A 144,179-nucleotide genomic window follows, 5' to 3' on the forward strand; every position below is an offset into this window, starting at 1 on the left:
CTGTAAATGCTGCTCCAGTGTCTGATGTCCACCTTTGGAATGTTCCAGTGTATGGTGGGCCCCATCTATCATTCTCCAGAGTATAGTGCTCCCCAAAAATTGCTGTCCCAACATTGAAAACAATCAAATAAGTCTCCTCGCTAGGGAATCCCTGTACTTGTCTGGACTCCTCGTCGTCCCCATCTTCCATCTCACTGCACAGTATTTCAACCTTGCAAGTGCTGTGATCCTGAGCAAGCAGGGGGGGCCCACTCGTTGGCGACGGCACTGGCACAGGGCCCCTGATAGTACGGTGGTGTGTCTGATGGCGGGTGGGCCGAACCTGCACTTTCATCTGCAGCTTCCTCTTTGTCACCGTGTAAGATGGAACTGTATATGGGAAGGGTAACCTGAGTTTCATCAGGGTCAGATTCAGGCCGGGTAGCGTGCGAGGTGAATGTAGTGGTCTGGGTCAATGTACCAGCAGATTCATCGAGCAGTGGCTGGGCATCAGTGCACTTGTGTCGCCCCCAGGAGTACGGTCGCCACAGTGGCATTACCTTCCTCCTAGGGAGTGTGATGTCATGCTTGGGAGCAACGAAGGATCTCTCTAGCAGGTTAACCGATTGGGCGGCGTTATTCCCACGAGTCATGACCCTCCAAACAGTGTTCATGAAGGCAAAGTGTTTGTTTTACGTGGGCAGTATGGTTGCAAAGCTGAACCTTAAAGGAATGTCCAGAAGGGCACCACCAGGAGTGGAGCCTACGGTTAAATTCGACTCCACCCGGGAAACCTCAACCATGCCAGCTACAGAAAAGATGCACACATTGCAAGCTTAATTCCGTTAACGAATGAGACTCCGTCATGCCCCGCGGTCCGAGTCCGGCTTACTAGAGGGACACGTGAGGCTCTGGCACATGAGATTGGCCAATAACTGGTGTGTCATGCCCTTACATGTCCGTGGCTGCATGTGTGCTACACTGAAAAGGCCAGCGTTTGTCGCTTACAGGTGCAGATAACCCGCTGAACAACGTTAGTGATGGGGATCTGTGATTACAATTATTACCCGCGAACAATGATTTCCCAGTAAGTGCAGGTCAACCGCAGTTCCGGAATTAGGCCTAACCGTCATTCCTGAAAAAATGAAAAACTTACGTGTGCAAACCACAGGTGCTGTAGCTTGCTTAACAGCTCGCCAGCCGTTCTCACGCCCAGTATGGATTACACGTGATTGCACAAAGGTGAGAAAGGGTACCGTATCCCCGGATAACATGTATGGATAGCGTACACATTCAAAATATATGTCTATACATCAGGAGGCAGGCACAGACGGTGCAAGGCCCAGTATGGATTGCACAAAGGTTAGAAAGGGTACCGTATCCCCGGATAACATGTATGGATAGCGTACACATTCAAAATATATGTCTATACATCAGGAGGCAGGCTCAGACGGTGTCAGGCACAGTATGGATTTGACGGCCCAGATTACACAGCGGAGGAGCAGGGAGAGGTAAAGATTGCAAATGCTGGGGCCCTGCCCAAGCAAGGGGGGCCCACTCGTGGGCGTCGGTACTGGCACTGGGCCCCTCATAGTACTGCGGTGTGTCTGACGGCGGGTGTGCACCACCACCGTCAGAGACACTTGATTGCACTATGAGGGACCCTGTGCCAGTGCCCGCGCCCAAGAGTCGGCCTACCCACCTGTCCAGGGCAACGGCACTCGCACGGTGTCGTGCGCTAGGTGGTGACCCCGGCCAAGGGGGGGGGGGGGGGGGAAGGCAGCACAGTTAGGGAGTTTTAGAAAGTGGCATATGTTGATGTTGGACATTCAGCTGATGCAAAAGGTGAAATAGGTGAAGTACCAGGAAGAGGTGGACCAAAGCAAGCCATTTTTCTGTCACCCTATGTGTCATCAGGGGAAGGTGGGACAAAATCCTTGGAAACCCATGCGTGGTTCATTTTCATGAAGGTTGGATCATCCACATTTTAGGTTGACAGACGGGTCCTTTTTTCTGTCAGGATTGATCCAGCTGCACTGAAGACTCTTTCCGATAGCACACTTGCAGCTGGGCAAGCGAGCTCCTGTAAGGCATATTGGGCCAATTCAGGCCAGGTGTCCAGTTTAGCGGCCCAATAGTCAAAGGGGAATGACCTGTGTGGGAGAACATCGAAATGGGAGGAAAAGTAGTTTGTAACCATAGTTGACAACTGCTGTCTCCTGTCACTTCCCATCGATGCAGTATTACCAGTTGTGTGAGCGGTACTTGAAAAATCAGTCCACAACATTGTCATGAAACCCCTGTCTCCAACGCCACTTCTGCTGTGTGCACCACGAACACCTCTGCCAAGCTGCCCCCGGCCCGTACGGCTCGTGTGAGAACCATCACCGCTGCTGTGTGCTGGGAATGCCTCAAGCAACCGATTTACCAGAGTTGCTTGTTTATTAGCCAATATTAGGTCAAGGTTGTCCTGTGGCATGATGTTTTGTAATTTGCCTTTATAGCGTGGATCCAGGATGCTGGCCAACCAGTAGTCGTCATCGTTCATCATTTTGGCAATGCGGGGGTCCCTTTTTAGGATCTACAAGGCATAATCTGACATGTGGGCCAATGTTCCCGGTGTCAATGATGCACTGCGAGTGCTGGGTGGAGGAGTACTTTCTGGAAAATCCACATCCCTCCAGTCACGCACAAACCCTGTACCAGACCTTGGCACGCCAACATTTTCACTTGCCCCACGAGATGCATCCTCCTCCCCTAAGTAATGATCCCCATCATCCTCCTCCTCCTCTTCTTCCTCCACCTCGTCCAGGAGAGGTCCCTGAGCAGACAATGGCTGAATGTCATCAAGGATTCCCTCCTCCTCATCAACATTGGCTGCAGAAGCCTGCTCCTTAAGGTGCGTCAAAGTTTGCATGAGCAGACGCATAAGTGGGATGCTCATGCTTAGGATGGCGTCGTCTGCGCTTACCAGCCGTGTGCATTCCTCAAAACACTGAAGGACTTTACAGAGGTCTTTCAGCTTCGACCACTGCACACCTGATAACTCCATGTTTGCTCTCAAAGTGCCTGGCCGTGTATCCTCCCACAAATGCATTATGGCCTGCCTCTGCTCGCACAGCCACTCCACCATGTGCAGGGTGGAGTTCCACCTTGTTGCAATGTCGATAATGAGGCGGTGGTTGGGAAGGTGGAGCAATCGCTGCAGCTTCTGCATACGAACGGAGTGTACAGGCGACCGGCGGATGTGCGTGCACAGTCTTCGCACCTTCTGGAGCAGGGCTGTTAACTCCGGATAATTTTTGAGGAAGCACTGCACCACCAGGTTCAAGGTGTGAGCCAAGCAAGGTATATGGCTGAGTTTTGAAAGGGCTATGGCTGCCACAAAATTACGGCCGTTATCACTAACTACCTTGCCTGCCTCAAGATGTACACTGCCCAGCCATGACTCAGTTTGTCGCTGAAAGTACTCGGCCAGCACCTCGGCGGTGTGTCTGTCGCTCAAACACATCATCTGCAACACTGCCTGCTGACGCTTTCCACTAGCTGCTCGATAGGGGGACACCTCATGTGCAACAGTGGCAGCTGCAGATGGAGTGCAAGAGGAAGAGGAAGAGGAAGATCGAACACCTACAGCCAACTGTTTCCTATACCGTGGGCTAGGCAGCACTGTCCCACCACCGCTGTCCCCTGTGGACCCTGCATCCACCACATTAACACAGTGCGCAGTGATGGACACCTAACGGCCCTGGCCATGCATCAGTTGTGAGGTGCACCTTTCCGCTCACTGACTGCTTGAGTGCATGGACAATGCGGTCTTTCACATGATGGTGGAGGGCTGGGATGGCTTTGCGAGAGAAGAAGTGGCGACTGGGTAGGTCATAGCGTGGTACTGCATAGGCCATGAGTTCGCGGAAAGCTGCGCTTTCCACCAACCGAAAGGGCATCATCTCAAACGAGATTAGTTTGGCAATGTGGGCGTTCAAACCCAGTGTACGCGGATGAGAGACTGAGTACTTTCTTGACCTACTCATAGTGTCTGGGAGGGTGAGCTGGACTTGAGCGCTGCATATGGTGGAAGTAGCGGTGGACAGGGCGGACTGAGAGAGGGTTGATGATGGTGATGGAGTTGGTGTTCTTTCTGATGGCCTAGATTCAGTCTTTCGTTGATATAACAGTGGGATTCCCTGACTGCTGTGGCCTTGCAACGACACCTCAACATTTGCTGCTGTGCTAACCGGTGGGCTTACAGTGGGGGAAACAATGTAGCGTTGCTGACTACCTTCGTTGTGATCAGTTGCACATGAGGTTTGGTGTTGTGTCCACGCTTGCAAGTGCATGCTGGTTAAATGTCTAAGCATGCAACTGGTATTCAAATTTTTCAGATTTTTCCCTCGGCTAAAGGTCTTTGCGCACTTCTTACAGATAACCTTGGCCTGATCATGAGGATTTTGTTCAAAAAAGTGCCACACTGCACTCTTCCTACTTTGGCAGACATTTTGCGGCCTAGCACACTGTGATCTTTTGACCCTCTGGACAAGCTGTCCAGCAACTCTTTTGATGTTTGGAACCTGTCTTTGGAGTGCTCTGGGCCTGCCAGATAACAGCTGTTGCGATGTCGATGTCTGCTGTGGATGCTCCTCATCTGAGCTATTGGAAGCAGCACCCTCTTCCCCCAATGGATGCCAATCTGGGTCAACAACTGGGTCATCCATCACCTCCTCTTCTATGTCATGTGCACCTTCCTCTGTGTCACCGTGTATGGTGGTATAGTGTGCGGGAAGGGGCACCTGAGTCTCATCAGGGTCAGAATCTGGCTCTGTACACTGCGAGGACAATGTAGTGCTCTGAGTGAATGTACCAGCAGAATCATCCATCAGCGGCTGTGCATCAGTGCACTCCATGTCAGATTCATCTTGGCCTGGGTAATTCACCATTTGACTTGATAATCCAGGCATGGTATGTGAAAACAGCTCCATGGAGTAATCAGTAGTATGGCCTGCGTCATCCTTCAATCTTGGTTGGGGTGAAGGACACAAGGAAAGGTGTGGTTCATGAACATGAGCCTCCAATGACGACTCAGTGCTTTTACTTTTTACAACTGAAGAAGAGGAGGCGATAGAGCTGGAGGCTGAGTCAGCAATGTAAGACAAAACTTTTTCCTGATGCTCTGGCTTTAAAAGCGGTTTGCCAACTCCTAGAAAACTAAGCCTTCGAAGCCTTATGGAGCCAGACGATGACGCAGGCTCAACACCTCCTGCATTCGGTCCTATTTTGCTCTTGCCACTACCATCAGATCCACCACCAACACCATCATTACCAGCTGCCAACCCCCACCCAATTCCACCAGACTTCCTCATTTTTTGTAGAAATGTAGACAAAATCCAACAAACTATATAGTTATGTAAAACAAGGTACAAGGTGTCTATAGGACAGGGGAGATTTTGAATTTCTGCACACACACTAGTGGACACTGGACACTTTTGGATTGTGTGAGGCCCACTGATATCTGAGCGCTATGTCACAGGCTCGATGGCACAGCTGTGACAAAAGTGACGAGAGGATAAGGGAGATTGGATTGCTTTTAAAAAAGCAGTTTGCAGAGCAGTGGGTAAACAGCAATGCAGCGGTCAGGAAGCCTTAGAAGGCAGCCCAACAACCAACACCACTGATACACCACAATATAGCCTCCCCTTGCACTGCACACACAGTGACTGGTGTGTTGTACAGGCACAATCGCTAGCAGCAGAAGCAGTTTTTTTTTCTTCTTCCCTGCCTAACGCTCTCCCTACAGAATCAGCAGCAACCTCTCCCTATGCTAAGATCGGCAGTAGTAAGATGGCGGTCGGCGTGCACACCCTTTTATACCCCCTGTGACGCCCACCAAAGCAAGCCAATCACTTGCATGCCCTTCTGAAAGATGGTGGTGACCCGTGCCTATGTCATCACGTTGCCCACAGTGGCCGTGGATCCTGATTGGCTGAAAAAGAGCGCAAAACAAACTTTTGAAACGCGACTTTGGCGCGTAAGTCGCCGACCTCGTGGCCGACCTCATCCTAGGGTCGGGTTTCGTTTCAGGAAACCCGACTTTGCCAAAAGTCGGCGACTTTTGAAATTTTTCGACCCGTTTCGCTCAACTCTAGTCACGAGTGCATCTGAGGAGCCTCTGAGATCGGTACCCCTGATTGACAGCGGTGGTGAGTGATCTACGTGAATGTCACCCTTATGGTAACGGGGTTCCATTTTCTCTGTTTGATCACTACACTAGGGGTCGAGAAAGGCCAGCAGCAAAACCAAAAATAGAGAAAGCGCCCTATGTAAACACCCGCTGGCAGATCAGTGGCAGAAAGACCTCTGCGCTGACTGTATAAATAAAACTATACAGGAGGAGACCCCTGATTTGGTGACTAGCCTTAAACAGTTAATTCAACAGGAGGTGAAAGGTTCCCTAAGGGCAGCCCTTAAAAAGAAAGATACCACCATGGTTACTTACCGGTAGCCGGTTTTTCCGGAACCCATGACAGCACCACCTTAGAGAGGGATCCGCCCCGCCAGGACAGGACCCTACTGAGACATAAGGGGCAGCACCTCTCCCCCGCTTCAGTTGGGTTACAGAGCACTGAGAGGACTTCCCAGTTAGTTATATGTTTAATCCAACACAAAAACACCCCACTAATTGTGCACACCCATATGGTGAAAAAGGGGGGGGGGGGGGGAGGGGGAATATACGGGTGCCGTCATGGGTTCCGGAAAAACCGGCTACCGGTAAGTAACCATGGTGGTCTTCCCTTCACCCATGACAGCACCACCTGAGAGATTTTTGGAGATTCGAAACACCTTAGGGAGGGACCACCGCTTGCAGCACCCTTCTACCGAAGGTTAAGTCAGCAGAGGATAGATTCAACCTATAGTGCTTAAAGAAGGTTGAAGGTGAGGCCCAGGTAGCGGCCTTACAAATCTGTTCAATCGATACCTCTGCTTTTTCGGCCCAGGTCGCCACGGCTCTGGTGGAATGAGCCTTGATGCCGTCAGGAATCGGGATACCACTAGCTGTGTAGGCTACACTAATGGCCTCCCTAATCCATCTAGCAATAGTCCCTTTTGAAACCCCATAGCCTTTCCTAGCACCCTGAAAAGCTACGAATAGGGACTGGGACCTCCTCCACTGGCTAGTCATAGATATGTATTCTACGAGAGCTCTTAACATCCAGATTATGGAACTTTTCCTCCCCCAGATTTTTTGGGTTCTCGCAGAAAGATGGAAGGACAGTTTCCTGGCCCCGATAGAAGTCTGATGCTACTTTGGGCAGATAAGCGGGGTCTGTTCTTAACACTACCCTATCCTGAAAGACTTGCGTATAAGGTGGATTTACTGAGAGAGCCTGTAAATTGCTTATCCTGCGGGCTGACGTGAGGGCCACTAACAGGATTGTTTTTAGGGTCAGAAACTTTAGGGGTAGCTGATGTAATGGCTCATACGGATCTTTTGTAAGGGCTTCTAGCACTAGGTTTTAATCCCAGGGGGCTATTCTGGGTATTGGGATAGGCCTAGCTCTATGGCAGGATTTAATAAATCTGGCTACCCACCTATTTGATGCCAATTTGCAGTTGTAGAGCGCCCCTAGTGCAGACACCTGAACTTTAAGTGTGTTCACTGCTAACCCCATCTGCAACCCCGATTGTAAGAACTCCAGGATGGCATTAGTCGGGGGTTCTTTTCCTAACGGCCTACCTAAGAACTGCAGGAACTTATTCCATGTTCTGCCGTAGATGTTAGTCGTCACTAGTTTCCTACTCTTTAGCAGGGTGGCCACCAACCCGGGGGAGAACCCTCTATCCATTAAAAGTGACCTTTCAAATTCCACGCCGTCAGATGGAATCCTTTGACCTGAGCGTGGAATATTGGACCTTGAGAGCTAGTAGGTCCGGGATTTCTGGCAGAACCCATGGATCGGAGAGGGACATCCTTCGTCGCAGAGCAAATCAGGGCCTTTTTGGCCAAAATGAAGCTATTAGAATCACCCTGGCTTGATCGTTTCTGATTTTTCTGACAACTGTTGGGATCAGAGCCACTGGGAGGGGGGGAGCGCATAGGCTAGCCTGAAGTTCCACTGGATGTGCAACGAGTCCACTGCCCATGGTTTTTCCTCTCGGGTTTAGAGAGCAGAACCTTTGTTTGCCTGTTGTGTTTGTTGGCAAAGAGGTCTATCACCAGTTTCCCCCAAAGCCGAGTTATTTTTTGAAAAATGGACCGGTTTAGCGCCCATTTCCCTTGCTTCAGGGTATTGCGACTCAGGAAATCTGCCTCTGTTTTCTGCCCCTTTTATATGCAAGGCTGTCAAGGAGTGTAGGTGTTCCTCTGCTCAGAAAGTCTGTCGCCGCTTCCATTAAGGAGTGTGATCTTGTCCCTCCTTGGTGGTTGATGTATGCCACTACTACCTTGTTGTCTGACATGATGCATACATTTCGACCCTGGAGTAGCGGAATGAAGTGACTTAGGGCCTTGCTCACTGCCCACAGTTCTCTCAGGTTGGAGGATGCTTCCCTTTCTTGACGCGTCCAGGAACCCTGACCTATGAGGCCCCTTAGGTGTGCCCCCCACCCCGAGGAGCTTGCATCTGTTAAAATTATATCTGACGTCTGTCTGTCCCACAGTATTCCCAAGGTCAGATTTGTCTTGTCCAGCCACCAATTGAGAGAGTCTCTGGTTTTTAAGGAAAGCTCCAGCTTTCCTTCTAAACGCCCTCTTAGCGATCTTTGTGCTGTTAGCATCTCCCACTGGAGTTGCCGGGTGAGAAACTGAGCCCACCTGAACGCCGAAATACAGGATGTTAGGGTACCTAGCAGGGACATTGCTCTTGTTAATGTCATACGTGGTTGGTTTTGGCCCGTCAAAGCCAGATTTTGCACCTTTTCTATTTTGGACTCTGGGAGCAGACACTCTTGCCTTTCTGAGTCTAGTATGGTCTAGGAAGGTCTGTTTTTTTTTTTTTAGGGGTTGCAATTTTGATTTTTTGAAATTGACTATCCACCCTAATTCCTGCAAGGTGTTGATCACCCGGGTCAACTGCGCTGTACAGTGGTCCTCTGAGCTGCCTACTATGAGAAAATCGTCCAGGTATGGTATTATGACAGTGTCGTGAATCCGGAGAAAGGCAGTCACTTCCGCTATGACCTTGGTGAAAACTCTCGAGGCTATAGATATGCCAAACGGAAGAGCTCTGAACTGAAAGTGCCTTAGTGTGCCTTGAATATAATGTGCTACGCTCAAGTATTTCTGGTAATCTGGGTGGCTAGGGATGTGATAATACACATCCTTTAAATCGAATACGGCCATGAAGCAATCTTGGTGCAACAGCTTCACCGCCATAGTTACTGATTCCATCTTGAAGGTCCAGTTCCTTATCCATAGATTGAGCAGTTTGAGATTTATGATTGTCCTGAATGTTTGATCGGGTTTTTTTTATCAGAAAAAGGGGTGAATAGAACCCCTTCCTGTAGGCGTGGTACCTCGGAGAGTACCCGCTTGTCTATCAGGCTCTCTGTTTCTAAGGCCACCTGCTCTTCGGTCACCTTCCTGATGGGTGTGATGATGACCACAGGTTTTGGCTGACAAATAAAGGGAATTTTCAGGCCTTCTGTTAGGATGGTTAGGATCCAGGCGTTGGAGGAGATCTTCTCCCAAGCTTGGAGAAAAAAAAAAAAAGTGCCAATCCCCCCCCCCCCCCCACTGGAATACTGGCGTCACTGTGGCGACTTCTTTGAGGTGGAGGTGCCTCCACCAAACATAAATCCCGATTTTTCTTCTTTTATCCTCCAATCTTCTCCTGTCAGCGGGAGGGCGCCCCCTATTGAATCTCCCCCTCCGAAAGGTCTCCTCTGATCCATAGGGAATCTGGGGAAGCCTTTTATCTTATCGCCTGCTTTCTCCAGTATATCGTCCAAGTTCTTGCCGGACAAGAATCGACCATCGCAGGGGTGAGAGCATAATTTGGCCTTGGACTGAAGGTCACCCGGACAGCCCTTAAGACATAACGCGCATCTAGCAGCATTTGATAGTGACGCTGCCCTGGCTGTCATCCGCATAGAGTCCGCCGAGGTATTGGCCAAAAAAGCTGCTGCCCCGTGCAAGAGATACATCTCCGAAAAGATTTTCTCTCTTGGGACCCTTGAAGCCAGCTTTTCTTCTAACTGCTGCAGCCAGATCATGAGGGAGCATGCCGTGCAAGTGCCCGCTATCGCCGGTTTTAGTCCTCCTGCTGTCGCTTCCCATGCGTGCCTCAAATATGAGTCCGCCTTCTAGTCTAGCGGGTCTCTAAGAACCCCTGCGTCTTCCAGGGGCAGGGCCGACCTTTTGGAGGACCTGGACACTGCTGCATCTATTTTGGGGATTTTGTCCTATATCTCTGCATCCTTATGATCAAAGGGATATCGTCTTAGAAGTGGATGGAAAGGCCCCCCGATTTTTCGGGCTTTTTCCACTCTCTCAATAAGTGCCTGGATTTTCTCGTTTACTGCAAAGGTTCGTTTTTTCTTCTCCTGAAGTCCCCCCAAACATAACGTCCGCTAGGGTTTTAGCTGCCTTTTCTTCCTGTAGGCCCATTGTAGCTCTAATGGCCTTTAGGAGGGTGTCTGTGTCTTCTACAGGGAAACATTGTTTACCCCCCAATGTCGCTGTCTGAGGAGGATGATTTTTCCGCCTGAGATGACATTGACGCGGTATCCGAGGGGAAACTAGGGGGATCCTTCCTGTTTTTTTCCCTTTTTTCAATAGGGACTTAATTGAGCCTTCCATTTCTGACCTTAGGGCAGATATTAGATTGGCTGCGAAACTAGGCGCTTCCTCCGCCATAGTCCGCTGAATGCACGCAGCACAGAGATCTTTTTTGCCAATCTCTTGCTAGGGGAGATTTACATATAGCACAATCCCCATTGTTCTTCTTGCTTCCTGCTTTGCTGGGCCTTTCCTACAGGGTGAAGCATACAAGAGAAGCCCTATTAACAATGCTAACATTCACAAAGATCACTCACCACCCGAAATCAATGGTACCGGACTCAGAGGCTGCGTCGGGGCACGTGACCTGCGCTCTTTGGATCTTGAGGAGTCCCCCGACCTGCGGCTGGGGCGACTGCTGCTGGAATGGCTTCCATGCGTTTTACCAGAGGGCCGAGAGGGAGGCAGGGACGCTGAACGTTCCTGCTCTGACTCCATGTTGCACCGCCGTTTGCTGCCACCTTCTCTTTTTAAATAACACGCCTCCGCTCAGGTGAGCGTCTCTCCCCTCCCCCCTGCGACCGCCGGCCGACCGCTTCAGAAAGCCAGCCGGCGTCGCACCCGGCACCATTAAACCGTCGCCCTTTTCTGACGTCAGCCGGTGCACCCAGCAAGCACTAATTGACAGGGAATGGAAAAAACCGGAGAGGTCAGGGGGCTTAACTTCCACATCAAAGAGGAGGTACCCTTTTGAGCAGAAGGATTCAAAAGCCTGAGAAAAAGTCCCAAAAATTGATGGGGCCGTAGCCAGATCCTCAAAAAAGGTATCCCTACCATTAGAGGACTCTGGCGTGTTGAAAGACCCGCTCAACAAAAAAGCAGACGGTTTCCTAAAACATATCTGGGAAGCTTCAGCAGGTGGATTGAAACCAGCGATAGCTGGTACCTGTACCGCTCGTGCCCTCATGGTCTGGCTACAACAAATAGAGGACCAGATCAAGGATAGAGTTCCTAGGGACGAAATTCTGTCTAATTTGACACTGGTGTATGGAGCAGCGGCGTTCCTATCAGATTCCTCTGCAGACTCCGCAAGATTGACAGCTAGAGGAGCAAGCCTGTCAAACGCGGCAAGACGAGCCCTGTGGCTTAAAGGGTGTCCCGGAGATTTACCATCAAAGCATAGGTTATATGTTCCATTCCATGCGATGGCCAATTCCTCTTCGGGAAAAAACTAGGAGATTTTGGAACATGCGGGGGATAGGAAGAAAAGCTTTCCGGGAGAACCTAAAAAGCAGCCCTTTCGGAGGAGGAGATTTAACAGGGGTCGTCCCCCGGGAAATAGAAAAAGCTGGGACTTTAAAGAAAGAAGAGGATCAGGCTATATGTTTAAAGGGCCCTCCACTTCCTACAAAAAATCTCCCCAATGACATTGGGTCGGAGGTAGGGGGAAGGCTTTCTCTTCCTTTCCGCCTGGGCAAATATCTCCCCCAGTACATGGGTCCTAAATATTATCAAGGACGGCTTAAAAATAAAATTCATCCGTCCGCCCAGGCATACCTTCATAATGACACCCAGAAGGAAAGCCCAAGAGCAACAGCTGGCCCTGGAGACGGAAGTCTTGGGACTAGTGAAAAAACAAGTCCTACAGGAAGTCCCAGTGCAAGAAGGAAGGGGGTTTCTACTCCCCCCTCTTCTTAATACAAAAACCAGACGGCTCTTGGAGAACCATTGTCAACCTGAGGAGACTCAGTGGGTAGACAATTGCTCCTTCAAAATGGAGTCAAACACGGCCACAAAGATCCTGTTCCAGCATTGCCTCATGGCAGTGATAGACTTAAAAGATGCCTACTAATCACATCCCAATTCATCGGGAGTATCAAAAATATTTGAGAGTAGCGCTCTAAGTCCAGGGGCAGGTGAAACACTACCAGTACGCAGCCCTTCCATTTGGCCTGTCTACAGCCCCCAGAGTATTCACCAAAGTGATGGCCGAAGTAATGTCTTTTCTGCGTTCCAGGGACATGGTGATCATCCCATACCTAGACGACTTTCTGGTAATAGGGAGGTCGGAGTCCCACTGCACACATCAAGTGAAGGAAGTCATAGCAATTCTAGTAGGACTAGGATGGATAGTAAACATCCTCAAGTCAAGGATAACCCCAGTAAAAGAGCAATCCTTCCTAGGGTTGATATTGGACTCCAAGCAACAACGCTGCCTCCTACCAGAGAGCAAAGTGACCAAAATAAGAGGCCTAGCTCGCACAGCAATTCAAAGACCAAATATGACACTGAGGAACGCAATGTCCCTTTTAGGCTCACTGACATCATGCATACCCGCAGTACCACTTAAGGCAACTACAGTGGGAAATTCTGTCAGCACAAACAATTAAAAGGGCATTTAGAAGGCAAACTATATCTCTCAGTGGCTGTAAGATTCCCTGCTCTGGTGGACTGTAGAAAAGAATCTAACAGCCGGTGTCCTGTGGCAAAAACCAGTCGAGGACATCATTACAACAGACGCGAGTGCCACAGGATGGGGAGCACACCCGAGATCCCACTCAATACAGGGGACCTGGTCCTCGCTAGAAAGGGATCACGGTTCAAATGTAAGAGAACTATGGGCAGTGGAGAAAGCCGTGAGACATTTCCTTCCCTTACTTCGGGGCCGCCACACCCGGGTCATGACGGATAATCAGGCAGTAGTAGCCTACATCAATCACCTTTGAACGAGATCTCAGGGCCTCATGCAAATATCAGATCTACTCTTCCAGCTAGCAGAACAACATCTGTTATCCGTCACAGCACTGCACATAAAGGGGGCAGAAAATATACAGGCAGACTTCCTGAGTCACAGGCATCTGAGACAAGGGGAATGGTTCCTAAACCCCTAAGTCTTCCAACAAATAGTTCAGGCCTGGGGCAAACCAGAAATAGACCTGTTCGCTACCGCACACAACTGAAAGGTCAGGAAGTTCTGCTCACTAAACCCAAGGGAAAACCCCTTCACAGTAGATGCCCTACAAATACCCTGGAAGTTCATCCTGGCCTATGCATTTCCCCCGATAACAATGATCCCAGTGGTGGTCAGGAAAATCAGGGAGGATCGAGCGAGAATAATTCTTATAGCTCCGTTTTGGCCGAGAAGGCCTTGGTTCTCCCTTCTGAGGCTCATGTCAGTGACAGATCCATGGATACTACCGGAGATTCCAGACCTGCTCTCCCAGGGACCAGTGGTCCACTCTCAGGTGAAAGGCTTCCATCTAGCAGCCTGGAATTTGAGAGGGCGCTACTGAGTCGCCAGGGATTCCCTCCAGGGTTAGTCTCCACCCTGTTGAAAAGTAGGAAACCTATAACATCCCAAATCTACAGTAGAACGTGGAAAAAGTTCCTAGACTTCCTGGGGGAACCCTTGGGCGATGTAGTGCCAGTGGGACCTATCCTAGAGTTCTTACAGTCGGGGCTACAACTGCAGTTAGCCACTAACACACAAAGTTCAAGTCTCAGCTTTGGGGGCCCTATATAACTGCAACTTAGCAGCCAATAGGTGGGTGTCCCGATTCATAAAGTCCTGTGGTAGATCAAGGCCGGTCATTATCCCAAAGATACCACCCTGGGACCTCAACCTAGTCTTAGAGGCCTTAACCAAAGACCCCTTTGAACCACTACTAGAACTGTCACCAAAGCTACTTACACTTAAAGCTGTCTTACTGGTAGCCTTAACATCAGCCCGGAGAGTCAGCGACCTTCAAGCTCTGTCTATATGTCCTCCATATACAAAGATCTTGGATGACCGAGTGGTTCTAAGACCAGACCCGGCCCATCTCCCCAAGGTAGTCCAAAAGTTTCATAGGACTCAGGAGATCTCCTTGCCATCGTTCCGTAACAATCCTAGAAACCCTGGGGAGCAAAAGTTCCATACATTAGATGTAAGAAGAGCCATAGTACAATATATGTCAGTAACTAGTCAGTGGAGGAAACTTCAGTTCCTTTTTGTAGCCTTTCAGGGTAGTAGAAAAGGGCACGGGGTAGCTAAGAGTACCATTGCCAGATGGATCAGGGAGGCCATTATGTTATCCTACTCCGCAAGTGGCGCTCCGGTTCCAGAAGGCATCAAGGCTCACTCCACCAGAGCCGTGGCTACCTCCTGGGCAGAGAAGGCTGAGGTATCAATTGAACAAGTTTGTAAAGCCGCTACTTGGTTCTCACCTTCCACTTTTTTTAAGCACTACCGACTTGATCTGTCTTCCGCTACTGACCTAACCTTTGGTAGGAGGGTACTCCCTAAGGTGTCTTATTCTACAAAAGTCTCGTGTGCCGTCATGGGAGACGGGAAAACACCAAAGTTACTTACTGGTAGCCGGTTTTTCCGGAGCCCATGACCCCCCCCCCCCTTTTTCACTCCTTTGGTGTGCACTATAGTTTGGTTTTTTTTTTTTAGTTAGATATAATGTAATTTTACCATGTGTACTAACCCGGAGGGGCCTCTCATGCGCTGTAAACCAACTGAAGTGGGGGAGAGGTACCGCCCTTTTATCTTCAGTAGGGTTCCTGTCCTGACTGGGCGGATCCCCTCTCATGTGTGCAGTCATGGGCTCCGGAAAAACCGGCTACCGGTAAGTAACCTTGGTGTTTTTTAAAATTAGCGTTTCTGTTGTGTATTGGTATTTATCATGATTTTACCCCTGCTGCATCATGGATTTTGTACTTTATAATTTTCATCTACTTCCAGTTTGACACATACAATATCTGTTTTATTGGTGCTGTTTTGGATTCTATTTCTAATTGTTATATTTATATACACCATATACATTATGTAATTATGAGTCACTTATGTATTCATGTGTCCTGGAGATTGTATATTAATTATAATTCTTTTGGTCATCCATCTTTTGGGCAGTCATACACTTGGTTGTTGGTTACATCATTGGCATGTTCCCTCCCTTTTTTGTCCTAATAATTATTTAGGACCTCAATTTTTCTCCATTTTCTGTAATTACATGTGCATAAGAAAAGGTTTCCTCATCTTGAAAAACCACTCCCATAAAAATTGTTATCCTCTTAACAAATTTAAGTCATATAACACTGTACTTACAATTGCTCATTTTCCCCCTTCTACCTAGCCACTTCTTCTCTTTTCCATTAGGTCTATAACATGTGATTAAAGACTGACTAGCTGAATCCTTCCAAGCCCCATGTAGAAACAGGAAATCTCTTCCCTGCAAGTCACTGCAAAAATCCCTGGCAGAGTGAGGAGGGAGCAGCTGGGGCATGAGTTGAAGAGTAATGAAAAGAATAAAAAGATTAAAAAAAAAAAAAGCTGGGTAGAAAGGCAAAATGAGTAGTTGTAAGTACACAGTGCTATGATGATTGCAATCTAGTAAAAGGATAAAGACATGGGAGTGCTTTAACCCCAACCCCCCCCGTCTAAAGTTTTACAGAAATGAAAATTTTTTAACCCGGCTTAATTATGTTAGAAAACCCAAACTTTGTTATTTGCTGCTCTGACAAATGTGCGTATGCAACAGAACAAAAAAGATTAAAAGACATGACAAACAAGATTTTGGCAAGTCCTGTGAATAATTGATTTGCTCATTTAGCTCAAGCATGTGTTTTAGATGGTAGCCTGGGAGTTAGTGGTACCGCTAGCAGCTGTCTGCTCATCATTGCAGATCACTGGGATTGTTGGCCACTTGCTCCTACTGTGTTCTTAATAAGAATTGGCACCGAACACCTCTCCTGACCCAATTAAATGCCAGTGACATTTCTAGCATTACATTTAGAATCCCCGTCATGACAGAGTCCACTTCATCACTTGCAAGGTTCTCTGCATCACAGATGTCAGAACAGATGGGTTCAGATTTCCCTCAGGCTGGACTCCCATCAAAAAGTTTGCAAAAAAAGGACCATGTAAGATGAATACAAGAAGCAGAACACATTTCTAGAATTTTAGTAAACACAGCAGAGAAAAAAAAAAAAAAAAAAAAAAAAGTTAAATAAATTGGTTCAATGTATATAACATAAGGTAATATACCCTTAAATAAAACGTAACTGCTGAAAGTGAATGGCAGACCATTCGGTGTCAAGTATGAAAAACAAAAAAAAAAAAAAATTGTTAACTCCATATAGAGTGAAAAATAGGATGTAAAGCAAAAATATGCTTAATAAAAAAAACCTTTATTAGTAGATTAAACACTGTATACACAAAAAAGGCACCAAAAAGTATATATAAAATACAGAGTAGTTAATACATAAATGCAAATTAGACCCACAGTAAATTCGTTTAGCCCCAATATGTATAGCACACAGGTATGGTATCAAAAAAAAGGTTCAAGAGTTAACAGAGCACCAAAAAAATTAAAATAAGATACAAAATGTGCATAGGTAAAGTGCTTAGTGCCAATTCATATGAATAATATACCAAAAAAGCGGTGTAATATTTGTGATGGGAAAAAAAAAAAAAAAAAACTGGTCGGAAAAAAAAAAAAAAAAAAAAAAAAAAAAAAAAAATGTACCGTAACTAAAGTGCAAAATACTGCACCCTACTGGCACAGATAGAAATAGAGTAACATATGCTGTTCATCAAAAAAAAATTAATCATCCAATTTAATCCAAAGTAACTACAGTGCCATTTGTATGAGAAAAAAAAAAAAAAAAAAAATTCACACCTAAAATGTGCCGATGTAAGATAAAGTATTACAATGCCCTATATACTTTGATACATATGAGAAGATGGTACTATAAATAGTTTACACCTGTATATTGTAAAGTGCTATAGTGCATGTAAAGTGCTATAGTGCATGTAAAGTGCTATAGTGCATGTAAAGTGCTATAGTGCATGTAAAGTGCTATAGTGCATGTAAAGTGCTATAGTGCATGTAAAGTGCTATAGTGCATGTAAAGTGCTATAGTGCATGTAAAGTGCTATAGTGCATGTAAAGTGCTATAGTGCATGTAAAGTGCTATAGTGCATGTAAAGTGCTATAGTGCATGTAAAGTGCTATAGTGCATGTAAAGTGCTATAGTGCATGTAAAGTGCTATAGTGCATGTAAAGTGCTATAGTGCATGTAAAGTGCTATAGTGCATGTAAAGTGCTATAGTGCATGTAAAGTGCTATAGTGCATGTAAAGTGCTATAGTGCATGTAAAGTGCTATAGTGCATGTAAAGTGCTATAGTGCATGTAAAGTGCTATAGTGCATGAATAAGAATAAGAATAAGAAATAAATTTTATTTTTATAGCGCCAACATATTCCGCAGCACTTTACATTTCAGAGGGGATTTGTACAGACAATAGACATTACAGCATAACAATAATCACATACAGTAGATTATAACAAATACCAAGAGGAGTGAGGGCCCTGCTCGCAAGCTTACAGTCTATGAGGAAAGAGGTAGACACGAAAGGTGGGTGGTAACAGTTGCCCTGATTGTATGGACCAGCCATAATGTTAAGTGTGTAACAGTACAGACACAGAGGGCTAATGGATGCATAAAGCATGTGGGAACATGATGCTGGGAACCTGGTTATGGTAAAACTTTTGGCTCTGCCACACAGGGATAGGTTAGGTTAATGTGTTGAGGCGATAGGCCAGTCTGAATAAATGCGTTTTCAGGACACGCTTAAAATTGTGGGGATTGGGGACTAATCGTATTGACCTGGGAAGTGCATTCCAAAGAATTGGCGCGGCACGTGTAAAGTCTTGGAGACGGGAGTGGGAGGTTCTGACTATTGAGGATACTAACCTCAGGTCATCAGCAGAACGGAGGGCGCGGGTAGGGTGGTATACTGAAACAAGGGAGGAGATGTAGGGTGGTGCTGAGCCATGGAGGGCTTTGTGGGTGAGGGTAATAAGTTTATACTGAATTCTGGAGTGGATGGGTAGCCAGTGTAATGACTGGCACAAGGTAGAGGCATCGGTGTAACGATTGGTGAGGAATATGATCCTGGCTGCAGCATTCAAGACAGATTGGAGAGGGGAGAGTTTTGTAAGAGGGAGACCGATTAGAAGAGAGTTACAATAGTCGAGACGAGAATGAATAAGAGAAACAGTAAGAGTTTTTGCAGAGTCAAAAGTAAGAAAAGGTCGAATTCTAGAAATGTTTTTGAGGTGCAGATGACAAGAGCTAGCCAGTGATCGAATGTGGGGGGCAAAGGAAAGCTCGGAATCAAGTATGACCCCAAGACAGCGGGCATGTTGCTGGGGAGTAATAGTGGAACCACAGACGGAAATGGCAATGTCGGGTGTAGGTACATTAGTAGCGGGAGGAAACACAAGGAGTTCAGTCTTTGACAGGTTCAGTTTCAGATATAGTGAGGACATGATATTAGACACAGCGTTTAGACAATCGCCGGTGTTTTCTAGAAAGGCTGGCGTGATGTCAGGAGACGAAGCGTATAATTGGGTGTCATAAGCATAGAGATGGTACTGGAAACCAAATCTGATTGTTTGACCAATAGGGGCAGTGTACAAGGAGAAGAGGAGGGGGCCTAGAACCGATCCTTGAGGAACCCCAACAGTAAGGGGAAGGTGAGGAGGAGGAGGAACCGGCAAAAGAAACAGTAAAGGAGCGGTCGGAGAGATAGGAGGAGAACCAGGAGAGAACGGTGTCCTTGAGGCCAATGGAATGGAGCATAGTGAGGAGGAGCTGATGATCCACAGTGTCGAATGCTGCAGAGAGATAGGAAAAGAGGACCATATATAGAGTCCAAAGAATACAAGTGACCAGGTCAAAACACGTGAGACACCTTAACTAACGCCATCTTTAACCCACTGTACAGGTATCTATTGCAGCTTTAGCCCCTTTTATTTTGACCTGGTCACTTGTATTCTTTGGACTCTATATATGGTCCTCTTTTCCTATATGTGATCAACAAATGGGCCTGTTCTGATATTAGCTCAATGCACTATAATATACAGGTGTAAACCATTTATAGTACAATCTTCTCATATGTATCGTATCAAAGTATATAGGGCATTATAATACTATCTTACATTGGCACATTTTAGGTGTGATTTTTCAAACAAATAGCACTTTAGATTAAATTGGATGATTACTTTTTGATGTGCAGCATATGTCACTTTATTGCTATCTGTGCCAGTAGGGTGCAGAATTTTGCACTTTAGTTACATTTTTTTCTGACCAGTTTCTTATGACAAATATTACACAGCTTTTTTTTGTTATGCTATTCATATGAATTAGCACTAAGCACATTTTGTATTTTATTGATTTTATTTTATTAATTTTTTTGCTGCTCTATTAACTCTTGAACCTTTGATACCATACCTGTGTGCTATACATGTTATTGGGGCTAAACTAATTAATTTTTTACTGTGGGTCTAATTTGCATTTACAGTGGGGAAAAAAAGTATTTAGTCAGTCAGCAATAGTGCAAGTTCCACCACTTAAAAAGATGAGAGGCGTCTGTAATTTACATCATAGGTAGACCTCAACTATGGGAGACAAACTGAGAAAAAAAAAAAAAAATCCAGAAAATCACATTGTCTGTTTTTTTTTCCATTTTATTTGCATATTATGGTGGAAAATAAGTATTTGGTCAGAAACAAAATTTCATCTCAATACTTTGTGATATATCCTTTGTTGGCAATGACAGAGGTCAAACGTTTTCTGTAAGTCTTCACAAGGTTGCCACACACTGTTGTTGGTATGTTGGCCCATTCCTCCATGCAGATCTCCTCTAGAGCAGTGATGTTTTTGGCTTTTCACTTGGCAACACGGACTTTCAACTCCCTCCAAAGGTTTTCTATAGGGTTGAGATCTGGAGACTGGCTAGGCCACTCCAGGACCTTGAAATGCTTCTTACGAAGCCACTCCTTCGTTGCCCTGGTGGTGTGCTTTGGATCATTGTCATGTTGAAAGACCCAGCCACGTTTCATCTTCAATGCCCTTGCTGATGGAAGGAGGTTTGCACTCAAAATCTCACGATACATGGCCCCATTCATTCTTTCATGTACCCGGATCAGTCGTCCTGGCCCCTTTGCAGAGAAACAGCCCCAAAGCATGATGTTTCCACCACCATGCTTTACAGTAGGTATGGTGTTTGATGGATGCAACTCAGTATTCTTTTTCCTCCAAACACGACAAGTTGTGTTTCTACCAAACAGTTCCAGTTTGGTTTCATCAGACCATAGGACATTCTCCCAAAACTCCTCTGGATCATCCAAATGCTCTCTAGCAAACTTCAGACGGGCCCAGACATGTACAGGCTTAAGCAGTGGGACACATCTGGCACTGCAGGATCTGAGTCCATGGTGGCGTAGTGTGTTACATTGGTCCCAGCTCTCTGCAGTTCATTTACTAGGTCCCCCCGTGTGGTTCTGGGATTTTTGCTCACCGTTCTTGTGATCATTCTGACCCCACGGGGTGGGATTTTGCGTGGAGCACCAGATCGAGGGAGATTATCAGTGGTCTTGTATGTCTTCCATTTTCTAATTATTGCTCCCACAGTTGATTTCTTCACTCCAAGCTGGTTGGCTATTGCAGATTCAGTCTTCCCAGCCTGGTGCAGGGCTACAATTTTGCTTCTGGTGTCCTTTGACAGCTCTTTGGTCTTCACCATAGTGGAGTTTGGAGTCAGACTGTTTGAGGGTGTGCACAGGTGTCTTTTTATACTGATAACAAGTTTAAACAGGTGCCATTACTACAGGTAATGAGTGGAGGAAAGAGGAGACTCTTAAAGAAGAAGTTACAGGTCTGTGAGAGCCAGAAATCTTGATTGCTTGTTTGTGACCAAATACTTATTTTCCACCATAATATGCAAATAAAATGAAAAAAAACAGACAATGTGATTTTCTGGATTTTTTTTTCCTCAGTTTGTCTCCCATAGTTGAGGTCTACCTATGATGTAGATTACAGACGCCTCTCATCTTTTTAAGTGGTGGAACTTGCACTATTGCTGACTGACTAAATACACACACACACACACAATTTTTGTGCTTTTGTGTATACAGTGTTTAGCCCACTAAAAGGTTTTTTATTAAGCATATTTTTGCTTTACGTCCTATTTTTCACTCTTCATCTATATGGGAACAATTTTTTTATATTTCTAGAGTTTTGCAGGAGTAAAATATCATGCAGAAGATACTGTGGCGATACAACAGAAGACTTCATTTGTATGTACTGAACCATTGACTGGACTCTTGAGCTATAGGTTGAATATCTTGAATACTGGTGTCGCCAAATGTGAATGCAACTCATGTTGTAAATAATTTCAAGATGGCAAAAGTATTAAGTTTTCACTTACAATATTTATTGCTCCCATTGATGGAAAAAAAAAAAAAAGATCCAACATGATCATAACCCCAATAATAGCATTATACCCAGTTACACCAAACCTCCCTCTTCCCCATCAGCACCTGTGTAAAAGTTCATCCTCTAAATTTTGGTTTTGAAGGCGCTAGTGGATTGAGCTTTCAAAGATGAAGTTCTTTGCATAGTCAAGATTTCCCCTGATGGAATTCACACAATGAGTGTCCCCCAGTTTCAGAAGGCTGGCACTGGCCCTTCTACCAAAAGCAGGCACTCTGCTAGTTCTAGGCGCTCCACATTATTTTAGCTCCAGTTCAGAAGAGGATTTCTTTGCCCTACGTTTCACTTTTGAGAACTTGTAACCCAGCACAATGGTGGCGAGAACCAGGACTATACCAATTGCCAAAAGGACCCAGGCCCCTGCCGATGCTTGCCCTCTGCTCAACGACATTCCCAAGAAGTCAACATTGGACGGTTCTTCAGTGACAGTGTTCATAGCTGGAAGGAGGAAATCATAATTGTTGATTTATAATAAATGAACCACACTCTTATGATGGTTCAAAGTGGGATTATTGTATTTACTGCAAACATGTTTCAGTTGTAATGGCAAAGTTAAAACCAGTCACCAGGAAAATATTAACTTCTTTGCAGTACAGTATAAGTATCTAATATTTTGGTTTTCTATCAATTGTGTCCTGGTAATTTAGTTTTATGCTTTCCTGTGCATCCCAATTATGCCACTGCTTAGTGCCTTACATAACGGCCCAGATTCTTAGACCAGGGATCCCCAGCACAAGTTTGTCTCATTTTGTATAGTACTCACCTGGAGTCCAGCTGTAATCTGGCCATCCAAGCGTCTCAGAGTTCTTCCGATTTTCCTTTTCCAACCAAGTGATCAGTGGTTTAAAGTATTCCACAAGGGGCTCAGCAGACATGCTCGTATTCCCAGTGATTGCCAGCATTACTTCAGGCCAAGGTTTGCTATTACCCAACCTCATGGCATCTCTGCAAAACAGGGAACATACAAGTAAAGTATGAGCAAGAGGTTACCAGGAATACATAAACCCAGCCCAACATAAAGTCATATTGTCTAGTCTTTATATGTATAGACAATAAGCCATCATTGCTCACCCAAGTAGTTTTCCAGCATCTAATGACTGGTAGATATCACATTTATGAAGGGGTCCAGTCTGACCTGCGGCTGCACATAAAGCCTTGTGGAATTGGAACTGAATCACAAAACTGACAAAGTATCTTAAAAGCAAGAGAAACACGAGGTTTGAGGTTACAATATAAAAAAGTTCTAATGCAAACAAAAGCATAACAGCTGGAACAGATAAGTTTGAGCAGTGTTTTGTAAGCACAACTTCTGCAGACATTTAAGTCAAATACCAGAAAAGTCTGTAGAAAGTTTATTTCCATTGACTTTAAAGTATATGCTTAAAGTGCTGATAGCAATTACAAAGCATGATCACCTTTTAATGTGCACAATAATCTCAATTGACACAAAAATGGTGCATTTACATGTCAATTTCATGGCTACTTGTCATGCGTCATTTTGCACGTTTGCCACCCAATTGATTTTTTGAAAGACGACACCTCACAATGTAGATTTTTCCCAATAAATACCACCATCAAATTGGCACTTGTTCCCCACTCCCCTCCCCCCAAAAAAAAAAAAAAAAAAGTTTCCACCCATTTGTGAACTAGTAGCAGCCCACGTACAGCAGCTGATTCTCTCCCCCCCCCCCCCTATTAAAGAGCAGCTAGACAATGAAGGTTTTGATAGGCCCGAGTGTCATATACTGTACATTACACAGCCAATGCTCTCTCAAACTGGTCAAGTTACCGGATGTATGGGACATTGGCTGGGATGTGAAACTTTGCCCCAGGATCAAAATCTTCTTCAGATCTGAGAACTGGAGAACACACTCCCTGATATTTCAACCTAGGAGTTTAAAAACAAATATAAGTAACTTAACCATTATGTACATGTTTAAATTCATACAAAAAAAAAAAAAAAAAATTAAACCCAAGAGTTATCCTTATTTACTAATCAAAATTGGATTTTATAACTTTGTACTGTAGAGTTTAAGTTATAAACATACTAACCTGAGGTTCCACCATTGCTGGTTATACTCGGAATCAGGGAATCTTCCATCAAACACCTTCCAACGCCATTGATCCATCAGGTATCCAAAGGGCAGGAAGGCAATTTTGTCTAAAGCGATGCTCATAAGGTAGTTGATGTCACTTTCTAAAAACAAAAACCTTTACCAATTAGATAAATCTCCCTGATAAAGTGTACACAAATACAAGTGACACTTGGAGGTTGCTCTAAACATGATTCAAGTTCTTGGGCCAGGGTATTTGGTGCTGATGACACATCTGAACAGTCACCACCTTATGCAGAACCAAGCAGTGCCAGATGGACCTTAATGCTGTGTGCACAGTGGGCTCAAATTTTGACCTAAGAGAACTGTGAAGCTGGTCATAGCTACACAGTTCCCCATACCATTCTGCACTACACTGTACAATTGGTGCAGGGCAAGAGGGAAGCTAAACATGATACATACATCACATTCAGCTTCCTGACGAGACATCACTGGATCCCAGAAAGGCAAGCAAGATGAAAGCATGATTACTTTTACTAAAAGGAGTAAGTAACAGTTTCATATGACAGTGACAGCACATGTGAAAAAGACTTGGGTATACTAATAGATCACAGACTGAATATGAGTCAACAGTGTGATGCAGCAGCAAAAAAGGCAAATGCAATTCTAGGATGTATTAACAGAAGCATACAGTCTAGATCACGTGAAGTCATTATTTCCCTCTACTCCTCTTTGGTCAGACCTCATCTGGAATATTGTGTCCAGTTTTGGGCACCACATTTTAAAAAAGACATCAACAAACTGGAGCAAGTTCAGAAAAGAGCGACCAGAATGGTGACCGGTCTGCAAACCCTGTCTTATGAGGAAAGGTTGCAGGATTTGGGAATGTTTAGTTTGCAAAAGAGAAGACTGAGAGGAGACTTAATAGCTGTCTACAAATATCTAAAGGGCTGTCACATTGTAGAAGGATCAACTTTATTCTCATTTGCACAAGGAAAGACTAGAAGCAATGGGATGAAACTGAATGGGAGGAGACACAGATTAGATATTAGAAAAAACTTTTTGACAGTTAGAGTGATCAATGAGTGGAACAGGCTGCCACGAGAAGTGGTGAGTTCTCCTTCAATGGAAGTCTTCAAACAGAGGCTGGACAGACATCTGACTGGGATGATTTAGTGAATCCTGCTTTGAGCAGGGGGTTGGACCAGATGGCCCAGGAGGTCCCTTCCAACTCTACGATTCTATATATGTCAAAGCTTGAGTTTTACAGGAAATTTGGTAATTATATTGGTATACAAGTAGAATTGGGAATTAAATTGGTGTAAACAAATTGTGAAGGGGAAAATGTGGGGGGGGGGGGGAATTTCATAACCTGATTGGATTACCTTTATGTGGAAGATTAGAGGCAGGATAACAAAATAAAAAATAAAAAAAACCTATTCATTGGTAGCCTATACTTTCGATACAAAATTTTTGAAAGTGATCAAGTATTGAAAAAAAAAAAAAAAAAAAAAAATTTAAATGGATTTATTTAGTCTCATGACTTTAAATAAAACACCCTATTGCAAATAAGTTTAGTATTCCTCTTTAGAGAATTCTGTGTTACTAGACAGGATCCTCAGCTCTTGGCTCAAGCGTAGCATAGTTACAAGATGGGTGTATAGCAAGAGACACTGTATTAAATTAATTGCCCATTATAATGTGTAATGCTATATTCTACTTTGGTGGTTTTCTAGGTTTCTCCACATTACAGGTGAACACTGAAGGTCCCAGCTGAGGTACAATTATAATTTAGCACAAAAGGACAAAGGTTTTAATATAGGACAGGGTTTAGAAAGAAGGACGGAATCTTTCGAATTAGAACAAAGCCCAAACAGAGGCCTGATGCAGGTAAAACAGCTTCAAGGTACGATTGTCCAGGGCGAAGCTTTAAAAAAGCTAGACAAACAACGAAAAAGATATCACTCGTGTGTTCCATACCTTCGTTTTCATCAGGTTTGTCTAAAAGGCCAATAGAGTGGAGATGTTTTGGTGTGGAAACAGACAGGGCCATTACATCACCAATAGCCTCATGGAAGCCAGGATTTGCGCCTTCTCTAAAAGTAACTGGTTGATCCTTGTACTGTAGGAAATACTGAACATGGCCCATCTCGTGGTGTACGGTGATCAGGTCATCCATGTTAATTACTGTACATTGCTTAATTCTGAATAAAAAGACAAAGTTACATTGGTTTGCTCAATGCTCAACTACATTTTGCTCTTTAAAAATTCTCATTTTACAATAGGACTCTTTAGTTTCTTGCATATAAATTAACTATGGATTTCCTAGGAATATATCTGCTGGCAATTCATTGAATGCCAGGAGTGCAAGATGATGACAATTGTACCAGTTATGTAGAGAGACTTATTTCTAATTACTTATTCACAAGAAGCATTTGTCCACTCATTTCACTGTGGGAAGTCTTGTGTTTTATCTAGAACACATAAGAATCCTGTTCCTTAAGCCATCTACAGGCAGTTTGTTCTTTAATGATTAAAATCCTTTGCATGGTGGGCAATGTGATGACTGAATTCTAATCAGCAGAGCTGTGTTAGCATTTATTCTGATTACATAACAGCCACTTAATCCATAGGTTCAATATCACAGTGGATTAGAGACCACTAGATGCACAAGAAAAGTTACGGCAGAATTGCTGTTTTGCTCATACTACTTTCTTTAAAAAGTAGTTGATAAGCTAAAACAATCCCACCAAAAGGCTCATGTAGATTGGAGTGCTAGAATACGCATCGGATTGCATGCAGACCAATGTTAGTGCCTATGGGCCTGTGCACATCTGATTTGTTTTAGAGCTTGTCCAAGAAGAATACAAGTTTGCCGTGTCCTCCACTTTAGTAAAACAGTTCTTCTAGACTTGTGTCATTAATATATTGGTGGAGCACCTGGCACTCAGTCAATGGAACTGTGAGGCTTTGCTGTCATCAGTGGCTGAATACAGCTGATCACTATGTCATTGAGGCTGTTGCGGCGAACCGCAGCTCTGCTCCCATTTACATCAATAGCAGCTGATAACGGCCAATACATAGCGAGTGGAGTTGTGCGCTATACATCTGGTTGCCACTGAAGGCAATAACACTTGATTTAAGAAGGCGTTTGACCATCAATATTGTATTGGTGGTGGATGGGGGGTCAATCTATAGGAGGTGTCAATCTCAAAAGCCCCAAAACACCTTTCACACTCTATAGATAAGTCCGATTGGGGTATGATTGGAAGAAAACAGACGGCAAGAGTCAATACAACAGGTTGTTTGCAGTCCCTAAGCCAGAGACATGCAGGTTGACAAATTTTAATTTTTCCTTTAAATCACAGAGGCCTCAGGTTACATTTTCCAGGACAGCAAGTAAGAGAAAGGGCAAAGATTTTCTGAAAACAGACAACCCCGCTAAGTTATTCCAGGAGGTCTCTGGACATCGAGACCACTCCATTTTTTTTTTTTTATTTTGTGTGAATATAGGACCCAGATAATGTCCCTATCCATTACATATAATAAGGGATGTAAAGCTTAAAGTAGTCATTTCTAACTTATGTTTGAATATTATGGTAAATATTTTTTATATATAATCCTTAATAGATTTATTTGGGGAATATAGTGCAGCCCTTTTGTCCTGAAAATAAAGTTGAAGAAATAAACCAAAAACACAACTAATAGATTCACAAGTTTAACAGGTCGATACCTGAAGTCTTTCCGGTTGTAGAAATCCCAAGCAGATGCGTGACATACTACATCTCTGTCAGAAGGCTTCTCAATCATGGATTTCTGCCAAAATTCATCTGGCATAGGGATAAGACCAAGAGACTTAAAGAAATTATCTGATTCTTCAAACATCCTTTTAGCGGTCCATTTCTGGAAAAAAAAAAAAAAAAAAAAAAAAAAAAAAAAAAAAATGAAATATTACCTTTGTTCAATTGTACAGTTTGGTCACAATTTTGTCATGCACAAGCTTTTATTTGCAGTTGTGATATCGTGCAGCTATAGCCGCATACTAGGCCTTCCATCCTTGGAACAAAGCCTGGCATCAGGAAGTATCATTAACCCCTTAGTGACCAGGCCAATTTTTTAAATTCTGACCAATGTCACTATGTAGTAACTCTGGAACGCTTCAACAAATCCCATTGATTGCAAGATTTTTTTTTTGTGGCACATAATTTAAGATCATGGTAAATTTAGGTCGATTTTTTTGAGGGACCTATACAGGTTTGAAGTGACTTTGGGGGTCCTATATTGGAAAACCCCAAACGTGACACCATTTTAAAAACCGCACCACCACCCCCGACATACTGAAAATTGCCGTCAGGTAGTTTATTAACCCTTCAGGCGATTTTCAGGAAATATTGTGGTATAGCCGGAATGATAGAGTGTTTACTACCTAAATGTTCGCTTAACTTCTGAACTGACTGCTATAGCCAGGAGACTCTAAAGGTACTGTCACACTTAGCGATGTACCAGCGATCCCGACCAGCGATATGACGCGGTCAGGATTGCTGGTACATCGCCAAGTGGTCGCTAGGGAGCTGCCACACAGGCAGATCTCACCAGCGACATCGCTGGGGACGGGGATCGCTACTTACCTGTCACACCAGGCGATCCTGCGTCCTCCCGCCCGGCTCCACGCGTCGCTCGTCCTCACAGCAGGAAGCGCCACAGGAAGCTGACAACGAGTAACAGTCCTGGACATTCTGGCGCGATCAGCAATAACCAGCGGGGGAGCGGGTTGTAGGTAAATATCAGACACAGCGATATCGCTAGCAATATCGCTATAACGTCACAAGTTATAGCGATATCGTCTAGTGTGACAGTACCTTTAGGCCGCTATTCGGCCATGAGATGCTATGGCAAACATCAGGACCACGCAATCATGATCTCTGTGTGTCAATTAGATTAAAGTGGAAGACCCCACAATCTATTAACCATTTATTTGATGTCACTTGAATAAGATATGGACAGTACCAACACTGATAGTTTGTGATACAGCAAGTTGTCAGCTATAGTGTACAGCCGAAAGCTGCTGGATTATCACCTGTATCGGGATGATATTCTATTATATCTCAGGTCAGTAAAAAGATGTATTGGTCATTAAGGGGTTAAACTAATACAAAATTAGAATAGCACAGAAGGTTCAATGACCAAAAAAAAAAAACAAAAAAAACAAAAAAAAAAAAAACAATGGATTACTGCAGGTTCTTAAACAGTGTTTTGATACCAGAGCCTCTTAGCATCCCCCCCCCCCCATATCTACATAAAGGTGCAGTGTAGCCAAAGACACTTACTAAATTATGTAGATACATTTAAAATATATATTTTAGAATACATGATTGTATAGGTTATGAGAATGTAAAATGCAATACATTTTACATATTTTCATACTACCCAGTCATTTTAAACAATTTCAGATCTTTAACTGCTTATTAAAGAAATGTCCTGACTGACCAGTCCCTCACCAACCCCACCCAACTACTCAGTGTCTTTTTACCTTTAAAATGCATTGAGTGAACTTCATATTTTATTTGTCGTGAAAAAAAGGACCATTTAGGCATGTGAAACCTGGTCCAAGTATGGACCAGGACATACAGACTGTATTCGGTTCTCCTGACATGAACACAAGAGCTTCATATAGGCCTATGAGACTTGAGTTGGGGGCAGGATACCAAAAGCTACTCCACACTATGCATTTTTTCATGGCTGTCTGAATTCAGTCTTGCTGTGCTTGACTAATGAATGATCTTTCCAAGTGTATGCCAAGTTTTACTCAGTCAACTATTAATTTTTACACAAATTCAACGATCCTCTTCATAACTGCCCTCAGTCTTTCAAGCTCATAGCCTGCCAGATTATTCCTTTAGATGCTGCAGTTTCTATTCATCTTTGCATCTAAGGCCTGTTTCACACTTCCGTTTTTGTGTCCGCCAAACGGATCCGTTTCCGTTTTTTTGACGGAAACTGATGCAAACGGATCCGTTTTTAAAAAAACGGATCCGTTTTTTTGATGGATCCGCGGTAACCACTAATGGAAGTCTATGGGACAAAAAAAACGGATCCTGCAAAAAAATGGCGGATCCGTTTTTTTTTACGGAAACCAACGGATTTTGACGGATTTGAAAAAAAGGAAGTGTGAAACAGGGCTAAGCAGTTAGAGGAGCAAGCCCTCTGTCACCACACCACTCTACTCCTGTGCCAGAGGGCTTCATAGCAGAAGTCTGAAAGCATTATAAAGTCTCCAGTAAAATGTACCATTTTGCATCATTTAATAACCTACCTGAGCTATCATTGCAGGGGTAGCATCAACTTGTGCGGCATTAGGATAGGGGACAAGAAGATCATATATGTTGGACCAGGACTGTGCCCACATGTTCCCTGTAAAATATATACAATAACATTCATGAAGCTGCAATTGTCAGATACATGTATGCATGGAATTTGAATTAAAAGTTTTGGATCCATTAAAGATCCCACAGTTTTTTTTTTTCCTTTTTTTTTTTTTTAAATAAGCACCCCAAATGAATGTTAAATTATTCATCTCACCAAGTAGGTGGGCAGGAATAGGCCCTTTCAGATTAATTTTCTTGTCTCCATATTTCTTGTAGAGTGCACGACGGACGTAGGCATGGAGTTCATGGTAAAGCGGCTGCAGCTCATGATAAAGCCTTTCAACGTCACTCTCTAAAGTTGGGGTCTCGTACCAGGATCTCCAGTATGCTCCATTGTCTGCATGACCTAGGAGAGATCAGACAGGGAAAAAGGAAGGAAAAAAAAAAAAAAAAAAAAAGTATTTTAGATTGAAAATTTCATGCATAAGTTTGGTCATTACATTAAGGACTTCTCCATGAAAAGTGGCATCTTGGAATTCCAAAACAGTCATACATGTATGGCTTTGACAGTTTGTATGTAAATTATATGACGCTTGTGACCTTTGTGATACTTCCTGCTTTGGAGCTCCAAGATCACCGCTGTTGCAGCATTTCTAAAATAAGCCATGCAAGATGGATTCCTGTGTATTGTGGAGCAGCAGAGGGTGGAGGCTAGAAACAGCAACAGAGGTAATCCCATCACCGCATGTTTCTCAGCGTTGAGTGGCGCATAAAATTATGTATTAAGTTCAGGCTCCTGATGGTAAGGAAGTGGTTTTATGCTCCACAAAAGTTATAAAATTTGGATATGTACTTTCACTTTAGCAATGGTAGCTCAAGGTAAATATGCAGACAATTTGCCACTTAAGTTTTAAGACTTCTTGTCTGGAAGCCCATTACTTGGAACTTTGAGGTGAAGAAAAAGGTGGGCAAATTTAGGTAATCACATTGAGTGCTTACAAATAATTGTGTCTTTGCGAGCATGAAGCACGCTGGTTAAAATGCTGCAAAATTTTGTGCACAACTTGTAGCTCCACAAATGTTTTATAACTTGGCCTTAATGCTAGTCCTGACAACTTTTTAGAAGGAGGAGTTCTGCACTGAGGGGACATGGCTGAGTCAAGAAATTAAGAACCTACTGTACAGCATACAAAGGACACCACAACCACTCAGACAATATGTCCATAGAAGATGCAGTCATGTTTACAGTGCACATGGAGGCCCTGTACAATATGATGGATCAGCTCAGTAGTATGGCATAAATGGACAAGCAATTTAGAGAATTGTTTGTGGGCCAAACTACTGAAATTCACCATTACAACCTATTTGAAAATGAGCAATACTACCTCCAGACCTAACAGATACAGATGTGGTCACTAGGCAATATATGCCCCATCCAAAGCCAACATATGAAAACATTCCTAAGGGATCAATCTGAAACACTATAGCCAGTCTTACCGTTCAGCGTTGCCGCTTCATTCCCAAGTTCCACATATCTAGTGTACTTTCCACGCATTAGTTTTCCAGAAACATCTCTCCAGCCTTTCCAGGCGAATAACAGTTCATCGTAGTCTCTCGATTTGGCCATTATTTCAGTTAGATCTTATAATATACAAAGAAAAGGAGTGACAAGCTCTAAATGTTGTGCACAGTTTCTCATTTTTGAAGGAAGGATTGCTTTGGCCACTGGATTTGTCCAATTACAAAACAGCACCCATAGTGTGGCGCCCCTGAGTGTTCTGTCACCACAGAGGTACTGCACCTCAGAGGTGTGGTACTCCGCTCTCAGGTAAGGAGGAAGCACTACCCAGAACCCAGACACTTGCATCCAACACTATACCTCTCAGGGCCCAGGAGGAGCTAGGCAGAGGGTGTGGGTGGAGAAAGCAGCAGGGGAGAGCTGAAGTAGGAGGTGACAGTTGGAGCTGGGGACTTCAGTGAGATGCTTGTCCCAACACCAGCAGACAGTGGAAAGAGTGAAAGAAAACCGAAAGATAGCTACAGTGGAGGAGAGAAAGAAGGGGTCCTAGGGGCATGAGTAGTGAGGAATCCATGCCGACTGTAGTCGGGTGGAGGGACCAGGTTGTGGTAGGGGACCAGCCCCAGACTAGTGGAGAAACTAAGGACTCAGCTAGCTAACCGGAGGTTGCAGTATCTGCACGTGCTGCAGCCACATCCAACACATTCACCGAAAAAGGCAGCTGGATAGGATCAAGGGGACTTGGAGCACGTCGCCCAACAATATCTGGGGCTGCTGGCTTGGGACACTGAAGGCGCAAGGCAGGAGAGGAGGGAGCCAGCGCAGTGAGATGGCTAGGAAAGAAACATCTGAAAGGGGGTTCTGACATTGTGTACCCCAGATTACCCAAGAGCTGGCTGGACCACTGACCCTGAGGACACAGCACCTCGGCTGGGGATTGTAACATCAGAACTGAGTGATTAAAACCTGTGACACTGCTGTGTCCTCCAATTTACTGTGTCACTTGCCCTGCACTACCACCACCACATCAAAGCACACAACAACTGTCCTGGGGTTTAGCTCTACCTGTGGAGAGCTGTACCAACTCTGCTGCATCACCATCAGCCCCAGCGGTCTCTCTAAGCAGCATCGGCCATCCTTGGCCGAGTACCACAGGTGGAGTCATGAGTCATATCTTGTAAACTTTATTTCCCCTTAACCATCATTTTTCATTGGACGCCCCGGGTCACTGCTGCTGTGACACATCCCCTTAAGAACTGGCCAGGTACAGAGTATCCCCACAGCCCTGGCAGGCGCTCCAATAGAATTACCTAAAGTGTGATACATGTTACGTACAGCTGTAACAAGGGTTTAATAATCTTAACTTAATATAGAGATTGACTTTAATGTTTAGTTAATTGTCAAAAAATGCACATTGTCATCTTTGCAGGGGAGGTGAAACTTAACCTCTAAAATAAAGTTGCTATTTTACCAGTTGAAGCACTTTCAGCTGACCAAATCATAGATTAGTGGCTGCAGAGCTGAAGGATTTTTTTTTTTGCTTTTTAAAGCTCATTTCTGACAATGTTTGCTTGTAAAGTTCATATGACAATTTCCATTATAACCAAGATGGAGATTCTTCAATGGGAGGGTGCACCTTCTTCCTCCTGCATGACATTGTTGCTTCCTGCCTATGATTGATCAAACTTGAGGCGGGGAGAAACACCTAGAAGTTAAGAGCCAGATTTCACAGTGGTATGATATTTTAAAAGACCGCTGTTTTCCTCACCCAAGTCCTACATCTCACTTTTGGCAGCCAGTACCTCCTTCATTATAGTTTAGATTCGCATATAAAATGTCACTAAATATCTTCACAACAGAGGAGATTAAAAATATTCAGCTCTGCAACATACCCCCTTAAATTACACACAGTAAAAATACTTTCAGCACATAACAGGCAGCACAGTTATACTACAGACCTCCAGACTGGTCTCATTCTTGGTCCACAAACTAATAAAGTTGTCTGGCAGCACTGCAGAATACAGATGCACATTCTATTCCACTGGACCCAAATGGATGAGTACATACCAGAGAAGATGAGAGGACAGCATGCCAATCCGGGTGAAGGGTTAAAAAGATTTCATTTTGCCAGATGCAACGTTTCACCCATCATAGGTCTTTTTCAAGCTTGAAAAAGACCTGATGGTTGAAACGTTGCACCTGGCAAAATAAATCTTTTTAACCCTTCACCCGGATTGGCATGCTGTCCTCTCATCTTCTGTGGTCTCATTCTTGATCTGAGAATGTCCATGTCTCCATGTGACTCGCAGCATAGAAAAGTTTTGTAGCAGATTTTTACATGTGTTCTGAATGAGGCTTTACAGTCACAATCATTGTAGCTTATAAAGATTAAGTTACCAAAACACCATCTCACCTGGATCAAGAGGCATACACTTGTCGCCATTGCATACTTTTGCCTTGCTGTAGATGGTTTCCATATCTGAGACTATTTGGTTGTACTGAAATTACAAAAGAAAAAAGAAAAAAAAAAAAAAAAAAAAAAAAGTTTTAGCAATCCATCTTTAAGCAGTTGTCCAGGACAATATTGCTGACCAGCCCTTAGAAGCAAACTGGTGATCCAACAGCCAATTTAAAGTGTCCAATCTTGCCAAACCTCACCAGAACAGAATAGATTTAAAAGTGGATTTTTCAGTTAACATTTGTCAGTAAAAAAAAAAAAAAAAAAAAAAAAAAAAAAACCCCCCACGCACACCACAGATCATGTACAAGAGCAGCACTCACCTCTTTCTGCTTCTCTTCTGTCAGAGCAGCCTTATCAATATCACTGAGCTTCTTCAGTAACCTCTGGGTCTCAGAGTCTGTGAAATCACTGAAATCAAAGTTGCGTGCCTGTCTTCCATACTGCAAAGTGTGATTAGACATTGCTAGGTTCTTCTCCAGCTGTAAAGAAATAAAAACAGTTTCATCCTCTCCAAGTCTTTAGTTTACCTTCCCAAAAACATAGGAGTTTTCCCTTGTCCCCCCCCCTTTGTACTTGTTTAAAGTTTTAAATTCACTCAAGCAAAAACTTACATAATTGGATTCAAGCGGCCAGTATCCAGCACTTGTGGGAGCCTACTGAAGACTGGGTTGCATGGCTTTCAAGACATGAAGGCCAAGGCAATGACTAAATTATGCAGAGGGGGTTGTTCTTTACTTGGACAACACCTTCTCAGTTACTAGATTCCCTCATGATATACATTTTTTTTTTTTTTTTTTTTTTTTTTATGCCTGTACTCAGGTGCTGTTTCTGCGATGTCAGGTCTCCCAGTGATTGCATGCCCTTATGTCATGCGAGTCCTTCAGTCAGTGGCTGCCTCACACAGATCTTCCAGAGGTCAGTTTCTTCTGAAGGAAACAAGAGCTACTGCTGCTCCAACTTCCTCTAGATGTCCAACATTCATAGGAAAGGAGCGTGTAAAACAATAATGACTGCACGGTTCCAGTGCCACGATGTCCCCGGGAGCCCTGACATCACTGGAACCTGTTGCAATTACAGGCTGTTATTTTACATGGGGCAAAATAAAAGTGACTTTGAAGGATGTTACCCAGTTAATTAATGGCCAACCACTTCAAGCAGATTACCCAATAAGACTTTTACAGACTGCACAATGAATACTCCCCCCAACTCTCCTTCGCAGTTAAACACGAGATGCCCACCATAACTTGGTTGTTGTGGTCTGTGATGTTTGTGTTATAGGTCCATGAAGCTTCCGTGTAGGCATTCCACACCTCCTCTGCGGTACTGTTGTAAACACTTAGGAAGTCTTCCGCTTCCCTCTCATTAGCATTTTTCTCTAAAGAAAAACAAAAAAAAAAAAAAAACCTCAAGATATGCATCCAGAACTAGCGGCAATTAATTAACAAATCTGACATGACAGAAGGGTTTAGTTGGTCTTAACGTTTGATTACTATAGAATGCAAGGAAATCGCAAGATACGTTTTTTTGAATCCAGTTACCTAGCAGACATACATTGTATAGATAAAAACTGTAGGTGTAATATGGTGGTGTCAAAATACTTATGACATCCTATGCTCAGTGGTTAGAACTGCAGCCTTGCAGTGCTGGGATCCAGGGTTCAAATCCCACCAAGGACAACATCTGCAAGGAGTTTGTATGTTCTCCCCGTGTTTGCGTGGGTTCCCATCGGGGACAGTGCCAATAATGTCTGTAAAGCGCTGTGGAATTAATGGCGCTATACAAATGAGTAAAATAAATTAAAAGTTCTAAATCTGTAGACATTAATATGGAGTTGGTCCCCACTTACAGATATAACTTCCATTTTTCTGGGGATGACATTTTAAAATATTTGAGGGGTGTGTGTTTTTGCCCATTTTATCCAGAATGTAGTTTGTGAAATCAGACAGCCAGGTTCTCTTCTTCCACATCAATTTATGTTCTAGCTCATCGCAAAAAGATTTTTGATGGGGTTGAAGTATGGACATTGCCTGCAAGCCAAGCCATGCCTTTATGGACATTGTTTTGTGCACTGAGGCAGTGGCATGCTGTAACAGAAGATGACCAAACTGTTCCCACAAAGTTGGGAGCTGCAATTCTCCAAAATATCCTTGAAGCAATAAGGTTTCTTAGGAGCCAAAGCTAATCCTGTAAAAAGAAAACCATATCCCTCCACCAAACCTTAAAGTTGGCACAACAATCTGCAAAATGTAGGAGTGCAATTCAGCAGGAGTCCAGTGGTGGGGCCTTTATACCAATGCTTGAGCACCTGCAAGTAAGCCTTGCATCACCAGCCGTTGAAACACATCCATAAAAGCTCTTGGCCCAGTGTGTTGGCTACCTTTATGCACCTAAACACTTGGTTTTAATGCTCTGTAACTATAGGATAGCTACTTCGTACAGTTTTATGGATTTCTAAATCTTTCCACTTAAAAAAAAAAAGTATATATATATATATATATATATATATATATATATATATATATATATATATATATATATATATATTCCACAGTCAACTGAGTGGTCTTAACAGAGATGGAAGAAAGAGTTCAAGATTTTTTTTTTTCTTTTTAATAAAAAGAAAGCAGTGTTTTCTGGACAAGGAGATTGGCCTGAAGTGTGTCACCATGCTCCAAAACTGGCGCAAATATTTGGCATTAAAAAAAATGCAAGAATAAAGGTTTGATTTTTGAGAAGCCAGCTAAACTAATGTAAAGAGTTGCTTGTACCCCTAAATGCTACCAATGATGACTGCAACTCCTGTCACAGAAGACAAGCTCTCAAAGCTACGGAGATTGGGGCACGGGAGAAATAGTCTACGTAAAAGGGAGAGTGAACACAACAGACATTCCTACTTGAAGTTGCTATGATCCCATGTGTGACATTTAATGCAATTGTTTTATTGCAGTAAGCCCAATGCGAGTATGTGGTAAACCAGACAGCTGGGAAAGAAAAAGGGTCAGGAGGATATATAGTTATGGGTAACCCTGAGACAGCATAAACAAAATGGGACTGAAGAGGCAAGGTGTAGACAGACCTGGGGTAATTTGTGAAGAAATACTGGACTTGCTAGGTCTGGGCAGTTCCAGCATGGGAGTGCCCTGTGGTCAGTGAAGGACAGCTAGGAGACTTAAATACTTCATTCTTTCAGTGCTATATTGCTGAAATGATGTAGCCAACAAGTGATGTGCCACCACAAGTGACAGCTATGCCTGTGTAAAACGGAAGGCGTCAACATGATTTGTACCTGCTACCTACAATATGTGTCACCCATTTCAGCCAGTGAAGTTCACCTTATTATAAACCGAATGCTTCTTTGCCAATGCTTTACATTTGGGGTTGTGAGAATGTGGCCTGAGCAAGAAACCACAGCAAATCGCTCACACCCCCAGAAGAACACCTAGACTCGTGCGGTCCTTACAGTAACATGTTGGCCTTATTCACCTCAGTGTCTCACATGTGTGCCGGCAGTTTTTCCACCAACAGCCCTAAAGAGATTTCTACGTTAACATTCCATGTCTGATCTTACCAATGTCTCCAGGATATCCATCAGGAATAGGGGGTGTCCATGCAAAGTCTGGCCAGCCAAGTGTCTCGCCGTTTTTTGTGTTCTGTTCTATTAGCCATTCAGTGACAGGCTGGAAATATTCCAACAGTGGGCCAACATCCATTTCACCTGTGCCAGTCATTTCCTTGAGAATCTCCTGCCAAGGCTTAGACAAACCGGCACGGAGGACATCCCTAGTAATAGAAAGGATCACTTTATCTTCCAGATTGCCATTTAACCACCAAACTCCCCCCCCCAGACCATCCATTTCTGAACTCAGAAGAAGCATTCAGGTATTATGTATGCAAGCAGATAAACGTGGAATTTTTTTTTTATTTTTTTTTTACAAACTCACTCAAGTAATTTGCCAGCTTCTGCAGACCTATAAATGTCACATTTATGGAGCGCTGCAGTGTGTTTGGCTGCTCCACAGAGGGCCTTATGGAACTGGAACTGAAGCACAAAGCTTACAAAGTATCTGAAATGCAAGATCGGACACATGAGCAATTTAGGTTGAGTATAAGGATAAACTAGGCAGCTCATTTTAATACAGCCAAGTTGGAATATCTGACAGCTGTGGCAATGTTTGTACAAGACAGAATCCCCTTAATGCCCAAGTGAAAGTAAAGTCTTGCAAGAAGGAGGAACGCAGCAGCACTCGGTAGAAAATATATATATATATATACACACACACACCCCCCCCCCCTCACACAAAATCTATCATAACTGATGAGTAAACTAATAAAAAGTAAAAACAAATTTTATAAATTACTTACAAAAGTGAAGGTCATTAGTGCATAAGTTAGCCAATTCACGTGAACCCATCAACTGCGGCACGGTGACACTTCTCTAGAAACTTTTCTAAAACATGCCTCTCTTGTGCTACAAGTCTACAGTGTGAATGGGCAAACATGCCTCTCCTGGGTTACAAACCTGCACATCTAAGTAAGCTGGTAGGAATATTTTACTTTTTATTACAGTTTACTCAGCAGTTATGATAGATTTGGTGTACGCATATATAGGTCTCTACAGAATGCTGCTGCGTTCCTCCTTTTTGCAAGTTGTGTTCATTGCAGTAGGCACCTGTTCACACTACTGGTCTGGTTTTAGGTAGTAAAGTCTGGACAGCAGGTTATGGAAGAGATGCTGAGCAGAGAACATTTATTGTAAAAGATTTTATTCAACGAAATCTCTTGTGTTTGTCCAGTGGGTGGTCCTATTCAGCGATTGACAGTCTTCCCTGTGCTTGTAGTTGCAAAGAACTGCCACTTATTAGGACCGCCCACTGGACTCTTATGCATACAAAACAAAGGATTTAAAAATATAAAAATAAGATTTTTTACTGAAACTCTTCACACAAATGATTAGAGTTAGTAAAAGTAAACAAATCACCTAATATAGGGGGTGTTGCCTGGAATGTGATATTTTGCTCCAGCGTCAAACTGATCAGCATCATCACGGGGCACTGGTGGACAGATTCCTTGATACTTTGTTCTGAAACAAGAATCAAATCTTTAACCCATTGCCTTTCAACGTAAAGAACAGCAACAACTTTTTCAAAGGTAATTTTTTTTTTCTTTTTTTTTTTAAATTTAGCTCCTAATGATTAAAGAGACTCCCAATGAAGAGCACTGTTAGAGGTGGTAGCGTTTGACAATGGCTCCTTCAGACAGTCTTCAATTTACAAATATCTTGCCTATATCACTACAGACTTCATGGCATTGTTGTTTTGCCCCAAAGTTAGGTTAGATTATTGATGAGACGAGGATGTTGGACAGTTACCTTTTGAAGTTTAGAGGCTTAATGATTTATATTTTTGTTGTTGGAAATATATATTAAACAGTACAGAAAGGTGAGCAATAGAATTATGCAGTTTTACACAAAATAGAAAGAAATAACCACGAAAGCAAGAAGTATTTTATGGGGAAATAATTACTGGAATCAGCATGTAATTCTCAAAGTGGCCAGCAGATGGCTGTACATCACTTCAACATTTTAGCAAAAGTTGCAGAAGACTAGGAGTCAGATGTGCCTGCATCATTAGGTTAGTGGGATAACACCTGTATACATGCAAGATCTTCATATGTAAAGGGGATCTCTCTCCTAGCATGTCTGTTTTAGTAACTACTTGTATTCTCAATGAAAATATACTATAGAATTTCATAAAGAACTATTCTGCCTCCTAGAAATGCAGAGCTAGACAACTGGTTGTGTCCCTTCAAGGGCCGGTAGTTATAAAACTCATAAAAAACAATAATTACATGCATGGCAAACACTATACATTTTATGGTCCTGTTAAATCATTTCTCTAAACTTACCTTAGATTCCACCAGTCATAATTGTATCGACTTAGAGGAGTGCGACCATTGAATACATTCCACCGCCACTGATCAATCAAGTAGCCAAATGGCAGGAAAGCAATCTTCTCTAGAGCCATCTTAAAGAGGTAATTAATATCACTTTCTAAAAAAAAGAACAAAAAAAACAAAACACATTTGAATGGGAAGAAAAAAAAAAAAAAAAAAAAAAAAGAAAAATAGATAACATTAGCTTAAGACGGATTCATCGACCATATATTTAACAGGATGCTCATAAAAAGGTGAGGACAACAGAAAACCAGCCATATCGGCAGAGAAATATGGGAAGTCTATGGCCAGCTTATCTCTAGTATATAATAAAGATAACGCACCGTTATCCTCCACAACATTGTCCAATAGTCCAATTTTCTGCAGGTGGCCTGGGGTGGACACTGAGAGGGAGAGCACATCTCCTATGGCCTCGTGGAATCCTGGATTTGCACCGCGGCGCAAAGAGACGGGAAGGTCTTTATATTGCAAGTAATACTCCACGTGGCCCATTTCATGGTGGACAGTGAACAGCTGCTCCATAGTAACGGTGGTACACTGCTTTATTCTACAAGGCACAAATGTGAAAAGCCTCAAGACACCTCCATTCACGAGTATCATTTACAGATCTGTTGGAAACTTTTCACACCGCAAGAGGATAAGCAGACGTGCTTGATCCTCATCGACCCCTACTTACCCATTGGTGTAGTATAAATAAAAAATTGGAATTTACCTGAAGGGGTTAAGCAACCCACCTGAAATCTTTCCTGTTGTAAAAGTCCCATGCAGATGCATGACATACTACTTCTCGACCATCACTTGGCTTCTCCAACATGGATTTGCTCCAGAACTCTGGAGGCATCGGAAGGAGACCCAATGATGTGAAGAATTCCTCAGAAACTTGAAACATATATGTTGCATTCCAACCCTATTATAGAAAAAAAAAAAAAAAAGTCGAGAGTAGTCCACATACAAGAAGGTCCAGAAGTAATGAAATGGCTATACCCAAGTCACTTGTTCTTACCCTCGCAACCATGGTACTAGTGACATCTATATTGGTTTTGTCAGGGAAAGGAATCATCATGTCGTAGATATTATTCCACTGCTGTGACCACATGTTACCTGCACAATATGGAAGTTTAGCAAAATCAATATGCAAGCTATAGAAACTGCATGTTAAAAATGTATTGCAAATATGGCTTTAAATGCACACTGTATGGGCGATCTGAAGAGGCTCACTACCTTATTGGAGGCAGTAAGTCCCGATGACGTTTACGGACGCTAAACACCTATAGAGACGGGTGCACGATCAACATGTGTAAGTGTCCAGTTTGGACACTGAATAATATTCAAAATTATATGTTCAGGAAACTATGCAAGTTTTTTTTAGTTAGAACTCAGATGAGAGTTTGGCATTTTAAGATATATATATATATATATATATATATTTTATGAAGATCAAGTTGTCTCATCACTAGCAGGTAATATTTCTGGATCGGCACTATCGCTTTAGAGTGCGGCTGTTGTGAGGAGCCCCTTACAATCTCTTCCGGAAGAGTTTCTATACTTTTTCCGTAAGGAATGGTGTATAGTCTCACCCAGTAAATGTGCAGGAATTGGCCCTTTCAGGTTAATGTACTTTTCGCCATATCGTTCATACAGTTTTCTGCGTACGTAGGCATGCAGGTTGAGGTACAGTGGCTCCAGCTTCTGGTACAATCCCTCTAGGTCACTCTCGAAATTGGGTGAAGCATACCAAGACCGCCAATATTCCCCTGTGTCTTTGAATCCTGTATGATAAAGAAAATTCCATGTTGAATAAAAAGTGATTTGCTGCCTGTTAAATTCCTTAAATTATTTTGAGTACACATTTTGTATATTCCTGTAGCTGGAGACAAATGAATACATTATAATTATGGCAGAGGTGCAAGAGGAATATTTAGAATTGAGAGTCCTCAGTGGTTGATGCCTTTTAGTAGCTAACTGAAAAGATGGTAACACATTGCAAGCTTTCAAGACTACTCAAGTCTCATCAGGCTAGACTAACATCTGAAGAATCACATTTATACACAAAACAGCACAGAAATAACACAATAGATAAGACAAGTGCTGTGAAGCGGAATAGTCATTATGGGAGAGGGATAAGCATAAATATTGGAGCAGTTCATAGATAAGCAGTGTCAAGGTTTTATTGCCCTCTGATTGCGGTCTGGTTCTGTGCGATGACTCCAGAAGGTCTGAGGAGCAAATTCCTTAATTGATGTAAAAAGACATAAATCCATGAGACATTCATTCCTGCAATGAGAGCGTCAAAGTTTTCATAAATTTGTACTCAAGATTCTTCTGTCTGAGACTTGAAGTTACCTTTTAATACAAGCAATTTATTTAATGTCCATCATGCTATGGCCAGGGATACAAAAATGTTTTGCCACAGGTAGAGCCATTCTCTCTTATTGTGTGACAATGAGAATTCATCCTTGTTCTCAGTTTTTGCCCTGCCTTCCCCAAATACAGACCCCCAGTTGGATATTTAGTACACCACATTAGATGTGATGCAGCTGAACATACCTGGGATCTTGTAGTCCTGATGAGAGTTGGGCAGAGGTGTAGTAATCATTAACGTCAGCATTATGTGCACCATCTTGTTACACTGACAAGTGTCCGAGAACGTTACTAGGACCGATGCGCGAGTGTAAGGCCTGTTTCACACTTCCGTTTTTGTGTCCGCCAAACGGATCCGTTTCCGTTTTTTTGACGGAAACTGATGCAAACGGATCCGGTTTTTTCAAAACGGATCCGTTTTTTTGACGGATCCGCGGTAACCGCTAATGGAAGTCTATGGGACAAAAAAAACGGATCCTGAAAAAAAATGGCGGATCCGTTTTTTTACGGAAACCAACGGATTTTGACGGATTTGAAAAAACGGAAGTGTGAAACAGGCCTAATGAGTAGCAGTGAAGTCCATGAAGAGCCGTTGCACGATGTGCAATTAATGAGGAAAGACTGCCATCTGCTGGCTATGCAAAGTCAAGCAGAACCAAATTGTGCCAGAAGATTTGCAGGGTGAGAGAGACTGTGCTGGACCTGATCAGGTGACCCACAGGAAGGACTTCCTGGATATAAAAGCCCTGCATGCCAAACTGCAGACAGATTTTGGCGCCAGAGAATAGCGTGGAGGAGACACGCTCCAGGGATGTCACAGAGGCCAGTGCAACATCCTGATCCAGAGCATCGCAGGCAGAACCGGGTCCTCCTGTGCAGAATTTGGGCCTTGCCAGGCAATGGCATAGACTTTCCGCTGAGGCCTGTAGCACTGGCTCCACACCAGTAAAGCTGAAGAGAGCAGACATCACCCGCCAAGAGCCAAGGCCTAGTCCACTCCATTCAAGTCCTAAGAGACTTCTGTTGATGGTCAAGCCAAGAAGATCCATGAGAAGACTGCAACAGGTGAGACAACTGTGACAGGACACTGCGTGTGAGCAGGAGAGTCACTTCCAGCTATCCTCTGATGCTGGAGGGGGTGGGGTTGGCTGGGATTAGGCTCTCAGATTGGGAGGGGGTCCGTTGGTACATGGGAGGCTCAGGCTTAAATAGACTGTCAGATACTTGCGGCATATCAGGAAAACCCAGTGACCCTTGCTTGGGCAAGGTTTGCAGATAACTTATGTGGTGGCTCCCATGAATGGGCACATGACTGTTGTGAACAGAACATTGACATTAGATGGCAAGGCAGTCTCTAAGTTTGTTATTTTTGTTCGAATGTTGATCTGACTAGCTACTAAGGGTCTGTGCACCCGTTGCGGATTCTACTGCGGATCTGCAGCAGATTCTGCTGTGGTGTAGAGTACCATTAAAGTCTATGTAAAATGAAGACGCTGTGCACATGCTGTGGATTTTTCCACTCGGATTTGAATTCGCAGCATGTGAATTCTTTTGTGCGGATCCGCAGAGTTTTGACACCTGCTCCATTATAGGAATTCGCATGTGTCAAAACACAGGGGGAAGTATGCAGAAAATCTGCACTAAATCCACAGGTCGTTTTCCTACGGATTTAGCCAAATCCGCAACATGTGCACATACCCTAATTGTTTAGAGTCATTTTAAATCACTGTGTACAAATAGAGCTCTAATCATCCCTGACTGTTTCTGCCTTGTGCCTCTGCATTGCATCTAGATACCTGCATTACACGAGTATATGCAGAATAGGAAGATGTGCCGGTGGATATACTACCTCAGCAGTCCAAATACATTCGTCAGTAACAAAGCAGCGCTCATTATAATTCTATTGCCATTACCTCCTTGAACAAAATTCCTAAAGGGATTTTTTATTTATTTTTTTTTTATTCCCGGGGAGCCCCTTTAACGCACTGGAGGACAGCTAGGATGTCCAATTTTTAGTAACCATAAAGGAAATTCTTAAGGTTAGGTCATCAGTTCCACAGACCAAATATCTGGAAATAAACCAAGCCCATGATTGTCCTGCAGTATACATTGCAGATTACCGTATGTGGAATGCAGCAAAGTACAGTCTGATAAAGGATTAGGACAAAGTCCCACACAAGTTACTAGTGAATGATTTCTCAAAATAACTGCAATTAGTTCAGTGAAGCATGATATAGAGTTGTCCTTAGATAACAATATGACGTTCAGCCGAAAGCTCAACGTAGCATCTTTTGAGCTGTCTGGGTACCAAACACCTCAAAGTGGCCAACATGTCTAAGTGGAAATTTGCAGGCGTGGCTTAATTTAACAGAAAACCAAATAAAACACATTTTAGGATAGCCTGGAAGGACAGGGTTAAATCATAGCTCTGCAGGGGTTGATTAGAGGCATCTGTCCAACTTTGTCTAGAGCCAGACCCTGTGTTCATTTTGTGTCAGTCTGCTGTGGGGATGCTGACCAGAGTGGAGTGTGTTGGAGCTGGTAAGTAACCAGCAAATGTGAGCTGCATCTGGGAGGAGGGAAAGACCCCTGGTGTTGACAGTCTCAGCTGGAAGCTGAGAGAAAGTACTAATCTGGTCGGGTGAGCCCACACTGACATATGTGCCTGCTGAATGAACTGTTTGCAGTTACCTTTATGTGCAGATGAGGCATCTTTGAATCCTTTGGGAGTTTTAGGAAAGCAATAAAAACTGCACATTTGAACCAAAACTGCATTGCCCTTTGTGAACACCATTTACTGCTGAATGTGAACTCTTACAATAATATAATACTACTTGAATAGTGTGCTTAAGTCAACCATTAAGTGGTATACAGTGTCTGGCTCATGCTGGAAGATAAATCTGGTGCATCTTCAGTGTGATTGATTTGACATGATAAACTGTATTTAAAAAAGTTGTCCACTACTTTGACAACTTCATACCCCTCGCTTGGCCCCAATAAGTAAAACCTATACTCCTCCCGTGCTGGCACCATTCCAGCAGTGTCATTTGCAGTCCTGTAGCTCAAGTGCGGCGCTGTGACAAGTCACCCTGGCCCCCAGTCAGCACCGGCATCACCTGTCAAATTGACCATTAAGAGAAAGTCAAAATCAGCTGCAGGCCAGACTTACTCTTAAATGTTCTATTTGTCTGAAGGTGAAGACGGTGACACCAATGCTGATTGGGCACCGGTGTGACGTGTCACAACAAACACACGGTAGCCCTTGGGAGAGCGAGTGCCAACACTGCAGGAATGGCACTAGGGGAGAGGATAAGCTTTATTTTACGGGGACCAAAGATTTTGATCAAGATGGGCTGTCCTAGTAGTAGACAACCCCTTTAAGCTTATGATTACATATTAGACATGTGCATCTACCCTGAGGTGTGCACTTTTGTAATAGCACCACAAAATGTGATCGTTTACAGTGTTGAAGAGTTTTCCCTTTACAATTTCCTTACTCACCATCCAGCACATACGCCTTATTGCTGAGTTTTACAAACTCTGGATATAGCGCCCGTAAGGGCTTTCCAGCAGAATTGTGCCATCCCTCCCATGCATAGAGCAGCTTCTTGTAGCTCCTGGAAGTAGCCAGGATGTCAGTCAGATCTAGGACCAAAAATAAGCATATAAACTCAGAAAAATTTTACCCAAACAGGTTTTGATGAACTCAAGCCAACTGTTGATGAAAACATGAGACGGTAAAGACTTGCATTAACAAGAACCTGACAGCATGTTTTTGTATAAAGTCATGGATGCTATACCAGTTACACTGAACTTTGGTAAAGAAATCCACATTTGACCTTCTACTAATTGGGTCTTCTCCCTGTCTGATTACCCTACCCCTCCATGTGCCTTTGGTCTTTGTTGCGATTGTCAACAGAAGAGGCAGGGGAAGGGGCTGGGAAATCAGAAAGGGGAGAAGACAGTGCACAGTCCAGCCCCTGTGCTCCCAAATCTAGATAGCAGAAAACTTCAAGTAGTGATTAGAGAAATTGCTTTGTTTTTCTTTAAAGGGTTTCAATGTAATCAGTATTACAGAGCCATTACAAAATGGTGTTGACCATTGCTCCAACCATTATACATAAGACTAATGTGTTAGTTCTGTCCCTTTTTATCGTTTCCATTGGCTGCATAGTCCAAGCTCTCATGTGGACAAGAAGTGATGAACTACATGAATACTCCCATTTTTTGCAGAGAATACACTTTCAGCTTAAGCTTCAGGGACTTCTTGTTTGGCCTTGTTTCATACAGGTAAGCAGTCAACGAAGAAGCAAGATGGGAGAGTACAGACAAGGCATGCACTCTGCTGCAAAATTCACAGGGATGTGCAAATAAGTCACTTTGTTTGGCTACTCCTGTTGGATCTCGGAAGCTGGGTTTGTACTTATGAATTTTCTTGTGTCTTATCCAATTAAGACTGATGTGAAGACAGCATCAGTTGTCTTTGGGATTAATCACAAGTTTCTACTATCAAACCAGAGGGCTGGATTAGAAAAAAAGAAAAAACCCACACCAACATTTTCCAAACTGGCTTCTTGAAGAGTTCAGTTCAACAATTGATGCACCAGATGAACCTGACTGCTACAAGAGCTGATCCAGTGATTGTCATGGTATCTATTTGGCCAGCATATCACTGCTAATCACCATGCTACTACCTGCATTACACAGTGGATTGTACATGCGAAACAGCACCATATACATCAGATTTTTCACCTCCTACTATAGAAAACGTGTCCTACCTGGATCTAGAGACCAGCAGTTTGTTGTTTGACCCGGTGGACAGACCTTTGCTTTGGAGTAGATTTCTTCCATCTGGCTAAGAATGTTGTTTGTCTGAGAGTTAAAAAAAAAAAAAAAAAAAAAAAAATTTATACAATTAATTTAATATATGCTAAAGCTATGCAGAACACTGGTCAAAACCCATAGCCTACTGTGTCTGAGGACATGGAAGTAAAATCTGTTATCTGCACACATTGTTAAACCTAGGTTATGCAAGTAGGGTGAGACTAGTGGAAAATTTTAGTTCAAGTTTGTGCTTATTTGAAAAAGGAAAAGTCCATTTAAAAAAAAAAAAAAAAAGGTATACAAGACATCCCAGGACTTGGTCCTTGAAGTAGATCTTTAACCAGTTCTGGACCACCCACAGACTCAATTCAGTTTGCATTTTACACTAGGCTGACATTTTAAAACCTTAATAGAAGAAAGCCACTTGCAGGCGAGTACAGCAGAAGGGAGAGGGGAACTGACTGTCCAACAATGTTTTTTTTCTTTGGGAAGCCTGGCTTCCCAAAGAAAATAACCATGCCAGCTTTCCTTATCACATCTCTTAAGTGCTGCTTATACAGATTAGGAAGCACTGATGGCGTTTCCTCCTCCAGACCCAGTGATCTCTGGGTGTAGGGAGAGAGCAGGAGCGGATAGTTTCTAGAAATCCCAGTCAGCTCTGAATGCATAAGGGTAAAATTTCCCTTGTAACTGGGGCTAATACAACAGTCCCAGTTACAGGGGAAAGTCAGCAATAAAATAGTTAGGCTGTTACAATGAACTCCCCCCATACTATAAAACTTAAAAATGCCTGTCAGAAGGGAGAAAATGGCCTGGCCCTGAACTGATTAAGCAAGAGGAGTTTCTTCTGAAAAATCTGATTAATGCAGAATGAGATGAGAACACTGTTCTTATACCCCTTTTCCTGGTGCTAGTACAGGCCTCAGCAGTGATGTCTGAAGAAACATGCTGTGCATATTGTGAAGGTTCACAAGGTCTCAGTTAAACAAATATTGTATGTACACACGTGTATGGAGGGGCAAACATTAGCATGGATGACAAGGCCTTTAGTGGTCATGTAGGACCATTGCTCAGCTGATCACACTTCATGGATGCAATGAACATTTGTCCCCGATTAAGCTCTCACTTTTACTCCCATCGTGTGCCAGTCCTGTTATCGCGGTGTTGGCACTAGTGGTCCTGGTGCCCTTGTGTTGTTACATAAGACATGGTGCCCAATCAGCAGTGACGTCACTGCCCCCGGACAAGTTGAACATGAAGAGGAAGTCAGACCAGCTGCAACCCAGTGTAACAGGCCAGATTAACCCCCTGCCCAGAATATACCCGGGGTTAAAGTGGCCTAGGCCAGATTATACCCCAGCTGCTGTAGATCAGATTTTTCACACTTTTGAGATAAAAAACGTGGCCCCAGGCAGCACACAGGGACAGAGACAGCAGACGGGGCCACGGCAATACATGGAGCCCCAGGCAGTGCACAGGTGCCCCAGGCAGAGTACAGGGGGGTCAGAAACAGTCTTCCCCCTTGCGCTCTGTCTCTGCCCCTGTGTACTGCCTGGGGGCCCCCAGGCAGAGCACAGGAGCCAGTGTGCTGCCTCATTGAAGGGTTCAACATTGAGTCCTTGCAACCAATTACTTGGGTTGACATGATGCCTGCAAGGGTGTAGCACAAGTCCACACCTTCATGTAACATGCCAGGGTGCAAGAAACAAGTGCCTCGCCAATGGCTACTGCCGAATTTCATGTTATAATATATCCAGGTGGTTAGGGCATGGGTGCCCATTTCTCCTACTTAGATGTGTCTTTGGACTACACCTATATACATTAGCAAAGAGGCTGAACTGACACCACCAAGCATATTTTATAGTGTAAATAGTAAAAAAGTCCATAATAGAAAAGTTAGAAGTGTTCACGTCAATAAAATGTACCTTGCAGATGTCGTGTGTGGGATAGGATATGGGGGTGGGGGCAGGTCACTCACCTGATTACGTTCGCTTTCCGCAAGGTTGGCAATGCCCAACGTCCAGATAGACTCAATTACTTTTTTCAGCTCAAGATCTGTAAAATTACTATAGGTGTCTAGGAAGAGTTCCTTGGCTTTTTTCCCCCAAACATAATTAAATTCCTGCTCTATACCAGCAGCTTCCACCTAAAGACAAAGAAGAATCCGATTACATATTCAGAAGTCACTTATCACCTTTCTTCACGAGGACAAATGAAACTTGCATGCACTCCTGCAATATAGATGAAATAGAAGGGTGAAAAGCATAATACACCCATCATTATTCCAGATGGGGCACAGACAGTCCACTTATACACCCCATCCAAAACTAGTGGCGAGTGTCATCTGTGGCATATATGGATTTCTCAACCCTAAGATACCGCAAGTGTGTTTGCAGCCAGTCTGTATGTTGGAATTTTTCCCAGTGGGTGTCCAAAACATGTACAGGAGTGGAACCTGGTGAGCAAGATAGATATTGGCCCTTTGCAGTATAAGATATTCCATAATAGACAAGACCACCAAGTTTGGTGGTGAAAATAGACCCCTTGCACACATGGATGTTGAGATTTGTGTCCAACAGCATGAGGGCCACAAACAAACAAAGTGTGGTTCAATCCTATATTGCAAGTATCAATAGTTTCCTGCACTTTCGGACATTACATAATGTCCATTTAGACAGCCACTATCTTAAGGAAGAAATGGCCGTGTGATAAGGATCGTCATTTGTATAGCACAATGTGGAACATTTTTAACAAGCAGCACAAGCGGAGGGGCTGGTGAGGTTTGGCTTGGCATAGATAAAAGATGCAGTCTCATATCCTCCAAGGCTCTGGTATGAACTCCATAAATTACTTAAAGCTTGCTTTGTGATGTGCTGTATTTGTTTGGGGGCAAAATAAGCCATTAGTGATCATTCTGTCCTCATTCATCAGCTTGTGTAAAGAAGCACCGTGTCTTATAGTCGATAAGCTAGCTGCAAGGGTCGGAAGTGAGCATACGGTAAGTGTTTGTGAGATATAGTACTATATGTTAGCACTTGGACCCCACTTAGTTTTGCAAAAAGGTGGGGCCCTGCACAAAATAAGGTTTTTCCTAGAGTGGTGGAGGAAAGCGCCACAGCACCAGTATGTGTAAATGCACCCTATGACTTCTCTTGCTGAGTAAGACATCTCACAAGGATATTTTGAGTGGAAAGGCTTCAGGAGTAGCCAGGCCAAAGCATTGAATAAAAACCATGGAAATGTATACTGCTCAGATACAAGATGGCAGAGACCAAGGGTCCTGGTTTAGGTGGCAGATGATGGGATACACGGATGGTCCGTATAACAAACGCTGACTTTTAAATACATTGAATTAAAGCAGAACATCAGATATGCAAATAGTGTCTTCAGCAGACTCTAGCACCACCAATTGGATTTAGCAGCCCTACAAGTCACTCTGAAACCTTTAACAAACCTCACCAAATGACTAGCTTTTTACCCCAACTAGAAACTCCATTTACAGGCAGATTTAGAAGGATAGTGCTAGAGTTCCTGTCCCTCTGAAGAGTTTTTTTTTTTTTTTTGTTTTTTTTTTAAATTTAATTCCCAGAGAAGCATTTCATGGCCTAGAAGTCTCCTCAAAGACTTGGCATTCTCCACAAAGACACATTAACTGGAGTCTGAAAATGCAGCAATCTTTTCCTGTACTACAAAAAAAAAAACAAAGAACAAAAAAACCCACAAAACGAGTTCAGTTAATTTTTTAATCTAATTTGTATCTGGGCTTCTAGACTATGGCCACACCTATACACTTTTTCTATCCTGCAAAAAAAAAAAAAAAAAAAAAAAAAAAGTATAGGTGTGACCATAGTCTAAAAGCCCAGATACGAATTAGATTAAAAAAATTAAAAATTAACTGAACTCCTTGAGTTTTTTTTGGTGTAATCACTTGCTCATTTGAAGTAGGGTGTCCACACTTTTAGTTCTAACATTCAATCCCCATGTTCCTCTGGAAAACAAGCAGCCATCCAAGGTGTTGGGCAGCAACTCTCTAATGAAAAGTCTTTCCCTGTAACCAAATATAGAAGCTGGAGTGGTGTTCCCTTGCTCCAATTTGCAAAATTTTTTTAATTTCACTTCAGCTAATTGACTTAATGGTATGACCCATGACGTACTAGAAGACAAATAGTTAGCTCCAGGACCTAAATGAAAAAGACACCAAGTATAGATAACCTTGACTCTCTATGGTATCCGGTTGTGCCAAACTTACGATTTGTCTGCATTTGATTTCCTAAACTGTGGCCAGATGACCTCATTTCCTAGAGAGATTTTACATTGGGTGAAATCATTATCACTGGTGCTGCACATACACCAGCCTAAGTGAAGATTTTGCTGGAGTCCGATATACAGAATTCATCTTCTCGGTGCACCTCCTCAGAAATACTAGGTCAGTCTCAGGAATTACAGCGCAAAAGTGGCATGAAGATGTACTAAGGCACAATTTTTGGGTGCTTCTCCACGCTGCAGCAATGAATTTGCGATTTTTAAGTGTTTAATGCCAGTTTTCTGGTGAAAGCATGTCAAATTAAACTCAGTGGAGGGAGTTTCGTTAAGCTGTCTACAATAAGAATAGCGATTATGGAATCAGTCAGGAAACAAAGTGACTGCTCAAACCAAATAAGTCCTCAGTGCACCCTTGGCAGAGCTAGATAGAAAGTAGTCATAAGGTGCCCTAGACTGGCCTCACCAAGGGTGCACTGAGCACCTGTACTTTCAATCATTTTGTGCTCAGACTCCCTTTAAGTTTTTTTTCCCCCCCAGAATCAGATTGAATGACAGTAGGTCATTATGATGAGTGATACATAAAGGAATTTTAAATGGCAAGAACTACACATTGTGTCTGCCCATCTCCTCCCAGGGGTGTTCTAAACAGATAAGGCATGATCATCATATCTAGGATGCAAGTATACGTTTTGTCAGCGAGAAGGGGTTAAAGCACTCTTGCCCACACATTAATCCTCTATATGCCTCTTAGTTTCTTGCAAACATCTGTAATCCCGCCCCAGAGTCATAGCGCAGCACAGAGCTATCTCCTCTCCGGCAGCATCGCTCGTCCTCCATCCAATTAGTGTTTAATCGCCGTTGCGTTCTGCTGATTACAGCTCTTCGCTCATTACTCAGGAAAATCCGCTCATTTTCACATTTTTTTTCCGTTCCTGATGTTTATTTTTTCACATTTGGTCCCATTTCTTGTACAGCTGGATGTACTGTAGCATTTAACACTTAATTGCCTTCTTTATCTATGTTAGCTTTGTCTTCCTTGCATTTGTAGAACGCCTATCAGCAATGTGCAGCTTACGGTGACTTCTACAGGCCTTTCTCCCCTTCATTGATAGATTCATAACTGGATGCTTTACAGGTACTGTGAATGTACCCCTGGGATACTTCCCATTGAACCTGTCAGCTGCCAAACTCCTGCAGTAGAGAAAAAACACACACACACACACACACACACACACACACACACACACACACACACACACACACATTCTGTCCAGGGTGAAATCCATGGCAATATTAGAAGTGCAAGTGTAAAAGCATTTTAACTTTACATACCATGAGACTGAAGTTTCTTTATGTCTCATCAACAATGATGGTACTTTATTATCCTGCTGAAAATCTCTATTGGACAGTACACAGCATGCATCTGGCTTTTTTTTTTATTAACACACACACACACACACACACACACACACACACACACACACACACACTAGAAAACTAAGGCCATGTTCACACGTTATTTTACCTCAATATTTGTAAGCCAAACCAGCAGTGGGTGATAAATCCAGAAGTGGTGACGGGTTTCTATTATACTTTTCCTCTGATTGTTTCTCTCCTGGTTTTGGCTTACACATACGGAGGTAAAATACTGACCGTGTGAATGTGGTCTTAAAGGAAGACTTCGCAAACCTTCCAATGAATCCAACTGCTCTCCACCTGACTTTTTTTTTTTTTTATATATATATATATATATATATATATATATATAAACACAACACACTTTTACCAGAGGCAATTTTTAAATTCCTCTTCTATTTACATGTTGTTATTTTTGGCATCCTCCGACCCGCTGCAAAATTGGATCATAGAGCCTGAAATTCAGCCCTGCGGTTTGAGGAGGATGTGCACATAATACCATGAAGCACAATCACAGCATGGATGGTCAGGCATTAAAATACTTCTGAGGGGGTTACAGGGCTACAGCACTGAACAATTGTTACATTTTGGCACAAATATATTTAACATTTTGCTTTAATAATTCAATATATAAAATAGCAGTTTAACAAACATTCACATTCTGTTACTGGGAGATCAGGAAGGGGCAGCAGGTCTCCAAGTCAGACCTTTAATTTGTGATCCAACTCTCCCAAAATATTCACATCAGGGTTACTGTGTGGCTCCAGGAAAGATCTATAGATTTCATTTTCTTGACATAAATCAGTGCCACTCCATAGAGGGTAGGAACCATTGGGGGGGAAAAAAAAAAAAAAAAAAAAAAAAAGAAAAATAATATACATACACACATTATGAAAAGACAATCCATACACCGTATATTCTTAGAGCTTGAGATGCAATTAGTGCATGAATGGAGCCTGAGAACTTCACAGCTGTGACTGACTAATAAATCCTGACACTTTCCCAGTTGTCAGCCTTGCTGGGCACAGTGGCAGCCCCCCGCAGCTGGCATGCAGTGGCGCCCCCTTACCTGCTTGGCAGAGTTGTAGTCCGTTAGGTTGGTGTTGTAGGTCCAGCTGGCTTCCACACTCATGTACAGCACTTGCTCCGCCGTGTGGTTGAAGTCACTGGCAAACTGTTGGGCAGCAGCTTCATCTGTCCCATAATTGTCATTTGGCAGCCAGGCACTGTCCAGGGCTGAGGTGCTGCCCACCAGGAGCAACCCCAAAACAAGAGTCCTGATCATCTCCAGGCTCGGCCAGCCAGGTGGTCCCAGATTCACCTTCATCCCCCTCCCCCTGTGGGTGAAGCAAGAGACACTCACTGGTTACAAGGTCTTTTATAAAGAAGCAGCCAGCCCTCTGGTGCTACCTCCTGCCAGAGATAAGACACAGGCTGCCCCTCTCCATCCTGAAGAAGCAATGTTAGGTCACAATTCACAGGGAGGAAGCCAAAGTCCTTCACACACCTCATCCACCTCCTGACAGACGGTCTCCTCCCTCCTCCCAAGGAGCAACATCTTAACTCCTTCTTGTGAGCTCATGTTCTGCAGGGGGAACACACAGCGCTCTGCTACATCCTGACCAAGCACAGCCCACCACTGACAGACAGCCTACACGTGCCGACAGGACCCTTCATTATAATACATCACCTTGTACATGTAGCCCATCAGCACCAGAGACCCTATACATAGTGTCTACAATACACTCTTACTACATAATCAGCCTGTATAGAATTATATAGATTACACCCACTCATGTACTGTACTAGTATCAGAACCCATGTATACTGCAGAATGTAATAGCCGACACAATACAGGTTACCAAGCATCCGCAGACATCTGATTTTATTTTACATTTGTTATATAGCGCCACCATTCTGCAGCACTTTGCAGACGTCCCCATAAGGAATTTTAGATTGTGGTTAGGGTTTTCAGATATTTTTGCCTCCCCAAATCACTCTTTGCAACTTTTCAACAAGCCAACCGATTTGTCGTAGTGATTTTATGCAAGCCAGATATTTTTTGCATTTGCGAAAAGTGGGACTTTTAGCACCAAAAATCATTAAAGATAAACATTAAAGAGCCTTTTGACTCTGTGGGAAGTTTTCAAGTCGTGTTTGACATTTTGAACCATTTAAATTAGAAAAACCAAGAATAAGTGCTATAGGGTGTAATCCGTGTGACAATTTGGAGATCAAAAGGCACTCATAAGGCATGTCATGTACCCACAACCACTAGAAGCCTTAAGGCTGCTGCAAACCCAAAGCTTAGAACCACCAAAATGGAATGATGGGATTAATTCTGCATGGAGTGGAGGAGGATGGAAGAACTGTGTCAAAGAATGCGGTTTGTCAACAAATTTCCTAGTTCCAAACGTCATCAGAACAAACTAGACACTAGCTTGTCCTAATGAAGAAGTTTAGAAATTCGAGAAGCTGGACAAAAACTCACATTCGACACTGCCCTTCTTCCATCTCTTATACCAGCAGTGCAGAGTTGATAAAACGATTGTATTTCCATTATTTTGAATAATCTGGCATTTATAAAAGGACACTGAATATAAGAAAAAAAATGGACTTAGTACCACAAGTGGTAAGTGTAAAGATCCTATACATTGCACTATGGCCCAGATTTATTTCGTTACTTTTAAAGAGCTGAATGTTTGCAAATGGGGGGGGGGAGGAGGTTGACTGGATAACATTGAAAATTGCAAATTATGATTCCAGCAAAATTTAAAGAAAACCCGGAAGCCACTGCACTACCCACATGGGCAAACTTGGAAAAAAAAAAAAAAAATTTGCAAACACATAATAGACTTTAAAGAGTGTCAGAATGACTGATGAAGCCAAGTACTGGTGTTCGGTGCAACCTGGACGTGGCCAAAATATTTAAATGCACCTGCCAACCAACAGTCACTTTTTTTGCACTAAAGCCAGGCTGTCGATCAAAATAGGGGTTGGGGAAGTTGAGAGAAAACAAGTTGGAAGGTGCACTTAGATCTTCGCCATGCCAGGTTGCACAAGTTCATGTGTTTGGATTGAACGACCTTTCTGCCCTGACAAAAAAAAAAAAAAAAAAAAAAAGAAGAAGAACCAAAATAATGAATCAGGCCCTGCCTGAGCAGAGTGATTAAAGAACTGGACCACAAGACCTGTAACAATATCAACTTCAGTGTCAAAGCAAAGTACCTGTGATTATAGAATATCCTACAAATCACTTTAGCCAAAGTAATTGTAATTAATCAATGACCAGAACTACACGATTGTCGCAAAGTTTACACAAGCAACTGCCAAAGATTTGTTCTTAAAAAAACCATTAAGGCGGCATGTTAACATTAGGGCGGCCAACAAAAGCATGATACAATGTCAGCTACAAATTCAGAAATAAAATCAGTTATCACAAAGTACAAGGTTGTACAGTGTTAATATTAGGAGTACAGGATGACAGTGAGACTACAAGAAGCTGAATAAAATGATTTTAATAAGTCCGATCTGATGTTTTATTCCAGAGAAATCCAGGTTTTTCTTAAAATCTAAATGAGCCGTTAAGATCTATGGGCCGGACATGGCTCGAGCTGAAGGCAGAGTCTCAGGAGATCTATGTCGGACCCGTAGATCTTAGTAGCTCATTTATATATTGAGAAACGATATGTTTCTGAATAAGGAAGTTGTATCACAGATAAAAGTTCTGATTCATTCAGCTTCCTATGACTACTGAAAGATTCCCTTTAAGGCTATGTGCCCACGTAGCGTTTAAATCCGGACACTGAAAACTGGATTCCTTCCCAGAAATCAAGCGTTTTTCCGCGCGATTTCACTGCGATTTTCACGTGCGATATTCAAGCACTTTCCAAGCGATTTGAAGCATCGCTTGGAAAGTGATTGACAGGTTGGTCACACTCGTCAAACATAGTGTTTGACAAGTGTGAGCAGCTTTTTACTATTGAGGCCGCCTATGCGGCCTCAATAGTAAAAGATAGAATGTTAAAAATGGAGAAAAAAAAACAAAAAAAAAAAAAACACGGGGTATATTTACGCTCCCGTTCCCAGCGATGCCTTGACCTGTGATGACGTTGGTCTCGCGTTGCTATAGCGATCTCACGAGACCACATCATCACAGGACCTTGCTGCAAGGCATTACTGGGAACGCTGAGGCCGGGAATGCAGCGCAGGACGTCGGAAGGTAAATATACCCCGATTTTTTATTTTTCACACACACACACACACACACACGTGTATGGTACCCAGGGCCTGGAGGACAGTCTCCTCTCCTCCACACCGTGGGTACCAACCGCACATGAGACGCTTAACTTCCCGCATGGTGGGCATAGCCACATGCGGGAAGTAAGCGATTCTCATGCATTCCTATGGGTGCGGAATCACAGCAATTCTTTGTGATTCCACACAAATGAATGAGCATGCTGCAATTTTTTCCACGATGCGATTCAGCCGTGGAAAAAAGCGCAGCATTAGCACAGCATGTGCGGAATGCCATAGGAATGCATGGGGTGCGTCATGTACAAGATTTTTAAACGTTTTTGCGCCGAAAATCGCAGCAAAAACGCTTAGAAGTCGCATCGTGGGCACACAGCCTAAACATAATACCTAAACACCATATCAATGGCCCAAGTGACACTATACAGAAGTTATGCAGTCACGTAGCCACACTCATAGTTCGTACTGTTGAAAGACAAATGTCCATCAAGTTTAACAGATTGGAAAAGTCGGAAAAAAAAAATAAAATAAAATATTTGTATGTACAACCACAATGTCTGATCCAGTATTGCATGCCACTTATAAAATCTGTGAAATTCAATAAGTCAATAAAAAGGTTCTTTTATTGCATAAGAGACTTTAGAAACTGGGGAAGATATATTCCTATGTTTAAATTACCTGTTAACATTGTTCAAAATGTTGTTCACTCATTTGCATTTTAAGGGTATGTGCACACGTTGCCGATTTGGCTGTGGATTTTGTGCAGATTTCTCACAAAGGTGTAAAAACGCTGCAGATTCCACACAAAGAATTGACATGCTGCAGAAACTAAACCGCAGAAAATCTGCGAGGAATTTTCCGCAGCGGATTTTGGTTTTCCATAGGGTTTACACTGTACACCGCATGGAAAACTGCTGCGGATCCGCAGGGCCAAAGCCACAATGTGTGCACATACCCTTAGTGTTCAGTTTCTCAAATGGCACCAAGAATTTAAGCACATCAGCATATACACGTTCTCCAGGCATTTTCTGCAAGTAAAGCATGAAACGGTCAGGCATATGCCAAAACCACTAGCAAGAGGTGCTTTACGTTTTAAGGGAACTCCTTTTCTCTAGAGAGGTAAATAAAATAAATATTCTCTTTGTAGCAGGTTAGCCACTAGATAGAAAGTTAAAATTTGAGAGTACTCAGTGGTTGATACTTTTTAAATGGCAGACTGAAAAGTAGGTAACAAAATTGCAAGCTCTCAAGGATACTCAGGTTAATCATGAAAAAAAAAAAAAAAAAAAAACACCCCACACACACCAAACACTAGAGGAAACTTCAAACAACTCCAAAAAGTCACCAAGAGAGAATATTCCAATGGATGACAATTTGCCAGTTTTGCACTTCAGCCTCATTCACACATCCATTTCTCATGTAAGTGCTATCCACACAGACAGGATGACATACCCATTACAATCTACGGGCATCTCTTTCTTGTACGCAAAAAAATAAAAATCAGGTGTTACACTGATGGTAAAAACAGGCAGTAACCAAGAATGTCTGAAAAAAAAAAAAAAAAAAATCAAGCCTAGTAGATAGATGAAAGTGTGTTTTAACTTACACGCATAAAAAAAAATTACCATAGGAGCCAGACTTTCCTAGTCCTTTCATTCTCTTACCTGCGCTGGCTACATTGTTCATACATCTCTGTAGCCGTTGTGAAAATGACAATGACTCTAAAAGGCAAGAGCCCGGCTTGTAGCTGTGTGATCTTACAGGGGCCTCATGTTCAGGAACCTCAAACAATAACAACCATCCTCATCTGTGTAGGCATCACATTGATGAACATATATGAGCACCTGAAGGAGGTAATTAAATGCATTAACCACTGAATGACCAAGATAAACTTCAGGGTCAAGTTCAGACTAAGAAAAGAAAAACTGAAACATTCATTTTTTGGATGAAACTCATCAATGCAAGTCAATGGGTCCCAGAAAACATTGGATAGCGCAGGATTGCCATCCATGTGTCCTCGTTATATCAGCTGTATTTTATGGAGGAGCTTCAGAAAACTCAACTCCAAACAAATGGTAAAAACCAACATACTGATCAATGGCCTCTCTCATGTGAGCGTGTTTGATACACCCGTAATATAGAACGATGGATGCATCCGTATTTGATCAGCATTTGTTCAGCTTATGCTTCTGTAGTTTCGTTCATTTCTCATGGATTTGTCTCGTCCATATTTCGGATGACAATCACTTAGTCAAGGCTATGGAAGCTGATGCTGTGCTGATGTACTGTATATTGGATTAGTACGGTTGAATTAAATTAGTGATGCGTAATAAGTAAACTTTTTGAGAAACTTTTTTTCTCATGAGTGAAAAAAAACATTGAAACTCTTTGATGACACTCTGACGAAGTTCACAGATAATAATAATAATAATAATAATAATAATAATCACAGATAAAAAGCCATACATTTTTCTTGTAGGTTAAAAAGATGGATGCCTGAATGAGGCGCAATCTGCAGGTAAATAGAATTTAAATCCTGTATAGCAGCATAAGAGAAGTGCAGCTACAGGGAGAAAATAGTTTTATTCTCCCTGCAGCCGCTCACTTTCAGTCATCGTGGCGGTGCAGGGAACGGTTACAGTCATCGATCACTGTACAGTGAGTGTCCTATCATCTCTCCCGGGTACTTTGATTGACAGCCTGCTCTCTACATGTATGCTGTGTGAGAGAAATTGATTATCTGTATGCGAACATAATATTTCATGCAACACAATCTCCATTTTGTACCATTTGACTTCTGGTATATAACTCAACTTTGACTATTTGTCTTTTTTTCTCATTTCTGCTATTAAACATTGTAACCTTTGCTTTTGCTTTCAGCTGTCTGAAACAATGAATCACAGCATTATGCAAGTAGACATGACATTAGAGAACCAAAACTGTCAATAACCAAAAATATTTATTATAAAGGAAGCCTCTTAGCATTAAATTATATGGTTTTTGAGATAAGTGATGTAATTAATTATTAAATATCTATATAATATGGAATATGCATTTTGATTGGTTCATATTCAATGTACTTTGGTTCATGTTTTCTGTACTACTAGCATGGGCCATGCAAAATTTTCACACATTGGTTGTCGGGGGCGCAGGCAATTTCAGAAAAAGTAAGCTAGTCAAATGTAAATGTGTTTCATGAGCTGATGAACACAGACCGGTATTTATATATGTAGATTGGTAATACAATAAATTGGTTTGATAAGTAGAGGCCAAAAAATGTTTTCTGGTTGAGGTGCCACCTGCAGGTCTTTGTGTCTTTCTGCAGGTTTATGAAAATTAATGTTTAAACTGTATTTAGTGATAAAATTGTGAATGTGTGGTTTGTTTGGCTCTTTTCTTGCTGAAGGGGGCAAGTTTACCTTTCAAATGGTGTATCATGTGTGTGAGGTGAATTAATCAGCGAAAAAGCAGTGCATGTTTACAAATGTGTTGGTAATGTGCTTTGGGGTACTGTGGTGCCACCTGCAGGTCATTTTTCCTTACTGCAGGTGTATGAAAATTAATGTTTAAACTGTTTTTTTAATCAAATCATGGATGTTTGGTTTGTTTGGATCTTTTCTTGCTGAGGGAAGCAAGTTTACCTTTCAAATGGTGTATCATTTGTGTGTGTAGGTCAACGTAATCACCAAAAAAGCAGTGCATGTATACAAACTTGTTTGCATATGTGCAATCCTGCAATGTGCCTGAAATAGGCTGGGCAAGCACTTGAGCAAGCTGGAAAGACCCCAAGGCAAATGTTTGGATTTGTTTGTGATGTCTGTAAGCAGCTTTGTGGTAGTGTGCTTTGGGATAGTGTGCTGCCACCTGCAGGTAATTTGACCTTTCAAATGGTGTATCATTTGTTTATGTGTGTGGAGTATGAACGGAGCAAGTGTGCAATTGAATAGGCAGTGGATGTTTACAAATGTGTTTGCATATGTGCCTCACCTGCAGTGAAGTGAGCAATCCTCCAATTTGGCTAAAGTAGGCTGTGCAAGCAGTTTGGCAAGCTGGAAAGCCCCCAAGGCAAATCTTAATTTGTTTGTGATGTCTGTAAGCAGCTTTGTGTTAGTGTGCTTTTTCCTTACTGCTGGTTTATGAAAATTAATGTTTAAACTGTATTTTGTGATCAAATCGTGGATGTGCGGTTTATTTGGCTATTTTCTTGCTGAAGGGGGCAAGTTTACCTTTCAAATGGGGTATCAATGTGTGGGTGCAGTATGAACGGGGATACAAAGTAATCACCGAAAAACAGTGTTTATAAATAATAGAATAGATGATTGGCTTAACTACTATATCTTGTTAAAATCTTATTGGTTATTTTTGTACTGCCTACCCTTACGATAATAAATGGGGCACGATAGGTTTGGCCCCAGAGAGAGAGACTTTTTCGTAGACACTGTGTGTCTCCCTAACACCAGAGGGAGATAACTTTGAAGTCAATAGGGAAAATTTCAAAGACTGATGCTAGATGCCTGGGTATCTTTTCGAGCATTTTGCCAGTGTTTTTGCTTGTTTCTTTACTGTTGAATTGATCTAAATACAATATACAGAAAATGCCAGCAAAAAAGACGTCTCAAAAAGATGGAAAAAACACTGCAAAAAAAAATGGTGGTCAAAAATTTGGAAAAAGTGCCCCACCCAAAAAATTTTAAAAAAAAGACAGCTCAGGAAACAAAAAAAACCCTGGCGTTTTCTGTAGCGCCTTAGGTTGTCTGTCCACAATGAGTTTTTGGTGAATTTTTAATGATATGTACTTTTGCTGCGTGAAATTTCAGCAGTATCAGCAGAGTGGATGGGATTTATAGAATCTCATGCCCACTGTGCTTATTTTTTACTCAGGGTAAACTGACCTGCGAGTTTCAAATCCGCAACATGTAAATTGCTCTTGCGGGTACGCTGAGATTTCCCATAGAGTTTTTCCCATAAACTTGCATTAGAATCAGAAAATCCATAGGTAAAAAAAATGTGCATCCGGTATTAGTGCATTTCTTTGGTAGAAACGCATCAAAAACACACGTTATTCGCACATGACTGTTAAGTTTTGTCAAAGCGAAATACCAGGAAGAATAAAAAACAAAGCAGCTTTTTTTAAAAATATGCAGTGTCAAAAACTCACTAAAAAAGTCATTGTTGCAACCTAAAGCAGGTTTGGACAGGACAGTAAGTTTTCTATGGCTAAAGGCACACACTGCACAAGAAACGCGTTAGGATGTTTTTCTATCACTTATGTGGATTTTAATTCTTTGTTACCTATGGAATAAAATGTGAAGATTTTATCTATTTTTGGATGCGCCGATCAGCTTTACTTTTTTTGCACTATAGGCAGATGACTGTTCAAATCGGATAAGTTTCTATCCGTGGTATTGACGGATATCACTGGTGCTCATGTTGTTCTATGGGGCTGCGCACATGTTGACAAAACTCTCAAAGGAATAAACATATACTGTACATTTCTATGTAAAAACATGGCCATGCCACTTCTATTAAAGGCTTGTTGTCTTTGTAAGCCCAAAACATTTAAGAGAAGCTTAAAAGCCTAAATACAGTATATGAACAAGTCGCTTTTCCATACAAATGGATAGGACAATTCTTTCTAGCATTGTGAAAAATGTTCCTATATTTTTATGAGCGGACATGCTCAAAGAAGGTAAGAAAAAGACTTAGTGTGAACATACTCTTAGGCCGGATTCAGAGTAGCATAGGAAAAATTGTCCAATTTTCATAAATAATACATTTTTTTTTATCCATATTTTTATCTGTATGACAACAGTATGTCATCTGTGTGTCATTTTCATGTCCTCTTTTTTACTTCCAAATGACATCTTTATGGTATTCGTTTTTATGCATCAATATTTAGGAGCGCCATTTCACGTTTTGAATGTAAAATTTGCTGGAATAATTACACTGCGCAACAAATTTCAGGGAAGTTCTTGTCCCCTGAGAAAATTTTATTTTATCTTATAGATTTTGATATGCTGAACACGAATATGTGCTCCAAAAGTAGGTATCACGTAAGGTTTTTAACCCCTTCATGACCAGGGCTTTTTTCGAGTTTTCATTTTCGTTTTTCGCTCCCCTTCTTTCCAGAGCCAAAACCTTTTAATTTTTCCCTCAATATGGCCATGTGAGGGCTTACTTATTTTTTGCGGCTTTTGTGCAGATACATTCTTTTGATTGCCCCTTATTGCATTTTAATGCAATTCTGGCGTTCTGATTTTTGTTCTATCGCTACGCCGTTTAGCGATCAGGTTAATTATTTTTTTTCTTGATAGATCGGGTGATTCTGAACGCGGCGATACCAAATATGTGTAGGTTTTTTTTTTTTATTTTAATTGGGGCGAAAGGGGGGTGATTTGAACTTTTATGTTTTTTAATTTTTTTAATATGTTTAAACACTTTTTTTGTACTTTTGGCATGCTTCAATAGCCTCCATAGAAGGCTAAAAGTTGCCATAGCGCGACTGCCTCTGCTACATAGAGGTGATGCTCAGATCATCTCTATGCAGCAGAATTACAGACTTGCTATGAACGTCGATCATAGGGTGGCGCTCATAGCAATCTGCCAACAACAACCATAGAGGTCTCGAGGAGACCTCTGGTTGTGATGGCAACACAGCAATGACCCCTGATCATGTGATGAGGGTCGTCGCTACGCGTATTTCCGGACCGGCATCCGGAAGTGCATTTAAATGCCCGCTGTCAGAGTTTGATAGCAGCATTTAACTAGAAACCTTCTCAACTAATGAATAAACCAAATGAAAGTCCAGATAATAAAGACTAAAAATATTTTATTAATTATACAATAAAAGAGAAACCAGACATTTATGGAATTGCATTATGTCTTATATGTCTGGTTTCTCTTTTATTGTGTAATTAATAAAATATTTTTAGTCTTTATTATCTGGACTTTCATTTGGTTTATTCATTAGTTGAGAAGGTTTCTATTGTCTTTCATGAATATCCGTCCATGTTATATTGGTTGTTGGCTTGCAGCATTTAACTACTTAGTAGGCGCGGGCGGATCACAATTCCGCTCTCACCTATTGCGGGCACTTGTCAGCAGTTAAAAACAGCTGACATTTTGCGGCTTTGAGGTGGGCTCACCGCCAGTGGCAGATCTTAATAGGGGCGGATGGGGCGGTCGCCCCGGGCCCAAGGTTTTTTGGGGGCCCAGGGGCCAATCCGGAGCCGCCGCCGCAGCGCAATTTTGGCTTCCCCCAATAGTCGCGTGTCGCGGCAATTGTCGGCGGCTGCGCTGCGCTGAATGGCTGGCTCAGTCACCTGATCCTCCTCCCCTCTCTCCGCAGTGTCCACGCTCATTCCGGCCAGCAACTGGCATCACGTGGCTGCATCAGAGTGATGCTGGCCACTCACACTCTGGCAGCGGCTCCTCTGTTCCCTCCCCTTCGTTGGTGTCCATAGATACAGCGGGGCCCGGCAACTGACAGCCCAGTGGACGCCGTGTGTTATGATTGAGTCACCATAGGAGGCAAAAACAGAAATGCTAGCTAAGTCCAGAAAACCAGAGCAGTTGGCAGCTAATGGATTGCAGACCCCTGATCCTATCACAACAACTAACAGTAGCCATGGGGGGTTCCTACGATGCCCTAGACCCCTCGATCACAGCCGGAGAATTAAATAGGCCTACAGAAAGAAAGGGGAAATCTAAACTGCCCCAGAGCAGACCCCAAAGCAATAGGCAGCCACCAACATATAATGACGGTGAAGCAAGATGAAAACACTAACACAGACAGAAAGATAGACTGAGCAAAGACGGGGCCCAAACTACCTAGATAGGAAAGGACAGGAAGGCTGCTGTCTGCAATCCGTGAAAAACCCTATGAAAATAAGAGCCAACAGACTGACAGTGAAAAAGGCCCTGAAGACGCTAGGCTTCAAAAAAGCTATGTCAGTACTCAGGAATATTCTGAAGACAGAGCAACAGGCAAAAGGAGATTCAGCTCACCCCAGCAGGGAATGGCAGAATCCAGAAAAGCAAGGAAAACAAAAACAAAACATAAATGCAAACAGGCAAAGCAGAAAACTTAGCTTTAGGGAAGCAGGAATCAGACTGGTGTCCTAGAAGTCCACAGAGAAATCACCCGCAGGGCAGAAGGGCGTCGGCAGCCTTATATCCAGTCAGTGACTCCACTCAGCCAGTCATCCTCATTAGTCTCAGGTGCCTGATATCAGGCTCATTACCTTCCTTTACCAGAATAGGGAGTTCACCAGACCTCAGTGACAAAGGGGAAAATGAACTCACAACAGTACCTCCCCCTTGAGGAGGGGTCACCGAACCCTCAACCACGCCACCAGGGCGATCAGGGTGAGCCCGATGAAAGGCACGCACCAATCTTTTGGCATGAATATCAGAGGCAGAGACCCAGGAATTATCCTCCTGACCATAACCCTTCCACTTAACCAAATACTGGAGTCTCCGTCTAGCTAGACGAGAATCCAGTTTTTTCTCTACCTCATATTCCATGTTACCTTCAACCAATACAGGGTCTGGAGGTGCCACCCCAGGAACAACTGGTTCAACAAACCTCTTCAACAAGGACTTATGGAACACATTATGGATTTTAAATGTGACAGGAAGAGCCAAACGAAAAGAGACCGGATTAATAATCTCCAAAATCTTGTAAGGTCCAATAAATCTAGGCTTAAACTTAGGAGAAGCCACCTTCATAGCAATATTTTTTGATGATAACCACACCATATCACCAATCTTAAACTGGGGACCAACGGTCCTATGTCGATTGGAAAACAGCTGGGCCTTTTCCTGGGAGAGAGATAACTTATCCACCACTTGGTCCCAGATCTGGTGCATTCTCTCCACCACAGTGTCAACACCTGGGCAGGCAGAAGGCTCCACCTGCCCTGAAGAAAATCGAGGATGAAACCCAAAGTTACAAAAAAAGGTGACATCAAAGTGGCAGAACTAGCTCTATTATTTAAAGCAAATTCGGCCAAGGGCAAAAATGAAACCCAATCATCCTGATCAGCGGAAATAAAACATCTGAAATACGACTCCAAGGTCTGGTTTGTTCTCTCTGTCTGCCCATTGGTCTGAGGGTGAAAAGCAGAGGAGAAGGACAACTGAATTCCCAGCTTGGAACAGAAAGTCCGCCAAAATCTAGACACAAACTGAACTCCTCTGTCAGATACAATGTTCTCAGGAATCCCGTGCAAGCGAACCACCTGTTGCAAAAACAGGGGCACCAACTCAGAGGAAGATGGCAACTTAGGGAGTGGTACAAGATGAACCATCTTAGAGAACCTATCACAAATCACCCAAGTAACAGTCATTCTTTGAGAGACCGGCATATCAGAGATGAAATCCATTGAAATATGGGTCCATGGCCTCCTGGGGACCGGCAAAGGCATCAACAACCCACTAGAGCGAGAACAAGATTTAGACCGGGAGCAAGTCCCACAGGACTGCACAAAATTCCTGACATCATGAGACAAGGTGGGCCACCAAAAAGAGTGACTCACCAGATCTCTAGTACCAAAAATACCTGGATGACCAGCCAATGCAGAGCAATGAACTTCAGACATCACTCTCTTCTTCCACTGGTCAGGAACATACAACTTTCCACTGGGACAACGCTCAGGTTTGTCCTCCTGGAACTCTTGCAGAGCAAGTCTCAAATCGGGCGAGATGGCAGAAAGAACTACCCCTTCGCCTAAGATGGTAGCAGGCTGGGTCACCACAGGAGAATCAGCAAAGAAACTCCTAGAGAGGGCATCTGCCTTGACATTCTTAGTTCCAGGAAGAAAAGAGACCACAAAATCAAAACGTGTAAAAAAACAAGGCCCACCTAGCCTGTCTAGGGTTCAAGCGTTTAGCCGACTCTAGGTAAATCAAATTCTTGTGGTCAGTGAGGACCACAACTTGATGTTTAGCTCCCTCCAACCAATGACTCCACTCCTCAAATGCCCATTTCATGGCCAACAGTTCCCGATTCCCTACATCATAGTTACGTTCAGATGGAGAGAACTTTCGGGAAAAGAAAGCACAGGGATTCATTTTAGATGTTACAGGATCCTTTTGGGACAAAACAGCTCCTGCACCAATCTCAGAAGCATCCACCTCTACCTGGAACGGGAGTGAGACATCAGGTTGCCGCAAAACCGGGGCGGAGGTAAATCTTCGCTTCAGCTCCTGAAAGGAAGCAACAGCCTCCGGAGACCAATTCAACACATCAGCACCCTTCTTAGTCAGATCAGTCAATGGCTTGGCAATACTAGAAAATTTTGCTATAAATTTCCGATAAAAATTAGCAAAACCCAAAAACTTCTGGAGGGCCTTCAAAGAAGTGGGCTGAACCCAATCATAAATGGCCTGTACCTTGGCCGGGTCCATTTAAATAGTTGACGGAGACAAAATAAATCCCAAAAATGAAATCCTCTGTACTCCAAAAAGACATTTCGATCCTTTGACATACAGGGAATTCTCCCTCAAGATCCGGAACACAGTCCGAATATGTTCCACATGAGAATCCCAATCCTTGGAGAAGATCAAAATATCATCCAGATAGATAATCAAAAATTTATCGACAAAGTCTCAGAAAATATCGTTCATGAAGCACTGGAAGACAGAAGGGGCATTAGTGAGCCCAAAAGGCATCACCAGGTACTCAAAATGTCCCTCCGGAGTATTAAACGCCGTCTTCCATTCATCCCCCTGCTTAATGCGGATAAGATTATGCGCCCCCCTGAGGTCAAGCTTGGTAAACCAGCAAGCACCTCTAACACTAGAGAATAGATCCGAAATCAGGGGTAACGGATACTGATATTTAATAGTAATTTTATTGAGGGCACGATAATCAATACAAGGCCTTAAAGAACCATCCTTTTTGGCCACAAAAAAAAACCGGCACCTAAGGGTGAAGAGGATGGTCTAATATAACCCTTCTCTAACGCCTCCTTAATATAGGACCGCATAGCCTCGTGCTCGGGTACAGATAAATTGAAGAGCCGACCCTTGGGAAATTTACACCCCGGGCTTAGTTCAATTGCACAGTCATAACTCCTATGAGGAGGCAAGGACGCAGACTCATTCTCACTAAATACATCATAAAAGTCCGCCAAATAGTTAGGAACATCATGCGACTGAGGAGAGGTGGAAAAAACCGGAGCCTCACTAAAGGCACACCGACAACCCCAACTCACCACAGACACAGACTTCCAATCCAAAACTGGATTATGAATTTGCAACCAGGGAAACCCCAGAACAACGGCATCATGCAGACCATGCAACACCAAAAATCTGCAATTTTCTTGATGGTCTGGGGCGACCCGCATGACCACCTGGGTCCAAAACTGAGGTTTATTTTTAGCCAAAGGAGTAGCATCAATCCCCCTCAAAGGGATAGGCGTCTGCAGAGGTGTCATCGCCGGAAATCCACAAGGTTTAGCAAAATCCAAGTCCATTAGGTTTAGCGCTGTTCCCGAATCCACAAAAGCCTTGGCGGAAAATGTGGACAGGGAGCAGATCAGAGTAATTGCCAGAAGAGACTTAGGTTGAACACCACCAACAGAAAACGTGTGTGCAAAGCGTTTCTCTCGTTTAGGACAAACAGAAATAATATGCGAGGCATCTCCACAGAAAAAACACAGCTTATTACGCCTTCTGAACTCCTGACGTTGCGCCTTAGACAAAACTCTATCACATTGCATAGGTTCAGACGTCTGTTCAACCGGTGGCAACACCTCTCGTGCAATCCTGCGTTCACGTAAACGCCGATCAACCTGACTGGCTAATGACATAGAATCGTCCAGACCAGAGGGAACAGGAAATCCCACCATAGTATCTTTTACGGCTTCTGACAAACCCTTCCGAAAGAGAGCAGCCAAGGCATTATCATTCCAGGTAGTAAGGACCGCCCACTTTCGGAACTTTTGACAGTACAACTCTGCAGAATCTCGACCCTGGTTTAATGCCAACAGGGTCTTTTCAGCCTGATCAATAGCATTAGGTTCATCATACAACAACCCCAAAGCTTGAAAGAATGCGTTCACATTAGTCAGAATAGGATCATCTGGTTTCAAAGAAAACGCCCAATCCTGGGGATCGCCACGCAGCAAAGAGATGACAATTTTAACCTGCTGCGCGGAGCTCACTGACGAGTTAGGCTTCAAGGCAAAAAATAATTTACAATTATTTTTGAAACTCAAAAATTTAGATCGATCCCCAAAAAATACATCAGGTGTAGGGATCTTTGGTTCAACAGCATGCGAACAAGCAAGGTAGGCGGAAATTCCCCGCACTTCCGCAGCGAGCTGCTCCACACGATCAGACAATTGCTTTATCTCCATTGAGAGAAAAAAAAAATTCCCCCTACGGCCTCAGAGATATAGAGGAAAGAATATACATTCACCTTTTTTTTTTTTTAACACAATTCTTTCCTGCTATTGAGTACCCTAGGATCTGTGGTATGGCGGGTGATTCTGTTATGATTGAGTCACCGTAGGAGGCAAAAACAGAAATGCTAGCTAAGTCCAGAAAACCAGAGCAGTTGGCAGCTATCGGATTGCAGACCCCTGATCCTATCACAACAACTAACAGTAGTCATGGGGGGGTTCCTACGATGCCCTAGACCCCTCGATCACAGCCGGAGAATTAAATAGGCCTACAGAGAGAAAGGGGAAATCTAAACTGCCCCAGAGCAGACCCCAAAGCAATAGGCAGCCCCCAACATATAATGACGGTGAAGCAAGATGAAAACACTAACACAGACAGAAAGATAGACTGAGAAAAGACTGGGCCCAAACTACCTAGATAGGAAAGGACAGGAAGGCTGCTGTCTGCAATCCGTGAAAAACCCTATGAAAATAAGAGCCAACAGACTGACAGTGAAAAAGGCCCTGAAGACGCTAGGCTTCAAAAAAGCTATGTCAGTACTTAGGAATATTCTGAAGACAGAGCAACAGGCAAAAGGAGATTCAGCTCACCCCAGCAGGGAATGGCAGAATCCAGAAAAGCAAGGAAAACAAAACATAAATGCAAACAGGCAAAGCAGAAAACTTAGCTTTAGGGAAGCAGGAATCAGACTGGTGTCCTAGAAGTCCACAGAGAAATCACCCGCAGGGCAGAATGGCGTCGGCAGCCTTATATCCAGTTAGTGACTCCACTCAGCCAGTCATCCTCATTAGTCTCAGGTGCCTGATAATCAGGCTCATTACCTTCCTTTACCAGAATAGGGAGTTCACCAGACCTCAGTGACAAAGGGGAAAATGAACTCACAACAGCCGTGTATCACAGGAGGAAGAAGAACTCTCTGGTGCCTGGTGGACAGTGTTGCAGCAGCAGCAGCACTGCCTGTTCCTCACCTCTCCGAACTTGGGGGTAAGTCGCAGCAGGGTGGGGCGGAGGTATGTCATGACTGACTCATGTGGATGTGGGGAAAAGCACTCTTTGTTATACATGTATTTTAGCCCTATGTTGATTGCTCATTAAATATTATAAACTGAATGTACATTTCCTGCCTATTGATGATGTCAGTAGCAAAAGCAATTGTTCAAAACTGTTTTGCAGACGATTTTCGTTTATAATCCGTGTCAGATGCTTCTGGAATAAGATTCCAGTAATAGTCAGCCAGCATTGACATACTCCACTTTTCCTGGTACCTTTTCTCTATCAGCGCAATGTCTTGGTGAAATATTTCACCAATCTTTCATCGCTAACGGCACCAAGATTGGCTGGAAGAAAGTCCAAGTGAGAATGTAGAAAATGCATTTTTAGTGACATATTGCATTTCATCAAACGATATGCTGTGAGCATGTTGCCCACGAGTTGTTCAAAGTTCGGTGCCCTGCTGTTGCCAAGGAAGTTGAAGGTCATATCTTTATAGGCTCTCCATGCCACTTGTTCGGCACCTTGCAAAAGACCATCAAAACTACTGTCATTCATTATATCTCTGATTTGTGGGCCAATAAAAATACCTTCTTAAATCTTTGCGTCACTTATTCTTGGAAATTTCTGTCGCAAGTAAGAAAAGGCTTCCGATTCTTTGTTCATTGCTTTGACAAAATTCTTCATAAACCCAAGTTTAATATGCAAATGAGGGAGAAATATCTTTGCTGGATCAACGAGAAGATTATGTTTAACATTCTTCTGTTCAGCAACCAGGTTTTCGCGGCATGGCCAGTCCTTTCTGAAATAGTGCATTTCTCGTGCACGACTGTCCTGCTCACAAATAAAAGAACAATACCTGGTATATCCAAGCTGCAGTCCAAGAAGAAGTGCAACAACTTTTAGATCACCACATATGTTTCAGTTATTATTTCCATAATTAATGTGGGTCAACAGTAAATCCATATTTTCATGTTTCTTTCATGTGTACGGCATGTCCAATAGGTATAGAAGGATAGATATTTCCATTGTGTAGTAAAAAAGCCTTCAGACTTAAAACTGAGGAGTCAATGAACAGTCGCCGACTCGCCATTCCTTCGGGTCATGTTCGCATCCAAGAGCACCAAACAACCCGAAGACGTTATTGGAAAAGTTTAAACTGTCGACATGGTTGAAATATTGATTAAGGTCTTCTTGATGACTGCGAAAAACAGAAACTCTTGTTCCTGGTAATAAGATATTCCGTTCTTGTAGCCTTGATCCCAAAAATTCTGCATGCCTCTTTGACAATTACAAATCTCTGACCAAGTCACTCAGATCAGCTTGACTGAATAGATATGGATTAGATCTAGAAGGCCCAAAGCCTGGGTCTGCAGCAGTTTCATTTTCCACTAACATTGTTAATTCATCTTCGTCGTCCTCCATTGTCCATACTTTGGGCGGCTTTGGAACACGAAGACTTTCATCATGTGGCACTGGTCTTATGGCTGAAGGAAGATTAGGATATTCTATTGATTTCTTGCTCTTTGCTGAATATCCTGTTACATTTGTAAGGCAGAAGTAGCAATCTGTTACATGATCTCTCTGCTCTCCATTTCATTGAGACAGCGAACGGCATTGAAGGTCGTGATCCATTCAGCCATGCTGTAACCATGTCAGTATTGTCTTTTGATTCCACCCCTGCCCAGGAGATGTGGTATGCTCCATACACGGTCAGCCGAGTGATTCACTGCGCCTGCGCGGAATTCGCATGATACATAGTTATTAAGGTTGAAGGGAGACTTTAAGTCCATCTAGTTCAACCCATATCCTATCCTATCTTGCCCTAACATGTTGATCCAGAGGAAGGCAAAAAAAACCCATGTGGCAACAAGTAAGCTTCACATTGGGGAAAAAATTTCCTTCCTGACTCCACATACGGCAATCAGACTTGCTCCCTGGATCAACGCAATATTAAGGAAACTAGTGTATATACCCTGTAATATTATACTTTTCAAGAAAGGCATCCAGTCCCTTCTTAAATTTTAGTAGGGAATCACTCATTACAACATCATATGGCAGAGAGTTCCATAGTCTCACTGCTCTTACAGTAAAGAATCCGCGTCTGTGAGTATGCTTAAACCTTCTTTCCTCCAGACGTAGAGGATGCCCCCTCGTCCCCGTCACAGGTCTAAGAGTAAAAAGATCATTAGAAAGCTCTTGGTATTGTCCCCGCATATATTTATACATTGTAATAAGATCACCCCTAAGCCTTCGATTCTCCAAACTAAATAACCCCAAATGTAATAACCTGTCTTGGTATTGCAGACCCCCTAGTTCCCTAATAACCTTGGTCGCTCTTCTCTGCACCCGCTCCAGTTCAGCTATGTCTTTCTTATACACCGGAGACTTGTGGTCGCACTAGTGACTTATATAGAGGTAAAATTATGTTCTCCTCATGAGCATCTATGCCTCTTTTAATGCATCCCATTATTTTATTTGCCTTTGCAGCAGCTGCCTGACACTGGCCGCTAAATGTGAGTTTGTCGTCCACCCATACACCCAGGTCTTTGACTGTTTTGCCCAGTGTTTTACAATTAAGCACATAATTATACATCTTGTTCGTTCTACCCAAGTGCATGACCTTACATTTATCCCCATTAAAGCTCATTTGCCATTTATCAGCCCAAGCTTCTAGTTTACATAAATCCTCCTGTAATATAAAATTGTCCTCCTCTGTATTGATTACCCTGCAGAGTTTAGTGTCATCTGCAAATATTGAAATTCTACTCTCTATGCCCCCTACAAGGTCATTAATAAATATGTTAAAAAGAAGGGGGCCCAAAACTGACCCCTGTGGTACCCCACTGCTAACCGTGACCCAGTCTGAGTGTGCTCCATTAATAACCACCCTTTGTTTCCTATCCCTGAGCCAGCTCTTAACCCACCTACACATATTTTCCCCTATCCCCATTGTTCTCATTTTATGTATCAACCTTTTGTGTGGCACCGTATCAAAAGCTTTTGAAAACTCCATGTACACCACATCCACTGCATTCTTTTGGTCCAGTCCGGAACTTACCTCTTCATAAAAGCTTATCAGATTAGTCTGACAGGAACGGTCCCTTGTAAACCCATGTTGATATTGGGTCATGAGGTTATTCTTCTCCAGATACTCCAGTATAGTATCTCTTAGAAAACCCTCCAGGATTTTACCCACAGTTGAGGTTAAACTTACTGGCCTATAATTTCCAAGTTCAGTTTTTGTCCCCTTTTTGAATATTGGCACCACATTTGCTATACGCCAGTCCTGTGGTACAGACCCTGTTATTATGGAATCTTTAAAGATTAAAAATAATGGTCTATCTATGACTGTGCTTAATTCCTGCAGTACTCGGGGGTGTATCCCATCCGGGCCCGGGGATTTGTCAATTTTAGTGATTTTTAGACGCCGCCGTACTTCCTGCTGGGTTAAGCAGGTGACATTTAACAGATAATTTTTATCCCTGATCATGTTATCCGTCATGGGATTTTCTTGTGTAAACACTGTTGAAAAAAAGTCATTTAGCATATTGGCTTTTTCCTCATCCTCATCCACCATTTCACCCAGACTATTTTTAAGGGGGCCAACACTATCATTTTTTAGTTTCTTACTATTTATGCTTGCATATGTGTAGATCAGCGATTTAAGTTATTTCAGTGGAAAATTCAGAACATACTGTTTCAGAAAAAGTTCATATACGAGTTTTTAGAATTATAACAGAATATTATAATGTTTCCTATCATTTCTCAAAAACCTTACGTAATAGGAAAAATCTGGTCATTTCTGAAATCAGCATGAAAAAAATCTATCAGGAACACTCAAAATTGTCCGAGGGACAAAACCTTGGTAACACAGTGTTAGCGGATGCCATGTCGCATTAGGAGAGACGCTGATGTGCCTAGACAGTGGAAACCCCCAACAAGTGACACCATTTTGGAAACTAGACCCCTAATGAACTTAACTAGATGTGTATTGAGCACCTTAACCCAGAGGTGCTTCACAGAAGTTTATAATGTTGAGCTGTAAAAATAAAAAAATCTAATTTTTCCCAGATAAATGTTTTTAGCTCCAAATTTTGCATTTTAATAAGGGTAACAGGAGAAATTGCTCAATACAATTTGATGTGTAATTTCTCCTGAGTACGCCGATACCCAATATGTGGAGGAAAACAACGGTTTGGGCATACGGCAGGGCTTTGAAAAGAAGGAGCGCCATTTGAATTTTTTATTGTAAAATTTTCTGGAATAATTAGGTGATGCCATGTCGTGTTTGGAGAGCCCCTTGTGTGCCTAAACAGTGGAAACCCCCCCACAAGAGACACCATTTTGGAAACTAGACCCCTTAGGGAACTTATCTAGATGTGTATTGAGAACCTTGCACCCCCAGGAGCTTTACAGAAGTTTATAATGTTAAACCGTAAAAAATAAAAAAATACGGTTTTTCCCGCAAAAATCTTTTAGCTCCAAATTTTGTATTTTCACAAGGGTAACAGGAGAAATTGCACAACAAATTTTGAGGTCCATTTTCTCCTGAGTTCACCAATGCTCCATATGTGGTTGAAAACTACTTTTGAGGCACAGTGCAAAGCTCAGAAGGGAAGGAGCAGAATATTACAGTGCAAATTTTGCTGCACTTGTTTGAGGATGCCATGTTACATTAGCATAGCCCCTGAGGTGCCAGAAAAGCAGAACCCCCATAAGTGACCCCATTTTACAAACTAAACCTCTCAGTGAATTCATCTATGGGTGCACTGATTATATTGACACCACAGGTGGGTCACAGACTTTTATACCATTGGGCAGTGTTGTGCGTCTGCGACCCGCATAAGTGCTGGGATAGGCGCAAAATGGCTGTTGTCCTCCTCCACTTCCCCGCTCCCCGGCTTTCTAAGGACTGTCCCACCACATGAAATAAAGGACATCAATTTTTAAGGAATGGTGAGAGATGGTTTTTTTCTGCATTTTTTCTGTAAAATGTTTTACCTTACAAAAAGAATCAGCTGCGATCCCCTGGTGTCATGTCAGTATAGTTTTTTGCTTCCTCTCCTGCCCAGGAGCTGTGGTATGATCAGACCATGTTCCTGCACTGTCAGGGTGTGTGCACACATTGCGGATTCTGCTGCGGATCCGCAGCGGTTTTGGCCCTGCGGATCCGCAGCAGTTTCTGCTGCATTGTACAGTACCATTAAAGTCAATGAAAAACAAAAAATGCTTTGCACATGCGGCAGATTTTTCCGCTCGGATTTGCTGCGGTTTTAAATCCGCAGCATGTCAATTCTTTGTGCGGAATCTGCAGCGGTTTGACACCTGCTTCATGATCAGGTGTCAAAATGCAGGGGAAAACCACAGGCTAATCCGCAGGTAAAACGCAGGTCTTTTGATTTAGCCAAATCCGCGTGGAAAAATCCGCAGCAGAATCCGCAACGTGTGCACACACCCTCAGACATAGACATTACACAGTACACAGCAGGGTCGCATTTTAAGATTATCTCAGCACAGGAACATTTTATTTAAACACATCTAATTGTGGAAATTATTATTCCGAGATCTGTTGATTAAAATGTATTATGTGCATGGAAAAATCCTAAGTCTTTTCATGCGGATTTTTATGGTTGAAAAATACACATTATTACGGTATTATTTATTATTATAGTGCCTTTTATTCCTTGGTGCTTTACATGTGAGGGGGGTATACATGATAAAAAACAAGTACAGTAGTCTTAAACAAGTCACGACTGGTACAGGAGGAGAGAGGACCCTGCCAGGGAGGGCTCACTGGATATTAAAAAAAAAAACTCAGAAAAACTCAAATCTGTAAACCTAGATTTACATCTGGCTACACAAAAAAATGGCAAAAGGAAATGTTTCAAAATGTCATGAAAAGCATTGTGAACCCTGCCAGCAGCAACAAAACACTGTGAAAAGCCCTGTGTGTGAATCCAGCATTTTGGATATACTGTATCATACTGGTTATTGATGTGCACAAAAGTGCATAAGTCACACAGGATGTTTACGTGTGTCTTTCTACTTTTTTCTCTGGTTTATGTTTTCTCATGTGTCTGCTTTTAATTAAATCATCATGACTGATATTTGTTCAGAACACAATTTTGAGACTCTCATTTAAGACTCATTTAGGAAACTCATTTTTAGAAGACCTTGTAATGCAATGTAGAAATAGGCCGGGGTCAAACTTGCGAGTGTGATGCGTGAAACCCGCACGAGTCTCTCGCATCAACACCCGGCACTTGGACCGGAGTGTGCTGCTGCATGTATTTCTATGCAGCCGCACTCTCCGGTCCTGAGTGCCGGCGTCAGTCTCTCGCAAGTGAGTATGAGACCTAAGGGAGAAAAAGGGATTGTTCACATGCTGCGGTTTTGTTGCTCATTTTTCAAGGATAAGAAGCGCTGCACAATATTGTACCAGCAAAGTGAATGAGATTTCTGAAATCTCGTGCACGTGCTGTTTATTTTCTCCTTGCAGATTTTAAGCAATAAAGCATTTTTTCAAAGCTGCAGTGTGTCAATTTTTCCAGCGTTTTTCCAGCGTCTTACACTCATTCAAATGAATGAATTCTGAATGATTAATTCTCTTGTTTTTGGTGTGGAAAAATGCTTAAAAAAATCTTCAAAAATGAAAAACTCCTTCAAAACCTCCAAAGGAAGGAAAGTTTCTAGAAGCGGTTTCCATTAAAAAAAAAACTCGTATTTTTGTCCACCCTAAAAAACATACATACATCAGTATAGTTTTTTTTTTTCTGAAGTGGTTTTGAAGATGTTTTAGAAGCATTTTTTTTCTACATGGAGCTCTGCAGCCTTTTAAAAATAATCTGTCTCCGGGTTTTTGCTACCTCATCTAGCATAATGTACAGAAAAAGAGCATGATTCCAGCAATTTTTTTTGAGATACTGGGCTGCTTGCTGTAGTTCTGATAAAATCAATGTTTTATCAGCAGGAGATTGTGAATGGAGGACTACCCTAGTAAACCTGCTGCCAAGTTATCCTCCATATTCATGAGCTATGTAAAATACTCATAGGCAAAAAGTATAGCTTGTACACAGAAACCACCAATCAGTGGTGTGGACTGGGTTATACAGAGCTTAGTATTAAGAGAACTGCTGGATCTGCAGCAGAGAAAACAGGGATTTTATCAAAACTAAATAAAAAAAGAAGTAGATCAGCGTTGCCGGCGTTTTATTCTGGATACTCTCCAAGCGTGTGACAACAGAGCTTCTTTATTCAGGAGCAAACAGGAACAATATATGATAATCTTAATAGAACAGGAATAAATCATTTGTGTGTCTATCTGTGCAGCATCTACAGCAGGCTGCTTCTCTCATACACAGAAACAGGAAAAACAGGAAATACAGTCACATGCTCTCCCTGTCTGAGCCTCTGGGAGTTTTTGCTTAGTTCTAACTTTATAAACAGCATTCAAATCTAGTAACTAAACACTCATAGACAGGAATGGAGTTGTTGCACCAAACATATTCCAACACCCCCTCTCAACAACTACTTATCCTGTTAGTCCCATTGTGGTTCCTAAGTCCACAAACTTGGCTCTCAATAAAGGCTTTGTCATACCATTGGCTATCATCTTGTCAGACACGCAATGAAAAAACTCGAGTACACCACATTCCACCAAGTCACGTAAGTGGTGATGTTTTACATCAATGTGCTTAGTCCTTGCACTAATCTTCTCACTGCTGGCAAGTTTAATGCATCCTTGGTTGTCCTCATAGATAACTGTTGGTTGAACTAATGGCTTGCCAAAATCTTCCAAAAGTTGTTCCAACCAAATTACTTCTTGACTTAGAATCATAGAATCATAGAATCGTAGAGTTGGAAGGGACCTCCTGGGCCATCTGGTCCAACCCCCTGCTCAAAGCAGGATTCGCTAAATCATCCCAGTCAGATGTCTGTCCAGCCTCTGTTTGAAAACTTCCATTGAAGGAGAACTCACCACTTCTCGTGGCAGCCTGTTCCACTTATTGATCACTCTAACTGTCAAAAAGTTTTTTCTAATATCTAATCTGTGTCTCCTCCCATTCAGTTTCATCCCATTGCTTCTAGTCTTTCCTTGTGCAAATGAGAATAAAGTTGATCCTTCTACAATGTGACAGCCCTTTAGGTATTTGTAGACAGCCATTAAGTGTCCTCTCAGTCTTCTCTTTTGCAAACTAAACATTCCCAAATCCTGCAACCTTTCCTCATAAAACAGGGTTTGCAGACCGGTCACCATCCTGGTCGCTCTTTTCTGAACTTGCTCCAGTTTGTTGTCTTTTTTAAAACGTGGTGCCCAAAACTGGACACAATATTCCAGATGAGGTCTGACCAAAGAGGAGTAGAGGGAAATAATGACTTCACGTGATCTAGACTGTATGCTTCTGTTAATACATCCTAGAATTGCATTTGCCTTTTTTGCTGCTGCATCACACTGTTGACTCATATTCAGTCTGTGATCTATTAGTATACCCAAGTCTTTTTCACATGTGCTGTTGCTTAGCCCTATTCCTCCCATTCTGTATATGCTTTTTTCATTTTTATTGCCCAGATGTAGTACTTTGCATTTTTCCCTGTTAAAAACCATTCTGTTAGTTGCTGCCCACGTCTCCAGTTTATTTATATCTTTTTGAATCCTCTCTCTCTCTTCTCTAGTATTAGCTATCCCTCCTAGCTTTGTGTCATCAGCAAATTTAATCAGCAGCAGACATATATTAATAAGCAGCAGACATATATTCTGCTTCTGTAGAAGATAATGCGACTGACACTTGTTTTCTGTTGGATCAAGAAGTTGAATTTTCTCCTAACTTGAACAAGTAACCACTTGTTGATTTCTGATCACTGGAATCTCCAGCCCAATCTGCATCCACATAACCTCAGATGCAGATATCTTAAAGGGGTTGTCTGGGCTTTTGACCAGTTCTTATTTCAATGCCAGAACACACCCCCCCGGAATTTTTTCTTACAAGCAAGAGCTGATATCTAGCAAGCCCTGCAAACTGGCCACAGAAGGTAAATTACTTATTGTCAGCATTCTGCAGCCCAGATATGCACTGAGATTATGTGAAAGGCCCGGACAACCCCTTTAAGATTTAGCCTTTGAATTTCTTTAAGATATTGAAGAATTCTCTTAATTGCATTCCAGTCTCATGGCTTGCGTACACGTCGGCAGAGAATTCCGACTGTGGTTGTGATATCCGGACTCCGGGCGAGTTGTGGTTGCTATGTACAGAAGCGCCCCTACAGCTTGTCTGTTACATTCATTGCTTGGTAGCAGATCTTCTCCTTCCGAAATTAAGTAGGACGGATCCATTGGTGTTGACGCACCTTTGACTTCTGACATTCCAAACTGGTTTAGTATCGTGGAAATTTTGGAACTTTGGTTGAGAAAAAAACTCCCATCTTCCTCTCTCTGGATTTGGATTCCCAAATAATATGTCACATTTCCAAGGTCCTTAGTCTCAAAGTGCTGGTTGAGAATTTCACCTAGCTTTGCAATTTCCTTTTCATCCTGATAACACATGATTACATCATCTACATATAGGAGAACATACAGCCACTCCTTTGCAACATTTTTCGTATACAAACATGGATCAACTTTAGATCTTTTAAATTCTTCATACATCAAAACTTTGTTCATTTTCGAGTTCCAAACTCTTGCCGACTGCTTAAGTCCATAGAGAGATTTTTACATTTTACAAATAAGGTGCTCTTCACCCTTTTTAATATATTCCTCGAGTTGGCTCATGTACAACTCTTCTTCATTGACACCATGTAGGAAGGCTGTTTTGATGTCAAAATGTCTCACTTTCATCTGTTGAACTGCAGCTATGGACATTAAACTTCTGAATGTGGTTTACTTTGCAACTGGAGAAAATGTTGCATCATAATCTTCACCATATTTTTGCAAGCACCCTTTTGCGACCAATCTTGCCTTAAACCGGTGAACTTTACCTTCTGAGTCATATTTGTTTTTGAAGACCCACTTACACCCAATAGCTCTTTTTCTTTGTGGTAGCTCAATAGCTCTTTTTCTTTGTGGTAGCTCAATAAGCTCCCATGTCTGGAGTTGGTGAAGGGACTCCATCTCCTCATTAGCGGCATTTATCCACTTCTACTTCTCGTGAACAGTCAGTTTTTGCATCTTTTCCCACGACGGTGGCTCTGTTTCAGGAAGTGTTCTGACCATATAAAAAAGGCATCTAGCTGGGATACCTTTGTTTGTCCTTTCTGATCTCCTGACAGGAGGTTATTTTTATAGTGCCATTTATTCCATGGCACTTTACATGTAAGTTTGACTTGGTTCTTCTGTGTCTTCCTTGGTGGCTTCAGAACTTATCCACACTTCAGTGTTTTCATTTTCAGCATCTGGGTTTGGTGAATGATATTCTTGTTCTTGCTTCTTAGATTGAATAACTGGTGCAACTTCATGGAATTTGAGCGATGCAGAGTTTTCATCAATCACTACGTCTCTGCTGATTGGTACTGTGTTGGTCTCTGGGTGCAGGATTCTGTATCCCTTTTGAGTTTCACTCTAGCCCACCAGGACTCCTTACTTTGCTTGTGATTCCCACTTGGAACGTTTTTCTTTGGGAACATATGTAAGGGGATACCAGGACTGTAGTTGTGACCAGAGACACTGAAGCATCTGTGTCCCGACCTTCCCTCACAGAAAATTATATTCCTCTTCTCAGTGTACCTACATTTCCAGGTTCAGGTCCCCCTGGGCACTTCCCAGGCGGCGACGGTCCCTCTTCCAGGCGACCCACAGTAAGGCTACTTTTACATTTGCCGTGTTTTCTGCTGCCCGTTTTTGCGGGCCGTATTGCCATGATTTTTGCGGTCTCCCTCAAAAACAGGCCGCAAAAAACCTTCTTGGATTGCAGGGAAAAAAACGTTGATCCGCAAACACGGTGTGCTGCAAAAACAAGCTAACATTGTTTTTGAGGTATCATTGATTTAAATGGAGGCCGTGTCCGTGAGCCATGAAAAATATCGAGCTAGCTCGATATTTTTTCATGGCCATATTTACTGCCCTCACGGCCATACGGCACATTGCACTCTGATGTATTTTTTTTGCGGGCCGTTTTTGTGGCCCCATAGAAATCTATTGGGGTCGCAAAAATGGCCTGCAAAAATACGGCAAGTGTAAAAGAACCTTAGTGGAGACACAGTCCAGGATAACTTGAACATTCTCTTTACTTAATACTTTACACGTTACATCTACAGTTGGCACATCATGGAATTCACTTGTCTCTTCATCTTTCTCTGCTTTGCTGTCTCTTCTGTGCAGCACACGTCCGGACCGGACCGTCTTAGACTGCTCCTTAGTTCCTTCCTGGCCTAACCTCGCCATAATGACAATTCCTTCTGCCTGTTTCGCCCCAGATTTGAAATCATCAGTCACCCGGTTTGGTTGCCTCTGGTAAAGCAACCGGCCCATCTGTACCATTCTCATTGAAGCTCCAACTTCCTTCAACTCCTCACTCCAACGAACTCCTGCCCTAAAGGTGTCTGCCCAGGCTATGAGTCGCCACATCTTTCTGCTCCTGTACTGGACCACTGCTATGATGCCTAGTGGCCGTGGATAATGTGGGCTGCAGCTATTAAACGTTGTGGGGCTGCCAAGCTGTCCTGGGCCTATAGCCCATGTGGACACTTCGGGTGCCCAGGCCCCATCTGACTAAACTTCCCTAAGACTTGCAGCTTGCCACCCGGCAGCCCCTCCTACATTAACCCCCTATAATCTTACTATGAATTATACCAGCAGTGTACTCTAGTATTCCCCCATCTAGTGGTTCCCGCAAGTACTGCAGTTACCTTTATCTATAAGAACTATAATACCATGGTGCACCCTCTAATGTCCGAAGAGTGCACTTCACTTTCCCTAAACTGTACATGAGCATAGTAAACATTATTACATTAAAGGAACACAACATAATATACATAGTTCTACAGAGAATGGTAACACATGTATGAATGTGGCAGTACCATAAATGTGAGCAGTAATACATATTGTTATATAGGAGTACAACAAATATTAACATAGACATTAACAATTAAAGGAAGGGGAGGCGGTAATTCTATCTCACCTCCTTACACTCTCCCTTTCCTTGTACTTGGTCATCCTTGACCAAGGCATGATTCAAACTAATTTTTTTTAAATATAGAAAACGCAAGTCACTTGGCTCAATTTAAGCCATATCCGGTACACACCGAAGTTCGTGTCTTACACATGGGACAACAGTCCTGAGAATAAGAATAAGTCTCTTTTTTCTGGTGGTCCCCAGTTAAGAAGACAGTTTATCCTTTTCCAGAAGAATGGGCGCAACAAAACAAAAAGAGTCCATGGGCTCCATGTAATCTGCCTAGCTCGCAGTCCTCTAGGCCGAAAACACACAAAACAAAAATAACACAGACAACGCTTTGCCTTCAGCATTGTTAAAGGCCGCAATGGCCATGTGGCTCTTTAATTCGTCAAGCATGACAGGGCTCCATGCCCTGTGAGGACTCGAAACAGTCCCGTATCAAAAATGGTGCAACGTGCACAACTCCTATCCAGACATTATTATTATATTTTTTAACTGAGTTCAACGGCACGTATTGCGTTTCGCTCCTTTATTTACTGTTGCCATCTCTGTGGCCGCAGAGGATGCAGACTGCTGCACAGTAGTAACGCCATCAGGATCCCGGGTGTCAGCAGATGTTTGGGCCTGCACCGACTCCTGGAAGAGCCCCATGTCGTCTTCTTCATAGTGGGTAACCGCAACCGCAAAGTACCTGCGAGGACAGTCCTCCTTGAAGAAGGAGACCAGTCTCCCTTCTTCAGCAACTGCCCAAATTTGACAGACGTACACTTTGGCGTCCGTTCCTTCTTCGCGGATTAAGCCATAGCCCCCGCCAGGTCACCACAGCTCCTTCCAGACCTCCCTCTTATAAAAAGAGCAAGCGGGCACTATCACAACAGTAATATTTAGAATCTATATTCACTGGGGGATCTCTTGCATGACATATATAGAAACCAAAAAGAGGAAAAGAATCATGCAAAAAAATAGGATCACCACACAGTATCAATAGGTACAAACTGTGCAAATTTTATTAATGACAAGCCAAAAAACAGCACACATTTAAAAACATTTAAAACATCCACAAGATCATAAATGGACTCTCCAAAAGATGACAGAATATAACATAATAGATTTTAATATATCAGTAGACCGCAAATGCTGGAAGTGCACAGAGAAAAATAACTCTGAATAAATGCTGCTAGCATATAACCAACAATCTTAGATTATAAACCAGTGTAGCCCCCATATATGGAGCATGCAGTGCAAAAGTTAAACCCTGATTATTACCATAAGCCAAACGGCTGAATGCCACAAGAAAGGGGTTAATAGTGAATACACAATGATGCCCAATGCATCCTGCATGCTGGGCTACAGAAGCTGAATACGTCACCCTGTATAATAGTGATTAGGGGAACCAGTCAGTCGTCCCGTCATCTGACCTCCCTCTCCCGCTACTTCTTATCATGAATCACTCCTTCTACCTAGGCAGCCTGCCTGGGAGTGGGAAAGAGACCCTCTGTTGCCGGGTGGGAGTGGGTGGCCCCCAAAGCTGTAGCGGAATGGGAGACAAGTCAAGCCTCCAACAGCTGGGGCGAGAAGACTGGCTCCCCCATGGGAACACAGGGGCGGACAACGGCCTCCGGGACAGAATTTTGCGGGGAGGACCTTCCCTAAAGGCTTCAGGGACGAGGGTACACTCAACAGCTACGATGGGGATGAGGTGGTCATGGTATTCCACAGAATGTTGGCTCCCTCTGTGGTGACACCCGCATGCTTTGCGGACGATAGGAGTGCCGTCTCGCTCTTGACTTCCGGCCGCGGTTCTTCCCGGGCACTCGTCAGATCCGGTTCCCGCTGATGAAACAGTAGGGAATCCAGTTCATCCGATCCTCGGGTACGACACTGCACCGCTGGTTCTGCACGTAAAGAGTCGTGCTTCTGGAAAGGTGGTAGCTCCATCAGTTGGATACTTTGTCGCCGAGGCAACTCTGCAGGTGCACAGATGGAGACCTCCGCCAATTCCTCGCTGGTCTTATGAGGCTGTGCTCTCGCGCTCTTCTGCCACCACCTTCACTCGCGGCCCACCCCCTGGCAGCTACAGGTGCAAGAGTACTGCATCGTGGCCGGTTCAAGTTCACAAAATTGCGCTGCACAGCTCCTTCCGGGATTTTCTTCCGAGTCCCACTCGTTTCTGGGTGAGACCGCCTCCGGCTGCTCCAGCCATCCGTTGTTGGTCAGTGGAAGGGGGCGAGGTTTTCTCTTTTTCACCTGCACCCACCAGGAATCTGACAAAAGTAATAAATCAAAAATCTATGAAAATGAACAAATGAAAGTCAGACATGCTTCCACAGAATTTTAAAAAAATAAAACTCCTGAAATAGGCTTGGACAGAAATGATGGTACCCTTAACTTAATATTTTGTTGCACAGCCTTTTGAGGCAATCACTGCAATCAAATGATTCCTATAACCATCAATGAGACTTCTGCACCTCTCAACAGGTATTTTGGCCCACTCCTCCAGAGCAAGCTGCTCCAGTTTTCTCGTGTCTTCTAGAGCAATCTGTCTCATGTTTCAGTTCTTTCCAAAGATGCTCAATAGGATTTAGGTCAGAGCTCATAGAAGGCCACTTCAAAATAGTCCAATGTTTTCCTCTTAGCCATTCTTGGGTGTTTTTAGCTGTGTGTTTTGGGTCATTACCCTGTTGCAAGACCCATGAATTTTCGACTGAGACCAAGCTTTCTGACACTGGGCAGCACATTTCTCTCTAGACTCCCTTGATAGTCTTGAGATTTCATTGTACTCTGCACAGATTTTAGACACCCTGTGCCAGATGCAGCAAAGCAGCCCCAGAACATAACAGAGCCTCCTCCATGTTTCACAGTAAGGACAATGTTCTTTCTTGATATGCTTCATTTTTCTGTCTGTGAACATAGAGCTGACATGCCTTGCCAAAAATTTGTCTCATCTGCCAATAGGACATTCTCCCAGAAGCTTTGTGGCTTGTCAACATGTAGTTTGGCAAATTCCAGTCTGTTTTTTAAAGATTTTTTCAACAATAGTGTCTTTCTTGGTGATCTCCCATGAATTCCACTTTGGCTCATATAACAATGGATGGTGCGATCTGACACTGATGTTCCTTGAGCTTGAAGTTCACCTTTAATCTGTTTAGAAGTTTTTCTGGGCTCTTTTGTTACCATTCATATTATCCATCTCTTTAATTTGTCATCAATTTTCCTCTGCGGCCAAATCCAGGGAGGTTGGCTACAGTCCCATGGAGCTTAAATTTCTGAATAAGGCTAGTTTCACACTTGCTTTTTTTTGCAGCGCGTTTTTCCCGCAAAAAAACGCATTGAAAAAACGCATACAAAAGCATACAACTGCTGCGTTTTTTTCAAGCATTTTTATGAGCATGCATGAAAAAAACGCAGCGTTTTTATGCGTTTGTATGCGTTTTTAGTGCGTTTTTACCGCGTTTGCGTTTTTTCCAAACATTAGGTGGCCCCTCACACTAACCCAAACCATGACTTTACTAACCCTAACCCTAACCCTGACCCTAACCCTAACCCTGACCCTAACCCTAACCCTTAACCAAACCATACCCTAACCCTAACCCTGACCCTAACCCTGACCCTAACCCTAACCCTTAACCAAACCATACCCTAACCCTAACCCTAACCCTTAACCAAACCATACCCTGACCCTAACCCTAACCTTGACCCTGACCCTAACCCTAACCCTGACCCTAACCCTAACCCTTAACCAAACCTAACCCTAACCCTGACCCTAACCCTAACCCTTAACCAAACCATACCCTGATCCTAACCCTAACCTTGACCCTGACCCTAACCCTAACCCTGACCCTAACCCTGACCCTAACCCTAACCCTAACCCTTAACCAAACCATACCCTGATCCTAACCCTGACCCTAACCCTTAACCAAACCATACCCTGATCCTAACCCTAACCCTAACCCTAACCCTAAACCCCCTTAACTAACCCTAACTCTAACCCAAACCCCTAAATTCCATTGTCTAAACTAATGGTAAAAAAAAAACGCATGTGCAAAAAAACGCATACATAAGCATGCCAATGCGCACATATGCTCACCATAGACTTATAATGGGTGTCTTGCTGTAAAAAAACGCATTGCGCGCGCATGCGTTTTTTTGAGGCAAGTCGGACGCACAAAAAATGCAACAGGTTGCATTTTGTGCGCCCGAGCGCATACCGCAAAACGCATGCGCGGAAAAACGCGTACAAACGCATGTGTATGCGCACATAAGCGCATCCCATGCAAAGTATAGGAAAAAAAAAAACGCATGCGCTATTTAGCGCTAAAATACCGTGAAAAAAAACGCAAATGTGAAACCAGCCTAAGAGGTGCAACTCATTCCAACTACTCCCTTCAAGACGTCGCTTCAGAGTCCCCAAATGCAGCACCAACCGTCATATGAACAGCTTCTATCCACTCTCTGTTCAACAATTAAATCGTCATGTGTAGACTTTATACTGTATCTGTCTTGTTAGATGTTACTTGTTGTATCTGTTGTTATATATTATGTTGCCTCTTTGCCACAAAGAATTCCTTGTATATATGTAATATGTACTTGGCGATAATAATAAATTTGATTTGATTGATTTGATTTGAACTGTAGTCACAGGAATATCAAGCTGCTTGGAGATGATCTTACCTTTTGCCTTTAACATGTTTGTCTATAATTTTCTTTCTAATCTCCTGAGACAACTCTTTCCTTCGCTTCCTCTGGTCCATGTTGAGTGCGATACACGCCATGTCACCAAACAGCACAGTGAGTATCTGTAACCCTCTATACAGGCCCACTCACTGATTCCAAGATAGCAGTCACCTGTGATACTAATTAGTGGACACACCATGATTTAACATGTCCCTTTTGTCAGATTATTTTCAGGGGTACCATCATTTCTGTCCAGGCCTATTTTTTAAGCAAAAAAAATTCAGTGGAAGCATGTATGAAAAGCAATGTCTGACTTTCATTTGTTCATTTTCATAGATTTTTGATTTATTACTTTTGTCAGATTCAAGTTATTTCTGTCACCATTGTGAGTTTTTCTGTCGTTAAATGAGGAGTACCAACAATTTTGACTATGTGTGTATATCTGGAGTAGTAATCAATAAATCTGAGAAAATATATCTTCTTGCTAGGAGTTTGAACACTCATTGGACCATATACATCTGTATATATTAAATTCAGTGGCTGTGCAGATCTAGTGGTGCTTATTTTAGGAAAGGATTCTCTGGACATTTTCCCTTTAAGACAGCTAGTGCACTTCATCATTTGACTACACTTGTTGATTTCAATACCATTTGCAAGTTGAGCTAGCTTCCTTACTGCTTTTGGGTCTCTGTGCCCAAGACGTCTGTGCCGTACATGGATACAGTTCTTATGTAGATCTTGTCTAGCACTGTACATTCTTTCTTTGCATTTTAGCTGATAAAGTTCATTTTGGATTTTTCCTTCTGCAAGAGTGTGATCCTTCTTTGAGATGATGCAGCTGTTATCTTTAAAAGTAACTACATTCCCCTTTTGTGTGAGCTTCTTTACTGACAGAAGATTGTTTTCAAGGCTGGGACATAGAGAACATACTTTATTGGGATCTTTCTGCTTTGTGCTGAGGAAACTGGACAGTGGAGGTAGCAGTCTCCTACTCCTTCTGAAGTCATATAGTGACCATTAGCTAAGATGACCTTTTATGACTTGCTTTCATTAAGGTCAATGAAGAAATCCTTGTTATTTGTCATATGACTGCTTGCACCAGAATCTATACACCATAAATGCCTTGCAGATGGGCCTGTACTGGCATTAAATGCATGTTCAGAACATTCAGAATCTTCCTTTACAGCTGTTTTAACCCTTTGATGACTGTTCTGCTTTCTAACTGACTCGTTCATGCTTTCCAAATTCTGCAGTCTGCTTTAAGGAGGCCAGGTTTTTTACAGACAAAACATTCACGAGTTTCTCTTAGATTGCTCTTATATTTAGGAAAATCTTGTGTCTTTATTGCTGTTTCTGCTCTTGTTTCATTACTGCTGCTTACATGCTGCGTTTTTCTCTTGAATTCAACCAGAAGTTTTCCTTTAGCATACTCTATTGTCAGCTCATCATTAGGCCGTGCATTTACTGCAGTCACGAGTGTGTCATAACTTTCTGGAAGACCACTTAATAGAAGTGCAGCAACATGAAAATCTTTAATTTCTTCTCCAATACCCCTGACACGCTAAACATCTCTAGGGTGTCTCTTATATAGTCCTGCATATTCTACCTATCACTTAGCTTAAACTAATATAACTTTCTCATGAGATGAAGCTTATTGCTGAGATTTGATCTTTCATGCACTTTCTGTAACTCATCCCACATCTCCTTTGCAGTTGCACACTTTCATATATACACAATCTGATTATCAGCTACACTGAGGGAGATCGTGGTTTGTGCTTTCTGATCCTTCTCTAGCCAATCATCTGGTAATGGATGAGGCACTTGTTCCTGAGTATATTTCCATGTACCATTTTTTATGAGCAGCATTTTCACCTTGAATTTATAGTACTGATACTTTACAAGCGTGTGACAACAGAGCTTCTATATTCAGGAACAAACAGGAGCAATATATAATAAGATTAATAGATCAGGAATAAATCATTTGTGTGTCTCTATTTGTGCATCATCTACAGCAGGCTGCTTCTTACAGACAAAGGCAGAACAGGAAATACAGTCAAATGCTCTCCCTGTGTGAGCCTCTGGGAGTTTTTTTTAGTTCTAACTTTATAAACATCATACAAATCTAGCAATGAAATACTCATAGACAGGAATGAAGTTGTTGCACCAAACATATTCTAACAGTCAGCTCATCGATATACTTGTTTGGGTGCAACGAACTTCGTCCTGATCCTGACGTGCCAAGACAAATGGAATAAAAATTAGTCATAGAATCATAGAATAGTCATTCCAGCTTCCATGAAAATTAAAAAAAATGATTTTTTTTATTGCAAAAAAATGCTAAAATAGCAAGACACTAGGGCTGTGGTAGCTAAATAAATAAATGTTGGCAAAAAATGCCAGAGAGAAGAGGCAGCGTGTTTCGGATGCAACTGCAGTCATTGTCCCAGCTGAACTCTCAGTCCACATAATAGTGGTATACAGTATATACACACACAGACCACTATTTCAAAGTTCCATGACCCATGTAAGAAAAGGTCCTGAAATTACAGGATGCAGGGGCATCCCTATGCTACGCAAGCTGTCAGCTCTGCACTGACATTCAAAATTGCGTCATCATGCTCTGAGTATGATCAAGCAACGTGGCTAGCTCTGGTGACCCGAATGTCGTTATGAGGACATCGGGTCACCATGGAAATGATTGGGACTCCGCGATGATGACGCAGGGTCTTCAATCCAAGGGCAGGGGGCTTTCTTCTGTCTGCCTGCTTCCGAAATGCTGCAATCGAGTGTGATCACAGCTTTTAGGGGGTTAAAGTGCCGGGAGAGGTGCGGGACCGCTCCTGGCGCTGAGTGCCAGGTGTCAGCTGTTAGAATCAACTGACACCAGTCAGCGATCGCGTATGCACAGACGCATGCACGTATCCATATGTCTCAGATCCATAAGTACCAGGTAATAGAGATGTATAGATACGCATAATGTGGTAAAGGGATTAAACGAATAATACAAAATTCCACATTAAAAAATTTCACCCGAACATGACAAGAAATTACAGCTTTGCTGAAAAAAACATTAATAGTGAAACATGATTTCATTCTTCTATTGAGACTGTCCCGGAACCTGGTTCGCAGCTTGTATATCCAGAAAGCCTCTCGGTGAGGAGGCGTCTCCATATATCCCCTCCACTAAAAGGTGTTTTCACCTTCTCAATATCAAGAGTCTTAAAAGTAACTACATTACGTTGATGACAAGTGATAAAATGTTTAGCTGCAGCGGACACATTGCTGTAAGTATTTTTAGTATTAATAATATCATTAAAATGTTCTAAAATGCGCACCTTCATAGAATCGTAGAGTTGGAAGGGACCTCCTGGGCCATCTGGTCCAACCCCCTGCTCAAATCAGGATTCACTAAATCATCCCAGTCAGATGTCTGTCCAGCCTCTGTTTGAAGACTTCCATTGAAGGAGAACTTACCACTTCTCGTGGCAGCTTGTTCCACTCATTGATCACTCTAACTGTCAAAAAGTTTTTTCTAATATCTAATCTGTGTCTCCTCCCATTCAGTTTCATCCCATTGCTTCTAGTCTTTCCTTGTGCAAATGAGAATAAAGTTGATCCTTCTACTATGTGACAGCCCTTTAGATATTTGTAGACAGCTATTAAGTCTCCTCTCAGTCTGCTCTTTTGCAAACTAAGCATTCCCAAATCCTGCAACCTTTCCTCATAAGACAGGGTTTGCTGACCGGTCACCATTCTGGTCGCTCTTTTCTGAACTTGCTCCAGTTTGTTGATGTCTTTTTTAAAATGTGGTACCCAAAACTGGACACAATATTCCAGATGAGGTCTGACCAAAGAGGAGTAGAGGGAAATAATGACTTCACGTGATCTAGACTGTATGCTTCTGTTAATACATCCTAGAATTGCATTTGCCTTTTTTGCTGCTGCATCACACTGTTGACTCATATTCAGTCTGTGATCTATTAGTATACCCAAGTCTTTTTCACATGTGCTGTTGCTTAGCCCTATTTCTCCCATTCTGTATATGCTTTTTTCATTTTTATTGCCCAGATGTAGTACTTTGCATTTTTCCCTGTTAAAGAGGGTGCAAGAGGTGCAACCTATATACAATTTAGAGCAAATAGTACATCATATTGCATATACCACATTTTGTGAATTGCAATTAATAAATTTCTTAATACCAAAATTGACTGAATTATCGTTATTAGAAAATTGTTTGATGTTCATGTGTACTTGCAGACTAAACACTGTCTCCCACCACATTTATAAAAAACCTCTGCAATTGAGACAATTGTTTTCAGACATTGTGGAGACTAACAAACTTGGGGATATCATGTTCCCCCCCAAAGGTGCCCATCTAGCTATGAAATTACATCCACCATCCAAGATTTTTTTCAAAACTGGATCTTCACTGAGTAAATGTGTTAAATATACTTTTAACAATATGAAATTGTAGACTGTATTGTAAGCATAGGAAAGGTTTACTACTATAAGGTTGGTTTATGTTCTTATTTTTGTTGTTTTCATGAATATCTTTTGTAAGCAAATCCTTGCGTTGTTTTTGATCTACAATAATAGACGCTTGGTCCAACATCCAGTTGGAATAACCTTTTTCCATAATTTACTTCTAGATCTTGTGAGTTCTAGTTTGAATTGATCCTGGTGGCTGCAACTTCTTTTTTTCTTGGTAAACTCGATCACAGGAATTGATATAATTGAGTGTGCCAGATGGCTACTATTGGACCGTAAAACAATGTTACCGGACATAGGTTTCATGTAGGTAGAAGTATTAATTGGCTTCCCATGTTCCCCCACGAGTTTGAGAAAAATGAGGATGAATGAACTCATGGAGATCAACATCCAACACTGCGGAGACACCATCACGTGTTTCTCAACGCAGTGATTCTAGAGCACTGCCCCCATCCCTTATGGGAAATATGCAAAACATGCAAAACAGAAGCCGCAGAGACACCATCACATGTTTCTCAACGCAAGCAATGACCAGCCAGGTCTTTCCCCGGGAAGGAACAACCACGGGAAGGGCAGTCTCCAATGAAGGAAACCACCTATGCCAAAACATGGTATCCATCCACAGACAGCTGTTTCGGGGTATTGCCCCTCATCAGTGTGGAGTAGGAAACTGGCTGGTAGGAGCAATGCCTAGTAAAAGACTGTGAAAATGAGGATGAATGAACTCATGGAGATCAACATCCAACACTGCGGAGACACCATCACGTGTTTCTCAGCGCAGTGATTCTAGAGCACTGCCCCCATCCCTTATGGGAAATATGTGATGGTGTCTCCGCGGCTTCTGTTTTGCATGTTTTGTCTCCGCAGTGTTGGATGTTGATCTCCATGAGTTCATTCATCCTCATTTTTCACAGTCTTTTACTAGGCATTCCCCACGAGTTTGAGACCTAAGAATGAAATGTGAGAACCATGTGAAACGTGAGTGAATCTAACACTAAAGTCATTATCATTCACAAAATCCATAAATTCAGGTACAGCAGATACATCTCCGACCTAAATGATGAGTAGATTGTCGATGTATACGCCATACCAAGGAATGACCTGGACATACAGATTGGAAACTGAAAAAATATAATTGCATTACCAGATTTGCTATAGACAGCAAATATTTTGTACCCATGGGAACTCCTTTTGTTTGTTAAAAAAAACTGTCAATCAAAATAAAAAAATTGTGAGTCATCAAATAATCCGTAACTTGTAAAATAAATTCCTGTAAATTATCAGAATAATCGTTAAACTTTCGTAAACGAATTCCAAAGCTCCTATGGCAATATCATGTGGGAATGATGTGTAAAGTAATACTACATCACAACTCAGCCACGTAAAATTGTGATTCCATATCTTATATGAAAAATGCTCTTAGTGTCCTTGATACAAACTGGGATTTCCTGTGCCATAGGCTATAGAATAGAGTCCAATCATTCACACAAATGCTCATTTATGGTTCAGATTTCAAAAACTAAATGTTTCTTTTTTTTTAAACATATAAACACGCACAATTATAATCATATAACATATAACATATAATCATATTAAAAAAAAACAAACAAAAAAAACCCAACATATTTATGTTGCCATACATGCACCGGTATATCTTTTGTCAGAAGTGTGAGGTGTGCCCTTAGATTTCAGCCGTGTGCATGCGGTTCGTGCCCCCCAGTTGCCCTCTACATGCGACCGGTGTCCATTTGCCTCGGACGCTCGCGCGGGGGTCAATCCTCTGCGCGTGCGCTCTGACGCTGGACGCCTGTTTCATGGTGGAGGACCTGGTGGCAGCACAGCACATGCGCCGCTATGGCCACTCTTATTGGTGGATACGGGTCACGTGACTCTTCCTGTGATCTTTACTAGGACTACATAAGGTCCTGCAGTTCATTTTAGCCTCATATCCTTGAGAAAGCGCCTCTTGAGCGCGAAACGTACGTCGGAGGTTTGTTCAACGGCTGGGGGTAACTGTGCACCACCTGGTAAGCTTTTTCCATATGACTGTCGCTGATATATGATGTAACTTATGATGAATGTTATGGATTCTGCTTTCCGTCACTAGCCCTATTGCCTGATGATTACACATCAGCTGGTTGCCCTGAGTATATTTTGTCCAGCCTATATGGCGATTTGGCATTTGTAACAGCCCTTGTGTCGGCATATTTTACAAACTATCCTGGCTAATGTTATATACAGGTGCAGTCTGTTTTTTTTTTTTTTTCTCCCCCACCTGCCTTCTTAATATTGGTGTCTATTTGTCATCTGCAACTTTGCTGGTTATTTATATATATTGTCTGTGCTCGCATTTAATAAAGGATTTTGATATTTTTATACTACTTGGATTCGTTTGCTCCCTTTTTTCTCCTAAATTTGTCATATTAAATGGTGCAGGTTTCTTTTACCAGTACAGGGGTTAATCTGATCAGTTGAGAACCCCTGGAAGCTTTCTTGCATTAAAGGCTCTCAGCTGTTCACTGTTAGCCACTCCCATCTCCTATATATTCTGGGCCCTGGCTAGCAATCATTGCCAGAGGTTGCTTCACTGCTGTATGGTTGGAGATGGTGGTTGTTGTTGAGAAGGCGTTTGGTGGATTTATCTGAGAATGTTGCTAGGTTTTGGGCGTATGCTAATTCCCCTCCTACTCCTACTTTGGTTTTACCCCATCCTCCACTCCCAGGTGTCTTCTTCTGCTGATTGTGTAAGTATATTTGTATGATTGGTATTTTCCTTTATCCTTGTTTTATTTTCCTTTATCCCTGTATTACCTTATAAGTCTGATTAGTGTATTACTACTACTCCCCTCTTCCCTGGGTGTGGAAGGGTACAGATTGAGGGTGGATTCAGGAGTAAAGTCAAGGTATGTGTCCCCAGTGTCTTCACCATCAGAAGTAATCTGGGGAACAGGACAAGTTCGGGTGCTCCTATCATTAGGAACAGGGAAGGAGCCTCTGGTCCCGGGATACCCAAAAACAGAGTCGTGAAATTAGCTCTGGACGAAACCGTTTTGTGATCCATAATGGATTCTATCACTGCTTTGACAGGGTAACTGCAGCAACTCAGCCAGGAGGTGGAAACCTATGCACTGTTGTTGTGCAGCACCCCAACACATCAGGTTTGGGGACCGTGACTCCCAGGCAACCATTAGTGGAGACCAAGATAACTTTGCCTAACAGGTTTACTGGGGGACGTGACAAGTTTGTTGTTTTCAGAGAGGCCTATAAGCTATACTTCAGGTTATGTTCTTGTTCCTCAGGAACTGAGGAGTAACGGGTGGGGATAATAATCTTTATTCTTCAGGGTAACCCCCAGCATGGACATTTTCTCTCCTTATTCACTCCCAGCTGCTCCAGATGGTGGAGGAGTCTGCTACCGGCTCCATGCTGTGTGCCTCTTGCTTCCTGCCTGCTCTCTGCATGCTTCCTGGCTGTGTGCATAGGGGTGCGGTGTCGGCATTCTCTGGTTCTTATGGAATCAGTGTGCACCTGCCTAATGTGCTCCCGGCCAATCACCAAGATCTCTAGTATTTAGGGCAGCTCCACCCGGTGGAAGCGGCCTGTGCAAAGCCTTAACTCAGTTAGTGTCTTGCTGCAGAGGTGCCAGGTCCTGTCCTATCTTTCGCCTTCTCTGGAGGCTTGATTCCTAGTCCTGTGTCTGTGCCTGTCTTTCCGCCCTCCAGGAGGCAGAATATTCTAGTCTCTGTGTCCTTGTACCTTGCCTTGTACTTCTCCATCCGCCCTCCAGAAGGCAGAATATCCTGATCCCTGTGCTATTGTTCCTTGCCTTGCCTTGCATGTGTCCTATCTGCCCACCAGGAGGCAGTATATCAGGCTCCCTGTGTCTTTGTCCCTGTACCTTGTCTCGTACCTTTACCTTGTCTGAACTTAGTCCTACCTCTGCCTGGGCTCCGTACTCTTGTGACTCTGCCTGTGCTTCATACTCTCGCAGCTCGGTCAATGCTCCGTACTCTTGTGACTCTGCCTGCTCCGTACTCTTGCGACTCTACCTGCTCCGCACTCTTGCGGCTCTTCCTGCTCCTCATTCTTACGACGCTGCCTGTGCTCCGCACTTCTGCGGCTCTGCCTGTACTCTGCAGTCTTGCGGCTCTGCTTGTGTTCCGCATTCTTGCGGCTTTGCTTGTGCTCCGCACTCATGCGGCTCTGCTTGTGCTCCGTACTCTTGCGGCTCTGCTTGTGCTCCGCACTCCTGCGGTTCTGCTTCTGCTGCTGCAGAGACTGTTAACTGCAGCTCCTGACTGCAGCCTTGCAGTTCTTCATCCTTGAAACATTGAATTTGTTTATGTTGAGTCTAAACAATAACGATATGAATATACATTTGACTCATTTTGCGGATTTTGCGGTTGATTTTCTTGATGTCACAATTACACGTGATTCTAAAAATGTGTTACAAACGGATATTTTTTGGAAACCAACATCAGTAAATTCATTACTGCATGCTACGTCAGCCCATCCACAATCAGTAATTAGGTCAGTTCCCATTGGCCAGTTTCTCCGTTTGAGGAGAATCTGTTCATCCGATGACATGTTTGAAAAACAGGCACTTGATTTAAAAGCTAGGTTTTATGCTCGTGGCTATAGTCATCGTATTGTCAAACGAGCATATTTAAGAGCGAAACACTCGTTACGTAATTCACTGTTATATTCTAATAGGCAAAGGGAAACAACAAATAAAGTGAGATTTTTTACGAAATATAATGCTCAGGCTGAGTACATTAGAGAGTGTCTGAGCAAGTCATGGCCTATTTTATGCGCCAATTCAACTTTGGCTACCTACTTAGGCCTCTTTCACACTTCAGTTTTTTTGCATCAGTCAAAATGCGCCAAAAGGACGGATGCTGGATCCGTTTCAGAACTGATGACAACGGATGCCACCCAACCGTTTTTTTGACGGATCCGACAAATGAAGAATTTTAAAGTAATCGCAGCCTGGAAAAGGAGAGAGAGAGAGAGATTTTTTTTTTTTTTTCCGACACCTACAAAGAATTTCGGGTTAAATGAGTGTCTGCAGGATCCACTTTTTTAGATAATTTTCCTAATAAGGACTTTGGATGCTCTCCGTGAGGTAATTGTGTTGCCTGTTCGAATGTGGAAAGAACCAAAACGTTCTTTAATCAAGGTGAAACACGTACATTCAATATCAGACCCCACATTACTTGTACCTCTAAGGCGGTGGTATGACCACGAGACAATTTAAAATGAGAGTCCGAGAGCATGTCCTGGGTATCAAGGCAGCGGCAAGTGAAAATGATAAAGACAATCCCGAGGCATTTTAAACAGTATCATAATTGTGACAATACCAAATTGAGATTCCGTGGAATAGATATGATATCTACTAACATCAGGGGTGCCAATGTCAGTCGGAAGCTTGGACAATGTGAGACCAGGTAGATTTGAACCCTTAACATGATGCAACCACATGGTCTCAATGAAAACAATAGTTTTGTTTCCATTTCGTTGATCCTCTTTTATATAATTGCATATATGCTGATTTTTTATCTTATTTTTATTATTATTTTTATTTTTAATCACTTTTACTATATTGTTGCACCTATTGGAGACATATATTAATATGGTATTAATGGTTTTATAGGTATAGGCACAGTTTAGAATTAGAATCATGAATGTATTTTTATATTATATAATTATGCCGAGTGACCAATAACAATATGTATATTTGTATTCTTATTTTTTACTCCTTGTAATTTTTTTTATTATTATTATTTTATTTTCATTTTTTATTTTTTTTTAATATAATTATAATAATTTTTATATTTTTCCTTTAAGCAAGTCCTGGGCGTTGCCTTAAGATCTGGTGTGGACTGTTATCTAGCTGTCTTCATATTGGATTTTTTCAATCCTGAAAAGAATGAAAAAATGCTGAGAATACATGAGAATATTTAATAGACTTTTACAATTATTCTGCAATATTGTTATACTATATTATTGTATGGTCGTATATATGCATATTGATTGCTATAAGCTCATATATCCTAAATATATATTTACATGTTATATTTATTTTGACCTGATATTGAGCAACGACGGATTTAATTTTTATACTTGCATGTTGTAAAATAATTGTGTGATAGACCTATGATTAATATTAGTTTTGAACTTTTTTATGGCGGTGGCATGTCTGCTTGTGCGGGTGCGCGCGTGTGGCAGCGGTATGCGGTTAGCCCCAGTTGTGGTCGCGTCTTTCTACCTCCTAGTTTAGCTTGGTGGTGTGACGCGCCCCTCCTTGTGCTCCCGCCTTCCTCCATTACATGTGCGTCACTTATCTGCTCAGGTTGGTGTGCGCGCGCTCTATTACTTTGCAATACTATCAATGTGATTTCCTTTGTATTAAGCAATCTGATCCGCCTTTTTTGTGTTGTCATTCAAATCCAGCTTGCGCTGGTGTTTCTTACTAACACAGACACTGTTGGTTCATATTGGTGGCCATCTTCTTCCGGTCATGTGACTGTCAGTCTTTTGGTTACTTAGCAACCACGATACTTTTCAGTGGTGGCCATCTTCTTCCGGCTATATGCCGGCTCATTTCCTGTCCCTATGGACGCTGTGCCGTCTCCAGTCATGGCGCCAGCATAATATAGACTTCTGGTGATGCACAGTAGAGCTATGGCATATCCTGATGACTATGGACACGCCCCTTCTGTTTATTGGTCATTTTTTACACACCCTTTTTCTTATTGGTTTTTCTTTATATATATATATATATATATATATATATACTCACCTGTCTCCGATAGGCGCCACCCCCTGACGAAGGCTTAGTGCCGAAACGCGCGTTGGGGCTGGGTGCCTATCCCAGGTGACCAGGAGTGGTAACATACAGCAGATTTTGTAAGTCACTATTTACTAATTTCTTCATTTTTCACATCGCACTGTCTTCCTGGTCTGCAGACATTCGGACTTATTAGTGACACCTTATGGTGTCTTTTGGTATTACATGGATGATCTGCATAGGCATACTGACACCTACTGTTTTATTATTGAATTGCATTGCACTTTAATTATATAGATATGGCTATGTATATTGTTCAAATTTGCACAGCGCTTTATTTATTTTTATGTATGATGCACTTTATAAATTTATATATAGAATTATAACATAATATTTTTATTTTTTTTTATATTTTTTTCACATTTTTTCACACTATATAAAGGGTATGGCCTATATCTGGGTAGTATTGCCCCTATAAAATATATATTTTCAGCATATGCCTACAGACTTGATTTATTTTAAATATTGATATCTGTTTTTATATTATTTTTTGAATTAATAAATATTATATTCAATTGGGACTTATGGTCGTTATGTGTTCTTGTTGGTACCTCCTGTGTGAACAGATCTCTACCTGTTCCTTGATAAACCATTCTTTTCTGCCAGTACAAGTACCTGCAACTGCTGTGTTAACAGGTCTCTACCTGTCCCTTCATACACCATTCCTTCCTACCAGTACCTGCACCTGCTGTGTGAACAGGTCTCTACCTATTCCATACACTACTCCTTCCTGCCCATATCCCAGTGTCTCAGCCGTGTCCGCCTGCCAGTGTCTCAGCCGTGCCCACCTGCCAATGTGTCAGCCGTGCCCGCCTGCCAGTGTCTCAGCCATGCCCGCCTGCCAGTGTCTCAGCCGTGCCCGCCTGCCAGTGTCTCAGCCGTGCCCGCCTGCCAGTGTCTCAGCCGTGCCCGTCTGCCAGTGTCTCAGCCGTGCCCGTCTGCCAGTGTCTCAGCCGTGCCTGCCTGCCTGTGTCTCAGCCGTGCCCGCCTGCCAGGTTACCAGCCATGCCCACCTGCCAGGGTACCAGGCAAGCCTGCCATGCTCACCTGCCTGCCTGTCAGTCGCACCTGTCCTAGTGTCCTGTTCCTGAGTGGGATCAGCAGCCACAGCCAGACACCACCCTGGAGTGGCATCTGGCAGCTACCTGCCGCACAAGCCTGACTTCACCATCCGTGAAGAACGAGGTAGCTGTCCTAGTCACGCCCCTTCAAGGGTAGTCTGGTTTGTGACACAGTGGGGCCACAAACCCCTCGCTCACGCTAACCTGCCAAGGCGCAAGCTTGACACCCGACCTCATATATGACGATCCCAACCTCATCTCCCTGGCTGAGTTCACACTATGTCAGGTTCAGCAGGGAGTTGGCTGAGGAGTATTGTTCCGAGTTTCCGAGGTGGTCCACTGATACTAAGTGGAATGACCCTTAGCTCCATAGCCAGTTCTGTAAAGGGCTATCAGTAAGGGTGAAGGATACCTTAGCCTCTATGAGACTCCAGTTTCCCTTGAGGCGGCCTTGTCTCTAGCTATCAAGGTGCATTGCCATCTTCACCAGAGACATGAAGAGATACCCCAATATGAGGGAGGTCTGGGGCCAAGGGAAACCTGGTCTGAGTCATATGAGGAACCCATGCAGTTGGGTGAGGTGACTTGTTCTGGGAATCAAACTGTATTTCGTTGTAAAGGGGAGTATGTTTTTACTATAGGAGAAATGGCCATTTTGTGGGAGCATATCCTTCCCTACGTCACTGTAAACAGCCTCCGGAAAAACTAAGGTGCCCGGGTTGCGGGACTGTTAGCAACTTGGGTGTACATATCTTCTCCGTGGGTAGGACACAATTTTTTCTGCCTGCTGATATCTAGCTGGGCAAAAATAAGGTGGTTATTTCTGCCTTTCTGGATAGTGGGTTGGCCTTTAACTTATTCGATGCTAGGATAATCCAGTTCCAGGGCCTCAAACTACATCCACTGTTCAGACCTATACACATAATAGCCATTGAGTCTGGACCCTCGAGACGGATATTTTACTCAAGTTGTCCGTGGGTTGCATATACAGGTAGGGGCCATCCTCTCAGAAGGCATTGCCTGTTATGTGCTAGATGGTCTGCCCTCTCTTGTGGTTCTTAGACTACCTCGGCTCACTTTGCACAACGTAGTGGTAGATTGGCAAACTCTGGAAGTGGTAAGGTAGAGTGAGCCTTGTTAAGGACACTGCTTGGGCACCTGGTTTGCAAAAGTGGATACCCAGTCTTTGCCTAAATACATGTTAATCTTGTCCCAGGGACCAATCTGCTAAAAGGCAGACAATGTAATATTTGTAAAAAAAGAAAAGGTCACTACCGTGTAGATTCCTCACCGCCAGTTAACGCCCAGCACGGTTCCAATTTGGAGCAAACATGATGTAAGAGCAGGAAGAAAGGATCCAGCGGAGTTGTGCTATGTACCCGACTTCATGTGCTCTTTCATGTTTTACTTGGATTGGAATAAAAATTGATTTTAACTGTCTTCAAACTCCGCTGGATCCTTTCTTCCTGCTCTTACGACATGTAATATTTGTGAAATCAGATAAATATAGTTTGCCTATAAAATAGGTACTTCCAAAAAATCACATAGAAAACCGAAGAAAAAACTGGAAGCTTTATACCATATAATAAATCCAAAATTTATTTAAATCAATATATGCAACAATGTAAAAAAAGGGGACAACATATACAAAAAAAAAGGCCGCTAAAAATTCATGGTATAAATACACGGCTGCTTTCAGGTATATACATGGACCTTTACTTAGCACATTAACCGTTTAATTACTGATGTTTGTTTTTGCATTAGCATTTGTGTCATGCCTTAAACCTTAATACTTTCCACTGGATGCCTTTGGAATATTCCCCCACCTTTTTTGCATATGCACCTTATATGAACATTTTTAAGGAAAGGAGATTAACCCTTCTTTTAACTCCCTATTGAGAACCTCTTTTATTGTTGCACATGCACTTTATTGTTCATTTTTTTTAGATTCTCCCCTATTGTAGTATATGCATTTTGTTGGTATATGGGAATTTCTTTAATTTTTGCACTTGCACCTTACTTTATACTAAAGGAAATCCAGTCATCAGTCATTTCTTTTTAGGCTTACAAGCATATGATTAAGAGGCATTACTTTGCACTTTATAATTATTATCTTTTCAATATTTGGGCCTGTATATTTTTGTGCAATGAATATATTTTGTGTATTTATACCTCAAATTTTTTGCGGCTTTTTTTTGCATATGTTGACCCTTTTTTTACATTGTTGCATTGTTGCATATATTGATTTAAATAAATTTTGGATTTATGTAATATTTGTGGTCCAGAGAGGAAAGCCGTGAAAGACTATATCGCGGAAACTGTGGCAAAGCGTCATGTCAGATCATCCTTATCCCCCATTGCTGCTGGGATTTTCTTTCTAAAGAATAAGGATGGGGGGGTTACACCCCTGCCTAGATTTATGCAAACTCCATATCCGTTCTCTTTCATCCAAGACCTCTTTAATAGATTGTAGGATCAAAATGGTTTTATAAACTTGATTTCAAACCTGTCAAAGACCAAACTCCTTGTGTTTCCTCCCTCTACTAATGTACCTATACCCGACATTGCCATTTCTGTGTGTGGTTCCACTATTACTCCCCAGCAACATGCCCGCTGTCTTGGGGTCATACTTGACTCCGAGCTTTCCTTTGCCCCCCTCATCCGATCACTGGCTCGCTCTTGTTATCTGCACCTCAAAAACATTTCTAGTAGTGTTGAGCATTCCGATACTGCAAATATCGGGTATCGGCCGATATTCGCTGTATCGGAATTCCGATACCGAGTACTGATATTTTTACAATATCGGATACCGGAATCGGAAGTTCCCATAATGCAATGAGCCAGTGTTGTGGCTGTGATTGGCTGCTGAAATGATGTCATCATGATACGCGGTCTGTGCGCATCATGTGCGGGCCTGCTGGGGGTCTGTGCGGGCTGCCGGGGGTCTGTACGGGCCTGCCGGGGGTTGTGTGTGTGTGTGTGCAGGCATCGTCCGATGGGACTACAAGTCCCATCGGGCTATGCCTGCTACAATGACAGTGATTGACACATTAGCCAATGATGGGACAGTAGTAGTCCCATCATCCGGCTACTGTGTTGAATGTAAAAAGAAAAAAAGCATACATACTACATACATGCTACATACGTACTACATACATACATACTACATACATACTACATATATACAACATTCATACAACATACATACTACATATATGCTACATACATACTACATACAGTGGGGCAAAAAAGTATTTAGTCAGTCAGCAATAGTGCAAGTTCCACCACTTAAAAAGATGAGAGGCGTCTGTAATTTACATCATAGGTAGACCTCAACTATGGGAGACAAACTGAGAAAAAAAAATCCAGAAAATCACATTGTCTGTTTTTTTTTCATTTTATTTGCATATTATGGTGGAAAATAAGTATTTGGTCAGAAACAAAATTTCATCTCAATACTTTGTGATATATCCTTTGTTGGCAATGACAGAGGTCAAACGTTTTCTGTAAGTCTTCACAAGGTTGCCACACACTGTTGTTGGTATGTTGGCCCATTCCTTCATGCAGATCTCCTCTAGAGCAGTGATGTTTTTGGCTTTTCGCTTGGCAACACGGACTTTCAACTCCCTCCAAAGGTTTTCTATAGGGTTGAGATCTGGAGACTGGCTAGGCCACTCCAGGACCTTGAAATGCTTCTTACGAAGCCACTCCTTCGTTGCCCTGGCGGTGTGCTTTGGATCATTGTCATGTTGAAAGACCCAGCCACGTTTCATCTTCAATGCCCTTGCTGATGGAAGGAGGTTTGCACTCAAAATCTCACGATACATGGCCCCATTCATTCTTTCATGTACCCGGATCAGTCATCCTGGCCCCTTTGCAGAGAAACAGCCCCAAAGCATGATGTTTCCACCACCATGCTTTACAGTAGGTATGGTGTTTGATGGATGCAACTCAGTATTCTTTTTCCTCCAAACACGACAAGTTGTGTTTCTACCAAACAGTTCCAGTTTGGTTTCATCAGACCATAGGACATTCTCCCAAAACTCCTCTGGATCATCCAAATGCTCTCTAGCAAACTTCAGACGGGCCCGGACATGTACAGGCTTAAGCAGTGGGACACGTCTGGCACTGCAGGATCTGAGTCCATGGTGGCGTAGTGTGTTACTTATGGTAGGCCTTGTTACATTGGTCCCAGCTCTCTGCAGTTCATTCACTAGGTCCCCCCGCGTGGTTCTGGGATTTTTGCTCACCGTTCTTGTGATCATTCTGACCCCACGGGGTGGGATTTTGCGTGGAGCACCAGATCGAGGAAGATTATCAGTGGTCTTGTATGTCTTCCATTTTCTAATTATTGCTCCCACAGTTGATTTCTTCACTCCAAGCTGGTTGGCTATTGCAGATTCAGTCTTCCCAGCCTGGTGCAGGGCTACAATTTTGTTTCTGGTGTCCTTTGACAGCTCTTTGGTCTTCACCATAGTGGAGTTTGGAGTCAGACTGTTTGAGGGTGTGCACAGGTGTCTTTTTATACTGATAACAAGTTTAAACAGGTGCCATTACTACAGGTAATGAGTGGAGGAAAGAGGAGACTCTTAAAGAAGAAGTTGCAGGTCTGTGAGAGCCAGAAATCTTGATTGCTTGTTTGTGACCAAATACTTATTTTCCACCATAATATGCAAATAAAATGGAAAAAAAAACAGACAATGTGATTTTCTGGATTTTTTTTTCTCAGTTTGTTTCCCATAGTTGAGGTCTACCTATGATGTAAATTACAGACGCCTCTCATCTTTTTAAGTGGTGGAACTTGCACTATTGCTGACTGACTAAATACTTTTTTGCCCCACTGTATATACAACATACATACTACATTCATACTACATTCATACTACATTCATACTACATACATACTACATATATACTACATATATACTACATACATACTTCATATATACTACATTCATACAACATACATACATACTACATATATGTTACATTCATACAACATACATACTACTGTACATACATACTATACATTCATACATTCCATACATATAGACATACAGTACATATTACATAGACATACTCACCATCACTTGTCACTTGGATCCCCGAAGCCAGTGTCATCTTTAACCCCTTAGCGACAGAGCCAGTTTGCAGCTTAATGACCAGGCCAATTTTTACAATTCTGACCACTGTCACTTTATGAGGTTATAACTCTGGAACGCTTTAATGGATTCTAAGATTGTTTTTCATGACATATTGTACTTCATGTTAGTGGTAAAATTTCTTTGATAAGTCTTGTGTTTGTTTATTAAAAAATGGAAATATGGCGAAAATTTTGAAAATTTTGCAATTTTAAAACTTTAAATTTTTATGCTCTTAAATCAGAGAGATATGTCACAAAAATTTCTTAATAAATAACATTTCCCACATGTCTACTTTACATCACCACAATTATGGAAGCAAATTTTTTTTTGTTAGGAAGTTATAAGGGTTAAAAGTTGACCAGCGATTTCTCATTTTTACAACAAAATTTACAAAACCATTTTTTTTAGGGATCACATCATATTTAAAGTCATTTTGAGGGGTGTACATGACAGAAAATACCCAAAAGTGGCACCATTCTAAAAACTAGACCCCTCAAGGTGCTCAAAACCACATTCAAAAAGTTTATTAACCCTTTAAGTGCTTTACAGGAACTAAAGCAATGTGAAAGGAAAAAATTAACATTTAACTTTTTTTTTTGCAAAAAATTTACTTCAGAACCAATTTTTTTTATTTTCACAAGTGTTAAAAGAGAAAATCAACACAAAATTTGTTGAACAATTTCTCCTGAATACGCCGATACCCCATATGTGGGGGTAAACCACTTTTTCAGCACACGGCAGAGCTCGCAAGGGATGGAGCGCCGTTTGACTTTTTCAACGCAGAATTGGCTGGAATTGAGATCGGATGCCATGTTGCGTTCGGAGAGCCCTTAATGTGCCTAAACAGTGGAAACCTCCAACAAGTGATCCCATTTTGGAAACTAGACCCATTAAGGAACTTATCTAGATGTGTGGTGAGCACTTTGAACCTTCAAGTGCTTCACAGAAGTTTATAACGTAGAGCCATGAAAATAAGAAATCCATTTTTTTCCACAAAAATGATCTTTTCGCCCCCAAATTTTTATTTTTACAAGGGTAACAGGAGAAATCATACCCCCACAGTTATTGTGCGATTTGTCCTGAGTACGCTGATACCCCTTATGTGGGGGGAACCACTGATTGGGTGCATGGGAGAGCTTGGAAGGGAAGGAGTGCCATTTTGGAATGCAGACTTTGGTGGAATGGTCTGCAGGCATCATGTTGCGTTTGCAGAGCCCCTGATGGGCCTAAACAGTGGAAACCTCCAACAAGTGACCCCATTTTGGAAACTAGACCTATTAAGGAACTTATCTAGATGTGTGGTGAGCACTTTGAAACTTCAAGTGCTTCACAGAAGTTTATAACGTAGAGACGTGAAAATAAAGTCTTTTTTATTTCCACAAAAGTGATTTTTTTTAGACCCAATTTTTAGACCCCCAAAGTTGGTAAATAGTGGAAACCCTTCAATTCTTGCTCCAACACTAACCCCAACACACCCCTAACCCTAATTCCAACCCTAACCCTTATCCCAACCCTAATCCTAATTCTAACCCTAATCCTAGTTCACCCTAACACTAATTCTAACCCTAGCCCTAAAACGAGCCCTAACCCTAGCCCTAACCCTAGTCCAACCCTAACCCTAACCCTAGTCTAACCCTAGCCCTAACCCTAGCCCTAACCCTAACCCTCATGGAAAACTGAAAAAAAAAATATTTTCTTTCTTTCGTTATGTTGGCCTAACTAAGGGGGTGATAAACGGGGGGATTATGTACTATTTTGTTCATTTTGATCATGATGATAGTTTATCATCGTGATCAAAATGAATGAATGGAATCTGCCAGCCGGAGCCTGCAGATTCCCGGCGGGCGCACTGCGCCCGCCATTTTATCCGGATCCAAGATGGCGGCGCCCACCGGAGGATGCCGGCGGGACGCGGGACCATCGGGAGGGGACCCTGGACCACGGAGAGGTACAGGGGGGGATCGGGGACCCTAGTTCTCTCTCCTCTGATGTGCAATCACATCAGAGGAAAGAGAAATTTAATGCACAATCGCGGCTTTTTTTTTTTGCGGTCGCCATTATAGGGTTAATAACGGCGATCGCAAAAGCGGGGTCGGTAAAAACTGACCGATTCATGTTCTCTGGGGTCTCGGCTATCCCCGGCAGCCGAGACCCCGGAGAAAATCCAACACTGGGGGGTGCTATTCACTTTCTCCACAGCGCCGTGAATTAGCGGCGCTGTGGTTTTAGTACAGTTAAATACTGCCGTTAAAAGGCGTATTGGCGGTCGCTAAGGGGTTAAAAATATTAAAATAACAAGCAAGCAATATACTTCCTGATCCACAGAAATCCAGGAGTGTCCCACGACGATCTCCTACAGTGCATCACTGAGAGGTTACTATAGTTCACTGGTCTCACTTTATGGCAAAAGCTGCGTGGGAACTTTCTCACACAGCAATGCCAAAAGTGAGACTAGGGACTATTTGTTTACAGTGGCGTAGGAATACAGTGCGGAACGATACCTACCTCCCGTCATTGTATTCCTAGGGCCCCTAGAGAGCGGTGGCATCAGCTGATGCTGCTGTTCTCCACGGGAGATCGTCGTGGGACACTCGTGGATTTCTGCGGATCAGGGAGTATATCGGTTGTTTGTTATTTTAATATTTTTCAAAGATGACATTGGCTTTGGGGATCAAAGTGACAAGTGATGGTGAGTATGTACTCTGTTAGATGTACTGTATGTACTGTATGTGTATATGTATTGTATGAATGTATTGCATGTAGTATGTATGTCTGTAGTATGTATGTATGTATGTTGCATGAATGTAGTATATATGTTGTATGTATGTAGTATGTATATAGTATGTATGTAGTATGTATGTATGTTGTATGAATGTAGTATATATGTAGTATGTATGTATGTAGTATATATGTATGTATGTAGTATGTATGTAGTATGTATGTTGTATGTATGTAGTATATATGTAGTATATATGTTGTATGAATGTAGTATATATGTAGTATGTATGTTGTATGTATGTAGTATATATGTAGTATGAATGTAGTATATATGTAGTATGTAGTATGTATGTAGTATATATGTAGTATGTATGTAGTATGTAGTATGTATGTTGTATGAATGTAGTATATATGTAGTATGTATGTAGTATGCATGTATGTTGTATGAATGTAGTATGTAGTATGTATGTAGTATGTATGTATGTAGTATATATGTAGTATGTACACTCACTGGCCACTTTATTAGGTACACCTGTCCAACTGTGTGTTAAGACTTAATTTCTAATCAGCCAATCACATGGCGGCAACTCAGTGCATTTAGGCATGTAGACATGGTCAAGACAATCTCCTGCAGTTCAAACCGAGCATCAGTATGGGGAAGAAAGGTGATTTGAGTGCCTTTGAACGTGGCATGATTGTTGGTGCCAGAAGGGCTGGTCTGAGTATTTCAGAAACTGCTGATCTACTGGGATTTTCACGCACAACCATCTCTAGGGTTTACAGAGAATGGTCCGAAAAAGAAAAAAAATCCAGTGAGCGGCAGTTCTGTGGCCGGAAATGCCTTGTTGATGCCAGAGGTCAGAGGAGAATGGGCAGACTGGTTCGAGCTGATAGAAAGGCAACAGTGACTCAAATTGCCACCCGTTACAACCAAGGTAGGCAGAAGAGCATCTCTGAACGCACAGTGCGTCGAACTTTGAGGCAGATGGGCTACAGCAGCAGAAGACCACACTGGGTACCACTCCTCTCAGCTAAGAACAGGAAACTGAGGCTACAATTTGCACAAGCTCATCGAAATTGGACAGTAGAAGATTGGAAAAACGTTGCCTGGTCTGATGAGTCTCGATTTCTGCTGCGACATTCGGATGGTAGGGTCAGAATTTGGCATAAACAACATGAAAGCATGGATCCATCCTGCCTTGTATCAACGGTTCAGGCTGGTGGTGGTGGTGTCATGGTGTGGGGAATTTTTTCTTGGCACTCTTTGGGCCCCTTGGTACCAATTGAGCATCGTTGCAACGCCACAGCCTACCTGAGTATTGTTGCTGACCATGTCCATCCCTTTATGACCACAATGTACCCAACATCTGATGGCTACTTTCAGCAGGATAATGCGCCATGTCATAAAGCTCGAATCATCTCAGATTGGTTTCTTGAACATGACAATGAGTTCACTGTACTCAAATGGCCTCCTCAGTCACCAGATCTCAATCCAATAGAGCATCTTTGGGATGTGGTGGAACGGGAGATTCGCATCAGGGATGTGCAGCCGACAAATCTGCGCCAACTGTGTGATGCCATCATGTCAATATGGTCCAAAATCTCTGAGGAATGCTTCCAGCACCTTGTTGAATCTCTGCCACGAAGAATTGAGGCAGTTCTGAAGGCAAAAGGGGGTCCAACCCCTTACTAGCATGGTGTACCTAATAAAGTGGCCAGTGAGTGTATGTAATATGTATGTTGTATGAATGTAGTATATATGTAGTATGTATGTTGTATGAATGTAGTATGTATGTTGTATGAATGTAGTATATATGTAGTATGCATGTAGTATGTATGTATGTTGTATGAATGTAGTATGTATGTAGTATATATGTAGTATGTATGTAGTATGTATGTATGTTGCATGAATGTAGTATGTGTATATGTATGTATGTTGTATGAATGTAGTATATATGTAGTATGTATGTTGTATGAATGTAGTATATATGTAGTATGTATGTACTATGTATGTAGTATGTATGTTTTTTTTTACATTCAACACATTAGCCGGATGATGGGACTACTACTGTCCCATCATTGGCTAATGTGTCAATCACTGTCATTGTAGCAGGCATCGTCCGATGGGACTTGTAGTCCCATCAGACGATGCCTGCACACACACACAACCCCCCGGCAGGCCCGCACAGACCCCCAGCAGGCCCACACAGACCACCGGCAAGCCCCACAGACCCCCGAGAGGCCCGTTCAGACCCCGCCCGCACACATAGACACGCACAGTGTCCGCCCACGCACCGCCCACACTCTTCCCCCCTCCCGAACTGGATGTGCAAGTAAAGAAAGGGTTTTTTTTAATTCCGATATTTCTGTCCCATAGACTTGCATGGGGCTTCCGGTATCGGAATCGGCGATACCTGATACTTTTTGGGTATCGGTCCGATCCAATCCGATCCGATATTTCTCAATATCGGAAAGTATCGCTCAACACTAATTTCTAGTATTCGACCTTTTCTTACTTTTGACTCCGTAAAAACTCTTACTGTTTCTCTTATTCATTCTCGTCTGGACTATTGTAACTCTCTTCTAATCGGTCTCCCTCTTACCAAACTCTCCCCCCCCCCAATCTGTCTTGAATGCTGCAGCCAGGATCATATTCCTCGCCAATCATTACACCGATGCCTCTACCCTGTACCTGTCATTACACTGGCTACCCATCCACTCCAGAGTTCAATATAAACTTATTACCCTCACCCACAAAGCTCTCCAATAGCACCACCCTACATCTCCTCCCTCGTTTCAGTCTACCACCCTGCCAGTGCCCTCGTTCTGCTGATGACCTGAGGTTAGCATCCTCAATAATCAGAACCTCCTACTCCCATCTCCAAGACTATACACGTGCTGCGCCAATTCTTTGGAATGCACTTCCCAGGTCAATACGATTAGTCCCCAATCCCTACAATTTTAAGCGTGCCCTGAAAACGCATTTATTCAGACTGGCCTACCGCCTCAACACATTAATCTAACTATCCCTGTGTGGCACAGTCACAAGTTTTACCATAACCAGCTTCCCTGCATCATGTTCCCACATGCTTTATGCATCTATTAGCCCTCTGTGTCTGTACTGTTACACACTTAACATTATGGTTGGTCCAAACAATCAGGGCAATTGTTACCACCCACCTTTCGTGTCTACCTTTTTTCCTCATAGATTGTAAGCTTGCGAGCAGGGCCCTCATTCCTCTTGGTATTAGGGATGAGCTTTCCGATATAGAAATATCGGAAATCGGCCAGATATTTGCGATATCGGATTTCCGATTTCCGATTCTGATATTTTTTTCACATCGGAAATCCCATAATCCTTCAGCCTCTGAGCGCTCCGTGGAGCCAATCAAGAGCTGAAGAATTGCTGACAACATTGTGTAACTCCCCTAAGCTTGGAAGGAGGCGTCCAGATTGCTAGCTAGGGGCTGCGCTGCGATTGGCTGGCTGGATGGTGTGATCAGGCAGTATAAAAGACTGCGCCTGCCATTTCAGTCTCACTCTACTGTGAAAGCAGATCGGGATAGGTTGCTGTTGGAGATAGGGAGAGATCTCGGATCTAATAGCGATAGAAATTGTTTTTCAGCGACTGTAGCAGCCCCTGTGTGTTACAGAAGTAGTCTTTTTCCTCACTGACCCCGCTCAGTTTCATTTTTTGTGCTGTGCAGGCTCTCAGTGAGGTGCTTAGTGAGACAGTGCAGCGCACATTCACTGCAGCTGCTGCAGCTCCTCTTGCTACAGCACTGTGTGGTATGTGTCTCACTGCCTTTTCTTTTCATCCCTTAATTCCCCTTCCCCTATTCTTTCCTAAAAGTGTAGCTTCACCATCCAGTACATTTTGGTGAACGCTATATAGGGATTTTTCAGTGAGCGGTTCCCCCCCGAATCCCCCCCCCAATCCCTTACCCCCATTTATCCCTCAATTTTCCTGGTGCTTGGGTGTTACTTTACCTCATAGCATCTATTGAGGTTAAAGTTAAACACTATATAGGGATTATACTGTGAGGGCCCAAACAACCTCTGTGGCTGGTGCCACACAGCATCTGGCCCAGTCCCGGAGAACCTTTTTTTACCCTTCGCCACGACAGCACCCACTGGAGGTATCGGATCCGCCCCATTTGGAACAGGAAACCCTACAGGAAAGATAAAAGGGGCGGTCCGCCTTTCCTCCTCAGTTTTGGTTTCCTGTTCCAAACGGAGCCACGATATCCTTCAGGAAAGAATACCTGGGCCAGGCATGCCACCTGTGTAGTCTCCATGTGAACGGCAGGGGCTGCGGTCCGGAGGCAGCGTCGGGGGAGATTCCGCTAGACGGCTCCCCCCTCGTCTGGTGAACGAAGGGTGATGACGGGGTCCGGGGAGGGCCGCCCCGTCTCACCCAGGAGAGCGCCGGTAGGCACCGGAACGCACCGCTACTGGGAGTGGTAAGAGCGCCAGTGGCGCAAAAAAAAAAAAAAAGGGGTTTTCTTTTAAAATAAAAAACGCACAGCAGCGGTGGCGGTGCATAGAGAGGGGGACCGCATGGAGAGCGGGGGCCGCACATCAAAGCGGAGCGGTAGCCGGCCGGCGCAGAGTCTCCTGACCCCCCGGAAGTAATGGTTGAACTTCCGGGGCGGGATGGCTGAGAGCGCGTCGGGGCATGCGCGCGGTGATCCCAGGGAGGAGGAGCAACTTCCGGGGGGACGGCAGGAAAAAAAAAAAAAAAAAGAGGCAAACTATTTGAACAGCGGCGCAGCTGAGCGGCGATGCAGCAATGTCGTCCCCAACGGAAGCGCATGCTCCAGCGGGGGATTCTGCAGGAGGTAGCTCCACCAGGGACCGCAACACCGGCCGCAGGAATGAAGCAGGAGAATCAAGGCCTAGGACGGGATCTCAGCCATCTGATCCGGTAATATAAGGCTTCACTGGGTGAGTGTGCAAAGTATATACTCTGCCTACTAAGCTGACCTCTCACCCCCCCCTCCCCCCCCGCCTTGGTGTCCCCTTCTAGACAAAGAAAAAGGATAAATCCAAGCATGAAGAATGTGCGTTATGCTCTGAACCTCTCCCTGACTCCTACCCTAAAAAGCTCTGTAAACAGTGCACCAAAGAGACAAAGCAAGGGACCGCATTGTCGACAAAAAACATTAGAGCAATAATCAGGGAGGAGATACAGGCTATTAACCGTGCCAAAACTCCCTCAGAGACTGGCAGCAAAAAGCAGTTAACCCTCAGCTCAGAGTCAGAGGAAGAAGGGGGGTTAATCTCTGACTCCTCACTCACATCCTCGTCGTCATCAGACATGGAGGGACGGTCATGTTTCCCCCTGGATAGTGTGGACAACCTAGTCAAATCGGTGAGAAGCACTATGGGGTGTGAGGAACCAAGGGGTGCCCAAACCGCACAAGACATAATGTTTGCGGGATTGGCGGAAAAGAAAAGGAGAGCATTCCCGGTAATACCGGCAATTAAGGCCCTAATAAAAAGGGAATGGGAAAAACACGACCAAAGAAGTTTTCTCCCATCAGCCTCAAAAAGAAAGTATCCATTTAGCGATGAGGAGCTATTAAAATGGACCAAAGTGCCAAAAGTGGATGCCGTTATATCCTCTACCTCGAAACAATCAGCTATTCCAGTAGAGGACGCAGGCTTGTTGGCAGACCCGTTAGACCGCAAGGCAGAGTCATCATTGAGGAGGTCTTGGGAATCTACCACGGGTATTTTTAAGCCAGCGGTAGCCAGCACATGCACCACTAGATCTATGCTCGTGTGGTTGGACCAGCTGGATCAAAAAATCGAGCAAAAGGTGTCCAGAGAAAAATTACGGGCCGCTATCCCATTAATTAGAGGGGCAGCTGCCTTTATGGCTGATGCGTCGGCGGACACTCTACGGCTGGCAGCAAGATCAGCAGCTCTTGTGAACAACGCCAGAAGGGCGTTGTGGATGAAGAGCTGGAAGGGGGACACGCAATCAAAGGCTAAGATTTGTGCAACCCCATGCGAGGGTGAGTTTCTCTTCGGGAAAGAGTTAGACAGTATACTCGCCAAAGCAAAGGAGAGGAAGAAGGCGTTCCCTGACTCTTCCATCCCTTTCTATAGGAGAACCTTTAAGAGGCGACCGTTTGGAAGAAGGAGGCAAACGGAAAGATCAAATAGATGGGCCGCAAAAGAAGAGAAACAAAAGGGTACCATGTTCAGGGGTCCAACATTCCGAAGGGAAAATAGAAATGAAAAAATCAGACCCACCTGTAGGGGGTAGATTACGTTTCTTTTATCCAAAATGGGAACAAATATCCTCAAACCCATGGATCTTGGGTATTATTAAAGAAGGAATGAAAATAGAATTCCTTCAAAACCCTTATGATTTCTTTATCCTAACCCGCCTTAACTCTATGGCGCAACAAAAGGCCCTCGAAGAAGAAATTCGGAGCCTACTATGCAAGGGGGTTTTAGTGGAGGTCCCAGAGGGACAGGAAGGTAGAGGCTTCTACTCTCCTTTATTTTTAATTTCCAAACCAGATGGTACGTTTAGAACAATTATTAATTTAAGGAAGCTTAATACGTTTATAAAAAATTATAAGTTTAAGATGGAATCAATCAGATCCACCATAAAGCTTCTCTTTCCAAATTGTGTGATGGTGGGGATTGACTTAAAAGATGCTTACTATCATCTTCCTATCCATAATAGATACCAAAAATATCTAAGGGTCGCAGTGGTGTTCGATGGCAAGGTCCGTCATTTTCAGTACACAGCCATGCCTTTCGGCCTCTCTACAACGCCAAGAATCTTCACCAAGGTGATGGCAGAGGTGATGGCCTATCTTCGTCAAAAAGATACTTTAATCGTACCTTACTTAGACGACTTCCTAATAATCGGGAACTCGGATACCCAATGTACCGAACGAGTGGCTGATGCAATCTCATCTTTGCAGGACCTAGGCTGGATCATCAATATACAGAAATCCAGGCTCGTTCCGCAATCCCTCCAGATGTTTTTGGGGTTCCAATTGAACTCCATAACCCAGAAATGTCTACTTCCTCAGGTAAAGATTGCACTAACAAAAGAGAAAGTAGAGGCAGCCATAGATAGACCACGCATGTCTCTGAGAGGGGCAATGTCGCTATTGGGGTCGCTAGATTCCTGTGCCCCTGCAGTCCGGTGGGCCCATTATCATGTCCGCACACTTCAGCATCAGATCCTCCAGGAGGAGAGGCGACATGGTGGTCACCTCGAGAGCAAGATAACTCTAACTCAGGAGGTCTTGACTTCTCTGGAATGGTGGTTAGATGATGACCATCTATCCTCAGGAGTCCCATGGGTCATAGTACCATCTGGTATCCTAACCACCGACGCTAGCCCCCAAGGCTGGGGAGCCCATATGGGGAATAGCTTTTGTCAAGGAAGATGGAATAGAGAGGAAAGAGAATACTCGTCTAATTTAAAAGAACTGACAGCAGTATACTATGCTCTACATCATTTCCTTCCACAGCTTCAACAGAAACATGTCAGGATCCTGTCGGACAACACCACCACAGTGGCCTACATAAACAGACAAGGAGGTACTCGATCAGAGACTCTGATGTCTTCTGCGGCAAGAATCTTAAGCTTAGCCGAAAGCAATTTGTTGTCCCTCTCAGCTCTTCATATCAGAGGAGAGGACAACCAAGAAGCAGATTTCTTAAGCCGACACACACTTCGGCAAGGGGAGTGGTGCCTCAATCGCCAAATCTTCCAGGACATAGTAGCTCTATGGGGGCATCCTCAAGTGGACCTCTTCGCCACAAGGGAGAACAGACAAACAAAGACCTTTGCTTCCCTGTCTCCAGTAGATCACCCAGACATACTGGATGCCCTCCAGGCCTCATGGAAATTCAAGCTGGCATACGCCTTCCCTCCATTGATTCTCCTACCACAAGTGATTCGGAAAATCAGAGAGGAAAAGGCGAGAGTAATCCTGATAGCACCATTCTGGCCCAAGAGACCGTGGTTCTCGTGGCTACGAATTATGTCAGTGACAGATCCTTGGGTTCTTCCCTCAAACCCCAACCTACTCTCCCAAGGCCCTTTCTTCCACCCTCAAGTGGACAACTTACACTTGACGGCGTGGAACTTGAAAGGCACCTATTAAGATCAAGAGGTTTTTCGGAATCATTAATTACTATGCTCCTACAGAGCAGGAAGCAGTCCACAACCCAAATTTATAAAAGAATATGGAAGAAATTCCTACAGTTTCATACAGCATCTCATACAGCAGAAGTCCCGATAGTTCCTATCTTAGAATTCTTACAAAAAGGGAAGGAATTGGGCTTGTCAGTAAACACACTGAAAGTACAGGTGTCTGCGTTGGGGGCGCTGTATGGCCATAATATAGCAGGGAATAAGTGGATATCACGATTCATTACAGCATGTGAAAGAATAACTCCGGTTCACATACCTACAATCCCTACATGGGACTTAAACTTGGTGTTAGACGCCCTGACAGAAGAACCTTTTGAACCGATAGATACAATATCCCTTAAATATTTATCATTTAAGACGGCCCTCTTGTTAGCACTGACATCCGCTAGGAGAGTGGGTGATATCCAGGCCCTGTCCATAGATCCACCCTTTTTGCAGATATACCGGGATAGATTAATATTAAAGCCAGACCCCTCATACCTGCCTAAGGTATCAACAAAGTACCATAGGTCTCAGGAGATACTCCTCCCAACCTTCTTTGAAGATCCCTCCACTCCGGAAGAGCAGAAATTCCACACTTTGGACGTCAGAAGAACTGTCCTAAAGTATATTGAAAGGTCCGAGAGCTGGAGGCAGTGTAGGGCTCTCTTCATTTCTTTTCAGGGCTGTAAAAAAGGGTATGGAGTCACAAAGAGCACCATTTCCCGATGGATCAGGGATGCCATTCGTTTAGCCTACTCTGCAAAAAAGGAAGAACCTCCGGACGACATCAGAGCACATTCCACCAGAGCAATGGCGGCCTCCTGGGCGGAGAGGGGAGACGTTCCAATTGAAACCATATGTAAGGCGGCAATTTGGTCATCCCCTTCTACCTTCTATAGACACTATAGACTTGACCTTTCGTCTACTTCTGACCTAAGCTTTGGCAGGACTGTCCTTAGCACGGTGGTCCCACCCAGGTGATGGTCTCTGGAATCTCTCCAGTGGGTGCTGTCGTGGCGAAGGGTAAAAAGCCGGATTACTTACCGGTAATGCTCTTTTAATGAGTCCACGACAGCACCCGCTCACTTCCCTCCCTGCTAGAAATATCAATATTAAAAGTATATCTGCTAAAGTTGGATAAGTAAAGTTACAAGTACAAGACATTGCCTAATCCTTGGCGGTCCTCCTGGTACTCTGAAATGCAAAACTGAGGAGGAAAGGCGGACCGCCCCTTTTATCTTTCCTGTAGGGTTTCCTGTTCCAAATGGGGCGGATCCGATACCTCCAGTGGGTGCTGTCGTGGACTCATTAAAAGAGCATTACCGGTAAGTAATCCGGCTTTTTTTTTGTATCACAGCAGTGTCATTTACTGGGCTGTGACATCCGACCGTAACGTGTACACCAACACCACAAGCACACGATACTCTTTGTGTAGGCCACACTAGATTCAAATAAAGTATAGCAGACACACCATCATACAGTGCCATTAGTGTTTCTTATACCTGTTTGTAGTCCTACATGAATAAGCACACTAATCCCTAATAATTACTTTCTTGCCGTTCTGAATCCATCGATCAAGGATGAAGAAGGCAGGGAGTAAGGGATGTCCCCACGGCGGCCGCGGAAGAGGTCCATCAGCAGCTAGACATGGTGCACATCCAGAGCAAACAGCAGACCCAAGTCACTGAGCACCTACTTTCACCCGGCAGCAATCATTTATGCTCAGCTTGTTAGGAGCGCAGGGCCATAGGCTGATAAGAGAGGATCAAGTAGAAACCGTTGTTGGTTGGATGGCAGCTGAGGCATCCACCTCCATGTGCGCAGAATCCTCCCAGGACCTCTCCACCACATCGGGTCAGGCCACTGAAGAGCAGCACCCATCTGCTTCTTCACCGCCCACTAAATTGCCCAGACATTCAGAGGGCCAGGAGCCAACCTTAATCCTCTTCTCAGAATCTGTTGGCTTGGAATCTGTGTGCCAGCCAGACAGCATTCCTGCAGCTGAATAAGAGGTAGTGTGCACAGATGCGCAACCACTGTGTGCGTCTGAGGAAGAAGTGGAGGGTGGGCCAGTGCCCACAGTGACCAGACCCCAGTCAGCAGATGATGATGAAACTCAGCTGCCAGTTTCTGCTGATGAAAGTGTATTGGATGACGAGGTCCATGCCCCATCATGACATGCTGAGGGGCAGCAAGCAAGTGGGGATAGCTCAGAGGAAGAGCTTGCAGGAGTGGCGCAGCGTGGCCGTCCACGTGGGAGAGGAAGAGGGAAAAATTTGTTGTCAGCTCCCTCAACTTCAGCACCCGTTAGGAGCAGGGATCTTTTAAAGAGGGTACGCCCAAGAGTTGTGGTGCATGGGCCTTTTCCGACCAAGTTGCAGATGACGTTACAGTAGTCAGATGCAAGCTTTGTCGACAAACTGTGCGGAGAGGGAAGAACGTCAGCAACCTTGATACCACCAATATTTTGACTCATGTCAGGAAAAGGCACCCTGTAGAGTGGCAGCATCACACCCAAGATGATTCGCCACCTGCAGCTGGTCCCCCACCTTCCATCTCTTCAGCCACAGCGGCCACCTCTTCCTCCAGCTCGCAAACAGCTGCACCCGCTTCCTCGCCAGAATGCCAGGGTGCATCTGCAGGCAGTGTTGTACGGCGGCACACTGTCTGTACTTCGTCAGCATCAGCATCCCAATCGCTGGCATCCTCACACTCCCAATCCAGTGTGCAGCCATCTGTCACACAGGTGTGGGAAAAAAGGCGCCCGTACTCGGCAAACCACCCACGAGCACAGGGCATGAATTCTCGCATTGCCAAACTGCTTGCAGTGGAAATGCTACCATTCTGGTTGGTGAGCAAGCCAGCCTTTATCGATATGTTGGGGTGTGCAATCTCACAATACTGTGTTCCCAGCCACTTCTACTTCAGCAGGCAAGCCGTCCCCACCCTGCAACAGCATGTGGAGCGTAAAATTAAGCATGCGCTACAAAATGCAGTTAGTAGCAAGGTCCACTTGACCACCGACGCGTGGACCAGTCAGCATGGCCAGGGACGCTACATTTCCATTACCTCCCATTGGGTAAATGTAGTTGAGCCTGGAACTGAAGTAGACAGTTCAAGTGCACGGGTCCTGCCAACTCCACGGATTGCAGGACTCTCCTCCGTATAAATTGACTCCTCCTCATACTCCTCGTCAGACTCGCCTGCACCCAGACGTACCACAACAACCAATTTCAGCACTGCATCGGCCAAACATCAACAGGCCGTGTTGAAATAGGTTTTATCTGGGTGATGTTAGCCACACCGCAACCGAGCTGTGGAACACGCTCAAGGAGCAGAGCGACATGTGGCTTACGCCGCTCAACCTCCAGCCAGGTATGGTGGTGTGTGACAACGGCCGAAACCTGGTCGCGGCTCTGGGCCTAGGTGGTCTGACTCACATTCCATGCCTTGCCCATGTCCTAAACTTGGTGGTGCAGAGTTTCCTTAGGAACGATCCTGACCTTGAGGAGCTGCTGCACAAAGTCAGATACGAGTTCTCTCATTTGCGGCATTCAAGCATGTCTGCATCACGCCTTTCAGCCATGCAGCGCAGATTGGGCCTGCCCGAGCACCGCATCATTGTTGACCTCCCCACCAGGTGGAATTAGACTTTGCATTTGCTGCGGAGGTTGTGTGAGCAGCAACCTGCAATTATGGAGTTGCAGCTGCATCAGGCGCTAAGTAGGCGACACACATCCCAGCCCTCCCACTTTTCAACCACAGAGTGGTCATCCATGAAGGACATATGGACCATTTTGAAGTGCTTCGAGGACTCCACTCTGATGGTGAGCGCGGATGCTGCCCTACGCAGCCTGACTATTCCCCTTATATGCCTTATAGAATCATCACTTAAAGGACTAAGGGATGAGGTTTCTCAGGAGGAGGAGTATGATGAGACACTTGCACCAACCAGGCAATCTTCATCAGCCCGGTTGGTACAAAGCTCTGTGGGTGCCTCACAGAGATCCAGGCAGGACACAGCAAGCGAGGAGGACTATGAGGATGAGCCAGAGGAGGAAAGTACACAGTGCTCTACTAGTAGTCACAAGATAGAGCGTGGATGGGGTGATGCAGAGCAGCCAGAGCACATTCTTCCAGCTGGTGACAGCGATGCATGGCCAGTTGGCAGCCTGCACATGAGTGACTTCATGCTGCAGTGTCTGATAAACGACCCACGTGTGGCTCATATTCTCCACACAAATGACTACTGGGTGGCCACCCTCTTAGATCCACGTTACCGGGACAGCCTTCAAAGCCTAATTACACCGTTGAACCGGGCGCGTAAAATGCAGGAGTACCAAGACGCACTGGTTAATTCACTCATGTACTCTTTTCCACCGCATAGCAGTGATGCGCGTGCACTAGCAGGCACCTCAGTGCATCCTGGGCCCAGCGGAATCCGTTCAGAAGCCGGTAGCAGAAGCAGTACATCTGCTACTGACAGGTTCAGTATACCCAACCTGTTCCAACGGTTTCTGAACCCGCAAACAGTACGGGCACCATCAGCACAGACAATGCAACGCACTAGGAGGCAACATTACCGTGACATGGTGGCACAATACCTCTCCACCCCTGACAGTGTGCTTCAGGATGGATCTGCCCCCTTCAAGTTTTGGGTCTCCAAGTTGGATACATGGCCCGAGCTTAGCCAGTATGCCTTGGAGGTCCTGACTTGTCCTGGTGCCATTGTGATTTCTGAACGCGTCTTTATTGCAGCTGGCAATGTACTAACAGACCAACATACCAGACTATCCGCTGCAAATGTGGACCAGCTTACATTCGTAAAAATGAACCAGGCCTGGATTTCTGGTGACTTTTGCTGCCCTGTGCCAGAGTAGACAGGTTACATGCATGGTTGGTAGCAGTATGCATGCTCTGTCTTGTGCCTATGTTGCACATGCGTCATCTGTTATGCCCATGCTCTGGCCTCTACTACCAACATCTAGCACCTGGTTCTGTGACTGACTCTTTCACCTCATACTGTTTTCCATGGGCTCTATTACCGCCAGATAGTGCCCATTTCCGTGACTGCTGATTTCACAGCATGCCGTGTTTCTGGGCTCTAGTACCGCCAGCTAGTGCCCATTTCTGTGACTGCCACTTTCACAGCATGTCGTGTTTCTGGGCTCTAGTACCGCCAGCTAGTGCCCATTTCTGTGACTGCCACTTTCACAGCATGCTGTGTTTCTGGGCTCTAGGACCGCCAGCAAGTGCCCATTTCCGTGACTGCTGATTTCACAGCATGCTGTGTTTCTGGGCTCTAGTACCGCCAGCTAGTGCCCATTTCCGTGACTGCCACTTTCACAGCATGCTGTGTTTCTGGGCAACAGTACCGCCAGCTGTACCTCGTTAAACCAAAGTGGAAAAAAAGGACGACAGATGCCAAACACCTAGAGGCAGAAGCACAAGAGGCGGAATCCAGCCACGCCGGCTGTTTCCTGGCAGTGAAGTGCGGACACAGGTGACTCCCCCAAGGGGTAAACTGAGTTTCAGCATCGCCAGCTGGTTCTCGGGAGTGCCCAAGGGCACGGGTACCTCCTACTCCAAACCGTGTTTCGACAACGCTCGCCGTTACACGGTTGTGTCCACCGCACTGTTCCACGCCCCGCCGTACATCAGTCCGGCTTAGTTTGCTGTTATCCGTGGTGTCAGCAGTGTAGGAGCCCCCTACGTGGACTCCGGGACCTGGCACACAAGGCTGGTCTCGACAGTGCCAGTAGGCCCTGCTCCTCCCCTGCTGCGACTGCGGAGTAAAGAAGACTGTGTCCGGGTTGCAGGGGCAAATGTTGCTCTTGCACCTTCTGCCAAGAAGACATTACTCCGGTAGAAGACCCAAGACGGGAAGACAGATGCAGAAGACCCAAGACAGGAAGACAGATGCAGAAGACCCAAGACAAGAAGACAGATGGACATGTCCCCAGACTTGCGCCTTTGTGGGGGTTTTTTGGGCTTCTCGGCAGTGCTTTTGGCTTATGTCACTACTACATTGTGGTATCCGGGCTACAGTAATGTCAGCTGTTGCCCAGTACAGCCACTGGCACTTTTACCTTCTGCTGCTTATCTGGGTTCCAGTAACGTCAGCTGGTTCTCAGTAGAGTCAATGGCTTAGGTCCCTCCTTTGTGGTATCCGAGTTCCAGTAACGTCTGCTGGTCCTTGATAGTGCATTCTGGCACAGGTACCTCCTGCTTAGTTAACGGGCTGCGGTAACGTCAGCTGGTGCCCATTAGTTCCATTGGCTCTTATGCTGATTTCTGCTGCCTATACGGGTTCCAGACTCACCAGCTGGTTCTCTTAAGTTCCTGTGCCTACTGTTACTTCTGTGTATTTCCTCTGGGTTTGGGACATTCTGCGACCAGCCAATAGCAGAATAACCATAGGCGGAGGTTTAGGAAGCAGTAGGAGCAGATGTACATGAACCAAAAGCAGAATATCAATATGCAGAATTACTGAACAGTAATATAATCAGCAGAAGACAAAGCATGAGTGTAACAGTTCCTCCACGTGGTGCTCCTGGAAACTCCCTGCAAAGCAAGGTGAGCTGAACGCAGACACATGTCAGTCAAAGGGCATATTGACACCACCACCGGCAGTTTTAATTTAATAATGTAAAATCACTAACCCTAACTATCCCTAACCCCTAACCCTTAACCCTTACCACTAACCCTAACCACTAACCCTAACCCCACTAACCCTAAACCTAAACCCTAACCCCTAACCATAACCCTACTAATCCTATCCCTAACCCCTAACCCTACTAACCATAACCATAACCCTAACTAACCCTAACCCCTTACCCTAACCCTACTAACCCTAACCATAACCCTAACTAACCCTAACCCTATCCCTTACCCTACTAACCATAAACCCTAACCCTACCCCAACTAATCCTAACCCAAAGAAAAAACACCACTGTTAAGGAGATGGCGACCAGTTTTCCTGCTACAGCTTTCGCTCTGTGCATTTTTCTAGCGATTTTTTTTTTTTTTTGCTCCTCTGCCTCTGCAAACTCCTTCCCCATTATCCTGTGTATCCCCTCCATTTTATCCATTATATAGCACTGTAGTGGTCATTTTGTAATTCCAATTTTTTTCTCCCATTGACTTGCATTGATATCGGAAATCGGAAATTCCGATATCCGATATTTTCCAATATCGGAAATCGGAATTCCAATACAATATTGGGCAATATTGCTCATCCCTACTTGGTATCTGTTATGATTAGAGTTGAGCGACTTTTGGTTTTTTAGGGTCGCGTTTCGTTTCGTGAAACCCGACTTTTCCAAAAGTCGGGTCGAGCAAGATCGTCCGATTATAGGGAAAAGTCGGGGTCGTCCCGAAACACGAAACCCAATGTAAGTCAATGGGGAATAAAAGTCGGCAGTGAGAGGAGGACAGGAAACACACCTACAGTGCCCATTTGAATGCCAAAAGCATCAATTCTTCTTTCTTAAGCTTGTCAACCTTAATTAACTTCATATTACAAGTTACACACTGAAAAATGGGGGTTATTTGGCTACAAACTGTGGGGGGGGAGGGCTGGCTCCAGGTTTTCATGTGCCCTGGGCGAAAGAGCGCCCCTTTAACACATACCACAACTCATCATGCTCCGATACGGCAGAGAAATAGCGGTATAGTACAATGAAAAATACCTCACTTTTTACATCTCATGACGAGGCCCATCTATTTCTCCATACAGAATCATTGGTCCCATATAATGTTTGAAACAGTATATGATGAGCTCCACATAATGCTACAGTATATGTTGGTCCCCATGGATGAAGCTCCACTGTCTTATGGGCCCAAATAATGCTCCAAACATAATGGGCCCCATTTCTAATGCTCTAGTGTATAATGGGCCCTGTAAATGCTGCTCCAGTGTCTGATGTCCACCTTTGGAATGTTCCAGTGTATGGTGGGCCCCATCTATCATTCTCCAGAGTATAGTGCTCCCCAAAAATTGCTGTCCCAACATTGAAAACAATCAAATAAGTCTCCTCGCTAGGGAATCCCTGTACTTGTCTGGACAGGTGCTGTAGCTTGCTTAACAGCTCGCCAGCCGTTCTCACGCCCAGTATGGATTGCACGTGATTGCACAAAGGTTAGAAAGGGTACCGTATCCCTGGATAACATGTATGGATAGCGTACACATTCAAAATATATGTCTATACAGCATGAGGCAGGCTCAGACGGTGTTAGGCCCAGTATGGATTGCACGTCATTGCACAAAGGTTAGAAAGGGTACCGTATCACCGGATAACATGTATGGATAGCGTACACATTCAAAATATATGTCTATACAGCATGAGGCAGGCTCAGACGGTGTTAGGCCCAGTATGGATTGCACGTCATTGCACAAAGGTTAGAAAGGGTACCGTATCCCCGGATAACATGTATGGATAGCGTACACATTCAAAATATATGTCTATACAGCATGAGGCAGGCTCAGACGGTGTTAGGCCCAGTATGGATTGCACGTCATTGCACAAAGGTTAGAAAGGGTACCGTATCCCTGGATAACATGTATGGATAGCGTACACATTCAAAATATATGTCTATACAGCATGAGGCAGGCTCAGACGGTGTTAGGCCCAGTATGGATTGCACGTGATTGCACAAAGGTTAGAAAGGGTACCGTATCCCTGGATAACATGTATGGATAGCGTACACATTCAAAATATATGTCTATACAGCATGAGGCAGGCTCAGACGGTGTTAGGCCCAGTATGGATTGCACGTCATTGCACAAAGGTTAGAAAGGGTACCGTATCCCTGGATAACATGTATGGATAGCGTACACATTCAAAATATATGTCTATACAGCATGAGGCAGGCTCAGACGGTGTTAGGCCCAGTATGGATTGCACGTCATTGCACAAAGGTTAGAAAGGGTACCGTATCCCCGGATAACATGTATGGATAGCGTACACATTCAAAATATATGTCTATACAGCATGAGGCAGGCTCAGACGGTGTTAGGCCCAGTATGGATTGCACGTCATTGCACAAAGGTTAGAAAGGGTACCGTATCCCTGTATAACATGTATGGATAGCGTACACATTCAAAATATATGTCTATACAGCATGAGGCAGGCTCAGACAGTATTAGGCCCAGTATGGATTGCACGTGATTGCACAAAGGTTAGAAAGGGTACCGTATCCCTGGATAACATGTATGGATAGCGTACACATTCAAAATATATGTCTATACAGCATGAGGCAGGCTCAGACGGTGTTAGGCCCAGTATGGATTGCACGTCATTGCACAAAGGTTAGAAAGGGTACCGTGTCCCTGGATAACATGTATGGATAGCGTACACATTCAAAATATATGTCTATACAGCATGAGGCAGGCTCAGACGGTGTTAGGCCCAGTATGGATTGCACGTCATTGCACAAAGTTTAGAAAGGGTACCGTATCCCCGGATAACATGTATGGATAGCGTACACATTCAAAATATATGTCTATACAGCATGAGGCAGGCTCAGACGGTGTTAGGCCCAGTATGGATTGCACGTCATTGCACAAAGGTTAGAAAGGGTACCGTATCCACGGATAACATGTATGGATAGCGTACACATTCAAAATATATGTCTATACAGCATGAGGCAGGCTCAGACGGTGTTAGGCCCAGTATGGATTGCACGTAATTGCACAAAGGTTAGAAAGGGTACCGTATCCCCGGATAACATGTATGGATAGCGTACACATTCAAAATATATGTCTCAGGAGGCAGGCTCAGACGGTGTCAGGCACAGTATGGATTTGACGGCCAAGATTACACAGAGGAGGAGCAGGGAGAGGTAAAGATTGCAAATGCTGGGGCCCTGCCCAAGCAAGGGGGGCCCACTCGTGGGCGTCGGTACTGGCACTGGGCCCCTCATAGTACAGCGGTGTGTCTGACGGCGGGTGTGCACCACCGCCGTCAGAGACACTTGATTGCACTATGAGGGACCCTGTGCCAGTGCCCGCGCCCAAGAGTCGGCCTACCCACCTGTCCAGGGCAACGGCACTCGCACGGTGTCGTGCGGTAGGTGGTGACCCCGGCCATGGGGGGGGAGGCAGCACAGTTAGGGAGTTTTAGAAAGTGGCATATGTTGATGTTGGACATTCAGCTGATGCAAAAGGCGAAATAGGTGAAGTACCAGGAAGAGGTGGACCAAAGCAAGCCATTTTTCTGTCACCCTATGTGTCATCAGGGGAAGGTGGGACAAAATCCTTGGAAACCCATGCGTGGTTCATTTTAATGAAGGTTAGATCATCCACATTTTGGGTTGACAGACGGGTCCTCTTTTCTGTAAGGATTGATCCAGCTGCACTGAAGACTCTTTCCGATAGCACACTTGCAGCTGGGCAAGCGAGCTCCTGTAAGGCATATTGGGCCAATTCAGGCCAGGTGTCCAGTTTAGCGGCCCAACAGTCAAAGGGGAATGACCTGTGTGGGAGAACATCGATATGGGAGGAAAAGTAGTTTGTAACTATAGTTGACAACTGCTGTCTCCTGTCACTTTCCATCGATGCAGTATTACCAGTTGTGTGAGCGGTATTTGAAAAATCAGTCCACAACATTGTCATGAAACCCCTGTCTCCAACGCCACTTCTGCTGTGTGCACCACGAACACCTCTGCAAAGCTGCCCCCGGCCCGTACGGCTCGTGTGAGAACCATCACCGCTGCTGTGTGCTGGGAATGCCTCAAGCAACCGATTTACCAGAGTTGCTTGTTTATTAGCCAATATTAGGTCAAGGTTCTCCTGTGGCATGATGTTTTGTAATTTGCCTTTATAGCGTGGATCCAGGATGCTGGCCAACCAGTAGTCGCCATCGTTCATCATTTTGGCAATGCGGGGGTCCCTTTTTAGGATCCGCAAGGCATAATCTGACATGTGGGCCAATGTTCCCGGTGTCAATGATGCACTGCGAGTGCTGGGTGGAGGAGCACTTTCTGGCAAATCCACATCCCTCCAGTCACGCACAAACCCTGTACCAGACCTTGCCACGCCAACATTTTCACTTGCCCCACGAGATGCATCCTCCTCCCCTAAGTAATCATCCCCATCATCCTCCTCCTCCTCCTCCTCTTCTACCTCCACTTCGTCCAGGAGAGGTCCCTGAGCAGACAATGGCTGAATGTCATCAAGGATTCCCTCCTCCTCTTCCTCCTCATCAACATTGGCTGCAGACGCCTGCTCCTTAAGGTGCGTCAAAGTTTGCATGAGCAGACGCATAAGTGGGATGCTCATGCTTAGGATGGCGTCGTCTGCGCTTACCAGCCGTGTGCATTCCTCAAAACACTGAAGGACTTTACAAAGGTCTTTCAGCTTCGACCACTGCACGCCTGTCAACTCCATGTCTGCTCTCAAAGTGCCTGGCCGTGTATCCTCCCACAAATGCATTATGGCCTGCCTCTGCTCGCACAGCCGCTCCACCATGTGCAGGGTGGAGTTCCACCTTGTTGCAATGTCGATAATGAGGCGGTGGTTGGGAAGGTGGAGCAATCGCTGCAGCTTCTGCATACGAACGGAGTGTACAGGCGACCGGCGGATGTGCGCGCACAGTCTTCGCACATTCTGGAGCAGGGCTGTTAACTCCGGATAATTTTTGAGGAAGCACTGCACCACCAGGTTCAATGTGTGAGCCAAGCAAGGTATGTGGCTGAGTTTTGAAAGGGCTATGGCTGCCACAAAATTACGGCCGTTATCACTAACTACCTTGCCTGCCTCAAGATGTACACTGCCCAGCCATGACTCAGTTTGTCGCTTCAAGTACTCGGCCAGCACCTCGGCGGTGTGTCTGTCGCCCAAACACATCATCTGCAACACAGCCTGCTGACGCTTTCCACTAGCTGCTCGATAGGGGGACACATCGTGTGCAACAGTGGCAGCTGCAGATGGAGTGCTCGTACGACTGCGCTCTGTGGACGAGCTTTCGCTTCTGGAGGAGGAGGAGGAGGAGGAGGGTCGAACGCCTACAGCCAACTGTTTCCTATACCGTGGGCTAGGCAGCACTGTCCCACCACCGCTGTCCCCTGTGGACCCTGCATCCACCACATTAACCCAGTGCGCAGTGATGGACACGTAACGGCCCTGGCCATGCCGACTGGACCATGCATCAGTTGTGAGGTGCACCTTTCCGCTCACTGACTGCTTGAGTGCATGGACAATGCGGTCTTTCACATGATGGTGGAGGGCTGGGATGGCTTTGCGAGAGAAGAAGTGGCGACTGGGTAGGTCATAGCGTGGTACTGCATAGGCCATGAGTTCGCGGAAAGCTGTGCTTTCCACCAACCGAAAGGGCATCATCTCAAACGAGATTAGTTTGGCAATGTGGGCGTTCAAACCCAGTGTACGCGGATGAGAGACTGAGTACTTTCTTGACCTACTCATAGTGTCTGGGAGGGTGAGCTGGACTTGAGAGCTGCATATGGTGGAAGTAGCGGTGGACAGGGCGGACTGAGAGAGGGTTGATGATGGTGATGGAGTTGGTGTTCTTTCTGATGGCCTAGAATCAGTCTTTCGTTGATATAACAGTGGGATTCCCTGACTGCTGTGGCCTTGCAATGACACCTCAACATTTGCTGCTGTGCTAACCGGTGGGCTTACAGTGGGGGAAACAATGTAGCGTTGCTGACTACCTTCGTAGTGATTGCACATGTGGCACTTGAGGTTTGGTGTTGTGTCCACGCTTGCAAGTGCATGCTGGTTAAATGTCTAAGCATGCAACTGGTATTCAAATTTTTCAGATTTTTCCCTCGGCTAAAGGTCTTTGCGCACTTCTTACAGATAACCTTGGCCTGATCATGAGGATTTTGTTCAAAAAAGTGCCACACTGCACTCTTCCTACTTTGGCAGACATTTTGCAGCCTAGCACGCTGTGATCTTTTGACCCTCTGGACAAGCTGTCCAGCAACTCTTTTGATGTTTGGAACCTGTCTTTGGAGTGCTCCGGGCCTGCCAGATAACAGCTGTTGCGATGTCGATGTCTGCTGTGGATGCTCCTCATCTGAGCTATTGGAAGCAGCACCCTCTTCCCCCAATGGATGCCAATCTGGGTCAACAACTGGGTCATCCATCACCTCCTCTTCTATGTCATGCGCACCTTTCTCTGTGTCACCGTGTTTGGTGGTATAGTGTGCAGGAAGGGGCACCTGAGTCTCATCAGGGTCAAAATCTGGCTCTGTACACTGCGAGGACAATGTAGTGCTCTGAGTGAATGTACCAGCAGAATCATCCATCAGCGGCTGTGCATCAGTGCACTCCATGTCAGATTCATCTTGGCCTGGGTAATTCACCATTTGACTTGATAATCCAGGCATGGTATGTGAAAACAGCTCCATGGAGTAATCAGTAGTATGGCCTGCATCATCCTTCAATCTTGGTTGGGGTGAAGGACACAAGGAAAGGTGTGGTTCATGAACATGAGCCTCCAATGACGACTCAGTGCTTTTACTTTTTACAACTGAAGAAGAGGAGGCGATAGAGCTGGAGGCTGAGTCAGCAATGTAAGACAAAAATTTTTCCTGATGCTCTGCCTTTAAAAGCGGTTTGCCAACTCCTAGAAAACTAAGCGTTCGAGGCCTTATGTAGCCAGACGATGACGCAGGGTCAGCACCTCCTGCATTCGGTCCTATTTTGCTCTTGCCACTACCATCAGATCCACCACCAACACCATCATTACCAGCTGCCAACCCCCGCCCAATTCCACGGCCTCTTCCACCAGCCTTCCTCATTTTTGGTAGAAATGTAGACAAAATCCAACAAACTATATAGTAATGTAAAACAAGGTAAAAGGTGTCTATAGGACAGGGGAGATTTAGAATTTCTGCACACACTTGTGGACAGTGGACACTTTTGGATTGTGTGAGGCCCACTGATATCTGAGCGCTATGTGACACGCTCGATGGCACAGCTGCCTGTGACCAAAGTGACGTGAGGATAATGGAGATTTTGAATCTCTGTGTACACTTTTGGACACTGGACACTTGTGGATTGTGTGAGGCCCACTGATATCTGAGCGCTATGTGACACGCTCGATGGCACAGCTGCCTGTGACCAAATTGACGAGAGGATAATGGAGATTTTGAATCTCTGCGTACACTTTTGGACACTTGTAGATTGTGTGAGGCCCACAGATATCTGAGCGCTATGTGACACGCTCGATGGCACAGCTGCCTGTGACCAAAGTGACGAGAGGATAATGGAGATTTTGAATCTCTGCGTACACTTTTGGACACTGGACACTTGTGGATTGTGTGAGGCCCACTGATATCTGAGCGCTATGTGACACGCTCGATGGCACAGCTGCCTGTGACCAAAGTGACGAGAGGATAATGGAGATTTTGAATCTCTGCGTACCCTTTTGGACACTGGACACTTGTGGATTGTGTGAGGCCCACTGATATCTGAGCGCTATGTGACACGCTCGATGGCACAGCTGCCTGTGACCAAAGTGACGAGAGGATAATGGAGATTTTGAATCTCTGCGTACACTTTTGGACACTGGACACTTGTGGATTGTGTGAGGCCCACTGATATCTGAGCGCTATGTGACACGCTCGATGGCACAGCTGCCTGTGACCAAAGTGACGAGAGGATAATGGAGATTTTGAATCTCTGCGTACACTTTTGGACACTGGACACTTGTAGATTGTGTGAGGCCCACTGATATCTGAGCGGTATGTGACACGCTCGATGGCACAGCTGCCTGTGCCCAAAGTGACGAGAGGATAATGGAGATTTTGAATCTCTGCGTACACTTTTGGACACTGGACACTTGTGGATTGTGTGAGGCCCACTGATATCTGAGCGCTATGTGACACGCTCGATGGCACAGCTGCCTGTGACCAAAGTGACGAGAGGATAATGGAGATTTTGATTCTCTGCGTACACTTTTGGACACTGGACACTTGTAGATTGTGTGAGGCCCACTGATATCTGAGCGCTATGTGACACGCTCGATGGCACAGCTGCCTGTGACCAAAGTGACGAGAGGATAATGGAGATTTTGAATCTCTGCGTACACTTTTGGACACTGGACACTTGTAGATTGTGTGAGGCCCACTGATATCTGAGCGCTATGTGACACGCTCGATGGCACAGCTGCCTGTGACCAAAGTGACGAGAGGATAATGGAGATTTTGAATCTCTGCGTACACTTTTGGACACTGGACACTTGTGGATTGTGTGAGGCCCACTGATATCTGAGCGCTATGTGACACGCTCGATGGCACAGCTGCCTGTGACCAAAGTGACGAGAGGATAATGGAGATTTTGATTCTCTGCGTACACTTTTGGACACTGGACACTTGTGGATTGTGTGAGGCCCACTGATATCTGAGTGCTATGTGACACGCTCGATGGCACAGCTGCCTTTGACCAAAGTGACGAGAGGATAATGGAGATTTTGAATCTCTGCGTACACTTTTGGACACTGGACACTTGTGGATTGTGTGAGGCCCACTGATATCTGAGCGCTATATGACACGCTCGATGGCACAGCTGCCTGTGACCAAAGTGACGAGAGGATAATGGAGATTTTGAATCTCTGCGTACACTTTTGGACACTGGACACTTGTGGATTGTGTGAGGCCCACTGATATCTGAGCGCTATGTGACACGCTCGATGGCACAGCTGCCTGTGACGAGAGGATAATGGAGATTTTGATTCTCTGCGTACACTTTTGGACACTGGACACTTGTGGATTGTGTGAGGCCCACTGATATCTGAGCGCTATGTGACACGCTCGATGGCACAGCTGCCTGTGACCAAAGTGACGAGAGGATAATGGAGATTTTGAATCTCTGCGTACACTTTTGGACACTGGACACTTGTGGATTGTGTGAGGCCCACTGATATCTGAGCGCTATGTGACACGCTCGATGGCACAGCTGCCTGTGACCAAAGTGACGAGAGGATAATGGAGATTTTGAATCTCTGCGTACACTTTTGGACACTGGACACTTGTGGATTGTGTGAGGCCCACTGATATCTGAGCGCTATGTGACACGCTCGATGGCACAGCTGCCTGTGACCAAAGTGACGAGAGGATAATGGAGATTTTGATTCTCTGCGTACACTTTTGGACACTGGACACTTGTAGATTGTGTGAGGCCCACTGATATCTGAGCGCTATGTGACACGCTCGATGGCACAGCTGCCTGTGACCAAAGTGACGAGAGGATAATGGAGATTTTGAATCTCTGCGTACACTTTTGGACACTGGACACTTGTAGATTGTGTGAGGCCCACTGATATCTGAGCGCTATGTGACACGCTCGATGGCACAGCTGCCTGTGCCCAAAGTGACGAGAGGATAATGGAGATTTTGAATCTCTGCGTACACTTTTGGACACTGGACACTTGTATATTGTGTGAGGCCCACTGATATCTGAGCGCTATGTGACATGCTCGATGGCACAGCTGCCTGTGACCAAAGTGACGAGAGGATAATGGAGATTTTGAATCTCTGCGTACACTTTTGGACACTGGACACTTGTGGATTGTGTGAGGCCCACTGATATCTGAGCGCTATGTGACACGCTCGATGGCACAGCTGCCTGTGACCAAAGTGACGAGAGGATAATGGAGATTTTGATTCTCTGCGTACACTTTTGGACACTGGACACTTGTAGATTGTGTGAGGCCCACTGATATCTGAGCGCTATGTGACACGCTCGATGGCACAGCTGCCTGTGACCAAAGTGACGAGAGGATAATGGAGATTTTGAATCTCTGCGTACACTTTTGGACACTGGACACTTGTAGATTGTGTGAGGCCCACTGATATCTGAGCGCTATGTGACACGCTCGATGGCACAGCTGCCTGTGACCAAAGTGACGAGAGGATAATGGAGATTTTGAATCTCTGCGTACACTTTTGGACACTGGACACTTGTGGATTGTGTGAGGCCCACTAATATCTGAGCGCTATGTGACACGCTCGATGGCACAGCTGTGACAAAAGTGACTAGAGGATAAGGGAGATTGGATTGCTTTTAAAAAAGCAGTTTGCGGAGCAGTGGGTAAACAGCAATGCCAGCATGTCAGGAAGCCTTAGAAGGCAGCCCAACAACCAACACCACTGATACACCACAATATAGCCTCCCCTTGCACTGCACACACAGTGACTTGTGTGTTGTGCAGGCCAAATCGCTAGCAGCAGAAGCAGTTCTTTTGTCTTCTTCCCTGCCTAACGCTCTCCCTACAGAATCAGCAGCAACCTCTCCCTATACTAAGATCGGCAGAAGTAAGATGGCGGTCGGCGTGCACGCCCTTTTATACCCCCTGTGACGCCCACCAAAGCAAGCCAATCACTTGCATGCCCTTCTGAAAGATGGTGGTGACCCGTGCCTAGGTCATCACGTTGCCCACAGTGTCCGTGGATCCTGATTGGCTGAAAAAGAGCGCAAAACAAACTTTTGAAACGCGACTTTGGCGCGTAAGTCGCCGACCTCGTGGCCGACCTCATCCTAGGGTCGGGTTTCGTTTCATGAAACCCGACTTTGCCAAAAGTCGGCGACTTTTGAATTTTTTCGACCCGTTTCGCTCAACTCTAGTTATGATCTATGTGATTATTGTTATGCTGTAATATCTATCGTCTGTACAAGTCCCCTCTGAAATTTAAAGTGCTGTGGAATATGTAGGCGCTATAGAAATAAAATTTATTATTATTACTTATTTCAGGTGGCGTGTAATCTCATTCGTATTAACCCCTTAGTCACAGAACCAATTTGGTACTTAATGATCAAGCCAATTTTTACAATTCTGACCACTGTCACTTTATGAAGTTATAGCTTTGGAACACTTCAACGTATCCCACTGATTCTGAGATTTTTTTTGTGACATATGTTAGTGGTAACATTTCTTCGATATAACTTGCTCTTATTTGTGAAAGAAACAGGAATTTGGCAAAAATTTAAAAAATTTTGCAATTTTCAAACTTTTAATTTTTGTACACTTAAATCAGAGAGTTAATAAATAACATTTCCCACATGTCAACTTTACATCGGCACAATTTTGGAAACATAATTTTTTTTGTTAGTACGTTATAAGTAGAGTTGAGCGACTTTTGGTTTTTTAGGGTCGAGTTTCGTTTCGTGAAACCCGACTTTTCCAAAAGTCGGGTCGAGCAAGATCGTCCGATTATAGGGAAAAGTCGGGGTCGTCCCGAAACACGAAACCCAATGTAAGTCAATGGGGAATAAAAGTCGGCAGTGAGAGGAGGACAGGAAACACACCTACAGTGCCCATTTGAATGCCAAAAGCATCAATTCTTCTTACTTAAGCTTGTCAACCTTAATTAACTTCATAATACAAGTTACGCACTGAAAAATGGGTGTTATTTGGCTAAAGTTGTGGGGGGGAGGGCTGGCTGCAGGTTTTCATGTGCCCTGGGTGAAAGAGCGCCCCTTTAACACATACCACAACTCATCATGCTCCGATACGGCAGAGAAATAGCGGTATAGTACAATGAAAAATACTTCACTTTTTACATCTCATGACGAGGCCCATCTATTTCTCCATACAGAATCATTGGTCCCATATAATGTTTGAAACAGTATATGATGAGCTCCACATAATGCTACAGTATATGTGTGACGGACTCAGCTCCTGCTGAGCCCATTTTTTGAGTGGACCCTCTGGGTCGTGGCACCCACCCACCGAGGGCGAGCTGACCTTGTGAGAATCCACCCCCTATACAGGGAGTGTCAGGGGCAAGCCACCACGACTGCTGGGACCAGACGGCCGGCTCAGGGGACACTAGACGAGTGTCTGACGACAAGGACGAGCAGGAAGCAAGACGAGACTAGACGTAGGTGCAAGGTATCTTCATTAGAATAACACAAGATCACATACAGAGAAAACAAGCAAAACGTGCAAGGTGCGCGCGTGGGCACGCCAAGGTCCATAACATGGTACGTGCCAGATGGCACGCCTAGGCACAGGTAATGGCATCGGACTCCGGACTGCTGGCAAACCGACAGGGTCCAGGGATCAGGCTGCGGACGTCAGCTCCGGACATCAGGCCGTAGTCTTCTGGTTCCGGACCTCTGGCATCGGTCGGCAGGTTCCGGGCATCCGGCAGGCAAACCAGGGTTCAGGCAAGGAGGCACGACAGATATCCAAGCAGGGTGCGTGTTTAGGGAACACGCCAAGGTCCAAGGCTAGGTGCGTGTGTAGGGGACACGCCAGGGTTCAAGGCTAGGTGCGTGTGTAGGGGACACGCCAGGGTTCAAGGCTAGGTGCGTGTGTAGGGGACACGCCAGGGTTCAAAGCGAGGTGCGTGTGTAGGGGACACGCCAAGGTTCGCAAATGAGACAGGGTGCGTGTGTAGCCACGCCAAAGCATAGAATAAGACAGTGCGTGTAGAGACACGCCAAGGTACAAGGTATAAGACAGAGTGCGTGTAGAGACTCGCCAAGGTACAAGACAGAGTGCGTGTAGAGACACGCCAAGGTACAAGACAGAGTGCGTGTAGAGACACGCCAAGGCACAAGACAGAGTGCGTGTAGAGACACGCCAAGGCACAAGACAGAGTGCGTGTAGAGACACGCCAAGGCACAAGACAGAGTGCGTGTAGAGACACGCCAAGGCACAAGACAGGGTGCGTGTAGAGACACGCCAGGGTTCAGAGCAGGGTGCGTGATAGGAGCCACGCCAGGGCACAAGGAAGGGCTGCGTGCTAGGAGCCATGCAGGGACGCACACCTCACTGGCCAATGCACACGGCTGTAACGCCAGCACGAGGCACGACTAAGGCACAGGAGGGGGCAAAGGAACCTTCGTGCTAGGAGCCACGCCAGGTTCAGGGCAGGGTGCGTGCTAGTAGCCACACCAGGGTTCAAGGCAGGGTGCGTGCTAGTAGCCACGCCAGGGTTCAAGGCAGGGTGCGTGCTAGGAGCCACGCCAGGGCACAAGGAAGGGCTGCGTGCTAGGAGCCACACAGGGGGCACGCCACACTGGCCAGTACACACGGCTGTACACAAACACGTGGCACTTACCACGGCACAGGAGACGGCCAAGGGGAACCCACGCCGGGGTTCAATGCAAGGACAAGGCAGGGAACAAGGCAAGGAATACAGGCAGAAACAGAGCCAGGTCAGAGAGAGGACAGAGTCTAGCAGCGGAGCGTAGGCAGAAGCCCAGAGCCGGGCCAAGGGAAGACCTTGGGACTAGACAAAGAAACGAGCACTAAGGAGAGGAGAAATGGTGCGTGTGCCAGGGAGCACTACAGAGCACCATAGGAGAGAGCGAGGCAGAGCAAGCAAAGACTGAGACCATAGGGAGGAACACAAAGCAAGGAATAGCAAGGCAGAGAACACAGGGAGGACTACAAGTCAAAGCATAGCAAAAGCAAGACATGGCAAAACAGGCGAGGCAGAGAACACAGGAAGGACTACAAGTCAAAGCAAAGCTAAGCAGAGACATAGCAAATCAGACTAAGACAAAGAACAGCAGAAGGACTACAAGGCAAAGACAAACATGGCACGAGAGACAACACAAGACATGGCACAAGACAAGAGGCGGAATACGAGCACGGAGCGTGTTCAGAGACGCACTACAGAGCAAAGTGCAAGGGCACAGAATAGAGGGAGCAACCCCACAGACCCAGAGCCTTGCAGGGAAGCAACACAATAATCAGGCCCTGAGCATAGGAAGAGGCGGCCTGATATAGGGCATAGCACCTCCTCCTCCAGGTCAGGACCAGGGGAGAACTTCCGGGATTCTAGACATGACGAGATGATAGCAGAACCAGACAGTGCAGGATCTTAGGAAACGTCACATGATCAGGGTTTCAGACATGACGAGATGATCACCGAACCAACCAGTGCAGGATCCTAGGAAGAACACATGATCCGGGATTCTAGACATGACGAGATGATTGCAGAACCAGACAGTGCAGGATCTTAAGAAACATCACATGATCAAGGACTCCAGACATGACGAGAAGATCACAGAAGGCAGAGCAGAAACGCAGGGATCCTGCAGCTCAGACATGAGGTGAGTCTGCACACAGCTCTAGCGAACATGCAGGACAGCAGACAAAACATGCGCATGCACATCGCTCCAGGAGTTCTTGAGACAAACAGACATGGCAGACATAGCGGACGTGACAATATGTTGGTCCCCATGGATGAAGCTCCACTGTCTTATGGGCCCAAATAATGCTCCAAACATAATGGGCCCCATTTCTAATGCTCTAGTGTATAATGGGCCCTGTAAATGCTGCTCCAGTGTCTGATGTCCACCTTTGGAATGTTCCAGTGTATGGTGGGCCCCATCTATCATTCTCTAGAGTATAGTGCTCCCCAAAAATTGCTGTTCCAACATTGAAAACAATCAAATAAGTCTCCTCGCTAGGGAATCCCTGTACTTGTCTGGACTCCTCGTCGTCCCCATCTTCCATCTCACTGCACAGTATTTCAACTTTGCAAGTGCTGTGATCCTGAGCAAGCAGGGGGGGGCCACTCGTTGGCGACGGCACTGGCACAGGGCCCCTGATAGTACGGTGGTGTGTCTGATGGCGGGTGGGCCGAACCTGCACTTTCATCTGCAGCTTCCTCTTTGTCACCGTGTAAGATGGAACTGTATATGGGAAGGGTAACCTGAGTTTCATCAGGGTCAGATTCAGGTCGTGTAGCGTGCGAGGGGAATGTAGTGGTCTGGGTCAATGTACCAGCAGATTCATCGAGCAGTGGCTAAGCATCAGTGCACTTGTGTCGCCCCCAGGAGTACGGTCGCCACAGTGGCATTACCTTCTTCCTAGGGAGTGTGATGTCATGCTTGGGAGCAACGAACGATCTCTCTAGCAGGTTAACTGATTGGGCGGCGTTATTCCCACGAGTCATGACCCTCCAAACAGCGTTCATGAAGGCAAAGTGTTTGTTTTACGTGGGCAGTATGGTTGCAAAGCTGAACCTTAAAGGAATGTCCAGAAGGGCACCACCAGGAGTGGAGCCTACGGTTAAATTCGACTCCACCTGGGAAACCTCAACCATGCCAGCTACAGAACAGATGCACACATTGCAAGCTTAATTCCGTTAACGAACGAGACTCCGTCATGCCCCGCGGTCCGAGTCCGGCTTACTAGAGGGACACGTGAGGCTCTGGCACATGAGATTGGCCAATAACTGGTGTGTCATGCCCTTACATGTCCGTGGCTGCATGTGCGCTACACTGAAAAGGCCAGCGCTTGTCGCTTACAGGTGCAGATAACCCGCTGAACAACGTTAGTGATGGGGATCACTGATTACAATTATTACCCGTGAACAATGATTTCCCAGTAAGTGCAGGTCAACCGCAGTTCCGGAATTAGGCCTAACCGTCATTCCTGAAAAAATGAAAAACTTACGTGTGCAAACCACAGGTGCTGTAGCTTGCTTAACAGCTCGCCAGCCGTTCTCACGCCCAGTATGGATTACACGTGATTGCACAAAGGTGAGAAAGGGTACCGTATCCCCAGATAACATGTATGGATAGCGTACACATTCAAAATATATGTCTATACATCAGGAGGCAGGCTCAGACGGTGTTAGGCCCAGTATGGATTGCACGTGAATGCACAAAGGTTAGAAAGGGTACCGTATCCCCGGATAACATGTATGGATAGCGTACACATTCAAAATATATGTCTATACATCAGGAGGCAGGCTCAGACGGTGTTAGGCCCAGTATGGATTGCACGTGATTGCACAAAGGTTAGAAAGGGTACCGTATCCCCGGATAACATGTATGGATAGCGTACACATTCAAAATATATGTCTATACATCAGGAGGCAGGCTCAGACGGTGTTAGGCCCAGTATGGATTGCACGTGATTGCACAAAGGTTAGAAAGGGTACCGTATCCCCGGATAACATGTATGGATAGCGTACACATTCAAAATATATGTCTATACATCAGGAGGCAGGCTCAGACGGTGTTAGGCCCAGTATGGATTGCACGTGATTGCACAAAGGTTAGAGAGGGTACCGTATCCCCGGATAACATGTATGGATAGCGTACACATTCAAAATATATGTCTATACATCAGGAGGCAGGCTCAGACGGTGTTAGGCCCAGTATGGATTGCACGTGATTGCACAAAGGTTAGAAAGGGTACCGTATCCCCGGATAACATGTATGGATAGCGTACACATTCAAAATATATGTCTATACATCAGGAGGCAGGCTCAGACGGTGTTAGGCCCAGTATGGATTGCACGTGATTGCACAAAGGTTAGAAAGGGTACCTTATCCCCAGATAACATGTATGGATAGCGTACACATTCAAAATATATGTCTATACTTCAGGAGGCAGGCTCAGACGGTGTTAGGCCCAGTATGGATTGCACGTGATTGCACAAAGGTTAGAAAGGGTACCGTTTCCCCGGATAACATGTATGGATAGCGTACACATTCAAAATATATGTCTATACATCAGGAGGCAGGCTCAGACGGTGTCAGGCACAGTATGGATTTGACGGCCCAGACTACACAGCGGAGGAGCAGGGAGAGGTAAAGATTGCAAATGCTGGGGCCCTGCCCAAGCAAGGGGGGCCCACTCGTGGGCGTCGGTACTGGCACTAGACCCCTCATAGTACGGCGGTGTGTCTGACGGCGGGTGTGCACCACCGTCAGAGACACTTGATTGCACTATGAAGGACCCTGTGCCAGTTCCCGCGCCCAAGAGTCGGCCTACCCACCTGTCCAGGGCAACGGCACTCGCACGGTGTCGTGCACTAGGTGGTGACCCCGGCCATGGGGGGGGGAGGCAGCACAGTTAGGGAGTTTTAGAAAGTGGCATATGTTGATGTTGGACATTCAGCTGATGCAAAAGGTGAAATAGGTCAAGTCCCAGGAAGAGGTGGACCAAAGCAAGCCATTTTTCTGTCACCCTATGTGTCATCAGGGGAAGGTGGGACAAAATCCTTGGAAACCCATGCGTGGTTCATTTTAATGAAGGTTAGATCATCCACATTTTGGGTTGACAGACGGGTCCTTTTTTCTGTCAGGATTGATCCAGCTGCACTGAAGACTCTTTCCGATAGCACACTTGCAGCTGGGCAAGCGAGCTCCTGTAAGGCATATTGTGCCAATTCAGGCCAGGTGTCCAGTTTAGCGGCCCAATAGTCAAAGGGGAATGACCTGTGTGGGAGAACATCGATATGGGAGGAAAAGTAGTTTGTAACCATAGTTGACAACTGCTGTCTCCTGTCACTTTCCATCGATGCAGTATTACCAGTTGTGTGAGCGGTACTTGAAAAATCAGTCCACAACATTGTCATGAAACCCCTGTCTCCAACGCCACTTCTGCTGTGTGCACCACGAACACCTCTGCCAAGCTGCCCCCGGCCCGTACGGCTCGTGTGAGAACCATCACCGCTGCTGTGTGCTGGGAATGCCTCAAGCAACCGATTTACCAGAGTTGCTTGTTTATTAGCCAATATTAGGTCAAGGTTCTCCTGTGGCATGATGTTTTGTAATTTGCCTTTATAGCGTGGATCCAGGATGCTGGCCAACCAGTAGTCGTCATCGTTCATCATTTTGGCAATGCGGGGGTCCCTTTTTAGGATCTGCAAGGCATAATCTGACATGTGGGCCAATGTTCCCGGTGTCAATGATGCACTGCGAGTGCTGGTGTGTCCAGTGTCCACAAGTGTGTACAGAAATTCAAAATCTCCCTTATCCTCTAGTCACTTTGGTCACAGCTGTGCCATCGAGCCTGTGACAGAGCGCTCAGATATCAGTGGGCCTCACACAATCCAAAAGTGTCCAGTGTCCACAAGTGTCTGCTGAAATTCAAAATCTCACTTATCCTCTAGTCACTTTTGTCACAGCTGTGCCATCGAGCCTGTGACATAGCACTCAGATATCAGTGGGCCTCACACAATCCAAAAGTGTCCAGTGTCCACAAGTGTCTGCTGAAATTCAAAATCTCCCTTATCCTCTAGTCACTTTGGTCACAGCTGTGCCATCGAGCCTGTCACATAGCGCTCAGATATCAGTGGGCCTCACACAATCCAAAAGTGTCCAGTGTCCACAAGTGTCTGCAGAAATTCAAAATCTCCCTTATCCTCTCGTCACTTTTGTCACAGCTGTGCCATCGAGCCTGTCACATAGCGCTCAGATATTCATTGGGCCTCACACAATCCAAAAGTGTCCAGTGTCCACAAGTGTCTGCTGAAATTCAAAATCTCACTTATCCTCTAGTCACTTTGGTCACAGCTGTGCCATCGAGCCTGTCACATAGCGCTCAGATATTCATTGGGCCTCACACAATCCAAAAGTGTCCAGTGTCCACAAGTGTCTGCTCAAATTCAAAATCTCCCTTATCCTCTAGTCACTTTTGTCACAGCTGTGCCATCGAGCCTGTGACATAGCGCTCAGATATCAGTGGGCCTCACACAATCCAAAAGTGTCCAGTGTCCACAAGTGTCTGCTGAAATTCAAAATCTCCCTTATCCTCTAGTCACTTTTGTCACAGCTGTGCCATCGAGCCTGTGACATAGCGCTCAGATATCAGTGGGCCTCACACAATCCAAAAGTGTCCAGTGTCCACAAGTGTCTGCTGAAATTCAAAATCTCCCTTATCCTCTAGTCACTTTGGTCACAGCTGTGCCATCGAGCCTGTCACATAGCGCTCAGATATCAGTGGGCCTCACACAATCCAAAAGTGTCCAGTGTCCACAAGTGTCTGCAGAAATTCAAAATCTCCCTTATCCTCTCGTCACTTTTGTCACAGCTGTGCCATCGAGCCTGTCACATAGCGCTCAGATATTCATTGGGCCTCACACAATCCAAAAGTGTACAGTGTCCACAAGTGTCTGCTAAAATTCAAAATCTCACTTATCCTCTAGTCATTTTGTCACAGCTGTGCCATCGAGCCTGTGACATAGCGCTCAGATATCAGTGGGTCTCACACAATCCAAAAGTGTCCAGTGTCCACAAGTGTGTGCAGAAATTCAAAATCTCCCTTATCCTCTAGTCACTTTGGTCACAGCTGTGCCATCGAGCCTGTGACAGAGCGCTCAGATATTCAGTGGGCCTCACACAATCCAAAAGTGTCCAGTGTCCACAAGTGTCTGCAGAAATTCAAAATCTCCCTTATCCTCTCATCACTTTTGTCACAGCTGTGCCATTGAGCCTGTCACATAGCGCTCAGATATTCATTGGTCCTCACACAATCCAAAAGTGTCCAGTGTCCACAAGTGTCTGCTGAAATTCAAAATCTCACTTATCCTCTCGTCACTTTTGTCACAGCTGTGCCATCGAGCCTTTCACATAGCGCTCAGATATTCATTGGGCCTCACACAATCCAAAAGTGTCCAGTGTCCACAAGTGTCTGCTGAAATTCAAAATCTCCCTTATCCTCTAGTCACTTTTGTCACAGCTGTGCCATCGAGCCTGTGACATAGCGCTCAGATATCAGTGGGCCTCACACAATCCAAAAGTGTCCAGTGTCCATAAGTGTGTGCAGAAATTCAAATCTCCCTTATCCTCTAGTCACTTTGGTCACAGCTGTGCCATCGAGCCTGTGACAGAGCGCTCAGATATTCAGTGGGCCTCACACAATCCAAAAGTGTCCAGTGTCCACAAGTGTGTGCAGAAATTCAAAATCTCCCTTATCCTCTAGTCACTTTGGTCACAGCTGTGCCATCGAGCCTGTGACAGAGCGCTCAGATATTCAGTGGGCCTCACATAATCCAAAAGTGTCCAGTGTCCACAAGTGTGTGCAGAAATTCAAAATCTCCCTTATCCTCTAGTCACTTTGGTCACAGCTGTGCCATCGAGCCTGTGACAGAGCGCTCAGATATTCAGTGGGCCTCACACAATCCAAAAGTGTCCAGTGTCCACAAGTGTCTGCAGAAATTCAAAATCTCCCCTGTCCTATAGACACCTTGTACCTTGTTTTACATTACTATATAGTTTGTTGGATTTTGTCTACATTTCTACCAAAAATGAGGAAGGCTGGTGGAAGAGGCCGTGGAATTGGGCGGGGGTTGGCAGCTTGTAATGATGGTGTTGGTGGTGGATCTGATGGTAGTGGCAAGAGCAACATAGGACCGAATGCAGGAGGTGTTGAGCCTGCGTCATCATCTGGCTACATAAGGCCTCGAACGCTTAGTTTTCTAGGAGTTGGCAAACCGCTTTTAAAGCCAGAGCATCAGGAAAAAGTTTTGTCTTACATTGCTGACTCAGCCTCCAGCTCTATCGCCTCCTCTTCTTCAGTTGTAAAAAGTAAAAGCACTGAGTCGTCATTGGAGGCTCATGTTCATGAACCACACCTTTCCTTGTATCCTTCACCCCAACCAAGATTGAAGTATGACGCAGGCCATACTACTGATTACTCCATGGAGCTGTTTTCACATACCATGCCTGGATTATCAAGTGAAATGGAGAATTACCCAGGCCAAGATGAATCTGACATGGAGTGCACTGATGCACAGCCGCTGATGGATGATTCTGCTGGTACATTCACTCAGAGCACTACATTGTCCTCGCAGTGTACAGAGCCAGATTCTGACCCTGATGAGACTCAGGTGCCCCTTCCCGCACACTATACCACCATACACGGTGACACAGAGGAAGGTGCACATGACATAGAAGAGGAGGTGATGGATGACCCAGTTGTTGACCCAGATTGGCATCCATTGGGGGAAGAGGGTGCTGCTTCCAATAGCTCAGATGAGAAGCATCCACAGCAGACATCGACATCACAACAGCTGTTATCTGGCAGGCCCGGAGCACTCCAAAGACAGGTTCCAAACATCAAAAGAGTTGCTGGACAGCTTGTCCAGAGGGTCAAAAGATCACAGTGTGCTAGGCCGCAAAATGTCTGCCAAAGTAGGAAGAGTGCAGTGTGGCACTTTTTTGAACAAAATCCTCATGATCAGGCCAAGGTTATCTGTAAGAAGTGCGCAAAGACCTTTAGCCGAGGGAAAAATCTGAAAAATTTGAATACCAGTTGCATGCTTAGACATTTAACCAGCATGCACTTGCAAGCGTGGACACAACACCAAACCTCAAGTGCCACATGTGCAACTGAT

At 44.2% G+C, this 144,179-nt stretch overlaps 1 protein-coding gene across 1 annotated transcript; it reads right to left on the reverse strand.

The window, feature by feature from the left end:
* Positions 1 to 21,939: 21,939 nt before the first annotated feature.
* ACE (angiotensin I converting enzyme) lies at positions 21,940 to 59,308 on the reverse strand. Its single transcript, XM_073582317.1, has 26 exons — positions 59,154 to 59,308; positions 54,305 to 54,572; positions 49,535 to 49,702; positions 47,511 to 47,604; positions 46,234 to 46,377; positions 41,949 to 42,140; positions 41,375 to 41,472; positions 41,106 to 41,278; positions 40,695 to 40,918; positions 40,324 to 40,468; positions 39,398 to 39,499; positions 38,361 to 38,483; positions 37,988 to 38,199; positions 35,658 to 35,794; positions 34,740 to 34,898; positions 34,372 to 34,456; positions 31,937 to 32,080; positions 30,654 to 30,845; positions 30,388 to 30,485; positions 27,808 to 27,977; positions 26,055 to 26,278; positions 24,073 to 24,217; positions 23,810 to 23,908; positions 23,092 to 23,214; positions 22,784 to 22,965; positions 21,940 to 22,458 (listed from the first exon to the last, which is right to left on the reverse strand). The coding sequence occupies exons 1-26, from the start codon at positions 59,177 to 59,179 to the stop codon at positions 22,259 to 22,261; spliced, it is 3,927 nt and encodes a 1,308-aa protein (XP_073438418.1). The 5' UTR covers positions 59,180 to 59,308; the 3' UTR covers positions 21,940 to 22,258.
* Between the last annotated feature and the right edge of the window lie 84,871 nt (positions 59,309 to 144,179).

The sequence above is a fragment of the Dendrobates tinctorius genome, unplaced genomic scaffold (assembly GCF_039654945.1).
Source record: "Dendrobates tinctorius isolate UK_male_01 unplaced genomic scaffold, ASM3965494v1 ptg000071l, whole genome shotgun sequence".
NCBI classification, from domain to species: domain Eukaryota; kingdom Metazoa; phylum Chordata; class Amphibia; order Anura; family Dendrobatidae; genus Dendrobates; species Dendrobates tinctorius.

Excerpts from the sequence above, each read along its gene's own strand:
- ACE (XM_073582317.1), bottom strand. The coding sequence starts at position 59,179 with ATGTATGAACAATGTAGCCAGCGCAG. Across the intron at positions 41,473-41,948 it reads AATTCCTGCACATTTACTGG|GTAACATGTGGTCACAGCAG; the intron begins GTGAGACTATAC and ends CATATTGTGCAG. Across the intron at positions 40,919-41,105 it reads TACAACAGGAAAGATTTCAG|AATAAAGCAGTGTACCACCG; the intron begins GTGGGTTGCTTA and ends TGTGCCTTGTAG.